This window comes from Miscanthus floridulus, chromosome 2 (assembly GCF_019320115.1).
Source record: "Miscanthus floridulus cultivar M001 chromosome 2, ASM1932011v1, whole genome shotgun sequence".
NCBI classification, from domain to species: Eukaryota; Viridiplantae; Streptophyta; class Magnoliopsida; order Poales; family Poaceae; genus Miscanthus; species Miscanthus floridulus.
Window position 1 is genome coordinate 92,093,064 of NC_089581.1, and position 144,179 is coordinate 92,237,242.

Consider the following 144,179-nt stretch of genomic DNA (forward strand, 5'->3'; position numbering starts at 1 on the left):
TATGTTAATAGATACTCCTTTGTTACCTAATAAATCTTTACTCCATTGTTTCCCTGTGGTAAAATATAAATAATGATACCTAAAATACTCCTGGTAAAATGCTACAATTGTATTCTGTGCGCTTGCAGAATCCTTCATATTCTATTTGCATTTATAAATACCAACACTCCTACCATAGCCGATGTGGTCACAGGGACTACCAAGACGATCCCGTCTTCTGTTGCTTCGTACGAGCCGCCTCTGATAGTCATTCCCGCACTTGAGGCTTCAGCGACAGAGACAGCGATAGTTGTGGCTCCACTCCTATAGAGACACCTTTTGAGCCACAGGGTTAGGCTACTACCACAGCTGAGAGTCTCCATAGATCGACCTAGCTACCGAGTCCACCCAGCAGACCCAGACCGCTTCACCTCCTCTTCCAGTGACAGAGGGTCCGCTTGAGTCCGCTCTAGAGGGTCCAACCGCTCAGAGCTCAGGGTTCGAGGATGATGCAGCTTAGTTTCAGATCTATCACCACACCTTAGCGCCCGACTCGTCTGCTCTTGTCCTGCCATCCAACCCTTAGGTTTTGGTGTTTGACACTAAAGGGGGAGAGGGAGCGAGTATGTTAGACTTAGGGGGAGCGTGTGAGATGGACTCATTCTTTTGTGTGCTACTTCATGCATTGTCGTTTACTTTCATGCATTGTGTTATATGTGATATATGTTGATTGTGAGACTTATGTGACATGTGTGCTCTCTACTTTTATATATATATGTCATGTCACTTGGTTATGCTCATTTGCTTTGCTTTCGCGTTATACTCCGATTCAAATGAGTTTTACTTTATGTACTCATGCTTAATTCATATCTTATGAGTACATTGTGTTGGCTTAGGTCATGTAAGCATGCCTAGCCCCTTGTTCTTATTGTCAAATGCTTATATGAACCAAGCATATTGAAAACCTCACCCATCTCTTATCTACATACTCGAGGTAGGGTTGTCATCAATCACCAAAAAGGGGCAGATTGAAAGCATCTAGGCCCCTAGCAGGGTTTTGGTGCATCAATGATGACATAAGATTACTATGACTAACGTGTTTTTTGCAGAGGCAATTTGAGTTAGGTCATGGTAATGATGATTGTTTGGGCAATTATGGTTTTCATGCCCCTATCGATGGAAATAGTTTCGGTTTTGAAAGGATGGACGACAAGGTTAAGGACGGACTAGTTCTAAGTGTCGTTTGGCATTGGAGAGACACTTAGAGTAGTTTAGGACTTTATTTTTCATTAGACCATACTATTAAGGGGGGTATGAACGAGTAGCTTGACCTAGGTAAGTCTAATGGTTTAGGTGTGGTGCACACTTGTGAAACTTAGCACTAGGTAGCTCAGGTACAGCCCTAAGATCGACTGGAGACAAACTCATTCATGAAGATGTTTAATTGAAAGTGAATGGAGTGCTCATTTATTGACCGGACGCTGGTTTGGTAGTGACCGGATGTAGCAGTGCGAGTTCGGTCAGTTCATTTGCTCGGCAGAAGAAGGCAGACTACGATCGGACATTGAACAGTAATGTTCACCGGACGCACCGATGATCACAACTGTGGTAGCGTGGACTTGCTGTTGACTAGATCGGATGCTGGTAGGAAAGTGACCGGACACAGGGCCTGTAGAGTCCGGTCAACAATAGAGAAGGTCTAGAGAGCAAAATTCTTGACCAGAAACGTCAGGTGGACGTTGATCGGACGCTGAGTAACGTCTGGCCACTCTAACGGTCAAGTCTAACAGATGAGGTGTTTGTGGCCGTTGACCACTGACCGGCGCATCTGGTCACCTTGACCTGCACATCAGGTCACTACGTAAATGTGCTGAGTTGGACAGTAATGGTTATGTTTTGAAGTGGGGTGTATAAATACTTCTCTCACTTGTCCAACTTAGCTCTCTTGCTCATTTGTTCAACTGAGAAATACATTTGGAGTGCAAGGGAGAGTAAGAGCCTAGTGGGGTGATTGAGATTTGATAATCTATGATTAAGGACCTCATTAGTGCATTGGGAGTAGCAAGTGTGCATCCACCTTTCTTATTAGGCTTGTCTTAGTCAAGTGAGAGTTTGTGCTTGTTACTCTTGGTGATCGCCATCACCTAGACTACTCGGTGGTGATTAGAAGCTTGGTGATCATCCGACGGAGCTTATGGATGACCCAAGTCATGGTGTGAGCGGTTGTGGGTGATTCACCGTGACGGAGTGTCGAAGAATCAATCCGTAGAGAGCACTTGATCCTTCCGCGGGGGAGCTACACCCTTGCGCGGGTGCTCCAACGAGGACTAGTGGGGAGTGGCGACTCTCCGATACCTCGAAAAAATATCGCCTAATTCCTCTCCTTCTCTTTACTTTGAGCAATTCAATTCATGTCTTTACATTCTTAGAATTATCATGCTACAGTAGAATTGGAACCTATGGTGTAAAACTCTTATGCAATAGAACAATAGAAACACCTCTAGGCACAAGGGGCTGAAATGGGCTAAGTGTAGGGCTTAATTATTACAAGAAATTTAGAATTAACCCAATTCACTCCCCTCTTAGGCATGTTGATCTTTTCAGAAATAAAATAAGGGTACATGCGTCTTTTATGTTCTCTCTTAATTTTTCTTAAAATTTCTAAAATGCACTATATTACAGTATAGAGGGAGTATGTGCAATGCAAAATTTACACTATAAATTGAGAGAGAGAGACTTATGGCAATAGAAACAATCTACCCTAAGGAAACTAAAAAGGATCTAATTTTGGAAACTAATGGTATGGTTTTTACTAGGCAATTCGGGTATAAGTCTGTTTTGTGTTACATTTTCTAAGATTCCAATTGTACGCGAGGTAATACCTTCTAATCCTACAAATATGAACGCAAAGACTGATTATTGACTATATTCAATCAAACCAAATATCAATATACTACCCTTTTATTTCGTATTTCTCTCTCCAGACTCTAATTTGTTGTTGTTCCTTCATCTCGATGGCTATTAAGGGCATTCTAACAGGCCAGCCGACCCCAAGTGTGGTTGCTCTGACGGGGGTCCGTGACGGACAAATGTTCTTTGTCTATAGGTCAAAAAAAAAATGTAACTAGGCCATCAGATTTGGCGCATAAGCGTTGCAAAATGCGCCCAGTATTGATTTCATCTACATACCATAAGATACATCACATACATCCTCTAAAGTGGTGGCAGTCAACCCCACGCATGACACCACTGCACACTATCATCCTTCCTGTACCTTCCCCACATTGTTGACCGATGCTGCTACCTGTCTTGCACACATATTCAGTACCTGCATCCTTGCTACCACCACCACTTCCACTACAAGTCTACAACTCATCAATCATGTCCCACAGTCGCTAACTTGCTATGACTTTGTTCCACCTAGTGATGCACATCGTCGTTGTACTTCACACACATGCCACTTAAGCCATGCACACGTCCCTCCTTGTTCTATACCACAGAGGCGTCATGCTATGCACCTTGCCACATATGGCCCACCTATCGGTCTTCTTCTTTCCCTTTCCTTCACACATTTTCTTGCCTTCTCCTCCCAGTGATACTCAATCATGCAATCACACTTAGGCCCCCTTTGGTGCAGCTCCGGGCTCTGGCTCCTCCTCTCATTTCCTGTAGCATCACTGATATGAACCCGCTAGGGTGAATCCCGATCTTTCGATGAGAGAAGGTGGATAACTCGATTTGGGGATAGAGATGACGTTCACGGCCCGACTACAGCCTTCCAAGCTCCGCCTTAGCAACCGATACACCACCTCCAACAGCCGTCGCGATCTTGTGGAGCACGATCAACCAAACCACTAGGGTAATTCCTGCAAGCAATCGAGGAACAAGCAAGAACAAGTAGAACAAGCAACTCAATTGCAAATATGGAGATGAAAAACCAATCTGAACTAACAAAGTTGGGGTTCTGAATCAAGTAGAACGGATGATCTAGTCAACACACGCGTCTACAAGGAAGTAGCAATGGCTAAACTTTCAACAAAACAAAACCCAATCTGTTTGTGGCGGCTCTAATCCTTATTAATACCTAGGGGAACGACTAGGGGGTGTTGGAAAACAGACTTGATAAGATTTCCAAAAAGTGCTAGAACGTCCCAATCGGAGTCCGTATGAAGTCGTGGCGACCGTCGCAATTTGGGACTATTTTGCAGTCCGAATTCAACTTCCAAAACGTGTTGGACTTGGACTCTTTCTGTCCTTGGAACCAAAGTGACGTGGTGGCCTAGCGGAGGACATTAGGAATACTTGGATTTGGTCCCCAATCAACTTCATTAACCTTCCATGCTTTCCATATGCAATCAAACCTTCCCTTGATCCATGTAAGTAATTCTGAAAATGAGAATGAACACACATCATGGTGCAGCATCAATTCATCAAATGCATCAATGATAAGCCTCATATAGAATGGTTGCACCTTTGGTATAGAAGTGGTTGGCATGGCCATATTTGAGCCAATGATGTCCTCATCATTCTCCCCTTCTTGACAGCAAACCGTCCTCGGTTTGACCTTTGTTGGAGGATGTGGTGTAGGTAAAAGTGAACCGTGCTCCCCTTCTTGATATTTATCCTGTTGCATATGGGAAAAACTAGGAAAACTTTACAAGACATCATTAGTGTTAGTGCAGCCCTCAATTTGATCATGGTATTGTAGCCCAAAAGGATATTTCAGATTATAGCAAATATAAACTTTATGCACCAAATATTCTCCTTTGCTGTCATATTTGCCAATTGCATGAAGAGAACAATGATTAAAACTCGGCAAACCAGAATCAAATTTAAGTTTCTCTTTTAGACAATTTAGATTACACAGAATATCAAATTCAATATAACCCAAAGTATTTAAAGAGGATAGCAAATTCAGTTCATCTTGTGCACATGTAATAGGATGAAAAAGCTTATCTTCAGCATATTTGTATGGTTCCAAACCAAAAGTATCACACTTATTCGCTACTTGTGGCATAGGAGTAAAAGAATCATCAGCACACAACTCCTCTTTATCACAAGGAACAGCGAGTAATTCATTTTGTGACAAAGGAAAATCAGTAGTGGGTTCCACTATTTGTTGCTCTTCATTAGCATGCAGAGTGGACAAATTTTGGACATTATGGTTCACATCATTCTGGCAAGTATTCACAGATAATAGAATCTCTTTTTCAGCATTGAGAGCCAGACAAAACAATTGACCAATATGGCAATATGATTTGCTAATTAACAAGGTTCAAATTTTAGAATTGAGCCCTCTCATGAATCTACTCATAACATCTTCCATGCATTCATCCAATCCACCAAACATGATACAAATCTTAAAATCATGGTAGTATTGTTTCAAAGTCTTACTACCCTGCTTCAAGTTGTCTAATTTTGTAAGCAAATAATCAACATAATATGTAGGAACGAATGCATCTCTAAAAAGAAATTTGAAGTCTTTCCAAGATTCTGGAACTTTGTTGTGCCTACAAATGTGTTTCCATTCTAGCAAAGCATATTCAATCAAAATATTAGAGGCAATACAAATCTTTTGTTTCTCGGACAGGTCATGCTCATCAAATTCATTGTCTACTTTTAACTCCCAATCAATGTAAGCTTGAGGATCAAACTTACCATCATATAACGGCAAGTGTTGAATGACATCCTAAATATGAGGGTCTAGTTTCAACAACTCAAAAATCTCCATATCACCTGCCATGATTAGTAGAAAACAAGAAACACAAAAATAATGTGTATCCTCCTATCAACTACTAGGATGTGTCGGATGTAATTCTCTCAAACTCAACTTGTTAAAACAAGCCCTTACAAGTTCTTACCAAGCCAAACAGGAGGTGACGGCAACCAACAAGTCTACAACCGTGGAGTGAAGTGTATCGGTGCCGCAACAACAACACATGTCAAGCTGTAGTTGAAATATGTGGAGCTATAGGTGGGCTAAAGCAAGGAAGTACTAGCACCACGTTAGTCACAAAAGCAAGCTGAATAATCGTTCAACGGCGATACTGTGCTGGTTCTAGGCTAAACCATGCTAGAGACATGAGCCTAGGCACAAAGGTAGTCTGAAAAAGAACAACTAGCACAGCATGAAGAAAACAACAGATTCAGCCCCTTCTTTCTTCTCCTTCTCTTGTCTTTTTTTTCTTCTTTTTCTTTCTTTTTTTTGCAGAGGCCTAAATGTTTTATTTGGTACTATGACAACCCAAACAATAAGGCTATTATACACAGCCCCTTCGAATTCAGATTTAACAACTCTTGTTAATACCGCAGATGCTGAAATCTCTAAGATGATTGTGGAGTGCTCAGATCGAATTTTGCTGCAAGGTCAGATCTGTTGGAAAGAAGACAACTTCAAGTTTCCAGATTGTATTTAAACTCCCAAATCGGACATCATATGGATCCATGGTGGCAGAAACGCAGCAACGATGTATATGGTGATGGTGGATCTCGTGGTGACCAAAACGTGATAGAACTCAAAACTCTAAAGGAATAGACACTAAGACCAGCAACTCGACACAACCGATGTAACTGAAAACTCAACAAGCCCTAACTAAGCAGTGCTAGCAAAGGCTCAAAGGGTTTATAGGATTGTGGGTAAACCAATCTATTTTTTTGGCTTTTCTGGACTATAGGAAAAATTAAAAAACAGCGAAGGATTCGAAGTCTCTCACCGATAAACCTTGCTTGATTACCAACTGATATGAACCCGCTAGGGTGAATCCCGATCTTTTGATGAGAGAAGGTGGATAACTCGATTTGGGGATGGAGATGACGTTCACGGCCCGACTACAGCCTTCCAAGCTGCGCCTTAGCAACTGATACACCACCTCCAACAACCATTGCAATCTTGTGGAGCACGATCAACCAAACCACTAGGGTAATTCCTGCAAGCAATCGAGGAACAAGCAAGAACAAGTAGAACAAGCAACTCAATTGCAAATATGGAGATGAAAAACCAATCTGAACTCACAAAGTTGGGGTCATGAATCAAGTAGAACAGATGGTCTAGTCAACACACGCGTCTACAAGGAAGTAGCAATGGCTAAACTTTCAACAAAACAAAACCCAATCTGTTTATGGCGGCTCTAATCCTTATTAATACCTAGGGGAACGACCAGGGGGTGTTGGGGTCGTTCTCCAACCCTAGGACATGTCCCTAATGAACCCAACTTGATACATGGGCCATCGGCCCAAAATAGGGTGACACAGCACCAAAGGCAGAAAAGGTCCTGGCGTTGAAACGACCATTGCGGAAGCATCGGATAAGATATAGTCATGAGTCTAGATCCGTTGGAAAACAGACTTGATAAGCTTTCCAAAAAGTGCTAGAACGTCCCAATCCGAGTCTGTATGAAGTCGTGGCGACCGTCGCAATTTGAGACTATTTTGTAGTCCGAATTCAACTTCCAAAACGTGTTGGACTTGGACTCTTTCTGTCCTTGGAACCAAAGTGACATGGTGGCCTAGCAGAGGACATTAGGAATACTTGGATTTGGTCCCCAATCAACTTCATTAACCTTCCATGCTTTCCATATGCAATCAAACCTTCCCTTGATCCATGTAAGTAATTTTGAAAATGAGAATGAACACACATCATGGTGCAGCATCAATTCATCAAATGCATCAATGATAAGCCTCATATAGAATGGTTGCACCTTTGGTATAGAAGTGGTTGGCATGGTCATATTTGAGCCAATGATGTCCTCATCATTACTGATATGAACCCGCTAGGGTTGATCCTGATCTTTCGATGAGAGAAGGTGGATAACTCGATTTGGGGATGGAGATGACGTTCACGGCCCGACTACAACCATCCAAGGATGCTGCGCCTTAGCAACCGATACACCACCTCCAACGGCCATCGCGATCTTGTGGAGCACGATCAACCAAAGCACTAGGGTAATTCCTGCAAGCAATCGAGGAACAAGCAAGAACAAGTAGAACAAGCAACTCAATTGCAAATATGGAGATGAAAACAACCAATCTGAACTCACAAAGTTGGGGTTCTAAATCAAGTAGAACGGATGGTCTAGTCAACACACGCGTCTAGAAGGAAGTAGCAGTGGCTAAACTTTCAACAAACAAAACCCGACTATTCTTGGTGGCGGCAAAGGAGTATATGAAGGTGGAAGGACGACCAGGGGAGTGTTGGTGTCGTTCTCCAACCCTAGGATGCGTCCCTAATGGACCCAACTTGATACATGGCCCATTGGACCAAACTAAGGTGACGCAGCACCTTTGGACAGACAAGCTCTTAGTAGTAATTCAGTCATTGCGGCCGCCTCAAAATAGATATGGACTTGATTCCAGATCCATATGAAAATAGACTTCATAAGGATTCCATGAAGTACTTGAACGCCCCAATCCGAGTCCGTATGCGACCGTGGTGACCATCACAAGTTGGAGCTGTCCTGGAGTCCGAATTCAGCCTCCACGAATCCTTGTCCCTTTCGGTCCTCTCCCTGGTTCCTAACCAAAACAAGAGTGCACGCGTCTCCATGGTCTAAATATGATGGACAGGAACTCAAGAGTGAACTTACTTGATGATTAATGTGAGGAGCACGGGCGCGAGTAATAGGACCAGAAACTGGTACTCGTGTCGGCGTGGATGTATCGTTGGTGTTGATGTCCTCATCATCCTCTCCTTGTTGCATTTGAGGCGTCCTCGACTCAAACTCGTCTTCTTCTCCCAAATATGGCTTCAAATCTGCAATGTTAAATGTGGGACTAACCCCTAAATTCTACAGGCAGATCGAGTTTATATGCATTATCATTAATTTTCTCTAACGCTTTAAATAGTCCATCAGCCCTAGGCATCAATTTAGACTTTCTGAAATCAGGAAACCTATCCTTTCTCAAGTGCAACCAAACTAAATCTCTAGGTTCAAATATTAGTTCCTTTCTACCTTTATCACCAGTAATCTTATATTTAGCATTCATACGCTCTATGTTTTCTTTAGTTGTTTCATGCAGTTTTAACATCAATTCAGCACGCTTAGTAGCATCAAAATTTAGTTTTTCAGAAGATGGCAAAGGCATCAAATCAATAGGAGCACGAGGCAAGAAACCATAGACAATCTGAAATGGGCACATCTTTGTAGTAGAATGCAGTGAACGATTATAAGCAAATTCAATATGAGGCAAACAATCTTCCCACATCTTAATGTTCTTCTTTAAAACAGTCATTAACATAGTAGACAAAGTTCTATTGACAACTTTAGTTTGACCATCGGTTTGGGGATGACATGTAGTAGAAAACAAAAGCTTAGTCCCTAGTTTTCCCCATAAAGTCTTCCAAAAATGACTAAGAAATTTAGCATCACGATCAGAAACAATTGTGTTGGGCACACCATGCAAACGAACAATTTCTCGAAAGAACAAATCAGCAATATGAGTAGCATCATCTGTTTTATGACAGGGTATGAAATGTGCCATCTTAGAAAATCTATCAACAACCACAAACACACTATCTCGTCCCTTCCTAGTCCTTGGCAAACCCAACACAAAATCCATAAAAATATCTTCCCAAGGGGCACTAGGAACAGGTAGAGGCAAATACAAACCGTGTGGATTTAACCGTGACTTAGTCTTTTGACATGTCGTGCAACGAGCAACAAACCTCTCCACATCTCTTCTCATCTTTGGCCAAAAGAAATGACCAGCAAGTATGTCCTTCATTTTCTTAGCTCCAAAATGCCCCATCAAGCCACCTCCATGCGCTTCCTGCAGCAACAACAAACGAATGGAGCTAGCTGGAATGCATAGCTTGTTAGCTCTAAACACAAATCCATCACTAAAGATGAATTTGTTCCAACCTTTCCCATCTTTACAATGCAGCAATACATCTTTAAAATCAGCATCATTAACGTATTGGCCTTTAATTGTTTCTAATCCAAAGATTTTGTAACTGATATGAACCCAACTTGATACATGGGCCATCGGCCCAAAATAGGGTGATGCAGCACCAAAGGCAGAAAAGGTCCCAGCGTTGAAACGACGATTGCGGAAGCATCGGATAAGATATAGCCATGAGTCTAGATCCGTTGGAAAACAGACTTGATAAGCTTTCCAAAAACTGCTAGAACGTCCCAATCGGAGTCCGTATGAAGTCGTGGCGACCGTCGCAATTTGGGACTATTTTGCAGTCCGAATTCAACTTCCAAAACGTGTTGGACTTGGACTCTTTCTATCCTTGGAACCAAAGTGACGTGGTGGCCTAGCGGAGGACATTAGGAATACTTGGATTTGGTCCCCAATCAACTTCATTAACCTTCCATGCTTTTCATAAGCAATCAAACCTTCCCTGGATCTAGTAATTCTGAAAATGAGAATGAACACACATCATGGTGCAGCATCAATTCATCAAATGCATCAATGATAAGCCTCATATAGAATGGTTGCACCTTTGGTATAGAAGTGGTTGGCATGGTCATATTTGAGCCAATAATATCCTCATTAATCACTGTTTGCACTGTAGCAAGGAGCCATTTGGCTTCCCGAGAAGAAAAATGAACTAGAAAGAGGAGGAGCCGAAGAAGCCATGATTTGCAGCTTCACTGGCTTCGTGCTACCGTATTGTACAGTGGAGGAGCCAGAGCTGAAGGAGCTGTGCCAAAAAGCCCCTTACTAATAGGACTTCCCCTAGCACTCGGAACCACTAACTTCCCGTGTTATTCTTACATCCTATCGACACAAGAGTGACCACTGACCAGCGACCTCCCCGCATGGTACTCACCCTTGGTGGTGCCCCGAAGGCCACTGCCACATACTACTCTTCCTCTATTGACCTCCACTTTTTCCTAACATTGCGTGCGGCCACCGATCAGCTCCATGCACACCCCTCACCCACACGGCCCCATGGGAAGCTATAGCTAGCCCACGCGTTTGCTCTCCATGCTCCATGTGCCATTGCGGTGTAGGGGTGGGCATTTGGTCTAACCGAACCCATCAGTTCGGTCCTCGATAGGTCCCTTTCGATCTGTCCATGCATGCATGAGACAAGTGTACGTTATTTTGAACGATCAGGCCGAGATTATATTGTTCCCATATAATAATTGAATACTTCATAACAAGCTGACAAAAGTGTGTCTAGAATATCAAAGTGCGATACACGACAACGACAATATGCATGGGAGCACGCGTACTCTACCTGCCCTGCTTGGTCGCCGGCCGGTCTTGGTGCGACGAGGGTATGGGTACTCCTGAGATCCCCCCCCAGCACGGGGCGCGCCAAGTCCTTCCTCAGGTCGGGATTCCCAAGATCATTGTACAGAGCGTAGTTGTACACACGGTCCCACTCCTGGAACGGCTGCTCCTCGTCGTCAGCGAACGCGCGGCCTGCCTCTCCTCGGAGGGCGGCGAGCTCGTCTTCCCTGTACTTGAGCAGCGCGCTTGGCGTCTGCTCTTTGACATAGGCCTGCATGATGGTTCACAGGTAGTATTTACGTTGGTTTGAGCAATCAGTAGTCACGACGGGAGCAAGATGGGCATGTTTTGTGTATACGCGAGTCGGTGAAAAAGAGGCGATGCGAGTGCTTCCCGACGGGATACACCCACCCGTTGCAGGTGAAGTGAACGCCGGCCGCCGTGCTCAGCAGCTTGAGGTAGACGGGGAAGTCACCTGTTTGTTTAGCTGTGGCTTGTCGTAAACGATCGTAAATTTTCAGTCGGAACAGTATTTTTCTCTCACACAAACCAGCCAGCAGTACTTCTTCACGAACCAGCAACGATACGAACCAGCCAACCGAACAGGCTGCTGTTCGGTTGGCTGGTTCGTATCGTTGCTGGTTCGTAAAGAAGTACTGCTGTCTGATTCGTGTGAGAGAAAAATACTATTCCGGCTGAAAATTTATGATCGTTTACGACACGCCACATCCAAACGAACAGGCTGCACCAGTGCCCAGTACGTCGTCCCACGCCAGAGTCACGTCCAGCTCTGTCTCTGCGCCGCTGATGGCAGCACCCAGCACTGCCTCTTCTCCTAGCACCCCGCGCCCATCACCTCCTACACTGCACACGGCAACTACGGTGCATTAGCTGTCTAGCTAGCTAGTACTCCTGGCTATCTTAGCTTCCAAAATTTTAAGGAAGAACAATTCATCAAAAAAATTAAAACAACGAAATACGTAGGAGGAGTATGTTTTCTAACAGGGCCCGGGAAAAAATGAGAAGAAGAATGATCGATCGTACCGGCGACAGTGGCGCTGACAAGCTGGAGGGAGAGCGTGAGCCGGCAACCGGGGGAATCCAAGAAGCTCTGCAGCAGCAGCTTGCCTCCGACATGGACCATGCCAGTGGACGTGGCTCCCAGCTCTGAGCCGCTGTCCAAAGCGCAGGCTGGTGCTCGACAGCAGTTTTCCCGGCGGCCACGAATGAGGGCCGGGGAGCGCCACTGCCTAACCAGCAGGCTTTGGCAGTGCCATCGTAGGCCGTGCATTCCTTGCGCCGGCAATCCTTGGAGAGCCACGCCAACACGGGCTTAGGGGCTGACTGCAACGGAGCTGCATCAGGTCAATGTAATCGGGCAGAGGCGGCTGCTGAGTCTGGGACATAGGATGATGCCCAAATGTTTCATATATAGAAGGACGAACATGGCTTATTGGCATGGATTCACAGAAAACGTTTGGAAATTGCATTATTTGATTTGTAACTAGTACAAATGTAAAACTTACACATTATTAGTGAGAAAAAACAAGAATCTGTTTGGGTTCCTTAGGACAGTCCCAGTCATGAAACTACGAGATAGTTTCCGTACTTAACAATTCATGTAGACACTACAAATGAAAATTATATTCTCAATGAATAGTTTCTATAAATAGCATTACTGACACCAAGAGTTGTCCCTCAATACAACCAACCCCTTTAGCATATGTTAGCATTTTTCAAATTATTTCACAAAGGTTTTCAAATGCATCTCAAATCGTCACTCGGTCCTAGCACGCATACAAAGTTAGATCACTCAAGTAGCACTAGATAACCATCATGTAAATAAGTTCTCCCCTTAATAGTATGGCTATCTATCCTAAACCAGGTTGTGCACTTATCTACACACCAATTGCTAGTGAAATGAAATGTCCTACAAATCATACATTTGCCTCGCACATTCTATTTCATCTCCATGTGATGCCCGCGAGCATGCACTCTCCATCATCAACATGTTGAACAATGGTCATCAATCTGTGTGGCCAACCTTGCCACTTGACCATTGTCCATAGCATGGAGCTCCTCCGTCTTCACTCCATATGCCACTTCATATCTTCACAAGTCTTCACTTAGCTTGATGTCCATGAAATGGTATGTTCCGCTTCATAGCTTCCCATGACCTTCATAGTCCATCAACCTTAGCTTTTCTTGCTCTTGTCCATTGCCTTGGTCCATCAGCACCAAGCCCTCTACTTGCACTTCACTGCCTCGATGGTTCATTATGTCTCAAGCCTCTAGCTTGCCCTTCACACATACACACGGTCCTTCGCAGCCAAGCCTTGCCTTGAACATCACCATCTAGCCATATGAGACAATGTCATGTCCAATATTCAATATGTTCCTCCTCACATATTGATCTTCACTTCAACTTTTCACTATGTAATAGGACCGTGACGCCTAAGGGGGCGGGGTGAATTGGGCAACTTAAAACTCTAACTCTAAACTATGGCCTTGTAATAGAACCGACCAATTATACGAAATTAAGTAAGAAAATCATCCGCCAGAGCAAACGATTTAGCAAACTTAAGCCCGTATAACCCGGTAGTCCGTGAAATCACGAAGGATTTCAAACCAACTTCCATTCCAGCCAAGATCGTAATAAGTTTAGCGGTCACCATCACAAATTACATAAAAGTTCGCAATCTCACATACATCAGAGTTTCAACATAGTTATTACAAAACCAGTTCGACTAAAAAGTAGCGGAAGTCATTTATTCAAACCACACACACACTCACGCGGAGTTTAAATATAGTGCCAGCGAATGATCATCTCCAACAAAAGCATCAGACGAGACGTAAGGAATGACCATGCCCATGGTCCTAAGCATCACCCATCGCAGGATAAAGGTAGTTGATACAGTAGCCGTAATACATCTGCCCATCTGCAACAAGTGGGAATAAAACCCTGAGTACAAGAAGGTACTCAGCTAGACTTACCCGACATAACCGAAAATAAATGACACCAAGGATTATGAAGGGCTTTATAGTAGGGTAGCTGACTCATTTGCAAAAAGAAGCATTTTTCGCATTTCAAGAACCTTTCTAAAAGCATTATTGCCAAGTTAATTATTATTAACCTGTCAACTAGATTTGCACCTATACTAGAGTAAACATGTGATTAAGCAGATAATGACAACCAATGATCATTAAACAACTTCCATACTGTCATATTCATTATAACTGTCCAAGTGTTCCATAAACATTTACTACGATGAAGTCACTCAAGTCAAGTGCTCACTGTCCAGGAGCGATGGCGATTCGAATCGATTTCTAACTAGCTGGTGATTTATTCCTTACACAAACCTCACTCACCCGCTAAAGTGAGATATTGATCACCGAGTCAACTTTCCAGGAATCTCGAGTTTGCCAGGAACCACATGTACCCGGGGGCCGACCGACTGCACTTTGGTCTTATCATCTCGCTCCCGTGTCCTACCACACCTGCTCCGGCACAGTGCGCTGCGGGCAATCTACTCGGCCCGAAAAATCTCCCAGCTTCGCGGTCGGAAGGTACTTTATCCGGCCAGCTAAATGTAAGGCATGCGTTCAACATGACTCGAGGCCCAACAACGGTCGGTCCTTAATCGACACAGACGGAAACACTACAGTCCAAAACTCTGCAAGTCTCCGTCCGGTCTCAACTTCATTTAACACTTAGTTATACCATGACTTCATAGTCATCCAAGCAGATCCAGGTAACCACCTATAGCTCGCAGGTGACAGGAAATCACCTGACTTCTACCGGTCTAAGCCAGCTAAGCATTGACTCGACTGCGGATACCAGGGTAACAAGGATATAGTATAACAAAGGTAAACAAGGTATAATGCAGCAACGGTTGCAAACAACTCCTGAACGTAATGCATCAATTAAAGTAAAGCATTTAATTAAATAATTGCAAACCGGGAGAAAAATGCTCCGGGGCTTGCCTCTCTCGAAGGAGCTCGGACGGTGATCGGGGCACTCCGGAAGTTCCTCAACGTCCTCCTCGTCGGCTTCTGGCACTTCCTGCTGCTGCACTTCGAGCTGCTCCTCGGGCTCCTCGGGTATGACGACTGGGTTCTCAGTTTGCGATCCTGTATGATGCAATATGCGTAAGTGATTATGCAAACGGTGCATCGAAGGAGATGAATGTAATGGATATGTTGAAATGCAAGGTAGTCAGCATCATCCAAGAAACTATACTACAAGCACATGTCATCTACTGCATTCTCTTCTACTACTAATATGTTAAGTCAACATATCTTATGAAATGCTTCAAAGATACACCAAAGCTATTATTATTAACTAATCTTGTATTAAAGATGATTATTTTATTTCCTTTTTAAATTAGGGCTACAACAGCAATCTATATTTCTGGTGCTTATAAAAATCTGAGAAAATTACAGTAGCATGGTACTACTCTAATTAGCCTACCATCAGATTTTCATGGTGTTTGAATGAGTGAATTAGCCTACACAAAAATCACAAACTATGGCATGATTTTGTACATGAAAATACTTTGAACTGTGAAAAGTGTCAAACAATAGAATTAATATTTTTCTTAGGTTCTTCATAGCATACAATGACTGTACAAAAATTATCACATGCATGTTTTATACAAAATTTGTTCTCTAGCAAAAATAACAAAAATCAGCCATTAAAGGTACTTGAACTACACCTCAAAATTTTCCCACAGCACATGCATGAAACATATTTTTCCTAGGAAGTACATGACATAAGAAGATTAACAAACTTGGAATCATATTTTTCTGAATCCTATAGATTTTTCTACATATTTTTCAAGTTATCAGCAATATACATGATTTAATAAAATCCTACAGAAAAGTATCCCAAAAATGACATGCAATAATTTTCCCAAGTAGATCTGATGATAAGGAACCTAGCAAAATTTGTTTCAACAAATTTGGAGCAAATTTGAGCACCCAAACATTTTTCAAACCATTTCAGATTTCAAATAATAAAGAATAAATGAAAACAAATCATTTAAGCAATACTGGGCCGGCCCGAAGGGATCCGACGGCCCACGACACAGCGCAGCCCAAGCCTGGCTCCCGCCTTCGGCTCGGTGACTGACGTGCGGGACCCGCGTGTCATTGACACAGAACAGGGGAGACGGCACACGACAGCGCGGCGATGGTCGAGCTCGCCGACGGTGATCTCCCCGACGAAACCGACGGCACCGGCGTGCCCTACATGATGAACCGCGTCTATTGGTACTCTAACCTTGCTCCCTACTAACCCCTAAGCACCCCAGCCATGGAGCTCGACGGCTCGGCCATGGCGCACGGCGGTGCGCGGCCGCGTTTCGGCCAGACTGGGCCGGCGGGGACGGTGGCATCATCACCCGAGTAACAGTGCACGACGGAGAAGACAAGGCGGGAGCTAGGGAAGGAAGAGAGGAGCTATGCTGTGCTAGCCACGGTGAGCTCCAACTCCGGCGAGTTGTGGCGGCGGCGGAAACTCAAATGGGGCCACTACCTTGGGTTCTCTGGCTCGACGGCGAGATGGAATAGCTAGGGGAGGTGAAGGCGGAGCTAAGCGCTAACTGGAGGTGGCTATTTCACGGCGGTGAGCGCGCTGGGCGACGGCGCTTGCTCGGCGTCGATGGAGGAGCCGGCGCGCTGTTGCTGCGAGAGAGCGCTGCGGCGAAGGAAATGAAAATGGGCGGGCGAGTTGGTCTGGCAGGCGCGCGGGGTGCTCAAGACTCGGCCAGCAGCGTCAGGAAGCCCATGGCGCGTGGCCAGCTCGAGCAGAAGGCCGGCGACGAGTGTCCCTCCACGCGGCGGTGAGGTTCTGAAACGGTCGGGTACTGTAGCTACGATTCAGCGAACAATGAACTGACTGACAGCGCCATTTGGTGAGGCTCTAACTCCTAATCCGTTGGTCCTTAGCGAAAATAGTAGAAATGAAAGTTATTGCTCTAAGTACCAGCTACAAATCATGTTACAGGACCAAGACCTAAATCTCACTGGATCACAAGTTATATCGAGCCAAAGTTGAGTACATGAAACTGGAATCTGACTTTTGACTTAGAAATATTCTAAGTGTTGAACTCATCCCAATTTCTGACTTGTGGGACCATTTTGAGCATGTTGTGCACATTTTCATGACTTGGTCACAAAATACTTTTTGTTCCTCCTATAATTTTCTACAACTTTGTTTTAGGTTGCTCAGACATGCAAACATTCCAAGTGGTACTTTTTGAATAGTCAAACCAAAAGGTCCTAGGGTCAAAACAAGTCAAACCATGATTTGGAAATCTTAATTAGGCAAAATGATCAACATGAACATTGTTCCTAATGACTTTCTAAGCATAGCTAAGATGTTTGGAAATATATTTAGCCATACCACACATTGGTCACACAAGAATCAAGCATAGAATGCACTGAAACGATGAAAAACAATTGAAATGTTACATTTCTTTCCTGGTCATGTTTCACATGTTTCATGCAAAATAAGCTCATGAATGGATGAATGATGCTCATGTTCATGGAATGCAAGTGCAATCATGCAAGCCTAACACCAGGGGTGTTACAGGCCTCTTTTTCTATCCTTAGCAAAAACCTATGCAAAATATAAACTATCTAAATGTGCAACTAAGGTTTTGCTAGTGTGTTGCTCTCTATAGCAAAAAAAAGTTATGCAACCTAAGTTCCAAACCTATCAACTAGCCTATCACTAAGCTAGGAAAGTAAAGCACAAACCAAGATTGCAATATAAATGCGGAAGCTAAATAGTAGGGTAGAGATGCAAACTCCCGTCGACGACTCTGATATTTTTACCGAGGTATCGAGAAGCGCGCAAGCTTCCCCTAGTCCTCCTTGGAGCCCCTCACAAGGAATCCCTCGCGAGGGCCAAGCTCTCGGTCGGGTAACTCCGTGGATAGCCCAGGGCCTTCCCCACGCGCAAGTGGGTCTCTGGTGTGCCTTCCGGCAAGCCTCTCCCGCACCTCTCCCCGCCGCCTTCACTATCAAGCTTCTGGCCAAACCACCGCGGGCCTTGTTCCCTTCGGTACACGGTGGCGGCCACACCACAAACGCAGTTGGTGTGATATCGCATGACTACAACCCCCTCCAATGTACAACAATGGTGCGCGCAAGCACCAAGTGACAAGAGGTATACAAACCTCACTAATCACAAGGCCTAAACCTAGAGCAAGCGCATAAACGGTGGTCTAATCAACCTAAGCACTTCGCAAAGCACCTACGCTAATCACCTAATGAATCACTAAGCACTATGCAAGTGGAGACCACTAAAATGGTGTATCAACACCCTTGGTATATTTCCTTAGTTCTCCACTACTCAAATGGCTGGTTGGGGGTCTATTTATAAGCCCCATGGAGAAAGTAGCCATTGGGGATGAAACCCAGCTTTCTGCTACTGACCGGATGCTACTGTCGTCCCAACAGTTAAGCGCGCGCGTAGGGATCAGATGCACTGCCGAGTCCGGTCATCATAGACCGGATGCGTCCGGTCACATTTCCGCCGCTCTGGAACCTCTCTAGACATGATCGGATGCTGCACTTAGTGCGTCCGGTCATCCAGTGCCGCTACGTCCAGTCACGCTGAAAACATTGCCATGACGAAGAACAGTGTCATCGGTGCGTCTAGTCACAGCTGCTGATGCCTGCTGTTGCCGAGCAACTGATCGGACGTGTTAGGTCCTCATAGGGCCGCGTTTGGTCACCTCTGCCGAGCTCGTTTCTTCGTGATCTTACATCTGGCTTGGTTCCCATCTTTGTGCTTGGACTTTGCTTGATATCTTGGGTCATCTCTTATGCTTCTAGGGTCCTGCTTATGGTGTTGATCGTGGGATCATCATGTTGCCTTTGTCCATGTCACGTCTTGCACCCTATTAAACTACAAAACAATTACTTGTAAATTCATTAGTCTAATTTGGTTGTGTTGGTCATCAAACATCAAAATCCAAAGTAAATGGGCCTAGGGTCCATTTTCCTTACAATCTCCCCCTTTTTGGTGATTGATGACAACACAACCAAAACAAGCAAATAATAAAAATTTTGGAATTTAAAAACTATTTACTTGCTAGGATGCAATGCAAAGGGCAAGGTTATATGATGCTAAAAGATACCACATGTAAGCTAAAGATACCACATGTAAGCTAATGCATACCACATGTAAACATCTTTGGAAATTTATCTTGCCCTTGCAAATGTCCCCATGTGGCATTATGGATTTAAGCCTCCCCCTTACTCTATAATCCACTATCCTCCCTTTCTTGGACCATTACCACTTGTAAATTATTATGATCGAGCTTGCTTTTGGTCCTACAAATTCTCCCCCTTTGGAATCAAACACCGAAATAGAAGGCATTAGTAGCACAAGGGAGGGTCAAACTTTGTGATCCTTTGTATATGGAGTGGAATAGGTCACAAAATTTGACTCTCACATTACATAGACTAAGCTCCCCCTAAATATATGCATACATATGATGAAGAATGTAGTTTATGCATAATTGGCAAATTAATGCTCAAGGGAGTTTAATCTATATAATGCATGGAGAAAGCATATAAATACCAAAGTGAAATCAACATGATGATATTGGTTTATAAATACCACATGTGGAAACCAATTTGATTTATACCACTTGCAATAGGTGGTGGATATTTGAAGTATGATGCTTAACTCTGGGGACACCATTTTCCTTACAATGAGACTACTATGCACATGATAAGCTTGAAAAGGTGTTAGTCTCAAAGCATCCGACTTGTAAAGTAACCTCCCCCTAAATTTGTGCACAGAAGTATGGAATGCTTGTAGGAGACATGCACATTGATTTTAGAATAAAAAATACCACTTGAAAGATGACATCACATGAATGTGAGAATCATTTTCAAAAGTGATATTTAGGAGAAATTATCTATAATTTGGACTTTGGCACATATTAGATGAACAATTGTAAAACAAGTTATGTGTCATGCTCCTAAATAATTTAAACCAAGTAGGTTTGCTCCAAGGGTTAAGAGTGAAACCGAGCAAGCCTACCATAAGATATACCTAGTGTATGCAAGACAAAAGATTAAACATGCAAATGCAAACCTAGGCATGAAATGGAACTAGATACTAATTGAAATTGCAAGAAATTAAATCTAGTTGCATAACATGGGAAGGGGAATTTGGGTCCATAGTATTCACTAACCCACTTGTCAATTACCTTGTCCATAATGATGCACCCCATGAAATACACCCATACTTTGCCAAGTCTCCAAATTCTCCAAAGTCCATCGGACTTCTCACTTCCCTTTTGGGATCGAAACCTTCTTGGTGCTCTTCATGTTGGAAATGATCTCCTTTGGCACCCAAAAGAGTTTGGCCCCATTGTTGGCTTGCTTGTTCACCTTGATGGCCACCACCTTGTCATTTTTCTTCTTCTTCAAGAGATAAGGTGTGGAGGCCTTTTTGTCCACCTTGTTGGTGTAGGTGTTGGTGAGCTTGCTTGTTTCCTTTTTATTTTTCTCTTTCTTCTTAGCTCCTCCCCCATTCTTCACCTTGCACTCATAGGACTTGTGGCCTTCCTTGTGGCATACATAGCAAACCACGGTTTGTCCTTCATCAAGCTTCTTCACTCCCTTAACGGTGTTATCTTGATGAAGTTGGGCTTGCTCCGTCTTGCCTTTCACTCGAGTCAAGTCCTTGGTGAGGCGAGCCACTTCTTGCTTGAGTTGCTCATTCTCTATTGCGACCTCTTGTGTGCATGTTTCTACAACTACTTTCTCAACATAAACTTAGTTGCACAAGGGTGAGTCTAAACATAAATCATTACAAGAAGTAGATGCATCCTTTTTAGGCATGTCAAAAATTGAACCTTTCTTTTTAGGTGCCTCGGTGGGGGTTGTACCGACGGCTTCAAGATTTGTAACTTTATTAGTTAGCTCATCACAATGTTTGCACATGGTTTCCATTTTAGCGAGCAAACTTTTATAAGCATTTTGTGAGCTAGCTAACTTTTCTTTTAATTTTTCATTTTCTTCACAAGTTGCTCATCATTGATTGTGCACTTATTTGTGTTTGCACTAGTCTCAAGTTGCTCAATTTTAGTTGATAGCTCCATATTAAGATTGGCAAAAGTTTCATATTGTTCAAGCAAAGTAGCATAAGCTTGTTGTGAGCTATCTAGTTTTTCTTTCAATTTTTCAAGCTTCTTTTGTTGACTAGTGCAAACTTTTGCAAAGTTAAGATTTTCTTGCATAATTTCATCATAAGAAGGTAACTCATCATCACTATCACTAGGGATAGGCTTTTTGTTACCTCGTGCCATAAGGCACCCACATGAGGTGCTTGATGATGAGTGCTTGTGCCCACACCTCTTGTGGTGGTCTTCTTCTTCACTTGAAGAATCGTCCCATGACCTTATTGATGTGAGGGCTTTGTCCTTGCATGCCTTCTTCTTTGTCTTGGGTGTGGTCTTGTTTAGACAAACTTCCACAAAGTGCCCCAACTCACCGCATCCATAGCATCTCTTCTTTCTTTGCTCATTTCTTTGATTGGTGAAGATGAAATCTTGAATTTGGATGGGCACACCCTTGACATTGAGTTTTTGGATCATCTTCTCCACCTTGTTGATAAGTTTGATAGATTATTCATCAAGGTCGGAGGTGGAGGAGGAAGATTGATCATCATCACTTGATTCTTCATCATCATCATCCTCATCATCTTCTTCTTCTTCACTTAAGGAGCTTGAGCTTGAGCTTGTCTCAACTTGCTTGCCCTTCATCTTCTTTTTCTCACTACATGCGAGAGCTTTGCCTATGCTTGATGAAGAGGCTTCTTCTTGACCCATCTTGCGTGACATTTCAAATGCCACTAACTTACCAATGACTATGGCTAGGATCATGGTGCTCAAGTCCTCCATGTTGTGAAGGATGGTGATGATGCTTGCATATTTCTTTTGTGGTAGCATGGAGATGATCTTCCTCATGATGTCCGCATCACCTAGCTTTGTTAATACTATAGAATGGAGCTCATTGATAATTAGATTCAAACAAGAATACATATCATAAACAAGCTTATCATCATTCATTCTAAAGGAATCATAATTTTGTTTAGCTAGACAATGTTTTTGCTCATGGACATTAGTTGTGCTATCATGGAACTCTTGGAGTTTTAACCAAATTTCATGTGCCGTATTTAAAGTGAACACTTGTTAAACACATCCACGCTAAAAGATTCAAACAAGCAATTTTTAGCTCTAGCATTAAAATAATTTCTTTTTCTTCACTCTTAGTGGGTTTATCGGGATTCTTAATGAGTTTCATCCCGTCACAGAGTGACTCTCCAAACACCCAAATCTAACGCCTCCAGGTGACAAGCCATTCTAGCTTTATAGTAGAGGAAGTTAGTGCCATCAAAGTGCGGAGGCCTAGAGGTATCCATCCCAACCACTCTAAATAGCATAGGCTCAACTACAGTGAAGCCAAATGTCTAAATTGAGCCAACCTGGCTCTGATACCACTTGTAATAGGACCGTGACGCCTAGGGGGGGTGAATTAGGCAACTTAAAACTCTAACTCTAAACTATGGCCTCTTTTTCTATCCTTAACAAAAACCTATGCAAATGATAAACTATCTAAATATGCAACTAAGGTTTAGCTAGTGTGTTGCTATCTGTACCACAAAAAGGAGTTATCCAACCTAGGTTCCAAACCTATCAACTAGCCTATCACTAAGCTAGGAAAGTAAAGCACAAACCAAGATTGCAATGTAAATGCTGCTAAAGAGTAGGGTAGAGATATGCAAACTCCCATCGATGACTCTGGTATTTTTACCGAGGTCTCGAGAAGCGCGCAAGTTTCCCCCTAGTCCTCATTGGAGCCCCTCGCAAGCAATCCCTCGTAAGGGCCAAGCTCCCAGTTGGGTAACTCTGTGGAGAGCCCCGGGCCTTCCCCACGCGCAAGTGGGTCTCCGGTATGCCTTCCAGCAAGCCTCTCCCAGACCACTCTCCGCCGTCTTCACTATCAAGCTTCCAGCCAAACCGCCGCGGGCCTTGTTCCCTTCGATACACGGTGGCGGCCACACCACAAATGCGGTTGGTGTGATCTCGTAAGACTATAAGCCCCTCCAATGTACAACAATGGTGCACGCAAGCACCAAGTGGTAAGAGGTATACAAACCTCACTAATCACTAGGCTTAAACCTAGAGCAAGCGCATACGCGGTGGCCTAATCAACCTAAGCACTTCGCAAAGCACCTACGCTAATCACCTAATGAATCACTAAGCACTATGCAAGTGGAGATCACTAAAATGGTGTATCAACACCCTTGGTATGTTTCCTCAGCTCTCCACTACTCAAATGGCCGGTTGGGGGTCTATTTATAAGCTCCATGGAGAAAGTAGCCGTTGGAGACGAAAACCCTAGCTTTCTGCTCTGACCGAACGCTGCTGTCATCCTAACCGGACGCATCCGGTCGCAATTCCACTGCTATGGAATCTCTCTGGACATGATCGAACGCTGCACTTTGTGCGTCCGGTCAACCAGTGCCTGCTGCGTCCGGTCACACTGAAAACATTGCCGTGACGAAGAACAGTGTGATCGGTGTGTCCGATCACTGCTTCGCTCAGCGTCCGGTTACTAGCTACGGATGCCTGTTGTTGCTAAGCAACTGATCGGACGCGTCCAGTCCTCATAGGGACGTGTCCGATCGCCTCTGTTGAGCTCGTTTCTTCGTGATCTTGTGTTCGGCTTGGTTACCATCTTCGTGCTTGGACTTTGCTTGATATCTTCGGTCTTCTCTTATGCTTCTAGGGTCTTGCTTATGGTGTTGATCATGGGATCATCATGTTGCCTTCGTCCAAGTCATGTCTTGCACTCTATTGAACTACAAAACAATTAGTTGTAAATTCATTAGTCCAATTTGGTTGTGTTGGTCATCAAACACCAAAATCCAAAGTAAATGGGCCTAGGGTCCATTTTCCTTACACACTAGTTGAGCATTTGCATTACATGCACATGCCATCTCTCCTCCATGACTTTCATGTCTTGCTCAACCTAGATTGTGGACTAAATAACTGTTTATCTCACATGAAACCTCATTAGTCAACCTAAGGTTGTCACTCAATTACCAAAACCAAGCTAGGACCTTCAATCTTCCTCTTTCTGGTATTTGATGACAACTCTACAAAGATAGATATAGGAATTAATTCAAATTCAGAGCTAGCAGTTGACCCGTAAACAAATTGCTAACTTGGTTTGAATTTTGTTACATTTATCCATAGTGTGAAGAAAATGATATATGTTGGATAAACTTCACAAAATCCGACTTGGTAGTGACAACCCCCTACATATGTGCTCAAATGGGTTGGCTTCGAGTTTGCACATATGCCGAGATATGAAATTTATGGGCGATCTACCACTACTAAAGTACTAAGTGATGATAATGTATGCTAGATAGAAATTAACCTTTGTAGTATGCCACATAAAAACTATCCTTAGCATCAAGTTTAGCTAGGCACAAGTGAAGCTAAATAGCACGTGACATCAATATTAAAAGCAAAGTTCTAGTTACCTCTTGGATGTAGACATAATGTGAGTGCTGAATCACATTTTTTTATGTAATGGAGAATGGCTTACATTAATTAAAAATGGTTATTAGAGGCATCTCTCTTATTTCTAGACGTGGATTTGAAATTATATCCTCTAGAAAAATAGAGCGCCGCTTCGCAAAAAAAGAGAAGGGTCTACTTATAAACCGCCTTACAAAAATCGATTTCATTGGACGCTTCATGAGTTGATCTGCCCATTGAATTGGAGCATTTCTAGAGAGGATAGACTGGCTTACAAACTTTCTAGAATTTGATCTTCAAAAGCAGTTTGTAAAGTGGACGATTGCTAGAAATAGTTGCCACGCAAATAAATTGTTTCTTTTTCAAATGAAGTCATATGAAGAAAATGTTATACAAAAATTGTAGAGATTGACAAGATTTAAAACTTTGTAGTTGACAACATTATTTGGGATTATTTATGGGACCAAATATTCATTATCAACCACTCAGATCTATTTAAAAACTAAACATTTGTTTATTAATTTATAGATCTATTTTATAACTAAGCATATGTCTTTATTTCTAAAAATTGTTCCCACCTCTCCTCTTGCAGTTACTAAAAGGCATATATTAGAACAATAAGAAAGGCTAGTGTAAGGGATGAGATCATGTGTTTGGATCCTTAGAACGCACATGCACCATAGATCTTGTCGGTTCTGATGCTTGACTAGTGAGTTGCAATGTGTGTGTCCGTGTGGTAGCCGCTTCATTGTTATTTCTTTTTTTTTTCCTTTTTAATAGAAAAGATTCCTATGGTAATCCATCCATATAAATCGGGTATTATGGGTGGACCCTCTCTGGTAGTGGAGGTAAAATTATCTGTGTAAAAGCGTTGTTTTCGTCTTTCTCTTTTCATTTCTGAGTAGGGCCAGTTCATTTTCAGTTTTCATTTGCCAACTTGTGAAAAAAATGGTTGGCTGTTCATATAAAATTGGCAGCAACTTGTTTCTAAAATTAACCAAAAGATCTTCCTTCACTAAGCCAGGATTCTGCTGCGGCTTTGAGCCTTATCTGCTCGCTAGGTAGTAAGTAAGCGTCGTTTTCATAACCAACCACATCTCTGGCATTGTAATATCTTTTTATGTGTATCGAGTCCAAGGAATCATCAACAGTTCAACACATGTTATATTATTAAATACTAATGGATCATTGAGCCAGACAGCGGCTTAGCAGCAGCAGCAGCGAAAGCGAAGCCTCCGTTTTGTCCGCATGAACGCATCGAGACTAAAATGAAGTAAGTGGGGCAACATTTTGTTGTCGGTGTACAGACATAACCAACTCTCCACATGTCTAGAAATCCTACAACTTGCTTGAAATAAAACATGTGCAGCGATCAACAGTAGATGTTTAAGAACCGGCAGGTATACTAGCAGCTCAAATATAGAAGCAATCGCACACTACCATATCAAGTGACGTATTGCTTGCCATGTTCTTTAATTTCAATCTGCAGGACTGCGTGCGGTTTCAACTACAGGTCTCTTCGGTACATCGTATAAACCGCTTACATGTTTAAGAACCCACAGTGTTCACACTCAAGATTGTTCCAAATTAGAGTTCTATGAGCAATAGACAATACAATGACGGAGATGGGTGGGCCTCATGATGAGGTGCTGGTGATTTTATTCAACACAGAAAGGGCAAACATGGAGTGAGCCGGATCGTTTGGCTCCTCAGCATATTGATTGGTCACTACCTAAGCCAGTGACGAGGAAGCTAAACACATAGTATATTGATGAGGTTATACGTGGCTTGCTTTAGTATTATGGAAATGGTGGACTAATTAATTAGTACTCTATGAGGGTTTCGCCCTGCCTCAGCACCCTTGGCATGGGAAGCTTGCGAGGGTGGAAGCCGAGGGTGCCCCATAGGAAAGAGGAAAGAAGCACGGAGATAAGCATAATAAATTTAGAAGTAAATGGCCATTAGTTCAATATCTCTACAGTTGTGCCCGCTTGGTGTTTATTGCCTCCGCGGGGGGGGGGGGGGGGGGGGGGGGGGGGGGGGGGCATTTAACTTACATTTGTAGCAGCATTTGAAGGGAATATTCCTCAGAGCAGACAGGGGCAAAGCGGACAATTAACGCTCCGTCTTCAACCACCCGCGTGACAGCGTCGGGGTCTACATCATGGGGGACCACTCCAAGGCATCCACCTACACCATCGTCACCCGGGCATGGTTTTTGAGCAGAGAGGACACCCGAGAAGGTTGACTCTGGCTCGTCACTTTCGTTAGTGGGTCTTTGTCCCTTCAAGACAAAGCTCTACATCACCGTCTTAGTGAAACTTGCAGGCAAAGTCGGCAAGGGTGCTCATGGGGCCGGCTCTGCTGAAACAACTTCGCTAGCAGGAGTGCTCGTTGGGCCTCATTACTGAGGTCAGGGTGTGGGATAGCGAGCGCCCCGTGGACAAAGGTACCTTAGTGGCACAGCCTTCGCTGACAAGACCCTATAACGGTGGTTCGATGGTGTCGAGTCCCTATGAAGGCTCTGGTCCAAAGGTAAGAAGGGGGGAGGGGTCTCTGCGAGGGCATTCCACCAACATACTCCATCTGTTCCAAATTATGTCGTTCTGTCTTTTCAAGATACACAGTGTTTTCTATGTATCTACATAATGTGTATCAAGTTATATATAGTAAAAGTTGTGTGTAGCACCTTTGGTGATTAGGCATAGTTTTTTCACAGTAGAGGCGGTTCTCCCAGCTGCCTCTAATTTTTCACCTCTACAAATCAGCGACTTGTAGAGGCAGGTTCCTAGCTGCCTCTAGTAATGGTATTTATAGAGACGGCTAAGAAAGTCAATTGTCTCTACAAATCTATTTGCAGAAGCGGCTGCGATCTAGAGCTGCCTCTGCAAATAAGTTTTACAGAGGTGGCTATTGCTCCACGACCACCTCAATTGTTCATTTCCGGCATACCACTAATAGGCTCATTCTCATTCTACATATTAGTCTATTCCAAAACATACACACAGCTAAAAGGTCCAATTCCAGAAACATACACATAGATAAACATACACATAACTAGTTAATAGATTAATAGTTAATAATAGATGGTAGGATATACATAGCTGCCATCTGTACAAGTCACAAGTTCCAAGCATGCATCCTTCCTCATGCATGCAGCCACTTTCAAGTACCAAATCATCATCACTACTACATCATGCGCCAATACTACTACATCATGCGAGCAGCCACCACTACATCATGCATAGCCACCACTGTACATGAAAAAGGACCAACACTTGCTAGATCACGTACTTCATTTCTTGCGAGGGGCATTCTTGTCCTTGCACAACTTCTTCTCTACCTCCTAGTCATCAGCAATCTGGTTGTATTGCTTGTTGAACCTTCTCTGTGCTCGACGCTCATTGTAGTTCTTGTCGAAGAGGTCATCGATGTCGTCCTTCACTAGCATGAGCCTCCAGCGAACGTCGCACAAGCCATCATCGACGTCCACTTCTTCAGACTCCTCTTCGAACTCCTCTTCCTCGGTCTCCTCCTCACTCTCAGCAGGTATGTTCATTAAGTTTCAGTTTAGTTGTGAAAACTTGTTCAATTGTCAACAGGTACTCTTCACAAGTCATACAAGTTAGGCAACAAATCCTAGTTAATTTACAGCAAGTTATCATCAAGTTTCAGTTAATTTATAACAAGTTATCATAAAGTTTCAGTTTAGTTTTCACAAGTGATAACAAGTTAAGCAACAAATTCTAAATAATTTACAACAAGTTATCATCAAGTTTCAGTTAATTTATAACAAGTTATCATAAAGTTTCAGTTTAGTTTTCAAAAGTTTTCACAAGTCATAACAAGTTAAGCAACAAATTTTATTTAAGTTACAGTACTTGTATTCAAGTTAACGAACATCGTTAGTGGACTGTGAACCTAGAAAACTGTGAAAATGTACAGTCAAAATGTACATAGACCAGGAAGTTCAAGAAACTCTGAAAATATAGAACCAATGCAACTATATAGGAAACTATAGGTAGCTCCTAAGATACATGAATCAAACAGAAGAAGAATTATGAACCAATTGCCTGTGGCCTCGGATAAATGAAGTAGGACAACTTCAAAGAGGAATCATAGGTGGCAACTGTCACAAAAGCATAATACAAAAAAATGCTAAGGAAGGGTACTTAGCAAGTTATCATCAAATCACAGTTAAGTCATAAGAAGTTTTTGGGAAGAGGCAGCTCAACATTAGAAGCGGAGAACGGGATAACTAATACCACTTAATCCATTTGAATGTATCATCATAGGACAAAAGATTAATGGCAGAAGAACAACACCATAAAATTATCATCAAAGGACAGTTAAGTCATAGGAAGTCATCATTGAAGTTTCAGTTAACTCATAGGAAGTCATCGTCAAAGTTTCAGTTAATTCATATCAAGTTATCATCAAATTACAGATAAGTAATAGGTAGTTATCATCAAATTTTAGTTAAGTCATAGCAAGTTATCATCAAATTACAATTAAGTCATAGCTAGTTATCATCAAATTATAGTTAATTCTTAGTTAGTTATCATCAAATTACAGTTCAGTCATAGCAAGTTATCAGTCAAATAACAGTTAAGTCTTTAGCTAGTTGTCATCAAATTACAGTTAAGTTAAAGCAACTTAGCATCGAATTACAGTTAAGTTATCTTCAAATTTTTTGGTTGTTTAATGTTGCTGATAGTTGTTGGTTCAACGACGTCGAAGCTCTAGAATGGTCAGATCGGCTATAGTAGCCCATAGCCATCACGTGCCTCGACCGGGTCCATCTTGGGTATGTGGGGTTTGGGTTTCAAAAGACAAGCCTATGTCTAGCAACCAACACACAAGCAAATTGGATACCACTTGACAATTTAAACTATACTATGCAAACGCAATCAAACATATGTTTTGCACAACACAAATGCAACAATCAAGTGTTTATGAGCTTGCTCCCTACTACAAGGTTTCCCCCCTAATGCCATGAGACACTATTGCAACACTACTAATAATTTGGATGCGATAGGTAGGTCGTATTGCAACCTTTTCTCTAAAATGGTGGCAATATGTGACTATACTGCCACGAATAAATTGTGTTGCAATATGTGTGGTTTTCAGTTCCAATAGGTAGGTGTTACCGCAACTATTTTGGTAATGTGTTGCAGTAGGTTGAATTGTTGCCATGACACTTTTGTGTCGCATTAGTATTCATTTTGGTTGTAATTGTTTGGTATTCTTGCAACCATACTGAATTTTGTTGCTATTGCTTGAAACTATTGCCACAGTTTTTTGTGGCTATAATAATCTTCAATGCCAGTTACAATAGGTACCTTGTTATTGCAATGAGTATTATGAATCAATGTAATAACGTGTTTGTATTACCACCATTTTTTGTGGTTGTAATATTTTTTAGTGGCATTGCAACTGCTAGCCGTTTATTGCTTCAAAAATTGTAAACCAATGCAATAACAAGTTTTCTATTGCCATGGTTTATTTGTGTTGCTATGGAATAGTGTGTTTTGTTGCAATATGGTATCGTATTGCAACACTTTTGTTTTGTGTGCCTTTGAATGTGTAAGTGTTGGTGTTTTGTCACCTGATGAGTGAATTTATATGAATGTCGCGCTGCTCTAGGAAGACGATGGTAGCATCCAAAGACACAAGGAATTATATTGGTTCAAGCTGGAGCCCTACATCCTGTCTTAGAGAAAGATCGAGTGCATATTCCTCAGGTGAATGCTCTGAAGTTCTTACAATGGGGTATGCAAGAAGAGTGAAAGAGGTAGGAGAGTGGAGAGGGATTGACCAAATGAAGCTCGAGAGTCTATCCCCTTGGAAGGCTGCCCTAGCTTCCCTTATATAGAGTCTAGGGCTAGGTCACGTACAAAGAGTTAGGTTCTACCGACCAGGTGGTCATGAGCCTGAGGGAGGGGAAACTAGCTATCTTGGCTTGCAAGGAAGGTCGTCTTGTCTTGGTGTCAGCACATGCTCGAATGTGGCTGTCATCATGGTCATGTGCTCATGTCGTGGCATGGTGTGGCATGGTGCTACAGTGTTGGCCGTGATGGCATTGTTGGCACTGATGGTGTTTCACCAGCCGTCCTATGCGACGTGGTCTCACTGTGGCCTTCTTCATCATCTCCTGGTCTCCCAGGGGTGTTGTACATTAGTAGGTAGCTACCTCGAGGTCATCGGTTGTCTTGCTAGTCACAGAGCCGGTGGCCATGATCTGAGCTCTAGGGTCGTGGCCTTCATTGGCTTTGCTAGCCTTGAAAGTCAAGGCCATAGTCGCGAGCCCCATCCCATGTTGGGCAGGGCCATATGCCCATCTCATTGGGCCATATTTGGATGGTGGTTCACCATACCTGTCGTCACCATCTGTTAGTGTTCTCTTGTCTATGTGACATGGCGTAGGGATGGCTTTGTCCAGACCGAGGGGATAGCTGTCTCCTCAATCCTAGTGGAGTGAGTGGGGCATGCCTGCCCTGGTCAGAGCAGGCATACTTGGTGGAGTTCAACCCTTCTCCATCCCTTCCAGGGGTCGGGATGGAGGAGAGGTCAATTGGATCCGTGTAGCATATGATGGAGGTAGAGGGAAGAGGTCGTGGCTGACTCGCCACCTTAGCACTTGGCCTAGGCCTTCATAGCTTAGTTAGGCCTCAGTCGCTTGGGCTTGTACTAGCTTATTTGTCGTGGGATACTCAGGGTATCATAACCCTGATAGTATCCCCCAAGCATTTTTTTCAATCACAAAGTGATCATGAAGACACTGATATCTCAGTGTATCAGGTTCGGGTTCGGAGTCATGGCTGGTCTAAGGTCAGAGCTTGACCCCTTGCGGGTTGGTGTGTTCAATGCATTAGGTGGCTGTTACATCCTATCCTATCAAGGCGCCGTGATGGTGTGCTATGTGACTGCTCTACTAAGCCTGGCCACGTTAGTGTGCTGCATGCTGGGGTATGTGATCCTAGGCAGGGCCAAGTGGTCATGTCGACGCTATACCAGCTTTGCCTTTAGGAGGATCTTGATTTCCCTAACCTCATGTGGGGATCTGACATTAGCTGCGGCCTCCTATAGTTCGCCACATGGTGTGGGGGTCTCAGGCTACATAGTCTACCCTTGGGCCTTTAAATAGATGCCTTCCTACCGTTTGAACTACTTGCAACCACGCTTACAAGTTGTTCTTAGTTTTCTTGAGAGGCTAAGTTCAAGAGAACATTTTTAGGTGGATAGTGTAGTTTTGAGCATGCTACCTGCTAGGGTCGATTGCTGTTGGCTAGGGGTCTATGACCCCTCTTTGAATCTCTTTGTTGGGATGTTGTGGTTTTCTGAGTGGTCAGTGGCGAGCCCCCGAGCCATGTGCTTGGGTTTGGGCATGTGACTTTCGCAGCAAGCTATCGATCTTCCATTGTGCTAGACGAAGTCAAATTTTGGTTCTGGCTCGAATGTTACTTCCCTGATGGTGCTCGCTTAATTGCGTCTTTTCGATCGCCTGCCTAGATTATGACCATGTTCTTGGGTGGCAGCATGATCATGTGATGCCCTCCTTGATGAGGGGTCGAGGAGTGGCCTTGACCATGCACTGTCAACAGTCATGGTCATAGATAATTGGGTTTAGCATCGCTTCTTGGGGAAGTCATCACTGCGTAACCCTAGCCATCTACTCCATCGATCTCTATCGGTTTGTGAGATTTTTGGAGCTAGCTTTAGGTCATGGACCTAGGACATGGGGAGGAGTCAGTCGAGGCTTGTCCTCGACCTCTAGCGGGGTCATGGGGACCCATCTCCTTTTTTCCCTAGTGTCCTTTTTGACCCTGAGGGTTCATGTGCCTTGTTACAGGTAGGTTTAGTTTCACCCCACATGGGGAGAGGCTTGTCCATCATAACCACATGGTAGGAGCGGTGTGCCTCATCGAGTACAATGGGTAATTGGAGTGGGACCCGATGTCCTCTATAATCGATGCAAAGTTTGGCTTGTGCCTCATCAAGAGATGTCCCATAAATCATTGGCCGTCAAGCCCATCGATCCCCAACCGCTTCCACAGCGGCCAGAGGGCAAGATGCCTCCCCTAGAGGTCTCAACCTAGGTGACTTTGAAGGGAAACAACTCGAACACAGGGAGAGATGGTTGAGAGCCTCCACACCACTGTTAAGAGCAGTTGGGGCCCATCTCACCCTGCATCTATCTCTTTGTGGCCTCGAGCCCATCTAAGGGCCTGCCTAAAATGAGATTTCCTAAGTGCAACATGTGGTCGTCGATGCGGTGGGTCTCTCTACATGTGGACCCAGGGGCTCGTTGCCTCCCCTAGCCTCTAGCGTGACTTAATGGCTGCCCACTCATGTGTGATCGAGCACCACACCGCACGTTCATGATGATGGAGGGCCGCTCTACACATGAATCCTAGGGGTGGTCGACCTCCTTGGTTTATCAATGGCTTAATGGTGCCCTCACGTGCGGTTGTGCATTGTGGCATGATGTCTCATGTTCCTGAGGGATCCATGGGGCCTACTTAGGGGTGGACTCCATGCAGGTGCGGTTCACACCCCTAGGTGCCACCACATAAATAGCCCCCTTGGCACTGAGCCTGTTCCTTACCCTATTCTCACCTTCCATCGCCGTTCACTGCAATCATGAGAGAAAAAAAAGGAAAGGGGAGATTGGGCTCGAGAGGTTTACCTTGGACGCGCATCACCACCTGCCATCATACAGTGTAGTCACTGTTCATTGCTGGTTTCACTAGTGTCATCCTATTTTTTGCTAGCATTGCAGAATGAGTGAGTGGGTCCCTTCGATGGTGACGGAGGTGAAGCTGCAACAACTCATGGAAAATGGCGTTCTTCCACTTGAAGAAGGTTGCTAGATGGAGGGCTGCCATTGGTGACGTGCTTCCATTCCCGAGGGCTCGACGAGATGGTGTCGTTCACTAACTTCCATGAGCGTGGGTTCATGATCCCTGATGTCAGACTTTTTTTGCAGCTTCCTCTGTGAGTATGGGTTTTCAGCTGTAGCATCTTCCCCCAATGGGGTGTCATAGCTAGGCGGGCTTCATCATTGTATGCAAGGCCTTCCTGGGGATAGACCCCAACAAGGACCTATTTTGGTGGATCTTTGACGTCAAGACCTGTAATGCGCATAGCTCCAATGGTAGTGTGCTCGCCCCGATGGGTGGGATGAACCTCCAGATGCGCCATGGAGTGTCCCGCAGTTACCCTATGTCTGCATTGAGGAGTTCAAACTCTAGTTTGCACATGAATAAGTTTTACATCCATGACAACTGCTGTTGCCCCTCGTCCTCACTTCTCCATCACCGCACCGGTGTGGATGGAGTCGTCGGGTTGGGGATGTGATAGGAACTGGTCGACAAAGGTGTTGGAGATCCTAAAGATCCTCGAGGGCTGAGTGTCGGCTGGCCTAAAAGGTGTCATGGTCCTACTGGACCATGGTCGAGCGTTAGGTTCAACTATTGAAGCAATGGGCGCACCTACTATATGACTATTCTAGCGTCGAGGACCAGACTCGAGAGACCACGGAGATGCTCCTAGGCCAGTGAGGTCACAAAGTGGGTCACCAGGCTGGTTACTCCCCGCAACCATCATTGTGACTGGCGACGCAGTGGAGGCATTCTTGGCAAGTTTTTGGCCCAACTTGGTGAGTCGCCTTGATCTGCTCCTCCTTTTTCGCTAAGAGTTGTTAGTTTTCTGATGTCGTTCTTGTAGCCCATGCCTTTGTTCCATTCCTAATTCCACCTTCCTCGCCCTATGTCAGATTTTTTAGCTCCGTTAATGCCTAGCAATGTGATCACGTAGATGGATCCATATGGTAGTACATGAGACACAAGGATTTATACTGGTTTGGGGGCCAGGTGGCGTGCTATACCCTAATCCAGCGGGTGCTGCTGCACTTCTTGTATTCGTATGCTCGGTTACAGGGGCTATTGCTCCTAGCTATGAGGTAGATTGGAATAAGGTGATGGTGTTGTGGTGGACATGATGATCGTGGAGTCCTTACCCCTCTTTATATAGGTAGAGGGGTAGTATAGAGACCCGCTGTGTCAATATACCTAAATCAAGTGTCATCCACTTGACCTGCTCAATTTAAGCAAACCAACATCGGTGACTCCCCTGGAGATGCAACACATCTCCACTACCAGGATCCCGGTTGAGTATCATACCATGACAGCCTCCACAAATCAAGATCACATCTCATCATCGGCGTACATAAGTAAGCAAAAGACATGTATTACAAGTCTTGATGAAATTAACAAGTTAATTGTACAACATTAGAGAAGACATTGATTCAATGCAATTATATGTAGTGAGAACCAACTGCTATCTTACCAACTACAACTACGATATGACATACACTTCTCATCACTAGTAATGGGTAGTCGCCTTGCCCATGGGCATCACTACCATAGCTTGGATGGCTCCTGCCATTCACCCACTTTGCCACCAACGACAGAGTGAGATGGCCGCCAATGTCATTTACCTACAAAACAACTTAACTGGCAGCACCGTGAGTACATTATGTACTCGCTAGGACTTAATTCCAACATAAATATTTGGTGGATGCAAAGGGCATTAGTAGGCGTTTGTACATTTGCATAAAAGCACAAAAAGTTCAGTAAAGGAACGACATGTAATAATGAGTAACATAATTAAGTGATCAATATCGTAATGCGTCCCATAAACTAGTCTCATCTCTAGCACTACACTGGGTATAGAAGAAAGAACAATAGGTTTCATCCCAAAGGACTTGAGGCTTTTGAAAGACTCTGCGCAGGGGGTACAACTATACCCACATGGAGAACAGGAAAAACCACCATACCCAAGTGACAGGTAAGGGTTGCCTCACATTCTCTAACCTTTCCCTAATCCGACCAGAATGTCCATGGAAGGTTCGACTGGTTCCTAGGGTCAAGCTTCCACCATCTTCCCAGTCTCGGGTCATGCTTCCACCATCTTCCTAGCACCACCCTCTTGCCAGTTGAATGAACAAACCTGTCGCAATTAGTTACTCGGCTTACCATCCCCATTTGTGATATGTGGTCTGTACGAGTGGTTACTCAGACTCACTATCCCAATGAACTGGTCCTTAATCCTCCACGAGCTATGTCACTTGAGATCCTACATTCACAGTGACCTACCCCTGGCATGAGCAAGAATTACCAAATTGATCATCATGTTCATGTACCAAATTAAGTTGGGTCCTTAGTCATATTTAGACAACTATAAATCAAGTTAATACCCTTGCAAGTTTTAAGTAATTAATTATCCCTAGTGAAGCTCCTACTTGTGGGAGTGAGTTACCTCCTCACACCCAACTTCTATCATTGCTAAGCAAATAATCAATTAAGCTTTGCACACATGTTGCTTAAATAAGGGCTCTACTTAGGTAATGAGTAGTTCTAACTTAGTGAAACATAAAATCTACATAAAATGCATAACTCATAATGAAACATGATTAGTACAAAGCCTGTTGGAAGAGCGAGATTCCCCTAGCTTGGAACATCTCTTGGCGCCTCTCCGATATCGCGTACCAATATGTATGCACTTGTATCAGACACTCATGTATGCATGTAATATATGAAGTATGCAAGAGTGATGAGAGATGCTTGTGTGGTTGAACTCCTATGACTGCAAGGTGCAACAAATAAACATGATGCTTGATGAGAACAATGCATAAGTAAGTGTCATGAGATGTCATGCGATGGTATTACTTGATTAGCAATTGATAACATGTATTAAGCGTTGGAGTGTAACACTATTGGGCTGTCGGTTTGAGTCATTGGATGATCCGGTGTGAAAGTCAGACCATTCGCTAACTCAGGGACTTAGTGAAATTAGGGCAACTGGATCCATTGGACTCTCCATGGCTAGGCACGGACCCTTCGGTACAAAGTCAGTGCTCTCAAGAAACCTTATTGTTCTCTATTATAATTCATCAGACACTCCGCCAAACCTATCGGACCCTCCGGTGAATTATAATGTGTTTTGTTTTAGTGTAGACAGACAATATCAGTAGTTGACGGACCCTCCACCAGATGCAGCGGACCCTCCGTCAGCTAACTGATAGTGCACAACTTATTCACTTCGAAATCCAAACATTAACCCTAAGTGCTTGCATGTGTGTGGTATTAAGTTATCATGTCCCTAAAGTTCTTAGGAGCCAAATTAACTAGGGGCTTGTGCTCATTGTGCAAAAAGGTAACATATCTCTAGTGTTGTACATGCGAGACACAAAGGATATTCTTAAGTAAATAAATACAATGAGAGGATGCACCAAAACATATTCCATAAGCAACACATGCTTAAAAGAAGCTAACAAAACAAGTTTCATGATCTTTAGACACCTAGAGAATAAGTTGACTATTTATTACACTAAAAATGCATTATTCTAAATCAAAATTAAAATATACTTTTTGGTGTCAAGATCATGTCTAGATGGTATAGAATAATGTAATGAACACAACAAAACTTGTTTCGTAATTTTTGGAGTTAAAATGCATCTTCTATGAATTCTACAAGTTTGGGCCATGCTGCTGTGATACAACGTATAGTCCTACGAACGACAGACAGTCCGCTAGGGAGGAACACGTGCGTTGGAGCATTCTACTCGGATGAACACTGGCGCCGATAGATAGTCCGTGACAATGACAAACCATCTGGTAAACCGACGAACAACTCGGGTGTAAAACATTAGAGATGATTCCCGAGGCATACGGGCTCCAAATCGAGTGTGGTTTCTTTCTATGGCTTTCTAGTGATGTAGGGAAGCTTATACAAGTGATGGATGTACCATGCATGGTGTGTATTGAGTTCGAGCTCATCCATGGTGGTAGTGGCCATGGATGGGAGGTGAAGCTCATGGGATGGCCATGGGAGGTTGGGGAAGATGGTTGGGGACTTCAAGGATGTGCTCACCATGGTTTGGCTGACCTCCAGTAGCAGCATCTTGGGCTAGAATGGATCGAGGTGGGAGATCGAGCTTTGGGGGTGCCTCCATGCTTGAGGATGAAGATGAAGCTCTCGGGGCTCTCTTGCTCGGCTCCAGCAAGGTCGAGGATGACATGGTGGAGCAGCTCGCTGGCGTCCTCCAGCAGGTGATGGCCTCCTCCTCCTCCTCCTTCCTCTTCCTTCCTCTCCTCTTCTCCTTCTCCCTTCCTTCTCCTTTCTCTTCTCCTCTCCTTTCTCTTGTTGGCAACGTGAATGAGGATGGGGAGGTGGAGAGGGGCTGCTGGTGGGTGTGTTAGTGTGTGGAAGAGTGAATGACAGGTGAGCTAGGCCGACATGTGGGGTCAGTGTGTATGTGGTGTGGATAGCACAACACATGCATGAGACAGGTGTCACCCAATTCTGACTAATAGTCCACCATGAGTGACGCACACTCCGTCAGCGCATGAGCGCATGTGTGTGTGACAGCTGGACACATGCATGAGATACATGTGGACTGATTTTAACAGATAGTCCATGAGCGACGAATGATCCGGTGGTGTGTCTGACAGGTTGACTGACAGTGCATAGGTTTCGACGAACACTCTGCCATGACGGTGGACACTCGGTCAGTGTACCAGTTGGCCAAGATTATTCTACATTTGTGAGATGTCTTGACGGATGGTCTGGTGGTGATGTGAGATGATCCACCAAAACTAGTAGTGCTCGGTTTTGGTAGGTCTAGGCACAATTCAAATTCTAATTTGAATTACAAATGCACCTGATGCTCAACAAGTTCACAAGTAACATGCAAGACTTTTGGTTTTAGGGATTTTTTAGGTGCAATTCATGCTCAAAGTTCTTGTGAGAAATTGTAACAATTTTTGGGTCGTTACAAACCTTCCCCCTTAGAGAAATCTCATCCTCGAGATTCAAAAAAGGCCGAGGTGAGGGAAGACATCAAGGAACTTGGATTAGGAAACTCGGATCAAGAACTCCAAAGTTTACAAGGTGACTTTGAGAGTGAAAAGTGGGTTGGACAAGGATATCTCTCAAAAGAGAGGGCATTGAGCACTGATTGGTATAGGAAATGACAAGCAAGTTCTTGTCATCCTTGTAAGAAGGATAGCATGGACTGGACATCAAAGAATCATTTATCGGAGTCACTTATCGCAGCAAGGAATGTATTTGGAAGGAGCATCACTTTCAATAAGAAGGTCTATCGATGAGGTGTTACAATGGCCACAACAATTCCTTTGATACTCGGGGGTATCCATAAGCTACTCACATGGTCACAATCCATGTGGAGCCTTGGTTCCCTTGCATCCTCAAAGGAGTCATGTTCATACCATTGCAAAACACACCATTTATAAACATCTTATTGGGAAAAGCAATGCAACAAGGATTTAAAAAGATGGCGAGGATGTGACCAAGGCATACAAGGTAACATGTTGGCCACCGATGAATTTTTGAAAGGGTTGCACAAGTTAGGACAATGCAATAGTGTGGGTCTATGATGGATCATAATAACAGATTCCTCGATGCCTGCGCACACCTAGCAGCACCACCATGTGGCTAGCACACATAGGGAACTCTAGGTTCCGTCGCGGCACAAAGGTTAGCAATCACAATACCATGATAGAGCACACCAACAAAGGTAATCCCAAGTAGCACAAGATGAACTTGGGAAGCCCAAGGAATATAGCAAGGATGTGGATATTAGGAAAAGTAGTCGTAAGACAATCATCCACATAGAGGGGTTAGTAAAGCAACTTGAAGGAAATGAGACTCAAGCAATAGCATAAGTGGCCTCATTGGATAGGTTGCTATAGCAAGGTAGGAAGATCAACATGTATGCTGTTTCTTTAGATTTATGCACATGTATCAACCATAACAAGCATAATCAAAACTCTACAATCTAGATGCACAGGAAGTAGTTTTAAAGTATTAGGTCTACATAGATAATTATTTTGATCAACATGAACAACAAGATTGTAAGATATCTTAGGTGTATCAAGTTAATATCAATAAATTCATGAGCCAACATTACCAAGCATTCAAGCAAAATCTAGTTAATAAGGATAAATTCTAAGCATAGGCATTTTCTGGACTGCAGCATAGCTTCTACTTAATTTAACCATAACTGGAATTCTAAGCATGAAAACAAGGTGTTCTCAGACTTTTTGGAAATCATATGAAGTTGTATACAACTTTGTTATTATTTCCCAGAGCTCATTCAACAGGTATCAAGGTCAAACATTACAATGAAGCATTTCTGTCCAGGCTTGGACAGAATCTGGCATTAAACTTTAAACAGCTATATCTAGAGTTCTAGGCATCAAACAAACATGATTTTTAACTTTTTAGAAAGCTTGATAAAAGAACTACATCTCTCTTCTAGGCAGCACACACACTCTCTTTCTCTCACACTCTCTCTCTTCTAAAGCCATACCCTTCATCTATAAAAGGGGTGCGCTCTCTCCAAAAGGCAGGGGACGATCGATTCACATAGACGATCGGAACAACCAACGGGCGATTCAGACAGTTGATTCTGACTCACTCTCTGCTAGCTTTGGACATTCCAAAGCCGCACAAAGTGCACGCTCGAATACTTAGCGCACATAGGAGCTCCCATGACTCTTAGCCCTTCAGTTCAGAGTCCGACCGGACCCTTTACACCCCCATCTTACTCCCTCTCGTTTGTAACCCCACAACAAACTTTGAGCACCTGGGCTCAGGAATAAAGTCACCGACCGACTCAAACTGGATGTAGGGCACATTACGTGAACCATTATAAACCCTGTGTCATTGAGTGCTAGGCCACATCCGATCATAACGTACGGCAAAACTACAAATATTTACGTGTTGGTCACTTTTCGCACCAACATATAGCAATTAAACCAAAACACAAATATGGTGTAGAGTATGTTATTATGATTTCAGAATTTTAAACTTGTCATGATATGTAAAACTAAAAAGGTTAAGAGGTACCATAAGGGTAGCAAGACATGGTTATACAAAAATTAAATCTAAGCAAGAACTCATGCTAAATCATGGCAATAAACAATTAAAGTGCTTGCTGAAATCCCGGATTACTAACACCCATATGCAATCCCAAGTCATACAACATGAATCAGAGATTTCATAAAACATAGGGCTATAAACATTTCCTATTTAGCCATCATTCTCACTCGGTTCTAACTGACTTCAACTCTAAAAACCTAGGCTGACTATACCTAATCTTAGCTCCTATTTGACCCATTCCATTCCCGGTGATAGGCAAGACAAGTTGAAGAATCAATTTAACAAAATTAATTAAGCACAAGGAGAGAGCGAACCTTGTAGCTAAGTTATAATTCCAATGAGGTATTAGGTGAAATATTGCATATTTTAGTTTTCCCTTCTATCTAACTACCTATGACCTCATCTTTTAGTTAAGTTTCTGATGCTCATGTATTCCCATGTTAAGTTGTTCTTTGCACGCGTGGCTAAAGTGTATGACAGACAACCATATGCTCTGATACCCACTGTAGGGACCCGCCGTGTCAATTTACCTAAATCGAGTGTCATCCACTTGACCAGCTCAATTTAAGCAAACCAACATCGGTGACTCCCCTAGAGATGCAACACATCTCCACTACTAGGATGCCAATTGAGTATCATACCACTGATAGCCTCCACAAATCAAGATCACAACTCATCATCGAAGTACATAAGTAAGCGGAAGACATGTATTACAAGTCTTGATGAAATTAATAAGTTAATTATACAACATTAGAGAAGACATTGATTCAATGCAATTATATGTACTGAGAACCAACTGCTATCTTACCAACTACAACTATGATATGATATACACTCTGACTAGTAACGAGTAGTCGCCTTTCCCATGGGTGTCACTACCATAGCTTGGATGGTTCCTGCCATTCACCCACTTTGCCACCAATGATGGAGTGAGATGGTCGCCAATGTCCATTACCTGCAAAACAACTTAACGGTAGCACCGTGAGTACATTGCATACTCGCAAGACTTAATTCCAACATAAATATTTCGGTGGATGCAAAGGGGATTAGTAGGTGTTTGTACATTTGCATAAAAGTGCATAAAGTTCAGTAAGGAATGACATGTACTAATGAGTAACATAATTAAGTGATCAATATCACAATGTGTCCCATAAACTAGTCTCATCTCTAGCACTAGACTAGGTATAGAAGAAAGAACAATAGGTTCCCTCCCAAAGGACTTGAGGCTTTAAAAAGACTCTGCAAAGAGGGTACAACTATAACCACATAGAGAATTGGATGAACCACCATACTCGAGCGACAGGTAAGGGTTGCCTCATGTTCTCTAACCTTTCCCTAATCTGGCCAGAATGTCCATGGAAGGTTCAATTGGTTCCTAGGTCAGGCTTCCACCATCTTCCCAGTCTCAGGTCATGCTTCCACCATCTTCCTAGCGCCACCCTCTTGCCAATTCAATGGACAAACCAGTCGCAATCAATTACTTAGCTTACCACCCCCATTTGTGATATGTGGTCTGTATAGGTGGTTACTAGGACTCACTATCCTAATGAACGGTCCTTAATCCTCTGCGAGCTATGTCACTTGAGATCCCACACTCACAATGACCTACCCCTCGCATGAGCAAGAATTACCAAATTGATCATCATGTTCATGTACCAAATTAAGTTGGGTCCTTAGTCATATTTAGACAACTATAAATCAAGTTAATACCCTTGCAAGTTTTAAGTAATTAATTATCCCATGGAAGCTCCTACTTGTGAGAGTGAGTTCCCTCCTCACACCCAACTTCTATCGTTGCTAAGAAAATAAGAAATTAAGCATTCCAAACCCATTGATTAAATGAGGGCTCTAATTAGTTAATGAGTAGTTCTAACTTAGTGAAACATCATTAAGTTATTAACCAAATCTACATGAAATGCATAACTCATAATGAAACGTGATAAGTATCCAAAATAGAGCTTATAAAAGTGGGTGTTGGTGGTCCTTAACTCACACTTTTAACCACCAATACCCGCATAAAATCCACTGAAATGAATACCAAACTTAGTGGTAGGGTTTATAACTAACGAATTCCATGAGTTTTGGTGTTTATTCATAATATAGGAGGGCATCTATGAAATGCATGGAAAATATATTCAAAGAGCGCAAAGACACAAAGCATACCAGCATATTGCCCCAAGCAAAAGAGCCCAAGGGGGAGAAGGTCCACTACAGGACCAAATCAGGTCCCAGATGAGAGAAGGACAAGCCCATACCCAAAGCAAATCACCCTGACTCCATGCAAAACCCACATGGGCCAAGTCACAATGATCAAGGGAGACAACACAACAAAGATAGGTGCGTTTGGGCCTAGCCAAGGTGTGGCCACAACGGGATTTCCTGCTAAGTGAGTATTCATGATTCTTTTGGTATAAGTCTTTGAGTAGTTAAGCTACACTTTTACTTGTTTGTGGGTTCGTCATCCGTCCCCATGGCGGATGCTCTAGTAGAGGACTCCTGATAAAGATGGATGTTCCGTGGCCGATGCTAGAGTAGTAGTCGATAGCGTAGACATGGTGTCTAGGCTAGAGGCTACCTTCATTTGCCTTGTACTCTCTGGTTGAGGGGTAGACAGTAGGTGGTGACAACCCTATCCAGTCCCTTGTAATCCCCCATATTTGGGTACGATGTAGAGCTAGAGGCTGGCATCGCCTGGCAGACCAGGTGCAACCCAGGTGCCTGAAGTAAGCAAGTATAAGTAGAGTTTATCTATCCGTAGACCCTAAGCCTTTGGAATCCTTCTCTACCCTTATCAGCTATCCTTGTGTTGTCCTTGGATGAATTAGTTAGATGAAATACCTCCATTCCCTGAGGAAATATGATACCCTGAATACTTCTGAGTGAAAGCTACAACGGTAATTCCATACAAATGTGGATTAACTTTTGTAGATGTTAAGAAATACTAACAGTGGGGTGCCTGCCTATTGGAAGAGTGAGGTTCCCCTAGCTTGGAACACCTCTTTGATATCACATACCTATATGTATGCCCTTGTACGAGACACTCATGTATGCATGTCATATATGAAGTATGCAAGAGTGATGAGAGATGCTTGTGTGGTTCAACTCCTATGAGTGCAAGGTGCAATAGATTAACATGATGCTTGATGAGTACAATGCATAAAGTAAGTGTCATGAGATGTCATGCAATGGTATTACTTGATTAGCAATTGATAACATGTATTAAGTGTTGGAGTGTAACACTATTGGGCTGTCGGTTTGAGTCATCGGATGATCCGGTGTGAAAGTTGGACCGTCTGCTAACTCATGGACTTAGTGAAATCAGGGCAACTGGATCCATCGGACTCTTCGTGGCTAAGCACGGACCCTCCTGATACCAAGTCTGTGCTCTCAAGAAACATTACTGCTCTCTATTATAATTCATCGGACACTCCTCCAAACCTGTCCGACCCTCCGGTGAATTATAATGTGTTCTATTTATGTGTAAACAGACAATATCAGTAGTTGATGGACCCTCCACTAGTTGCAGCAGACCCTCCATTAGCTGACTGACTGTGCACAACTTATTCACTTCGAAATCCAAACATTAACCCTAAGTGCTTGCATGTGTGTGGTATCAAGTTACCGTGTCCCTAAAGTCCTTAGGAGCCAAATTAACCAAGGGCTTGTGCAAAAAGGTAACATATCTCTAGTGTTGAGTTAACATGCGAGACACAAAGGATATGCTTAAGTAAATAAATACAATGAGATGATGCACCAAAACATATTCCATAAACTGCACATGCTTAAAAGAAGCTATCAAAACAAGTTTCATGATCTTTAGACACCTAGAGAATAAGTTGTCTATTTATTACACTAAAAATGCATTATTCCAAATCAAAATTAAAATATACTTTTTGGTGTCAATATCATGTCTAGATGGTAGAGAATAATCTAATGAACACAACAAAACTTGTTTCACGATTTTTGGAGTTCAAATGCATCTTCTATGAATTCTACAAGTTTGGGTTGTGCTGATGTGATACAGTGGACAGTCCCCAAATGGCGAACAATCCACCAGGGATGAAGGCGTGCGCTAGAGCATTCCGCTAAAACAATGGCACCGACGGACAGTCCATGAGAACGACAGACCATCCGGTAAAACAATGAACAACTCGGGTGTAAAAACGTTGGAGATGATTCCCAAGGCATTCAGGCTTCAAATTGAGTGTGGTTTGTTTATATGGCTTTCTAGTGATGTAGAGAAGCTTCTACAAGTGATGGATGTACCATGAATGGTGTGTGTTGAGCTTGAGCTCATCCATGGTGGTGGTGGTTATGGATGGGAGGTGAAGCTCATGGGATGGCCATGGGAGGTTGGGGAAGATGGTTGGAGACTTCGGGGATGTGCTCACCATGGTTTGGCCGACCTCTAGAGCAGAAGCTTGGGCTAGAACAGATCGAGTTGGGAGATCGAGCTTTGGGGGAGCCTCCATGCTCGAGGAAAAAGATGAAGCTCTTGGGGCTCTCTTGCTCAGCTCCGGTGAGGTCAAGGATGATGTGGTGGAGCAGCTCACCAGCGTCCTCCAGTAGGTGATGGCCTCCTCCTCCTCCTTCTTCTTCCTCTTCCTTCCTCTCCTCTCTTCTTCTCCTTCTCCCTTCCTTCTCTTTTCTCTTCTCCTCTCCTTTCTCTGGTTGGCAACATGAATGAGGATGGGGAGGGGGAGAGGGGCTGCTGGTGGGTGTGTTAGTGTGTGGAAGAGTGAATGATAGGTGGGCTAGGCTAACATGTGGGGTTAGTTTGTGTGTGGTGTGGATAGCACAACACATGCATGAGACAGGTGTCACCCAATTTTCATGGACAGTCTGTCGTGAGTGACGGACACTCCATCAGCGCACGAGCATGTGTGTGTGTGGCAGCTGGACACATGCATGAGACACATGTTGATTGGTTTTAATGGACAGTTTGCCATGAGCGACGGATGATCTGGTGGTGTGTCTGACAGGCTAACTGACTGTTCATAGGTTTTGAGAGACACTCTGCCATGATGGCGGACACTCCATCAGTGCACAGGTTGGCCAACATTATTCTAAGTCTATGAGATGTCCTAGCGGATGTTCTGATGGTGATGTTGGACGATCTACCAAAACTGGTAGTGCTCAGTTTTGGTTGGTCTAGGCACAATTCAAATTCTAATCGGAATTAAAAATGCACATGATGCTCAACAAGTTCGCAACATGTTTTAGGGATTTTTTAGGTGCAATTCATCCTCAAAGTGCTTGTGAGAAATTGTAATGATTTTTGGGTCGTTACAGGTAGGGTTATAGCGAGGGCGATCAGTGCTATAGATTAGATTCCTAGTTTATTACAACAAATCAATTCTATCCTACCATAGCTACAATGGCTGGCAGATATCCTCAATATGTCATGACCTCCAAGTTGGTGGTTGCACCTAATCCTCGTGGGCTTCATCCTCGGTCGTCCTCCGTTGATGGGCCAGATACATGATCAGGTGAGGGTACCCTAGGCCCATGTATCTAATAGTAGCCCTTGTAGGATTTGATGATGGGCTCATGGAGCTGTACAATCCTTCGGGTGCCGCAAGTCCCTATGGCCCTTGGGTACCGTAGGTCCTAATGATCATTTCTCAGGTGCCAAGATGTTTGAATACAATCAGTGGGGCCCCATGTATTGGGACTGTGAGTGTTGCACTGGCTGGCAGTAATGCCTTCCTGAGTTTCTAGAACCGTTCGGGTGGGAGTCTCCTACCCATTTGAACACATCATTTGTGCATCATTGAATCCTATAAAAGATAAGGATAGTGGTGCCTAGGAACTTGAATGGTTTTGTTTCCCATGCCTTTACTTTTGTGGAGCCCTCTCGATGCCTGAGTCTACCTTTAATGCCAACCACCAACTGCCCCACTACCGTCCTCAGGCTGCTTATTTAACTAGGTGTAGGGAGGCCAGTGAGTCTCACCCCTCCTTTCTTCCCCAAATCTCCTAGCCTTAGACTAAGTGCGAGAGTGGCAATTCTGCTTATACGCCATGGTTCATGGTGTTTTTCGGTGGTCGCGCCATCGCTGGGAGAAGGCTTTCAAGATTGGGTTCCACAGTGGCCTGGCGGTGGCCATTTTTTTGGGTGTTAGATGAAGTTCCATGAAGATGGGGAGGAATAATACCATAGGTGACCTGGGTCACAGAGGGCATGGCGGCTGGGATCACTAGTGGTCGGTGCACGGGGGCTTTCTACGTCAGAAAATCTGTAGGAAATTTTAGAGGGCGAAGGGCGGCTTTCTATTGCCGGAAAACCCTTTGCCCCATAGATCTCGACCTAGGAGCTCTCGTGTATCGATTTGGAGGCTTGGAGCCATCGAGTCATCGCCGCTCGCTCCTCCCCGATGTTGAAGAAGATGGTATGGGCTGGGCTCCTCATGGCACCCCTCCTCCTCTTTGATGTTAGAGGAAGCTCTGTGAGGTGTCACCTTTGAGGCATCTTCAAGGCGTTGTCTATGCTCATGAAGACTCGAAGGCGAGGTGAAGGTTGTCATGCGCCTTCATCTAGCTTGTACGCTTCATGAGATGTCCATCGCTAGAGTGCCGGGGCCGGTCCTGCGCTCACAAGGCTATCATAACTATAGCAGTTTCTAATAGATTTTGGTTATTATAAACCTGCTAATGTAAAATGCAGCAGAGTTTAATAAAAGAGAATGACTTTTATTGATTTTGAACACTATTACTTGTGTCCTAATTAAATCGAGTGATTTGGTGATTTTCATTTAGTCAAACTAGCCCTGCATTTTTGGGCCCCCTTTTCGACTCGATGGTTAGTCAATGTAACTACGAGTAACATTGGTGCTTCAAACTAAAATTTCACTCTGACCAAGTGCAGTCATTCGTGGCTCCGAAAGCCAATGATCCCAAATGCTCAAGGATCACTTAGGTGAATAGCGAACACATAAACCTCTAGGGCTATAGCGTATGCTATTCTTCAAGTTAATATCAGGTAGAATAGGTGAATGTCCGCTATCACTAAAAGGAAGTGGTAGGACAAAGCCTGACCAGTAGGGGCATGTCATAAAACTCTTTTTCTAGTTTCTAGGAGCTCGTACTTTGGTTATAGCCATGGGCCAACTAGTTTTCTGATCTCCCACAAAGGGGCACACATTAGCTGAAATAAGGTACTTCAAGCCCATTTGAACATTCAGGAGATTTACATAGTACTTGATGGATGTGCATCTCATTCAAGTACCAGAGGTTTTATGATTGGCTAGCAACCCTCCTGAACATCTCGCTCACTCTAGAGATGGTAGGGTTTAGCTTTCATGATTCTGGTCTAGAAAAACTGACTAGCGCCTATCGCTTTGGTGGGCTATGCTGAGCTTTGGTGGGGCCCAAATGTTGGTCCACCTGGTTTCACCAACAATTTTGGGCCTTGGGCCCAGGGTCCATAAGGGTTTCGACTAGTGCTGACCACCCTTATAAGTAGCCGAGGGTGGAGACAGTCCGTCCCTTTGCCACCATCAACAAAACTAGTAGCAATCACCCTCTGTTTACCTTGACCTAGCAGACATCATCACATCTAGGTCCCACTCCCGGTGGTCACAGTGATGGCGCTAAGAAAGACCCTAGCCAAGAAAACCAAAACCATTAGTTTAGTAGGTGAAGAAGATATGAGCTCAAAGAGCAAGGGGGATGGAGTCCCATCCCTAGTTCTCTGTGGGAGGTGTCAACGGTGATGGAGGAGGACATCAAGAATTTTTTGGTTGGGGGAGTTCTAGCATTGAAGGAACTTTTGGGTTATCGGTGTGCCCTTGACTAGGACATCCCTGCCCTTAATTCTAGCAAGATCGTAGTCTTTGTCGACTTCTTTCGTCGTGGATTTGGGGTGCCCATCCATTGGTTTGTCTGAGATCTCCTCTAATACCACAACACACAAGTACATCACCTAACCCCAAATGGGATCATGCTTCTAGCGATGTTCATTTCCTATTGCGAGGACTTTGTAGGGATTGAGCCCCACTAGGCATTGTTTTGTTGCTACTTCGACGTTCTTCCTTAGTCAGACTGAAAGGTCACTAGAAGCCTTTGGATCAAGGTGGCTGACAAATCTCCATTCTTTCAAATCGATCTCCCTTCCAATGTCCTGAATTGGGCGAAGAAGTGATTTTATGTTTATGACTACTCCGCTCCAGATTTTTCCCACTGTTGGCATTTCTTAGCGCTATCACCAAGTGTGGAGGTTTTAAGTCCATCACCGACAACAGCGCTGGAAATGCCTATTGGTATTTCTTAGCACCATCACTAAGATTGGGTTAACCATAGTGACGTTGCCAAGAAACATCAACTATGATAGTTCTTAATGATTACAAAAATATCCGCAAGCGCATGAATCAATTGTTGTAGCATTTCACCTAGAAGTATTTAGGGTATCATTATTTATATTTTCCCAAAGGAGGGCATGGTATAAGAGTCTAGAATGAGCATGAACAAGATTACATATTGCATAGTGAACCATAGTTCATGATAGGGGTAAAAATGGTATATAAAGGATAGTGGACACACATCTAGGCTAACCTCAAAGATAAAGGGGAAACAAAGAATAAAAGAATATTCCTAGCATGGAGCTGGCATATTCTCAAATAGTCGTGCAAAGAACAATTAATGATCATACAAGTTATATGATTAGAGTTAGAGCTAAGTTCAATATGGACAGGGAGATCTTCGAGCAACTGGTCTACCAGCAAGCGCGAGAGACTTTAAAACTCCTACACAATACCTAAACATGGGGCATTACAAGGGACGGACAGGGCTATCACCACCTGCCACCTACCCCTCAACCGTGGGACACTATCATATTTGAAGGTTCCCATTCATGCGAGCACCACGCCCGTGTACAAAGAAACTACCCATATCCCCCTGGGTCCTCGACCCTATAGATCGATAGGTAAAGGATATGGGGAAACCTGAAGGAACAACGAACCACCACCTCTACTTAACCCTACTTCTACTCATACAAACCATATGAATGATTAAGCATGAAGTTGAACATGTTAAGGTCATAACACACAAACTATATGCTAGTTCATATATCATGATTATAACAAGGCAACTATACTCTAGTTCATATGCACTACTATATAAATGATATGAGAGCGTGACTATGGAAGAACTCTTCATAGTATTATTCATACCCAAGATGTCACTCTTCTTCCAAGGAGCCAATCCCTCCTTGATAGCTTTGCTAGCTCCAAATACTACTAAGAAAGTAAAAGTACAAGAAGTGGTAGTGAGGTGTAGTTCCAAATGTTGTGTGTGTTGAATGGTGAGCTCCTCCTCTTCTTATATAGTGGAGTGTGGTCGGTCTGGCGCTGATAAATTAGGAAACTGGCCAAAACCGCCTATGCATGGAGGCATGCAACCATTGGAGGAGCATGGGCCGAGAGGCGGTGGTGGGGGTGCAAGCGCACCTAGGGTGCAGCCACACCCTAGCTGGCCCCGCTCACCACCACCTTCCTCCTATGGGCTCTTGGCTTGGCCTGGACCCCTCCCACGGTGGTGCTTAGCCCAAGTTTGGGGTGTAGGTGGGCTTTTCCATTTATTCTCTTCATGCATTTCTGTTTATGCTTTCTGCTTTGCTCCTTTTGCTTGATTTTCCACTCATATTCAAATATGAGTCCTACAAAACATGTTTTCTACAATACAAGTGCAACTAGGTGAATAGTAAAGGCATATGTGTCAGAAGATTGTTTATTTCTTCTATTTTGGACATTATTTGGTGGTCAGATTCGATCATTAGTGACCACCAACAAATCCCCCAAGCTTAAGCTTTGCTCATCCCGAGCAAATAGCTAAGTACTTGGTTGTTGATCAGGAGTTGCTACTATGCCCATATAATTCACAAGTGCCATGCCTATAACACAATATTCTTCTGTAATTTCAATAAGTTGGCATTTTATCCACCCTTTACCTTGATCCCTATGGGGCATATAGCTTTTCCAAGTTCTTGGGTGGTTGCTAGATAGAACAGTTATAACTAAATCACCAATCATTCATTCCTTGATTGACCATCTATCCGGAGGTTTTATGAGTTTTGTAAAACAAATGTAAGTTCCTCAAATGATTCACTTGATGGCTCAATATGTATGAAACCTCACCAAGGCATTTGGTATTTTGCCTTCTTTTTCATAACCAACCACTAAAGGCTTTTGAGTGGAGTTTTGGGTAGGTATGAAAGTGGGGCATACTTGCATCACATATTTTGCTAAGTCAAAAACCGGACCTCAAGGAGATGTAAGTCATATACTTTGATCAAGACGTGCAAGTATGTGGAATTATTTTTATAACTTCCTAATTCTAAATATTTTTGTGCTTCTTTGGATCATGAATCTCTCTCCTTTGGATGAATGCCTTTATTTGAAAGTATGGGCCATCTTTATTTTTTTATTTTCTTTTCTTCATGCTCTTTGGCATGTATTTTTTTCTCTCATGCCTTTTGTCATGGCCATTCTTCTCTCACTTTTTTGAGCATAGCCCATACTATTCTTTTCTGGCATATGAAACTTTAGAGAGAGAGACTCATGATAAAGTGAATGGAGTAATTTATTTGGTGGATGGAAAAAACATATTTTTGCATAATTCTCAGTGTAAGAGTTAGCGATTTATTTGTGGGTGTACGTATGTCTTGATCATCGGTGCATAACGAGAATCTCAACAAGGGTCACAATAATTTGACAAAGCTCAATGTAACAACAAGTAGCATATGACTAAGGTTTGAATTTGAATATCATGTCATATGGCCTTGGTAGGACTCATAATCATTGAGGAACTTTTGATTTTAGCATTTTTGAAAGTTAAATCTCTAGATGTCAAGTCTCTCTTATAGCAAAATCATAGTAAATTCCATTTGTACCATATCATAACTTGCAACAACTTAGAAAAGGAACATGCATTTGCAAACCCACAAGTTTTCAAGTTTTTAGGATGAGATATTTTTAGCCAACAAACTTAAATCTCAGGAAATACTAAGTTATAACCTAGGCACAGATGAATTATAGATAGAGCAACTATTTATCATTTCAACATAGGAGAAAACTAAATATTCTTAGGACACATATGAGAGTGGAATAAAATTTTTTGGTATTTTTATCATTTTTTGGTATTTTCAAATTTTTAGGTTTTTTATATGCTAATAATAAAGAAATGTGGAAAATAAATGTGAAATTAAAAAAATTCAAGGGTACCTCTACGAGGGTCCTCCCCCAAGCTATCTCTAGGCCTATGGTCCGAGATTGTATCCCATGGACCACCAGTAGGCAGTCTATGCTTCCTGTTGTTGTCTCAACAGCACAGTTGATGTCTGCGAACTGTTGCTGCTGCTGTAGGTGCCACTGTCTCATATCCTGCACATGAGTATTAAGTGTATTTTGAATTTCACCTATGCGGATTTCTAATCGTCCGAGGCGAAGTGTTGATGCCGTCCAACTCTCGATGGTCTGAAGTGGACTATTCGTGGATGGATGGGTGGTGGTAGCCCCTCGAAGTCAGACGAGTGATGCGTCCATGCCACGTCATCGACTTTGTGCCATCCCGATCCACTGGCCTCATGTGGTTGCAGGGTATGTCCCTAGCCTGGCTAATACCTGGGGGTGAACCCAGGCATCTACATGGTCGGGAACCACTCTATATGGAATGTCTGAGGCACAAGTGGTGTTAGTGTCGGTGGTTGTTGAGAGCTACCAGCTTCGTCCCAAGCCCTGCTTCTTGTTCCCCTATGAGAAATAGAACTCTTGCGTGCTTCCTCATGTTCAACAAGAGTGAAGGTGAGTGACAGGGGATTTATACAAAGAGAATCCTAGGTTATGGAGCAGGATCTCATTTGTATATCCCAGAAAGAAAAATACAAGGTTCCCTGCATCATCATATTTCAAAACATGCCCTTGGATCAAGTAGTGCTCATCAATATCAATGCGTGGAGTAGAGATGTATATCACAACTTGTCCATCTAATGCACCAATATTAGCAGCAATACAAGTCACAAGGGACATGCAGGAGATAGATGTAGAGGCCTTAAAAGTATCTAACCAATGTTTAAACATTTCTTTCATAGGAGCAATTTTAATCTTTTAAACCATGGCATAGAGAATTTGCAATTTGGAATAATAAACAAATCTTATGTCTTGCCTAGCAAACAAAGTCATAGCAATCCCATGATGCATGAACCTTAAAGTAGGATGATGAATATTCATATTTCAAGGTTGAAACTTGCCAACTACATTTTGACTAGAAATCATTCTCCAAAATTCATGACGATTAAAACCTCTAAGAGCATGATCCAAGTCAATTGAGCATTTTGCACTAAAGCCTAAGTGAGAGCTGAGATTTATCCATGTAAGATAATATTCTTTCTCAAAAAGATGGAAAGTAATCTCACTCTCAACTTCTTGCAAAGAGCATAAGAAGTGAATTGTTAAGAGGCGAGAACCAAGCTCATCAATGGGAGCAACATTCTCCCATCCAACAGCTTTCCAGATGGTGGTGAATTTGGTGTCCATACCTATCTTTTGGAGGAGGTTAGGGTCGTATTATGGTTTGTGGATGAACTCGTGGTTCTTGATGAGGTTGTACACTTGCATCTCCCGATCTCCCTCCAAATCAAGGTGTGCTTCATCGTCGCCCTCCTCCATCGGTCGGGCTCTCTTTAGGTTTGGTGTAGTGCACTGCTTGAGCTTCCACTGGAGCAACTTGAGCTCGCTCCCATAGCCTTCTTGAAAGCACCGGATGAGCTTCTTCCCGAACTTGCCCATGGTGAAAAAGACAACAACAAAACTCACAAACAGGGTTATGTTAGTGAAAACAAATCGAACAACCCACAAGCTTGGCTTGGTGGTGATGAGCTTAGGAAATTTCTATAGAGTTTCCTCGCACTTGAGTTTTGTGGAAATTTTTTTCCCAAATGGTGGAGCAAGTGAGAGTCAGAGGGAGTGAAAATATGAGAGTAGAGAGTGAGTGAAGGCTCACACCTGAGCTCTTGGGTTTTATAGCGCCGGGCACCAGCCAAGTGGGGTGGGAGCAACGACTCCTAGCCGTTGGAGCAGTAGTAGCTACAGTAGTGCTGGGTAGGGTGCGGCCGCACCCCTAGTGCGCGCACACCAGAGGTGGGCCTGCTTGGTCCCCCTTCAGCTGACTGCTTCTAATGGCTCTCTGAGTGAGATTGCCATTGGTGCTTCCCTCGGTTTCCAAATTTTGATCCCGAAATTTGATTTTCCACAAAACTTTTATTATGTTTTGAATTTTTTTAAATATTTTTAAAAATGAGAAATGATAACAGAAAAATCTATACTATCAGAAAATGATTTTTATTTTATTTTTCTAAAAAGTTTATTTTGAAGCAAATTTTAAATTTTGAATTTTTTGAATTTTTAAAAGGTAACTACGATTTACCTTCAGCAAGGACTCAACTTTATAGTTCATTGGCAAGACTTCTCCTCCTTCATTACTTTACAGCTGCATGAACAAATTCGGGGGAATTATCGGGTTGCCCTGGGATTTTCCCCGAATGGTTGACCGGCATAGCGGCAACAATTTGAGCAATTTGCGTTTCTATCATTTTATTAAAACTTAATTGGTTTTTCATAGAGGAGGATAAATTTTCAAGTTTTGAATTAATATGTTCAATGATTTGATCATTATACATTAACTTTTTACTAAGATTTTCATTAATTTTTGCTTGGCCTAGGACCAAGTCTTTCAAGGAAGGTTGATTCGAATTGAAATTGGAATTGAAGTTTGAATTACCTCCTTGCGGGCGAGACTGATTGTTCCACCCGTTATTGTTACCTTATCAGAACCCATTGTTGATGTATGATGCTTCTTCATGGGATTTCAGGGCAGATATTCCGTGAATGTCCGAACTTCTCCATAGACCTCGCAAGTCATTTTTGAGTCCATGGCCTTGAACAATGCCCTTCATTGCCTCCTTAGTCGGCGGCATGCTTGTCAAGCCTCTTTAGTAACAAATCCATTTTTGTGGCAAGCATATCTGCCTCCTTCACAGTATCCATGCCTTTTTGTTGTTTTCGTTCCTCCCCCAACTTTGATTGGCCATCATCTTCTCGATGAGAGCTATGGCATCAGCGATGGTGAGGGAGAGAAACGCTCCTCTAGCAGCAGCATCTACTGTGCTCCCTTTGACATGGACATGAGCCCTTCATAGAAATTTAGGAGCATGAACCTAATTCTCCATTCCATGGTGTGGGCAGGACTAGAGATAATCCTGCAGCCTCTCCCACTCATCGCGGATGGATTCCATGTGATTTTGCTAGAAGTTTTAAATTTTCCCCCTTAGGGCATTGGTTTTGCCCATGGAGAAAAACTTCACGAGGAATGCCATGGGAACATTTGTCCCACATACTAACAGCTTCCTTTTCCTTATAGAACCATTGTTTCACCTTCCCATGAGGGAGAAGAGAAATAGATGGAGCATGATATGAGCTGGTGCGATGTCTTTGATGATGATTGTGTCGCACAACTCATGGAAGTGTTACAAGTGTGCACTTGCATCCTCGCTGGGCAAACCATAGAATTGGTTTGCCTGCACCATCATAATGAGGATAGTGCATAGCTCAAAGTTTCTGGTACCCATGTTGACAGTGGGCCCAACAGGCATGTTGGCAACGGCGGGGGTGAAGTAGTTGTGGAGTGACTTGGCCATTTTGGTAGTAGCAGATGGTACAGGGGTGACTAGTTCAATTGCCGATGGAGTAGCAGAAGAAGAATCAGTATGAGACCGGCTCTTCCTTAATAGGAATTATTTGGCAGATCAAAACCACTCATACACTATCCTATTTTCATCCACAACAGGAAGAAAACAAGCAGAATTAGCCTACATAAACTATGGCTACCATTACATGCATGTGCTCATGATCATGTCCTACTAGATTCTTTAACCTATGCCCTCTCTGACAATGGCGCTAGAAAAGCTTGTTGGCATTTCTTAGCGCAATCACCAAGTGTGAGGTTTTAAGTCCATCACTAGCAACAGTGCTAGAAATGCTTATTGGTATTTCTTAGCACCATCACTAAGATTGAGTTAACCTTAATGACGCTGCCAAGAAACATCAACTATGATAGTTCTTAACAATTATAGAAATATACACAAGTGCATGGATCTATTGTTGTAGCATTTCACCTGAAAGTATTTAGGGTATCATTATTTATATTTTCTAAAAGGATGGCAAGGTATAAGAGTCTAGCATGAGCATGAACAAGATTACATACTCGCATAGTGGACCATAGTTCATGACAGGGGTAAAAATAGTATATCAAGGATAGTGGACACACATCTGGGCTAACCTCAAGGATAAAAGGGAAGCAAAGAATAAAAGAATATTCCTACATGGAGCCGGCATGTTCTAAAATAGTCATGCAAAGAACAGTTAATGATCATACATGTTATATGATTAGAGTTAGAACTAAGTTCAAGATGGATGGGGAGATCTCCGAGCACTAGTCTGCCAGCAAGCACGAGAGACTTTAAAACTCCTACACAATACCCGAACATGGAGGATTACAAGGGACAAACATGGCTGTCACCACCTGCCGCCTACCCCTCAACCATGGGGCACCATCATATTCGAAGGTTCCCATGCACCCAAGCACCACGCCCTGTGTACAAAAAAACTACCCATATCCCCCTGGGTCCCTGACCCTACAGATCAATAGGTAAAAGGATATGGGAAAACCCAAAGGAATGACGAACCACCACCTCAACTTAACCCTACTTCTACTCATACAAACCATATGAATGATTAACCATGAAGTTGAACATGTTAAGATCATAACACACAAACTATATGCTAGTTCATATATCATGATTATAACAAGGCAGCTATACTCTAGTTCATATGCACTACTATATAAATAATATGAGAGCATGACTATGGAAGAACTCTTCATAGTATTATTCATACCAAGATGTCACTCTTCTTCCAAGGAGCCAAGCCCTCCTTGATAGCTTTGCTAGCTCCAAATACTACTAAGAAAGTAAAAGTACAAGATGTGGTAGTGAGGTGTTGCTCCAAATGTTGTGTGTGTGCTAAATGGTGAGCTCCTCCTCTTCTTATATAGTGGAGTGTGGTTGGTTTGGTGCTGACAAATTAGGTAACCAAACAAAACCGCCTATGCATGGAGGCTGCAACCGTCGAAGGAGTGTGGGCCCGAGAGGCAATGGTGGGGGTGCGAGTGCACCTAGGGTGTGGCCACACCCTGGCTGGCCCCGCTCACCACCGCCTTGCTCCTATGGGCTCTTAGCTAGGCCTAGACCCCTCCCACGGTGGATCTCGGCCCAAGTTTGGTGTGTAGGTGGGCTTTTCCATTTATTCTCTTTGTGCATTTCTACTATACGCTTTCTGCTTTGCACCTTTTGCTTGATTTTCCAATTGTATTCGAATAAGGGTCCTACAAAATATGTTTTCTATAATACAAGTGGAACTAGGTAAATAGTAAAGGCATATGTGTCAAAATATTGTTTATTTCTCTTGTTTTGGACATTATTTGGTGGTCATATCCGATCATTAGTGACTGCCAACACCCACAAGCTCCCCCTCCTCTGTCGACAACAGAGAAGGAGGAAGTGCCCGAAATCGAACAGGAAGAAATGGATGAGCTTGAGAGTAACCTACAGGATTATCACCGAAGAAGGGTTACCAGTCAAGCTTGCCTAACATCCTTTTTTGGAGGTGGATCTAGCCCCTGAGGGAACATGCGTACCTGATGTGCAACTCTCCCAATGCTGTCAGCCTATCAAGAGAGCCCATCAAGCCAATGACCACGCTTTAGGTGCTTGTTGTGACCAACAAGATGCCAGGCCTAAAATCCTAGCTCACAGACAAAGACCATATGGTGGAGATCCTAAGTTATTGATGATCAGTTGATGACCTATCTTGATTTCTCATGTAATTTGTTCTGTCTTGCAGGATCATTGGAAGTACCGCTCCAAGGCCCCTTTGGACAAGGTCCAGGAGAGGGGGATCAATTATGCTGAGGCATCCACCAGTAATGGTGAGATGTCTACACTTCGAGAGGAGTTGACTGCCATTGTCCCCTTGCTTCACCCAAGCCATACCGCTCATTGTGTGTCAGGTTTGGGCATGTAGACGAGGAGACAGAGCTACCACGGAGTCTACAGGCACCAATGAGGGGAAGAAGCCCTCGAGAGGAAGAAGAAGAGGCAACACCAAGCGTAGGCATCGGTGGTGTCAGGTACATCGGTTATCCTTAGCTAGTTGTGGCCTTGGTGTGTGTTTGATTTGTCTTACCATGAGTTGTTCATAGTGCCAATGGCTCTGGGGTCGCCTAGGCTTGCCGATGACAAACTGTTAGATGGGACGGTCATGGTCGTTGGCAAGTTTGGCCTAAAGGTGGAGTATGTCCCATTCGAGCAAGACCTTGCACAGGCAATTGAAGAAGCCTGCATTGCTGGATGTTCCCAGTGATGAGAACATGTAAGTTCAATTCCTTCATCTCGTTGCTTTGCCGAGTGATGAGCTCCTGATGTTTGTTTTTTGGTGCAGCTCTCGATCAAAGGTCTTATCAACCGACAGGCTGCCCAAGGCGATCGCACTAGACAGTGCTAGCGAAATCATAGCTCTAAGTGTTTGTCCAATAGAGGCACACCACCTTAATGACTTAGGAGGATTTGGGTATTTTAGAGAGGATTTGGGTCGCTGATACCCTTAATGACTTCGTGGCTATTCTCGATAGAGGTGCACCACCTTTGGAGGTTGCTCAAGAAGATGTTTCTTTGGTGACCCAGGTGGAGCCTATGCAGGGTGAACCTGTTTGGGTTCCCAATGTTGGTACCCAAGGGAAAAAGCCTGCCATTGAGCCAATTTGTGGGCTTGACCGGCCGGGGCTATCCTTGGGAATTCTTGCAGAGGGCGACCTCAAGTGGGTGTTGCTATGGATCGACTCTCCTCCATAGGTGGACGACATCCACCTTGTCCCTCTTGGGTCCCAGACCAATAGAGCAGGGGAGGTCCATCATTGCAAGTATTCAGTGTTGAAGATGAGGGCTTGTTCGATAATGTCAAGGAGCGACGCCATCTTGACTCTAGCTAAAGGGCGTTGGATGGCATGGCGAAGCACATGGAAAGTTTGTCTACCGCACTTCATGCCCTGGTGGACACCATGAAGACCAAGAGCACCTTGGTCGGTGATTCTCTTAGGGCTACCCTAGAGGTATGACTCACATCGGGTGCCTAAGCCCCCGAGCACCTATCTGGTGGTCACACCAGGTGGACATCGCCCTTGGATTGTACTCGAGGCCACACAATGGACCCAATGGGTCTAGCCCCCTAGTCATTGGTTGATTCATTCTGAATGAAGCTAAGACTTATATCGTCTCGCTCTTGTAGTATCTTCAAAAGAATTCTTCGATGAAGTCTGCATTCATCTGGAAGAGGTTCTCTCGGCTAAGCGACGAAGCGAAGGTGCAGATTGTCAAGCTAGAGAGGGAGGTGGTGGCCCTAAAGTGCCACTAGGACGAGACCTAAGGTAGGGCTCATGCTAAGACCCTTTTCCTTTGCATTCAGTGGGGTTTGTGAAAACCCTTTCCCTTTTTAGCTACTACTGAAGCCATCATCAGGTTGTCTTCGGAGAAGGCTACTTTTTGTGCCTCAGGTTCTGCGTACTAGAGGGAGAGGCAAAAGCGAGCACTTACTCTAGAGGATATAGAGAAGCTATAGAAGCAGATCCAAGGTATGTCTTTTTTTTGAGTGATGAATTGTGTTACAATTTCATATGAGTTTTCAACTGACACTTCTTTTAATAGCGGCGTCGGCTAAGGCAAGGCGCCTTAAAAACAAGCTTGCTGAGTGAAAGTCTAAATATATGAACCTAGAGGCGGTGGCTGCTGAGATTGAATGCCTACATGCAAGGACTCTTTCGGCCATGGAGGCAAAGTATGTGTCTCAGGTGTCATCCCTTGAGGACACACTTAGGAGTGTAGCCACGGCTGGCCAGGCAGCCTATGCTCAACCAGGAGGGCCTACCTCTTCAATAGAGGTGGTTTCCCAGCTAAAGGCCTACCTCTTCAATAGAGGTGGTTTCCCAGCTAAGGGGGATCCCAAGGCCCCTAGAGGAGGTTACCCAATATGGTTTGTCCACCAGAGCGCACATGGTGTTGGTGACTGTCGGGACAATCTGCACTAACCTAAACATCAGCTCCATTAGAGGGAAACCTATTGACACCAATCCCTTATTGTATAGTCAGATTTAGCAGTAGGACACAGAACCTTCTGAGGCTATTATTTGCGATGTAGATCTCTCTATGATAGTGTAGGGCAGTCTGCCTGACTCATCAGAGGATTCATGCGGCGCTTGAGGCTGTCTTGTAATGTGCTATAGCAAACTTTGTTACTCTATCTTTCATTGTCTTTAGTGTTTGATGCTGGTTAAGTTTTAGACTAACTACCTAGGGATTATTCAACTAGAACAAAATGTCTTGATCTAGTCCATGCGAGGTCTTGTTGAGTCACTTACACCATTTCAATGCCTATGAGACATTGATTGATTGATAGAAAAGTATGAGTGGGTGGCACATGTAATTATCATAATAGCCCCCAAGCATGTTGATAAGTTAGTATAACATATGAACATGCTAAATAAGAGTGTATATGATAGCTGCAAAGGTTAGCCTCCGAGCAACCTAGGGAGGTTCTTCATAAGGTACTCGAGAGATCACAATTTATTCATGTAGCAAATAAATGTTCTTTGCAAGATGTAAATGAGAACTAAAATTTAGAAAAACAAAAAGGCTAACATAATCATGAGTTGTTGTTGGTGGTCAATGAACAAATTCGACCGCCAGTTAAGATCTAAAACAGGAGAAATAAACAAACTTATGACACATATGCATTTACTATTGACATATTTCCACATGTATTGGAGACTCAGTGTTTGCAAGATATGTACATGAAAAGCATGTGAAATATGATCAAAAGGCACAACTAGGCAAAGCGTAAAGCAGAAACACACAAAGAAATAAGAGAGAGCCCATTCAACTACCAAATCTTGGCCAAGCACCAGCGTTGGAGTGGCCTACGCCCACTCAGGAACCGACCACATGAAGGCGGCAGTGAATGGGCTAGCCCAGGGTGTGGCCGCACCCATGGTGCGGGCGCACCGCCCCTAGCACCACCTAGCCCCACCTTGCTCTAGTGGTTCAACAATGCCATGCAAAGGTAGTTTAGCATGGTTTCCTATTTTATCTCACCAAAACCGACCACAAAGATGTATAAGTAGGAGGGTGGAGCTCTCCCACAAGGCACAACATTTGGAGCCTCTACACCTCACACCACTCTTGTATTCTTTTTACTTTAGTAGTCTTTTGTGAGCAAGGAAAGAGCTACCTTGGAGAGCTTGGCTCCTTGGAAGAAAGGAATCTTAGTATGAATAATATGAAGAATTTGTCCATACTCCTGCTCTCATTTTATCCATATAGTTGTGCTCATGAACTAGAATATAGTTTTCATGTTATGACCTTGACATATGAACTAGCATATACTTTCTATGTTATGAACTTAACATGTAAAACATTATGCTTAATCATTCATATAACTTATATGATTAGAATTAGAACTAAGTTGGGGTGGTGGTTCATCGTTCCTTTGGGTTTCCCCATGTCCTATGCTTGTTTATCCGTAGGGTTAGAGTCCCAGAGGATATGGGTAGTTTCTTTGTACACAGGCGTGGTGCCTGGGAGCATGGGAACCTTCGGATATGATGGTGCTCCACGGTTGAGGGATAGGTGGCAAGTGGTGATATCCCTATCCATCCCTTGAAATCCCCCATGTTTGGGTATTCATGTAGGAGTTCGTAAAGCTTCCCATACGCTGGCTGACTAGTGCCTAGAGGTTTCCCCATCCATCTTACACTTAGGTCTAGCTCTAACCATGTAAATTGTATGATCATCAACTATTCTTTTGTAACACCCTATTGTTAAACATTGCATTTGGCACTTGCATTTCATGAGCACAAGCATCATCCAAGCATTCATGAGCATGAGCATATGGAATTTCATCTTATTCTTTACATATTATCACATGTGATGTTGATTGTATACATGCATATGCTTGTGATCTTGTGTGACCAATGTAAGAGATGGCTATGAGGTCACAAAAACATCTTAGGCATGTCTAGGATGGCAAATGGAACAATGTTTGTATTCATGACATGGGCCAATTTTGCTTCTAAGTCCTAGTTTACTCTAAACTTCCATTTTCATGTTACTACTTTGACCAAAGTTGAACTATAGGATAGATTGTTTGCATGGCAGTTCACCCTTAACAAAAGTTGTAGTTCTTGACGTGGGTAACAAAATTTATTTAAGGGTCATGAGCTAATTAGTTCCTAGCATGGTCAAACAGATCCCACAAGTAGCAATGAAATGTTGTTTTCAAACATACAAAATGTTTTCTGTCTAAACCTGATTTCAGTTTCCATGTGCTCTATTTTGGAGCCCTATAGTTTGAAAACCATGGCAATCTAGACTAAACCCATAGAAGCAAACTTGGAGTTTACATGTGGCTCTACAACTTTTGTTAATGAAGTTTTTGCAAAGGACCAATGTGTTAGGAGATAGAGGTGGAGGAAGTTGCATTGTAAGTCGATTCATCGAAGCTGGATGGCCGTTTTCAAACCTACCGAGTGGCCGACCAGCAGCAGGATAGGCACGCCATCCGGTGGCCATATGCTGGTGCTGGCCCCACCAGTTAGGCTAGGGTGGGCTGCAAAGCCACCATGACATGACCATGCTCTCACTCTCGCTCACTCGCCTCGCTTCGCTCTCTTTCCCCCTCGTCGCGGCGAAGCCGAGCGCCATTGCCGCCATGAACTTCACTAAGCTCGTGCGCAGCCCTCACTGCTCCATTTTCAAATCACTTGTGCTAATAGCTCTGCCTTGCTCTGCTCTACTACCTCGACCCTATAGAGCCATTATTCGAGCCCAAGGTAAAGGTCTACGACCATTTTTGCCACCGCAACATCGTCGGAGCGCCGCTGAGCTCCAAGCTTGCCTTGGCCAGCTCGGACCGAAGCACCTTCACTCTCTTTTTCTCACGTCATGTCTTCCCCTCTAACCCTAGAAGCTCATGCTAATGACCGTTTAACCTCTACCAGCATGTCTACGCTAGAACGCAGCTGTGCACCACCGTGCCATCGCCGCCGCCGAGACCTACACGCGGTCAGAGCTCACCACTGCCTCACCGGAACCCTAACGCACCCTAGATAGCTTCATTAGGATCCCACGAAGCCGTAATGAGCCTCACCTGAGCACCTTGTAGTTGGAGAACATTGGCATACCACCGTGCTGCCTTCGCTATCTGCCATCACCGTCGGTGAGCCCTCTCAGGTGAACCCTAGGTTTTGTTTTCACCACCCATCGACGAGTCTTGATGAGAGGAACACAACGGTGGTGACGCTATCGTCGACAAGCTCGCCGTCACCGAGCTCTGGCCTATCAGCATCGTCCCCTGCTCCTGTCTCGCTGACGCGTTGGCCCGTTGACCCGTGGGGCCCAGCTATTAGTCAGGGTTTTGAATTTTTCTTTATTTATTTTTCTAGATTTTGTTGCAAACTTTAAAAAATTATAACTGGAGCTAGGAATGTCCAAATTGAGTGAACCAAAATTTATTGGGTTCATCATGAAGTTTACTATTTGATAAAAATATAAAACCTACTGTTTGGGATATTTTTCTAGGGGAAATTAAATTGAGCTAGTTAAGTTCTTTTAAAATAGTTTCTATATTATAAAATGCATATCTTGAGCTAGGGAAGTGAAAAAATTGTGATTGCAATTTTGTTGGTCTTATGTTGACATGCTCTAGCTAGGAAAAATACTAAACCAATTGTAGGCATACTTGGAATATGGTATTCCTATTTAATCTTAAAAAATTGTTAGTTTCTAGTGAAAATAAATGGGGTAAAAATACATAACTTATGATCATGCAAATTTTGACACAGTGTTCTTATGCTAGGATGACAGTAAGAAAAATATGAAATTTGTTGTTTGGCACTTTTCACTTGGTTAAACTATTTTTGCTAAAATAAGCCTATACAACTTGTCATTTTTGTAGAGGTTGCTATACTTATCCAAATAGCATGAAATTTGTATAGTATACTATTGGTGTCAGATGTAGGCTACTGTAATTTTATTAGAATTTATTGAGCACTAGAAATATTTATCCTTTAAATCACCTTATTATATAAGAAAATTAATAAATACACATAAGTAAATTATTTGGGCTTAACCATGATGTTTTCTATGGTGCTTGTGATGCATATGATCTGTTTATATTATTATTTGTGCTTGGAATTAATTGTTTATAGGCAGCTACTTAATCAGTTAATCATTGCTTTATAATTCAACTAGATGGCTACAGGAGTAGTTTCTGTTGTGTTGACAAATTCATAATGATAGTGACTTTTCCTATTAAACTTGTTAATCACAAAGTTGTAGGCAACTTACTCATCTTGCTTGTCCTAAACTTTCATAGCTATAGGCTAAATAGTTTAAGATTTATAGCTGTTAGAAGTCTGCTATTAGATTTGCTTGTCCTCTAGGTAGATCTAGAAAATTGAATTGTTTGACCTAGATAGCTACTGAATCACGTTAAGATGATTAAAAGAAAGTTATAGACTATTTCATGAGCTTTCTAGAAAGTCCACAACCATATTGTTTGGGTGTGTATAACTCCAGTTATTTTCAAAACAAGTGACTGCTGTCTTGCAGCCCAAAAAATATTTAAATAGGTGTTTGTTTAATTACTAGAGAGGAGATATGCACCTACTCAGTAAATAATTATCGTGTTATCACTTTAATACATTACTGTTAAGGACACTTATGAGTATGAATTTTATCATATCATATCATCCATATCATTATCCATGCATCCATGATATCTTATTTCATGCTCATACATATAGGATCGCCCGAAGGAGTAACCCTACTGGAATTCGAAGAAGAGGCGGAGGACAATCAAGAGACACCCCAAACCATAGCTCCTAAAGGAGTGAAGTCAGCCACTAATGAACTTCTGAAGTGCCCTGACCACCGACCAACTTTGATCCTAGAAGGTAAGCCCGGGAGCATTCTAAGCCTCCTATGTTTTTACAACTATCACTTGAGTCCTTTATGTTTGATGCGTTAGGTTATAAGACTTGATTGGAAACACTTGAGGCATAGAACTACCTTATCTAGATATATATACCTTTAACCCTGTATAGGTCTAGGATCGAATATATGCTTAGCAATGCTTAGTCCAGTAGAAGTCGGGTGATTTCCTATTACCTACGAGATATAGGTGGATGCCGGAGCATGGTTGACTATATTTGCTATCGTGGAACAGAACTAGGGGGTAATGTAACTGGAAGTCGGGTGGAGTCTATGTGTAGGTTGACTCATGTGATTCTATCTATGAAGATTAAGGACCACATCGTTGGAGCCCTCTTGGCATTTTGAACGCATGCCTCTCACTTAGGTAGCCAGATTACTCATTCTGACCACGAAGCCGAGTAGCTCAACTTAGGTCGGGCCTTGTTCTGTTAGAGTGCGCACTCTGGATGGTAGTAAGGATATGCGGGGAGCTAGACATGAGCCCAAGGGTAGGCTGGGCAGCTGGTTGTCCCTGGTTGTGTGGCGCTGATCGAACCCGCGAATTGGATCTAAGTTTTACCAAAGGTGACCTAAGGTGACCATTGATCTATTCTACCTGGGTTTGTGTTAGAAATACTATCCAGCTGGTTGCAACCAATTTGAATCGCCATCTCTCCCGGATAGTGAGAAAGTTGACGGAGCTTCTTCATCGTAGTAATTGAATTATGGAATATGATGGTTCTAATGAATATGAAAATCTTACACCGGCTATGGTTACTATTGTTATGCTACTAAATGATATACCACATGTTTGGCATAGGTTAGTTACTTATCTAGAGATGAATAGCTATAATTAACTTGATGACCGAATTATAAAATGTATAGCTAAATTAGTGGCTTTTATGCAAAATGTTGTCTAGGTAGCTCCACTTATAAAGTCTTGCATGATCCTTGGAGTCACTTTATTTTTGGTTTATGGTAGGTAAGTCTAGCTGAGTACCTTCTTGTACTTAGGGTTTATTTCCCACTTGTTGCAGGTAACACAGTCTTTCATGGCTATTGTAAGAATTGCTTATGTCCCACTGTGGACAAGGCGTAGGCCCCGGGCAAGGCGCTTCTATTTATATATCTAATCTATGAGGCTTTTGTGGGTTGTGATCATAGACTGGCAAGTATTTGAACAATGGTGTGAGATATGGGTTTAAGAACTACTGTGCTTCTACTACTACTTTATTTGAACTTGGTTTGTAATAACTTTAATTGCACTCTGATGTATGGCAATGTATTTGTGAACTCTATGTAACATGTGGCATGTATGTTGAATCATGTACGATCTTGGTTGTATGTTGGCGATGAATCAAGATCCTTCATGGTACTCGATAGACTACCAGATTTATATGGGCTCAAGTATGATAGTGCAACTATTTGCGTGCTACCATTGTACTTGTGCTCTTATAAATTGGACGGTTCTGTTACAGCTGGCATCAGAGCAAGATTTAACATTAATTGCCACATGTGTATTTAAAACAAAGGTTTTTGTTTTCCAAAAACCAGTTTTTGGCAACTTATAGATATATATATATACAGGTGTTTGAATCTAAAGTGTGCCAGTGATCACTTCCCTTATGCCCAGTTAAGGATCTCATGTGGCTAAATAAGTACTAACATGGGGGTTTTTATTTTCGTCGTCCATATGGCGTGCTATTGTATGTATGCCATTTACTTGAGTGGTAATGTATGGATCAAATGCCTCTACGCCCGAGGAAAGATGATGAGTGGTATGACCGCAAGATGTGAGTGTGTGGTCTAAGGGGAGAGGTAGCTTTGATACTGAAGTATATATATGTCTCATATATATACTAAGGTAATTAATTGTGGGTTAGCTTTAATACGGTTGTATATGCATATTTATATGTGTGTATGGGACGTATTTACTTTTGGGTAGCTTTGATATGGAAGTATATATATGGATATATATATGGAAGTATTTAGTTTTCAACCTAGAGCCTAGATTTTCATTTCTATATTTATATAATTATGGGGTTGGGCTAAAATAAAACTCTTGTGTACATACACTAACAATGAAACTCAGTTAGTTATGTTATATTATGAGAGAATGTATGTATGCCACTATGTATTTCGCTAGAAGTTTCAATTTTGCTAAGTTCATGAGGACGTACGCAACATGCATGCATCATGATGAATCATTCATTACATACTTGCATTGTTCCTCCCCTTATAAGTTTCTTATTTCATTAAGTAACTCTTTCCTATTATAACATTGTTCTTACAAAGAGTTGCTGTGGGGGTATGGCCCCCGGTATCCACAAGACAAGACATGGGTCACACCATCAGAAGTGGCCCAGCCCACAAGATCAAGGCGTGCACGGCGCTGCTTGGCGTGCACCACAAGCTATTGTATAGTACCAAATAGGCTACTTTCCTTGTAACCCTACCCCTCTAGAGTATATAAGGAGAGGCAGGGGTCCCCTAGTGGACACGATCGATACATCTCAATGCAATACATTAGAACATAGGATGTAGGTATTGCGTCATACTGACGGCCAAACATGTCTGAATCTTGTGTCTTGGTGCTTGTATTACCATCTCGCTCCTGATTTCGCTCACCTCTATGACAAATCTACCATCGTGGGATACCCCTCGGTGGATTGCCAAGCATCTTTTGTCAACAGTTGGCATGCCAGGTAGGGGTGTGCGCTTGATCCATGGTGGGCTATATGGGATCTCAAGATCGACGCCGCTCGTGGTGACCTAACTTCCTGTGGCGGCATGCTTCAATTGCCTAACAGATCGGAATCACTGATGATGTGTGGGCACTCAATGGCTGATGTGCCACATCTTTGAGCCGATGCCCCCATCCACAAGCTGTACCAAGATTCAATCCACATGCAAGCTAACAAGGAACGAGGCGCTTGCATACATCTACAAGACTTGACGTCAGCAAGCAAGATGGATGTATGATCTACATGCAAGAGGGCATTAGGCAAGCCAAACCAGTTGCATGTATATGCATCATGTACAGACTTGATGAGCTTGCTACCTGTCGATATCTTCATGCCCTGAAGACTACTGCAACCAAGCAAGAGGACAATCACGTCTACAAGCAGATCGATCGACAGTCCGCTCCGATCAAGTCTAGACCCTCCGACTCCGCCAGTGCTGACTCCAACTCCGTTCGTCGTGTTAAGCTATCAAACGAACTAAGCCATTAAGTGAGTTGCCCGCATCACCAACTTGATAACGTTATACGCCACTGACCAAACGTTCTATCTAAAGCTAAGTCATGCTTTAATATTCTTCTAAATATTCTCCAATCTCCTTATATCACCATAATGTTTCTCTGAGCTATTTTCTCCATATTTGCTCTCCAAACGATTTTTCAAACCCCTAAATAGTCATGTTGATGCTCGAACGCCTCTAGAGATGGCCCTGTCTCTGGCTCCTCCCTACACGTGCATCATCGTCTACCCTCTGCGTTATGGGTGGTTGGTAGCGGCTCCTTGGTGACGCTTGTTCCTCCTACACGTGCACGGGCTCCGTGCTCGATGTTATGGACTATGGGCTAGCTAGGGCTGGAGACTCAGCTACACACTAACTGGTCGGGCGGTTTATATTAAAAATAAACACATCTTCGCTCCAACTGATTGCCAAGCTACATACGCTATTTTTTCTTCGGAGTTCATATATTTTTACATCATGTACTACCCATTCTACATATTTGTATTGTAGGATCATCGTCCAGGTGATCGGACCACCTGGTGCTCGGACTTCTCCACCGATCAACTGGTCAGACCGCTTGGTTCATGGACTCTATCACCGACCAGTTGATCGGACTATTCGCCGGACGCTTCTACTAAATGCTCACTTCACCACCAACTAGTTGACTAGACTGTTCGTTGCTCGTGCTTCATCGCCAGCTATGCCGGTTACTCCTCGGCGCTCAGATTCTTCATGCTCGAGGACTAAGTGGGCACACTTCACCGCACGGATGTCGCCTGCTATGCTGGTGCTCGAACCTCGCTAGCTTCACTGGGAACTCCTCGGTGCTCAGATTCTTCATGCTTGAGGACTAAGTGGGCACACTTCATCGCACGAATGTCGCCAGCTGTGCCAGTGCTTGGACCTCACTAGCTTTGCTAGGAACTCCTCGCTGCTCGGACATCGCCAGCTACGCCAGGAACCACTCGCTGCTCAGACATCGCTAGCTACACCGGGAACTCCTCACTGCTCGGACATCGCCAGCTGCACCAAGGACTCCTCGATACTCGGACATCACCAGCTACGCTAGGGACTCTTTGGTGCTCAGACATCATCAGCTACGCCAAGAACTCCTCGCTGCTCGAACATCGCTAGTGACGCCGGGGACTCCTCACTCCTCGGTTGATGAGGACATGGCACCTTCAGATACGAACAATGATTATAAGGTGCACTCGTTCCTATATTTGCATAGTGGCTTTGGTTATAATTCACTTGGTTCCACATGTACATATCACTATTTGATTGTAGGTTCAAATGTGTTTCATAATGGAAGTTCATCAAAGTTGAACTTTTGGTTCGTTGGCAGCCTGACAGTGGCTCATTGGGAAGGCCATAACTCATCCATCCGGAGTGCGATAGAGGTCAATGAGCACTTGATGGAAAGCTTGTTTGATAAGCTTTCAAATAGGTCTGGTCCCATCTCAATATCACGTCAGCAAGGCCTCCAAATCACCAATATATTCTATCGCTATTTCTGGCGGGAGCTACACTATCGTTATGGGCTTGTTAGACATCCTTGGGACCCAGGCCCAAGTTGGAGCACGCCCCAAGAAGATGGAGAACACCTAAGAGATGGCCTTGGACGTCCTCCTCCTTGGCCACCACCTTAGGAGGCCAGCAAGGACGTCCAAGCCAAGCCAGAGGCCCAGTCCAATCCGAGTTCGAGTCTGCCTCGGCCGTTAGGACCAGTCTGCAATAAAACGGACGCCCAAGACGCATCCGAACTCCGTTTTCGATGATCCACATATGGATGGAAAGCTAATTTGATAAGGAAGCCAATCCAAGTGGTTTCACATCAAAACCTCTTTGGAATCAACGGGAATAGTCAAAACAAATCAGCATCCAGAATCTGCCAGGGTGCTGCGACACCTACTTTTGGTCCGTTGGACCGTGTATCGTGTTTGGGCCCATTAGGGGGCGCGTCCAGGGTAGGCGACAACCCTAAGACCTTTATAATCATACGCTGCCACCATCATTAGGTTTTGGGTTTTGCTTAGATTATTCTATCAAGAAACAGTTTTGCCGTTCTTCGGTTTGTGAGACCCCAACTCGTGAGATTAATCTTTCATCTACAATTTGGTTGCGTTCTTTCTTGTTCTTGCTTATGTTCTTCGTTGCGCAGGCAGTGATTAGCCTTCTTGGCGAGGTCAACCTGGTCCGTGACTTGGTTGATAACCAGAGGAGCTATGGTGCTAAGATTGTAGGGTTTGATCTTTTGATCTGAAGCCGGATCGGTGTGTCATTCTCCGCCACAATGATAGTTACCATCACCTGATGGAAGATCGGGATCCCTGTCTCCATTAAGTGGTAATCAGAGCTAAGGTATACCATCAGGTTCACTTTTATTCCCTAGTTTGAGAGTTTCGCATTCGTCCTATAGTCCAGTGCCATACTTTTATTTCCTATCCTAGAACCTTCCGCGCCATAGCCTTTGCATATTTCAGTTTCAGATTCCGTTGTTGAGTTTGTGTCCTAGGTCAAAGTCTTGTTGCTGGTTTAGATTGTGTTCTTTTCTAGTTTGTGTTGATCCCTCCACCCGCCGCTATTCCATATTACCATCGGTTTGCATCTTGTGTCCACTAAAACCCTTATTCGAGCAGCTTCCTTAAAACAGTCATAACTTTTGCATCCGAACTCGAAACGGGGAAAATTTTATATCTACGGAGAACGCCAGAAAATTTTAGATCTATTTCATCCTAGCTTGCTGGGTTCGCAAAAATTAGATTTGCGAAATTCGATTAGGAAAATTGAGTTTCTGGGCCCACAAGTTTTGGTATGTTTTTTAGAGCACAGTCCTAATTTTCTATAGGCCACATCTTTTATTCAATTGAGCTCAAATTTTTTGTGGTTTATTCTTGTGTGCTCCTTGCTGAGAAAAAAATATCAAAAGAGCAAAAGCAAGAAAAAAAAGATTGGACAAAAAAAAATAAAAGAAAAAAAATAGTAAAAGAGAATAGAAGATATCGAAAAGGAGCACATAAGGAACACTCAATAGCTCTATTGTTTGTGGTACCTTTTGCCTTGTTCATATCCGTTGCTACCTTTAATACTTGTTTCCTTTTATCCTTGTTTCCTCTCTTGTTTATCACAACTGGTGATAGGAACACGTATAGGCCAGCAACTAGGACAAGTGCTCTGGACATTTATTCAATATTGCTGTCTGTCACTGACTTGTGTGCCACATATATATATTTGTTTTTTTATGCCTCCCAAGCTCCATATATATACTTCAGATCAGTACAAAAAAAAGGTCCTTGCAATCTCGGTACCACTACCTCATAGGTATCACGAACCAGCCGCCGGTTGTACCGCCCACTGCTTGCATTGGTAAGAACATTGTAAGAGCTTGGTAAGACGCTTCCACTTGATGTCAAAAGTGACACCACTGCAACCACGTAGTCATTTGATAGGGATAATATTTTTGTATTGTCTTTTGCTATCTTCTAACAATGATAGGTTGTTCGTATCCACCGACTTATGATGGTATAGGTGCTGATGAGTACACGGAGTGGGAAATTGTCATCGACAACATATTTGCTACTCGCTTTATGTGTCCAAGGAGGAAGGTAAAAAATACAGCTAGTGTTTTGTGACATTCTGCTTTATCTTGGTGGGAGTCTTTAGATCCTTCTAATAAACCTCAAACTTGGAATGATATGAAACTTCTTATGCGAGAAACCTTTGTTAATCCACCTCCTATTTTGATTTCATATGATGAGGTGCACCATTTGGAGGAAGAATCTGTTGTTATTCCTCTTGCTATGACTAACCTTCTATAGGATAATATCCATAAGCGAGAGGATGACATGGAAGAAAATGAGGAGCTCACAACCTCATATGCAAATTCAGAACCATCACTTCACAATGCACCTATTACTCATGCTGAGAACATAGGTAATGCCCATGGTGCTACACTCACGGAAGGTGAAAATTGTCTTAATGTACTCAATTTTTCCACAAACCATGCTATCATAGAGCAATTGTTAGTGGAACCCTCTCTTGATTTATCTTTGTCCCGTGATAATTTGCTTGATATTCCTTGTGATAAAGATGAATTAGTTGATGATGCTTCAGTTTTCCATGTTTTGGAACCAATTACATATGCTGAACATAAATGTTTGCTTCCCATTGCTACCGAAAAAAAAGAAAAGAAATTATTGTATTCTTTAAATACTTTGGGTTATATTGAGTTTGATACTTTATATGCTCTTAGTAGTTTAGAAGAGAAACTTAAATGTGTTGAATTGCCATGGTTGTCTACTTGTACATATCATTTTATTGGAAAATATAATTGTAAAGGAGAGTATATGGTGCATCGTGTCTATATTTGTTCAACTCTGAAATCTCCTAACATTGCGCAAAAGTATGATCAACCAAAGGATTCCAATTGCTATAATCTTGTCATGTTGAGTTTCCCTAGTTTTGTTATAAAGAAACATGTTAAATTTCAAGAAGGGGAGCAATGTTGGCTACTACCAACAACGTTTCCTTCAGCTAATCCCAAACCGAGGACGGTTTGTTGCCAAGAAGGGGAGGATGACGAGGACATGGCACCTTCAGATACGAACAATGATTATAAGGTGCGCTCGTTCCTACATTTGCATAGTGGCTTTGGTTATAATTCACTTGGTTCCACATGTACATGTCACTATTTGATTGTAGGTTCAAATATGTTTCATAATGGAAGTTCATCAAAGTTGAACTTTTGGTTCGTCGGCAGCCCAATAGTGCCTCATTGGGAAGGCCATAACTCATCCATCCGGAGTGCGATCGAGGTCAATGAGCACTTGATGGAAAGCTTGTTTGATAAGCTTTCAAATAGATCAGGTCCCATCTCAATATCACATCGGCAAGGCCTCCAAATCACTAATATATTCTGTCGCTATTTCTGGCGGGAGCTACACTGTCGTCATGGGCTTGTTAGACATCCTTGGGACCCAGGCCCAAGTTGGAGCATGCCCCAAGAAGATGGAGAACACCTAAGAGATGGCCTTGGACGTCCTCCTCCTTGGCCACCACTTTAGGAGGCCAACAAAGACGTCCAAGCCAAGCCAGAGGCCCAGTCCAATCCGAGTTTGAGTCTGCCTCGGCCGTCAGGACCAGTCTGCAATAAAACGGACGCCCAGGATGCATTCGAACTCTGTTTTCGATGATCCACATATGGATGGAAAGCTAATTTGATAAGGAAGCCAATCCAAGTGGTTTCACATCAAAAACTCTTTGGAATCAATAGGAATAGTCAAAACAAGTCAGCATCCAGAATGTGCCAGGGTGCTGCGACACCTACTTTTGGTCCGTTGGACCGTGTATCGTGTTTGGGCCCATTAGGGGGTACGTATAGGGTAGGCGACGACCCTAAGACCTTTATAATCATACACCGCCACCGTCATTAGGTTTTGGGTTTTGCTTAGATTATTCTGTCAAGAAACAGTTTCGCCGTTCTTCGGTTTGTGAGACCCCAACTCGTGAGATTAATCTTTCATTTGCAATTTGGTTGCGTTCTTTCTTGTTCTTGCTTGTGTTCTTCATTGTGCAGGCAGGGATTAGCCTTCTTGGCGAGGTCAACCTAGTTTGTGACTTGGTTGATAAACAGAGGAGCTGTGGTGCTAAGATTGCAGGATTCGATCTTTCGATCTGAAGCCGGATCGGTGTGTCCTTCTCCACACAACGATAGTTACCATCACCTGACGGAAGATTGAGATCCCCGTCTCCATTATCGGTGCTCAGACAACCACCAGCTATGCCAGGGACTCCTCGGTGCTCAAACCTCACCAGCTACACTGGGAACTCCTCGCTCCTCGGTGCTCAGACATCACCAGCAACGTTGGGAACTCCTCGCTCCTCGGTGCTCGGACATCGCTAGCGATGTTGGGGACTCCTCGATGCTCAGACATCACCTGCGACATTGGGGACTCCTCGCTCCTTGGTGCTCAGACATCGCCAGCGATGCCAGGGACTCCTTGGTGCTCCCTTGGTGGTCGGATCTTGCTACGTCTCATCGGTGTGCTATCAAGCTGCTCCATGCTATTTGTATCAGGATGCTAATCTTGGGCAGCACGTCTGGGGTCTTGATACGTGCATGTCGGACGACGTCGGCAAAGCTTTTAGACTTCTTTTTCTTTGACCCTGCTACAAGATTTATTCTTCATCTTCCAGCAGGCTCAGGGACTAAGTGGACACACTTCACCTTGCAATGAATGTGCGCTTTTCTCATCTAGAGGCTATGCCCGGGGACTGGCTGCCTGCTCGGCTGATCTTCTACTTTTTGACCTTCACACCACGTGACTACATCACCTACTGTTAGGCTCAGGAACTAGCTATTGGGGTATGGCCCCCGGTATCCACAAGATAAGACATGGGTCACATCATCAGAGGTGGTACAGCCCACAAAATGAAGGCATGTACGGCGCTGCTCGACGTGCACTGCAAGCTATTGTATAGTACCAAATAGGCTACTTTCCTTGTAACCCTACCCCTCTAGAGTATATAAGGAGAGGCAGGGGTCCCCTAGTGGACACGATCGATACATCTTAATGCAATACATCAGAACACGGGATGTAGGTATTACATCATACTGACAGCTGAACTTGTCTAAATCTTGTGTCTTGGTGCTTGTATTACCATCTTGCTCCTGATCTCACTCACCTCTATGACAAATCTACCATCATGGGATACCCCTCGGTGGACTATCGAGCATCTTTTGTCCATAGTTGCACCATATTTTGTTGGTACAAATGGTAGCATCAACTGGGAGTGAGACTTTTCTAGACATCTTCGGTACCCCTGCCCTGCTCTAGAGGGTACTGCACTTTGTGGGGTATACTAAACCACCTCGCTACTTCTAGAATGAGGGATATCTGGAAGGACAGCCATGGTATGAGGTGTAGCTAACCATACCTGCTCATACCCAAGCACCCCTATGGCAACAGTGGAAGGCAGATTCTAAGGGAAAAACTCCTTGGGAAGGTGCCCAAGTGCTGCTTTTGAGGTGCTGAGCCAAATTTGTTAGCAGCATGGGGATGAGTTGACCGGCAGTGCAGCTAATACTTTTCCTCAAGTGGATCCATCTATAGTAGTTTGGGCACAACGTAACCGCAATGTGTTGATCCAAGACTGGGATGAGCGGGCAGAGAGTTCTAGTCCCGCTATGAGTGCAATGTTCATCGTGATGAAGATGTTTTATGCTCATCGGGACACCTGAGACTTTTGGCAGGAGTCCTATACCACTTGTATGGATAGGCTCATGAGAGCCAAAGCTATATAATGGAAGCTGAGGAACCATGTGTGTAAGCACAAGAAGGTAGCTAGGGAGGCTTGTTGGGACATCGATGAAGCTTATACTACATTGGGAGCCCTCTAGATTCAGATGGAATGGGTCGATCAGTAGAGAGTTGCCGCTCAAGCAGCAAGAGCTGATGATTAGGCTATGTTGGCAGGACTGCGGGAGTAGCTAGAGGCCGCTCGTGCCGAGGCCTTCACTGCTACATGCCAGCAGAACTTAGCCAACAATCGCACAACCCTAGCAGAAGCAGCACATGACAGAGTCAAAGCTTAGGCTACACAGCAGGCACACATTGAGTGGGATTTGTGCCATCAGCTTGCTCATACCCAGAACATGGTGGTTGATCTTTAGCATGAGGTGCATTTTCTGAACAACCAACTGCACCTGATCCTTGTTGAGGAAGAAGAAGATCCAGAAATGTTTGTTGAAGATGATGGTTGGGAGGAGGAAGAAGTGGTGCCCATGGATGAGGGCGAGGCATTATCTAACCTCAATAGTGACCATGCTGATGTGTAGAGCAGATTTAGTGACAAGTTTGGTGAACTAGATGTTATCCTCTGCTATCTTTTATGTAAAGGACATGTGATTTAAGTTTTGATCTTCAGATGTATCATTAATGTAACATTGGAACCTTGCATGTTGGTCCACCATGGGTCAAACTCTAATGAAATTCTAGTTTTGTTTTGCTGGTGAAATGTGACATGCATGTTAACGTGTTGCGGGTATGATAAGTGATCAAATTGGTGATGTCATGTTGTGAGAATGAATTATTATGCCTCTATTTTATTGTATGAATTTATATTCTCTCCAGTAAATTTAGTTTGGCATGATTACACAATTCTTCTGCAATTTCTTGACATCAGCCAATAATCACTTATTGTCGCAATTTTGTAGATGACTCGCACTCGCGCTAGGGTAGGTACCAGCCAAGGTTGCAATGATGGTGACCTACCACCACCACCACCCCCTCCGCTAATGAGTTTTTCATGCAATTCTTGGGGAATCAGAGAGCAATGGAAGAAACACTGTGCCTCATTGCATAGAATACTTCCCGTGCCCGCCAGCAAAATCAGGGACCAGAACTCAATCAATATAGTACATTCAATGACTTTTTGGAGACTAAGCCTTCTATCTTTAAAGAGGCAGAAGAACCACTCCAGGCTAATGAGTGGTTGAACACTATTGAATAGAAGTTCCATCTATTGAGGGTCACCAAAATGATGAAGGCTGAGTATGCATCGCATCAACTGTAGGGGCCTATAGGTATCTGGTGGACTCATTATTTGTCTGCCTTACCTGCTAGAGCAAATGTTACCTAGGAGCAATTCAAGACAGCCTTTAGGGGACATCATATACCCCCCGGGGCTAATGCGGATGAAGGCCGCTGAATTTATGAAGCTAACACAGGGGACAAAGACTCTCACCGAGTATATGCATGAATTCAACAACTTGTCTAGATATGCACTAGCATTCATGGATACAGAAGAGAAAAAGATAGAAAGATTCAAGAGAGGCTTGGCACCAAGTTGATGAAAACCATGGCTAACTCTAGATGTGCTACATATAATGAATTTGTCTATGATGCCCTGACACAGGAAACTAGAACAACCTACATGTAGCAGCAAAAAGTCGCAAGAGAGCAGCTGAGTCAGGCTCCTCTCATTCCAGGGCTCCAGTGGCAGCTAGGCCACAATTCAGTCCCCCAGCACCTAAATTCAAGCCTCCCTAGTAGAAAGCCTAGGCCAGTCATCCTCAGTAGGTGTTTCACAGCCTTCACTATTGCCATGCCCAAGGCAAATGCAAGGCAAGGAAGCTCAGCTAGACCAAGAAATAACCAGTCGTGCTTCAACTGCAATCAGATGGGCCACTAGGCCAAGGAGTGCCCCTATCCCAAGAAGAATGGAAATCAAAACTAGGGTAATCAGAAGCAGACCAATCCTAAGGCACATCCTTTGTATGTGCACTATATAGTTGTGGAGGAAATTCCTAAAGGGGAAGTTGTTATCGCTGGTATGTTCCTGGTAAACAAACACCCCATAATTGTTTTATTGGATTCCGATGCTTCTCATTCATTTATGAGTCAAACATTTGCATCTAAGTATGATTAGAAGATAATTGAGGTAGACAAGGGTTGTTATAGTATAAGTTCAGCTGGAGCTACTATCTCTACAAACCAAATAGTTAGAGATGTGCTTATCTCTATACAAGAGAGGGAATATACTGTGGATCTCATAGTATTGCCTGAGTTTGCCATATATGTGATTTTGGGCATGAGTTGGATGAGGGGTCATGCAGTTCTTATTGACACTACCACTAGAACAATTATGTTGAGAGGACCAAAGGGGTAGTGCTTTTCTAGTACCACTTCATAGAAGTTTTGATCTTCAAAACTTGTCTTGTGCCATCCAAACCACTACTCTATGTGATATTCTAGTAGTTTGTGAGTTCCCCAATGCATTCCCAAACAAAATGTCTGGTTTGCTGCTAGATAGGGATGTGAAATTTAGGATTGAGTTAGTGTCAGGTATAGCACCTATCTCAAGTAGACCCTATAGGGTGCCACCCAATGAGTTAGTAGAACTTAAAATTCAGCTACAAGAACTTTTGGACAAAGGTCTCATTTGACCTAGTTCATCTCCCTAGGGTTGTCTAGCTTTATTTGTGAAGAAGAAGGATAAATCCTTGCAGATGTGTGTGGACTATAGGCTGCTAAATGCCATCACCATTAAGGACAAGTACCCTTTGCCTCGTATTGATATTTTGTTTGATCAATTGGCAAGAGCAAAAATATTCTCTAAGATTAACTTGAGATCAAGATCTGGCTAGAAGATATACCTAAGACAACTTTCTCTACTAGGTATGGCTTGTATGAGTATTTGGTCATGTCTTTTGGACTAACAAATGCTCTTGCCTATTTTATGTACTTGATGAATTTGGTGTTCAAGCCTGAGCTTCATAAGTTTGTGGTCATATTTATCGATGATATCCTAATTTACTCTTAAAATGAGGCAGATCATGTAGAGCATTTGAGACTTGTCTTGTCTAGGCTAAGAGAGCATAAATTGTATGCAAAGTTTAGCAAGTGTGAATTCTAGCTGAAGAAAGTACCTTTCTTGGGTCATATATTATCTAAAGATGGAATCTCTGTAGACCCATCTAAAGTGCAAGAGGTCATGGATTGGAAGGCCCTATCTTTGGTTCATGAAGTTTGGAATTTTCTAGGGTTAGGAGGCTATTATCGTCATTTCATTCCTGACTTTTCCAAAATAGCTAAGCCCATGACCAAATTACTTTAGAAGGATGAAAAGTTTAGCAGGACTCCAGAGTGTGAGGCTACTTTTCACACTCTACGAACCTTGCTAACCACTACTCCTGTTCTGGCACAACCCGACATTGAAAAACCTTTTGATGTATTTTGTGATGCATCGGGTATAGGTTTAGAGTGTGTGCTCATGTAAGAAGGTCGAGTTATTGCCTATGCTTCTTGACAATTGAGAAAAACATGAAGTCAACTATCCCACACATGATTTAGAGCTCGCAGCAGTTGCTCATGCGTTGAAGATATGGAGACATTACTTGTTGGGAAATGTATGTCACATATACACTAATCACAAAAGTCTCAAATACATCTTCACTCAACCTAAACTAAACATGAGACAACATAGATGGTTAGAGCTAATCAAGGACTATAATTCGAAAGTGCACTATCATCCAGGAAAAGCCAATGTTGTAGCAGATGCACTTAGTTAGAAATCTCATTGCAATGCCTTAGAAGCCTTGTTGGAAGATGGGTAATTGTAGACCATTTGACTCAATCCACACATGTCATCCCAGTCAAGACCAACTATCGACCTCATGAATATGCAGCATTGTATATCACACATATAGTGCATCTACATGGGATACCAAGAACCATTGTGTTAGATAGAGGATCCCAATTCACTGCTCGATTTTGGGAGTACTTGCATAAGCAGTTAGGTACCAACCTCGTTCAAAGCTCAGCATATCACCCTTAGACCTTTGGACAGACTAAGCAAGTAAATCAAATCCTAGAAGACATGTTGAGAGATGTGTGACCTCTTCCAAGGGTTCATGGGAAAAATGGCTACCTTTAGCTGAGTTTTCTTACAACAACAATTATCAAGCAAGCATCAAGATGGCTCCTTTTGAGGGCTTGTACGGTCGAAAATGTAGAACTCCTCTGAATTGGGTTGAGCCTAAAGAAATGAGATACTATGGCATTGATTTTGTCAAAGAAGCCAAAGAGCAAGTGCATATTATCCAACAACATATGAAAGCTGCTCAGTCCAGGCAAAAGAGCTATGTCGACAAGAGAAGAAGGCCTATCGAATTTGAGGTAGGTGACTATGTACACCTCAAAGTATCACCCATGAAAAAGGTACAATGGTATGGTGTGAAAAGGAAACTAGCACCTAAATATGCAGTCCCATACAAGATCATCGAGTGAAGTGGAAGGGTAGCTTACAAGCTCTAGTTACCTCCAGAGATGCGAGCCATATTCAATGTCTTTCATGTTTCTCAACTTAAAAAGTGTCTTCGCATATCTGATGAAGCCATTGAACCTGCCAATATTAAGCTCCAATAAGATGTGACTTATGAAGAAAAACCCATCCAAGTGTTGGAAGAAATGGAAAGAGTGACCCGGAGCAAGGTCATCAAGTTCTACAATGTGGTGTGGAATAACCACAACAAACAAGATGCCACGTGGGAACGAGAGGATTATATACGTGAGGTCTATCCCACTTTTTATGAAAAATGGTATGTCTTTCAAATCTTGGGGCAAGATTTCTATAAGGGGAGGGGTTATAACACCCTAGTGTTAAAGATTGCATTTGGCACTTGCGTTTCATGAGCACAAGCATCATCTAAGCATTCATGAGCATGAGCATATGGAATTTCATCTTATTCTTTACATATTATCACATGTGATGTTGATTGTATACAAGCATATGCTTGTGATAATGTGTGACCAATGTAAGAGATGGTTGTTAGGTCACAAAAACACCTTAGACATGTCTAGGATGGTAAATGGAATAATATTTGTTTTCATGACATGGGCCAATTTTTCTTCTAAGTCCTAGTTTACTCTAAACTTCCATTTTCATGTTACTACTTTGACCAAAGTTAAACTATAGCATAGATTGTTTGCATGGCAGTTCACCCTTAATAAAAGTTTTAGTTTTTTATGTGGGTAACAAACTTTATTTAAGGGTCATGGGCTAATTCAGTGCCTAGCATGGTCAAATATAGCCCACAAGTAGCAATGAAATGCCATTTTCAAACTAATTTCAGTCTAAACCTGATTTTAGTTTCCATGTGCTCTACTTTGGAGCCCTATAGTTTGAAAACCATGGCAATCTAGACTAAAACCATAGAAGTAAAGTTAGAGTTTACATGTAGCTCTACAACTTTTGTTAATGAAGTTTTTTAAAGGATGAACAAATTAGCAGATAGAGGTGGAGGAAGTCACGCTGTCAGTGGGTTCAACACAGCCTGATGGCCATTTTCAAACCAGTCGAGTGGCCAACCAGCAGTAGGCTAGGCACACCATTTGGTGCCCACACACTGGTGCTAGCCCCAATAGTTAGGCCAGGGTGGGCTGCAAAGCCACCGTGTTGCCCTCCTGCTCTCTCTGTCTCGCTCACACGCCTCGCTTCGCTCTCTCTCCCTCTCGTCGTGGTGAAGCTGAGCGCCATTGCCGCCGTGAACTTCGCCGAACTTGCGCGCAACCCTCACCACTCCATTTCCAAATCACCCATGCTAATAGCTCTGCCTTGCTCCACTCTACCACCTTGACACAATAGAGCCACCATTCGAGCCCAAGGTAAAGGCCTATGGTAGTTTCTGCCACTGCGACATCGCAAGAGCACCGCCGAGCTCCAAGCTCATCGCGGCTAGCTTAGGCGAAAGCACCTCCGCTCTCTTTTTCTCTCATCTCATCTTCCCCTCTAACCCTAGAAGCTCACACCAATGATCGTTTAACCTCTACTGGCATGTGTACACCAGAACATAGCTACGCACCATCGTGCCATCGCCGTCGCCGAGACCTGCACGTGGTCAAAGCTCACCGCCGCCTCACTAGAGCCCTAACCCACCCTAGATAGTTAGGATCCCACAAAGCCATAATGAGCCTCACCTGAGCACCCCACACCCAAAGAATGATGGTGTACCACCGCATTGCCTCCACCATCTGCCATCACCACCGGCGAGCCCTCTCCGATGAACCCTAGGTTCCGTTTTCACGACCCATCGACGTGTCTTGATGAGAGGAACACAACGGTAGTAGCGCTACCGCCGGCGAGCTCATCATCACCGAGCTCTGGCCAGTCAGCACCATCCTCTGCTCCTATCTTGTTGACATGTGGGCCCGTTGACCCACGGGGCCTAGCTGTAAGTCAGGGTTTTGAATTTTTCTTTATTTATTTTTGTAGATTTTGTTGCAAACTTCAAAAATTCATAACTGGAGCTAGGAATGTCCAAATTGAGTGAACCAAAATTTGTTGGGATCACCATGAAAGGTACTATTTGATTAAAATATAAAACCTACTGTTTGGGATATTTTTCTTGGGGAAATTAAATTGAGCTAGTTAAGTGCTTTTAAAATAGTTTCTATCTTGTAAAACACATATCTTGAGCTAGGGAAGTGCAAAAATTGTGATTCCAATTTTTCTGGTCTTGTGTTGACATGATCTAGCTAGGAAAAATACTAAACCTATAGTAGGCATACTTGAAATATGGTCTTCTTATTTAATCTTAAATAATTGCTAGTTTCTAGTGAAAATAAATGGGATAAAAATACAAAACTTATGATCATGCAATTTTTTACACAGAGTTCTTATGCTAAGATGACCATAAGGAAAATATGAAATCTGTTGTTTGGCACTTTTCACTAGGTTAAACTATTTTTGCTAAAATAAGCCTATGCAACTTGTCATTTTTGTAGAGATTGTTATACCTATCTGAAAGGCATGAAATTTGTATGCTAACTATTGGGGTCAGATGCAGGCTACTGTATTTTTATTAGAATTTATTGAGCAATGGAAATATTTATCCTTTAAATCACCTTATTTATAAGGAAATTAATAAATGCACATAAGTAAATTATTTGGGCTTAACCATGATCTTTTCTATGGTGCTTATGATGCATACAATCTGTTGATATTAGTAGTTATGCTTAGAATTGATTGGTTATTGGCAACTACTTAATCATTGCTTTATAATTCAACTAGATGGCTGCAGGAGTAGTTTCTGTTGTGTTGACAAATTCATGATGATAGTGACTTTTCCTATTAAACTTGTTAATAACAAAGTTGTAGGAAACTTACTCATCTTTCTTGTCCTAAACTTTCATAGCTATAGGCTAAATGGTTTATGATTTATAGCTGTTAGAAGTCTGCGGTCAGATTTGCTTATCCTCTGGGCAGATCTGGAAGTTTGAATTGTTTGACCTAGATAGCTATAGAATCCCCTTAAGATAATTAAAAGAAAGTTGTAGACAATTTCATCAGCTTTCCAGAAAGTCTACAACCATATTATTTGGGTGTGTATAACTCTAGTTATTTTCAAAACAAGTGGCTGTTGTCTTGCAGCCTAGAAAATGTTTAAATAGGTGTTTGTTTAATTACTAGAAAGGAGATATGCACCTACTCAGTAAAAAAAATTATCGTGTCATCACTTTAATACATTACTATTAAGGACACTTATGAGTATGCATTTTATCATATCATATCATCCATATCATTATCTATGCATCCATGATATCTTATTTCATGCTCATATATATAGGATTGCCCGAAGGAGTAACCCTACTAGAATTCAAAGAAGAGGCGGAGGACAATCAAGAGACACCCCAAACCATAGCTCCTGAAGGAGAGAAGTTAGCCACTTTGTTCCTGGAAGGCAAGCCCCAAAGCATTCTAAGCCTCCTATGTTTTTACAAATATCACTTGAGTCCTTTTATGTTTGATGCATTAGGTTATAAGAGTTGATTGGAAACAATTGAGGCATAGAACTACCTTGTCCAGATATATATACCTTTAACCCTATATAGGTCCAGGATCGAATATATGCTTAGCAATGCTTAGATCAATAGAAGTCGGGTGATTTTCTATCACCTGCGAGATATAGGTGGATGCCGAAACAGGTTGACTATATTTGCTATCGTGGAACAGAACCAGGGGGTAATGTAACTAGAGGCCGGGCAGAGTCTATATGTAGGTTGACTCATGTGATTCCGACTATGCCAATTAAGAACTGCATCATTGGACGCCCACTTGTCATTTTGAACGCATGCCTCTCACTTAGCTAGCCAGATAACTCATTCTGACCGCGAAGCCGAGTAGCTCAACTCAGGTCGGGCCTCGTTCTACTAAATGATATACCACAAGTTTGGCACAGGTTAGTTACCAATCTAGAGATGAATAGCTATAATTAACTTGATGATCAAATTATAAAATGTATAGCTGAGTTAGTAGCTTTTTATGTAAAATGTTGTCAAGCTAGCTCCACTTATAAAGCCTTGCATGATCCTTGGAGTCACTTTATTTTTGGTTTATGATGGGTAAGTCTAGCTGAGTACCTTCTTGTACTTAGGGTTTATTTCCCACTTATTGTAGGTAACATAGTCTTTCATGGCTATTGTAAGAATTACTTCTGTCCTACTATGGACGAGGAGTTGGCCCCAGGCAAGACGCTTCTATTTATATATCAAATCTATGAGGCTTTTGTGGGTTGTGATCACAGACTGGCAAGTATTTGAACAATGGTGTGAGATGTTGGTTTAAAAAACTACTTTGCTTCTGCTACTACTTTATTTGAATTTGGTTTGTAATAACTTTAATCGCACTCTGATGTATGGCAATGTATTTGTGAACTCTATGTAATGTGTGGCATGTATGTGGAATCATGTACGATCTTGGTTGTATGTTGGCGATGAATCAAGACCCTTCATGGTACTTGATGGACTACTGGGTTTATATGGGCTCAAGTATGATAGTGCGACCGCTTGCGGGCTGCCATTGTACTTGTGCTCTTATAAATTAGACGCTTTTGTTACATATTTGCACGATTATATTAGAACAAGCCTACTCTACTTAGGAATATTCTTTTATTCTTTGTTTCTCTTTTATTGTAATAGAACCGTCCAATTTATAAGAGCACAAGTACAATGGTAGCCCGCAAGCAGTTACACTATCATACTTGAGCCCATATAAACCCGGTAGTCTATCGAGTACCACAAAGGGTCTCGATTCATCGCCAACATACAACCAAGATCATACATGATTCAACATACATGCCACATGTTACATAGAGTTCACAAATACATTGCCATACAATAGAGTGCAATTAAAGTTATTGCAAGGCAAGTTCAAATAAAGTAGTAGCGAAAGTGTAGTTTTCAAACCAACATCTCACACCATTGTTTAATACAAGCCAGTTTCTGATCACCACCCACAAAAGCATCATAGATAAGATATATAAGTAGAAGCGCCTTGCCTGGGGCCTACTCCTTATCCATAGAGAGACAAAAGCAATTCTTACAATAGCCATGAAAGACTGTGTTATCTGCAACAAGTGGGAAATAAACCCTGAGTACAAAAAGGTACTCAGCTAGACTTACCCATCATAAACCAAAAATAAAGTGACTCCAAGGATCATGCAAGGCTTTCTAAGTGGAGCTAGCTTGACAACATTTTGCATAAAAAGCCACTAATTCAGCTATAAATTTTATAATTCAATCATCAAGTTAATTATAGCTATTCATCTCTAGATTAGCAACTAACCTATGCCAAACATGTGGTATATCAGTAGTGATAGAACAATAGTAACCATAGAAATTTATTATATCATTCTTAGAACCATTCCAATTGCCATTATCACTATGATAGAAGGAAGCTCAGTCAAGTTTCTCACTATCCAGGAGAGACGGAGATTCAAATCAATTGCAACCAGCTGGATAGTATTCCTAACACAAACCCAGGTAGACCATATCAATGGTCACCTTAGGTCACCTTTTGTACAACTCGGGTCAAATACACGGGTTCAATCAGCGCCGCACAATCAGGAACACTACCAGATGCTAGATCGATCAGGACTCTAACCTGCCTTGACCTCACATCGGCTCCCCACACATCCTTACTACCTCCACTATGCACACTCTAATAGAATGAGGCCTAGCCTGAGTTGAGCTACTCGGCCTCATTGGTCGGAATGAGTTATTCGGCCAACTAAGTGACAGGCATGCGTTTAAAATGACCGAGGACCAACAACAATGCAGTCTTTAATCGGCACAGACAGAATCACATGAGTCAACCTATAATGTAGAGTCCATCCGGCCTTGATTTACAACATCCCATTGTTCTTTTACACGATAGCAAATATAGCCAACTGTGGTTTAGTGTCCACCTATATCTCCCAGGTGACAGGAAATCACCCGACTTCTACCAAGCTAAGCATTGCTAAGAAGTTATTTGATCCTGGACCTATACAGGGTTAAAGGTATATATATCTAGACAAGGTAGTTCTATGCATAAAGTGTTCTCAATCAACACTTATAACCTAATGCATCAAACATAAAGGACTCAAGTGATATTTTGTAAAACATAGGAGGCTTAAAATGCTTCGAGGCTTGCCTTTTAGGAAAGAAGTGGGTCGGTGGTCAGGGCACTCCATAAGTTCCTCAGTAGCTAGCTCCTCACCTTTAGGAGCTGCGGGTTAGGGTGCCTCTTGATTGTCCTCCACCTCTTCTTTGAATTACAGTAGGGTTACTCCTTCAGGCGATCCTATATGTATGAGCATGAAATAAGATATCATGGATTCATAGATAATGGCATGGATGGTATGATGTGATAAAATGCATACTCATAAGTGTCCTTAAGAGTAATGTATTAAAGTTATAACAAGAAAATTTTTCTTTTACTAAGTAGGTGCATATCTCTTCTTTAGTAATTAAACAAACACCTATTTAAAATATTTTCTGGATTGCAAGATAGTAGCCACTTGTTTTGACCATAACTAGAGTTTTACACATCCAAACAATTTGATCTTAGACTTTATGGAAAGCTTATAAAATTGTCTATAACTTTATTTTAATCATCTTAAGGTGATTTAGTAGCTCTCTAGGTCAAACAATCAAATCTTTCAGATCTGTCCAGAGGACAAGCAAATCTGACAGCAGACTTCTAGCAGCTATAACTCTTAAACCATTATGCCTATGACCATGAAATTTTGGTACAAGAAAGATGAGTAAGTGACCTACAACTTTTTTTAACAAGTTTTAGAGTAGAGGTCACTATCATCATGAATTTGTCAACACAACAGAAACTACTCATGCAACAATTTAGTTGAATTATAAAGCAATAATTAACTAGCTGCCTATAACCAGTTAATTCCAAGCACAACTACTAATATCAATAGATCATATGCATCACAAGAACCTTAGAAAACATCATGGTAAAACCCCAATAATTTATTTACATGCATTTATTAATTGCCTTATATAATAAGGTGATTTAAAGGATAAATATTTCTAGTGCTCAATAAATTTTGAGAAAATTACAGTAGGTTACATATGACCCCAATAGTCTACTTTACAAATGTTGTGCCATTTGGATAAGAATAGCAACCTCTACCAAAATGATAAGTTGCATAGGATTATTTTAGCAAAAATAGTTTAGCCTAGTGAAAAGTTTCAAACAACACATTTTCTATTTTTCTTACTTTCATCCTAGCACAAGAACATTGTGTAAAATTTTTCATGACCATAAGTTATGTGTTTTTACCCCAATTCATTTCACTGGAAACTAGTAATTAATTAAGATTAAATAGAAAGACCATACTCCAAGTATTCCTATTGTAGGATTAGCATTTTTCCTAGCTATAGCATGTCAACACAAGATCAGAAAAATTGGAATCACAATTTTTGCACTTTCCTAGCTCAAGATATGCATTTTACAAGATGGACACAAATTTAAAAGCACTTATATAGATCAATTTAATTCCCCTAGAAACATACCCCAAGTAGTTGGTTTCATATTTTTATCAATTAGTACATTTTATGATGAATCTAGCAAAATTTGGATCACCTCATTTGGACACTCCTAACTCTAGATATGATTTTTGCAAGTTTGCTACAAAATCTGTGAAAACAAATAAAGAAAATCACTCAAAAAATCCAAAATATACTACAGAGAACCGGTCTATACACCCACTGCGGCTAACAGCAGGGGCCCACGGTCAACATGACCCCACACGAAAGACACATAGAGTAGGGGCGTGGCTTGACCAGTGGCAAACTGTTGACACCGAGGTCATCGACATTGTGTTCCCCACACTCTTGCACATCGACTGATACCTCACTGGAGCTACCTCACTGGCGACAATGGCGGCACGGTAGAGGTGCTCTGTGGTGGGCTTGTCATCTCTAGTGACAATACAGTTAGGCAAGCATGGCTATAGCGTTAGGAGGTCCTAGTAGAGCTCTAGGGTTAGGTCTAGGTCACTGTGGAGCGGCAGTGTGCTCCAGCCGCATGCATAGTGGCGTGGCGGCACATAGCATAGGGTGGTGAGGTCACCATTCTGACAAGGCGATAACTAAAGGTAGATCTCTGTCTTTAGGGAAGATGCGGAAGTTCTAGATGACATGGTAACGGGCACTAGGGGGAGCTAAAGGCGGTTAGTGAGGTCGGTGGCGGCGAGCTCATGTGCGTGGCCATGGCGGACACGCACGGCACGGTCATGTGTTCTGGTGTGGTGGCGGTGGTAATAGTTAAACCAACTTTAGCCATAGCTTCTAGACCCTACGACGAGGACCAGAAGAGGGAGAAAGGGGTCAGAGGTGGATGGGTTGTGGCTAGCCATGGGCAAGCTTGAGCTTGGCGGCACACCACAACCATGGTGGCGACGGCGATGATGACACGAAATGTGGCCTTACCCTTGCTCGAACGGCGATGCTAGTGACTCGGTGAGGTGGAGCACATCAAAGTGGAGCTATGGGCGAGATGGATTGGATAGTGGTGCAGTGTGGTTGGCATGCGAGCACGGCGGAGCTTGGCAATGGCGACGGTGGCACTCGGCTTTACTGCTGTGTGCGCGAGAGCGACCGAGGCAGAGCAAGAGCGAGTGAGGGCAGGGACACATGATGGCCTCTTCAGCGTATGCCCCGCTATGATGCGGCCCAGCCCTGGCATGTGCATGCCCTGCGGCGGCCACGACATGTGGCCAGTCGGCCACTGCTGCTGCTTGATCAGCCAGTTTTAGATCGACTGACAGCGCATTTCACACCATCATTACACCTAATCCGTCGTGATTTAGCAAAAACATCTTTAATAGAAGTTGTAGTTCTATGTGAGTACTAAAACTTTACTTTAAGAAGCATTGCCAAATTCTCAATGGTTTTCAAAATGCAAAGCTCCAAAGTGTGCTACTTTGAAACTATAATCAGCTAATGACTTAGAAAAATTTTCTAAGTTTGAAAACAGCATTTCATTGCTACTTGTGGGCTCTATTTGACCATACTAGGCACTGAATTAGCTCATGACCCTCAAATAAAGTTTGTTAGCCATGTCAAGAAATACAACTTTTATTAAGGGTGCACTGCCATGCAAACACTCTATGCTATAGTTCAACTTTGGTCAAAGTAGGATCATGAAAATGACATGAGTAAACTAGGATTTAGAAGCAAAATTGGCCCATGTCATGAATACAAACATTGTTCCATTTACCATTCTAGATGTGTCTCAGGTGTTTTTGTGACCTCACAACCATTCCTCACATTGGTCACACATGATCACAAGCATATGCATGTATATAAGCAACATTACATGTGATAAAGAGAAGGTGAATGAAATGAAACTTCATATGCTCATGCTCACGAATGCTTGGATGATGCTTATGCTCATGAAATGCAAGTGGCAAATGCAATGCTTAACACTAGGGTGTGACATTTATCCTTGAGGTTGGCCTAAGTGTGTCTCCACTATCCTGAATATACCATGTTTACCCATGTTATAAACTTTGATTCACTTTTCAAGCATCTTGTTCATATCTATACTAGAATCTTTACACCATGCCTTCCTTTGGGAAAATATAAATAATGATACCTTGAATACTTTCAGGTGAAATGCTACAACAATAGATCCGTGCACTTGCGAATATTGTTTCTGTAATCGTTAAGAACTATCGTGTTAGTGTTTCTTAGCGGCGTTGCTAAGGTTTACTAAATCTTAGTAATGGTGCTAAGAAATACCAACAGGCATTTCTAGCACCATTGCCATGGATGGATTCTATCTCCATACTTGGTGATTGCCGCTAAGAAATGACAACAAGCATTTCTGGCGCCATTGCTGAGGAAGGCATTGGTTAAAAAGAATCTAGTAGGACATGATCATGATCATATGCATGAATGGTAGACATAGTTTATGCAAGCTAACTCTGCTTGTTTTCTCCTATTGTGGATGAAAACAAGATAGTGTATGATGGGTTACAACATGCTAGATAACTACATAGAGAACCCCACAACACTCCTAAGGAAGAATTGGTCTCCTACCGCTTCTTCTTCTATCACTCCGCCGGCAGTTGAATCAGTCACCCAAGCACCATCCACTCCTACCGCTATGGCCTAGAAGCCACTCCATGAGTTCTCCATCCTTTTCATTGCCAACAAGCACATTGGGCCCACTATCAACATAGGTGACAAGAACTTTGAGCTCCGCACCGGGCTGATCATGATGATGTAGGCAAACTTGTTTTCTGCGTTGCCTAGCGAGAACACAAACGCACACCTTTAGCACTTCCTTGAGTTGTGTGACACCATTGTTATCAAGGATGTTGCACCAGACATCATCAGGCTTTGTTTGTTCCCCTTCTCCCTCATGGGGAAGGCAAAGCAGTGGTTCTACAAGGACAAGGAAGCGATTAGCACATGGAGCAAGTGCTCCATGGCATTCCTCGTGAAATCCTTCCCCATGGGCAAAACCAATACCCTGAGGGGAAGAGTTTTGAATTTCCATCAGAATACCATGGAGTCCATTCTTGAGGCATAGGAGAGGCTACAAGAATACATCCAAGCTTGCCCACACCACGGGATTGAAAATTGGCTTGTCCTCCAAAACTTCTATGATGGGCTAACACCCATGTCGAAGGGGCACATAGATGCCACTACTGGAGGCGCCTTTCTCTTCCTCACCATCGATGGAGCTACGTCTCTCATCAAAAAGATGGTGTCCAATCAAAGCTGGGGGAAGAGACAACGAATAAACAACAAAAAGGCATGCATACCATGAAGGAGGTGGATATGCTTGCTGCAAAAATGGACATTATTGAAAAGACTGGACAAAAGGGCCCACGAGAAGGAAGCCATGAAGGCCACTATCTAGGCCATGGACTCACATATGACATGAGAGGTAATGGAGATGGGGATCCCGATCTTCTGTCAGGTGATGGTAACTATCATTGTGGCGGAGAATGACACACCAATCCGGCTTCAGATCGAAAGATCAAACCCTACAATCTTAGCACCACAGCACCTTTGGTTATCAACCAAGTCATGGACCAGGTTGACCTCACCAAGAAGGCTAATCCTTGCCTGCGCAACAAAGAACACAAGCAAGAACAAGAAAGAACCAACCAAATTGCAGATGAATGATTATCTCATAAAGTTGGGGTCTCACAAACCGATGAACGGCGAAACTGTTCTTGACAGAATAATCTAAGCAAAACCCAAAACCTAATGACGGTGGTGGCGTATGATTATAAAGGTCTTAGGGTCGTTGCCTACCCTAGACGCGCCCCCTAATGGGCCCAAACATGATACACGGTCCAACGGACCAAAAGAAGGTGTCATAGCACCCTAGTAGATTTTGGATGCTGACTTGTTTCAACGATTCCTGTTTATTCCGAAGAGGTTTTTGAAACAACCCCGATCTCCACGAAGGGAAATCCACAGAGTCAAAGTGTAATAAGACCGTTGTAGATCATATTACCTAAATTCTAGTCGAATATCATATCCATACAACGATAATATCAGAGTACAAATAGTGCAGAATACATAAATTATTACATCACCGCATTAGCGGAATCAAAAGTAGCATTCATTCAGAATAGCTTGAAGATAAGATCGCCAAACTCGAGCGTAGGCATGAAACCCCCAACTATCAAACTCCTCGGAGCTATACTCCTCAGCAGAACCTGTGTGCCAAAATTTATCAGTACGATTTGTACTGGCCACTCCCAACCCTATGAGCATTGCTTTGTGGAAATTGGATGTAAATTGGATGTAATCAAGAGGAACCTATAAGGCTAGGGTTTCCTATGCATTAGTAAATCAAGTATATAATAATAGTTGGTCAAGTTTTAACTCCATTCACACACCCATTCCACCCCCTTCCCCTTCCAGAGCCAGGAACAATAACCACCATCCCCACACCATCATCATACCACAGCCATACCATCGCTCAGTCGATAGGCCAACTCCCTCTCGGCACTGTCTCAAGGCCCGTAGCCCCTGGCTACATCCGAACACTCATTCCCAGGGTAGAAAAGAAGGACTCATCTCTCTATCTAGTTTAACCGAAACCCAGGAAAGGTCCATAGCCGACCAGTCGGCATATGTATCGATCGATCAACCATACACTCTACAGAGGTTTTACATAACCACAAGATCCGCCTTCCTCGCTGACCGTCGTCAACTGGGCTGATTACGGCCACTTGCTAGCCTAGGATAATGCCACTCTACCATTTAGCCCTGGTACACCCCAAGTCCGGTTTGGAGTGGCTGAAACTATGAGTCATGAGCCAGGTCCACAAGGTCTCCATGAAGTCTTGGAAGGGTGTGGGGGAAATCCTCCGCACCCCGTACCTTCCTCACACTATCTGCTATCAACCTAGCAGTAGTGGCAATATCCTACCAAGTAGTCCAGCCGTCCCGCACCATATAGGGCGAGTGGTACGTAAGGCTTCCCGGTGAGTCTGAGTACTAGTAAGTCCTTAGGTTTGACCAAGTTAGAATGTCTTCATTAGGGTTTCCATTTACTGTGCCACCACAGCACCTCCATCCTAGGCTCCTCCCATCATAGGATCACACCCAAGGCCACCTCATTTACCATTTACCCACCATAGGTATCCATTCTAGGGGTGCCCAGGTAGCACCCCACGGCAAGACTTGCCCTAGGCTCGTCGTATACTCCAACTTGGTCGACACAACCCTCACCCTCCACGCACCCAAGTCACACTCGTAGCACTCTCCCCATGGTCTAGATAACACCAGTTTCCACCATGCATCATTATAGTGCAAGTGTAGTAGAAGTAGTAAGCAATGAAATATCATAGCAAGCGTGTGACTAGCCTAATAGCAGGGTGAGCAGGGGTAAGGTTGCGTCAAGGTATAGGCCATCAAGAAAACATACTACCATGCAAGTCCTACCACAATGTGATCATGGCAATAAAGTAAGCACTAGCATTTCTATTTTAGCTATGCGTAATAGGTGCTACGAGATTGGGTGGGATGTGGCACCTTCAGTGTAGTCGTCTCCATACTCCTCACGGTACTCATAATCCTCGTCCGTCTGGTTCTCCTCCGAGTCTGCAAATGACCGCATTATAGTCACGTTAGCGACGTCTATAGAATAGCACAAAGAAGCAATGAAAATTCAAAAGAGCCAAATGCACTCAAACATGGGTCCATTGCGTAGAGCTTGATTTTAGATGAATTTTGGTCCTAGTTTCGTATTTTTCCAAGGTCGTATGAATTAGTTATGAATTTCCAAAGATTAAATCTATTTCTGAAAATGGAAAAAGGCTGAATTAATCTTGGGCTGACACGTGTCATGCTGGGGTTGGTCCACGTGGCTTGCTGACGTTAACATCACAATTCCGAGCTAACTGGTGGGGTCCGGATGACGTCAGCATGACATCATCAACGTCATGCTCACCGACAGGTGGGGCCAGAGGCTATTGAGTCACTAACAGGTGGGTCCGGTCAAAGTCAACGATGAGTCAACAGTCAACGTCTTCGGTCAATGGTCAGGGTCACTGACACATGGGGTCAGGGCTGCTGACGTCATCAGCTGATGTCAGCGTGACATCAGCATGACATCACCTTAGCTGTGCTAGCTTCTGACATGTGGGTCCCGCGTGACGTTATCACGATGCCAGCATGACGTCATCATCTGACGTGTGGGTCCAGCAACACTGTGTTGCTAACATGTGGGGCCAGGTCAATGGTCAACATTGACTGGTCAACGGTCAATACGGGTTGGGTCCGAACTGGGCTCTGGTGGGCTCGGGTTGGGGCCGGTCTGGGCCGGGCTGACCCGGACACGTGGCATGCTGTGATGCTGCCACATCACGGTCATGGGCCTTTATTGGGCTTTGTCCACAGCATGGCTCACACCGTGTGGTTCACGGTGGACCAGCGCTCATGGTCCATAGACCTACGGCAGGGCACATGGTGGACCAAGTCCACCGCCTCTTCTCCTTGGCTTGGCTCATGTGCACCGAGCTCACGCTCGGGTGGTTGGTGAGGGGGGGTGTTCCCCTGTTTTCTTCCGCGGCGGTGCTCCCATCAACGGTGAGCGCTCAGTGAGCCCCCGTGGCAGTGCTGATGTCTGATTGGAGAGGGGAAAAGCTTCCTCGAGTCACGGTGACTATGTCTGTGGGGTCAAGGTGGTGGCCATGGCTTCCCATGGCGCTGGCCATGGAGATTAGCGGCTCAAGCTCCACTGGCGTGCAGGAAGGCGTGGGTGCTGCGGCATAGGCCATTTCTGTGGTGCGCGTGGGCGACACGGTGCTCCAGCGAGCATGTTGGGCAGGTTGAGAGGTCTTCCAGGGGCTCCGGTGACTTTGGCCATGGCGGCGGCCTTCCGAGCACAACGGCGGTGAGGTGCATGGGTCTCTACGTGGCTCCAGTGGGGTGGTCACAGCGTGCGTGTGGTTCCAGCGATCAAGACAGGCGAGATGAGGGAACACCAGGCGCTCCCAATGAACCTGTCCCCGGTGGAGTTGTCGCGGCGGCGGTGGTGCTCCGGCCATGGCGCGGTGTGGCCTCCGGGGTCCTCTGGTGGCCTACGCCTACCCATGATCGCGATTGTGGCATCTTCCATGGCGGGAAGAAACCAGCCAAGGTAGTGGCGTGACATCTACTATGGTGATGCGGCCGCAGTGGCTCCGCCATGGCCGTGCGCGTGTTCCTGGCATGCGCTCGTGCGTGCTCGTGTCCATGGGGCTTAGGAGAGGGTCTCAGTGGCATATGGCTCACCGTCGGTGTTGAGGGCGAGAGGATAGCGGCATAGGGAAAGGTTGTGGCCGTGTAGCTTTGGAGGTAGTGCCGTGTCGTCCGCTCTGGCTTGATCCGCGGCGGCGCTCCGAGCTCCGGCGTCTTTCCCCCCCTTCTTCCTCTTCTCCCTCTTCTCTCTTGGCTTGGGTGGATTGTGGATGGCCACCGAGGTGGCGGCGGGGCGATGGAACGAGCGCTAGGGCTCTAGGGCTGGGGCTTTTATAGCAGAGCTCGGCCATGGAGCCCGGCGTTTGACGGCTGGAGATTGAGGGGGATCAGAGGCATGCATCCCATCCGACGGCCATGCATGGTTGCGTGGGCGCGGCGCAAGGGGGGGGGCAAGGCCATGCCCTGGGCGTGACCCCCTGGCCCACCCTGCCATTGCTGTCGGGGCTCTATCGCGCGGTGGTCGTGCATGGCGTGGAGAAGAAGAATAGTAGGGCTGACTTGCGGGGTCCAACGGCAGCGGCTGCAAGCGGAGGCAGGGAGACACGCGGGCATGGGTGTCGTGTGACTGACACGCGGGGTCCAGCGGCAGCGGCAGCGAGCAAAGGCGAGGAGCGCGCGGGCGTTGCTGGGCCACGAGCTGGGCCGCGTGCACACTGGTGCTGGCTGGGCTGAGCTGCCTGGGCTTTCGAGGCCTTCTCCTCTTCTCTTTTCTTTTCTATTTTTCATTTCATCTCCATTGTTTAAATTTAAATTTGGTTTTGGTTTTTGAATTCAAAAATTGGTGCACCAAATTCATTAGGGTTTTAGATATGTGACCCACAACTTCCTTAAATATGTATATTAGGAATTTATTTAGCCATTTTGTATAACAAGAGTAGGTGTAGTTTTGTTATACAAAAATATGGGTAGTTTTCACTTAAACCTTTGATTTGATTTCTTTTGGTTTGTTACTTTAAAAGGGGTCGTTAGGCATTACATGAGACAAATGAAAAGTCCAACTCACAAAATGTATGCAACACTTATTTGTTAGAGATTAAATATTCATAATCAACAAATGACATGCTTATGTGATGACTTGGGTTGGGTTACTTCTAATGCAACTCTTAGGTTAGGTTCCTATACATGACACTCATCATCTCATGGGATTTTCAAAAAAAAATTTGTAGTTGGTATTTTTGGTGTGTGGATTTCTGGGTTGTTACAGTTTTGATGTGAAACCACTTGGATTTGCTTCCTTATCAAATTAGCTTTCCATCCATATGTGGATCATCGAAAACGGAGTCTGGATGCGTCCTGGGTGGCCAGTTTAAGGAAGACTGGTCCTGGAGGCCGAGGCAGACTCAAATTCATGTTGGACTAGGCCTCTGGCTTGTGTTGGACGTCCTTGCTGGTCATCATCACCTCCACCACTTCCTCTAAGTCCTTCATGACCCTCTCCAATGTTCCTAAGCAAGATAACATCATTAGGTAGTAGTCTATTCTCAAAAGTATAAAAAGGATCGCTTAAGAATGAGCTCACCTCTAAATTGAGTTGATGCATTCGAGCTCAGGTCATTGGACCTTGCATAATGGTTGGAGGATCAGTAGGTGCATCTAAAAGAGTGATGTCCTCATCATACTCCCCCTCTTGAATTGGAGTCATCCTCGACTCAAGCTCATCTTCTTCTCCCAAATAAGGTTTCAAATCTATAATGTTAAAGGTGGGACTAACCCCGAACTCAGGTGGCAACTTAAGTTTGTATGCATTATCATTTATTTTCTCAGTAATCTTATAAGGACCTGCTGCTCTTGGCATTAATTTAGACTTACATAGCTCAGGAAATCTATCTTTTCTCAAATGTAACCAAACCAAATCACCAGGTTCAAGTTTAATCTCTTTTCTACCTTTACTACCAACAATTCTATACTTTTCATTCATTCTTTCAATATTTGCTTTAGTTGTTTCATGCAACTTACGAATAAAATCAGCACGCTCTCTAGCATCACTATGTATTCTCTTAGTGGTAGGTAAAGGCAAAAGATCAATAGGAGCACGGGGGTTAAAACCATACACTACCTGAAAAGGACTTACCTTGGTGGTGGAATGTTCCGCCCTGTTATATGCAAACTCCACATGTGGCAAACACTCTTCCCACATCTTCAAATTGCGCTTTAAAATGGCTCTCAATATGGTAGACAATGTTCAATTCACATCCTCAGTTTGTCCATCAGTTTGGGGATGATATGTTGTAGAAAACAGTAGCTTGGTCCCCAATTTATTCCACAACGTGCGCCAAAAATGACTCAAGAATTTTGCGTCACGATCTGAAACAATAGTAGAAGGCATACCATGCAAGCGAATGATTTCTTGAAAGAAAAGGTTAGCAATATGAACAGCATTGTCGCTCTTATGACAAGGAATAAAATGTGCCATCTTAGAAAAACGATCAACCACCATAAAAATACTATCCCTCCCCCTCTTAGTCCTTGGCAAACCCAACACAAAATCCATAGATATATCAGCCCAAGGAGTAGAAGGAACAGGAAGAGGCATATACAAACCATGTGGGTTCAACCGTGACTTAGCTTTTTGACATGTGGCACACTGAGCCACGTACCGCTCTACATCTTGCCTCATCCTTGGCCAAAAGAAGTGTGTGGACAGCACCTCCTCCGTCTTCTTGGCACCAAAATGTCCCATCAATCCACCGCCATATGCCTCCTGCAACAACAAAAGACGAACAGAACCAACTGAAATGCATAGGCGGTTAGATCTAAACAAAAACTCATCATTGATCATAAACTTATTCCATGTACATCCCTCTCTACAATTAAGAAACACATCCTTAAAATCAAGATCAAGCGCATATTGTTCTTTTATTGAGTGAAGACCAAAAATCCGACAATCAAGTTGGGACAGCAATGTATATCTTCTAGACAAAGCATCAGCAATCACATTATCCTTCTCTTTCTTGTGTTTGATAATATAAGGAAAAGATTCAATAAATTCAACCCATTTAGTATGCCTACGATTTAGATTATTTTGAGAGCGAAGATACTTAAGCGATTCATGATCAGAATGAAAAACAAATTCTTTAGGCCACAAATAATGATGCCACGTCTCTAAAGAACGAACAAGTGCATACAATTCTTTATCATATGTGGAATAATTAAGAACAGGACCGTGCAATTTTTCACTAAAATAAGCAACAGGTTTACCATCTTGCATCAAAACACCACCAATGCCAACTCCACTAGCATCACATTCTAGCTCAAAAGTCTTACCAAAATTTGGAAGTTGCAGTAATGGTGCGTGTGTGAGCTTGTCCTTCAAAGTGTCAAAGGACTCCTCTTGTGCCTCTCCCCAATGAAACACCACCCCTTTCTTCGTCAACTCATGCAATGGGGCAGCAATGGTACTAAAATCTTTGACGAAGCGGTAGTAGAATCCTACAAGACCAAGAAAACTCCTCACCTGTGTGACGGTTTGGGGAACCGGCCAGCTCTTTATGGCTTCAATTTTCATCTCATCCACCTCAATTCCCTATGGAGTTACAATATAGCCAAGAAAAGGAACTCAATCCATACAAAAGATGCACTTCTCAAGGTTACCAATAAACGTGCGTCACATAAAGCATTAAAAACAATACATAATTGATCCATATGTTCATTAAAAGACTTGCTGTAAATCAATATATCATCAAAGTAAACTACCACAAAATGACCAATAAAAGCTCTTAAAACCTCATTCATTAAGCGCATGAAAGTGCTAGGTGCATTTGTCAAACCAAAAGGCATTACTAACCACTCATACAACCCGAATTTGGTTTTGAATGCAGTTTTCCATTCATCTCCAAGTTTCATTCTAATTTGGTGGTAGCCACATCGCAAGTCAATCTTAGTGAAAATTATAGAACCACACAACTCATCAAGCATGTCGTCTAGCCTAGGAATAGGATGACAATACCGAATAGTAATATTATTGATGGCTCTACAATCAACACACATATGCTAAGTTCCATCTTTCTTAGAAACCAAAAGTACAGGAACAACACAAGGACTAAGGCTTTCATGTATATACCCATGGTCCAAAAGATCTTGGACTCGCCATTGAATTTCCTTAGTCTCCTCAAGATTGGTTCGATAGGCAGCTCGATTGGGCAAGGTCGCTCCTAGAATCAAATTGATTTGATGCTCTATCCCTCTCATAGGTGGCAGCCCTAGGGGTATCTCAGCTAGAAAAATGTCCTCATACTCTTGCAAAAGGTTAGTGATAGCAGGAGGTACCAAACTAACAATATCATCAAGCGAAAACATAGCTCGTTTGCATACCAAAGCATAGCAAATATCATCATCAAAAATTTCAGCAAAGTCACATTTTGTTGCAAGCATAACACCACCCTTCAATTTAATCTCCTCAGCCTTAGAAATAGATGTAGACTTATCCTTTTTAGGTGGGAAAATAGAATTAGCAACTTGCTGATTTTTAGATTGAACATCATTGAAACTAGCAGCGCGTTCTCTATTAGCTTGTACAATTTGAGCAGGGGTCAAAGGTACCAAAGTAATTTTCATTCCTTTATGCACAAAAGTGTATTTATTACTTCTACCATGGTGTGTAGCATCATTATCATGTTCCCAAGGATGACCTAATAAGAGTGAACAAGCTTGCATAGGTACCACATCACAATCAATAGAATCAGCATAAGAACCAATGGAAAATAAAACTCTACAAGTTTGTGTTACCTTTGCTTTACCAGAATCATTTAGCCATTGAATATGGTATGGACGTGGGTGTGGGCGTGTGGTCAAGCCAAGCTTCTTGACCAAATCAGAACTCACCAAATTGTTGCAGCTACCTCCATCAATAATGACACGTGCTCGATGGTCGCTGATGACAAAGAAAATCTAGAACAAGTTATGGCGTTGTAGCTTCTCAGGTTGCTAGACTTGTGAGCTGAGCACCCACTGTACAATCATGCTCCTATAGGACGCTGTGGCCTCGTCACCAAGGACTTCAACATTGTCCTCATCTGCATCTTGGTCTTCTTCATCCCCAATGTTAGAGGTGCTGATGTAACCATCTTCTGTAGCAATATATGCCCGCTGACTTGGATAGTCCTTCTGCACATGGCCAATGCCATGGCAGTGGTGGCACTAAATACCCGAAGTGCGTTCCATCGATGCAACAGATGAGGAACTCTTGGTAGGCACCTGCAAAGAATTTTTACCTAAATCTAAAGGTCATGCGGGAGGTGCCTTAGGTGTAGCGGAAACTCCAGAGGTTGTTGATCGCTTGCTCGCTGGTGGAGGCATCCAAAAAGTGGTTGGCTTGGTTAGCCCTGACGATGGTGCCGAGCATGGCGTGTATGTGCTGGTGCTGACCTTGCTCTTGCCCTGCTATTCACGCCCCTGCAATTCCTTTTTTGCAAGCATAGCAAACTGAAACAACTAGTTGACAGAGTTAAATTCTTTATAATCAACAATGTCCTGAATCTCACACCTCAAACCCGAATAAAAATGACAAATGGCATCTTCATTTCCCTCCACAACTCTACAGCACACATTCCCTTTTGGAGCTCACCATAGTAATCCTGTACAGATTTATCTCCTTGTTCTAAACACATCAATTTCTTATGCAAGTCTCTATGATAAGAAGGAGGAACAAAATGATCATGCATAGTAATTGAGACAGGGATCCTGATCTTCCATTAGGTGATGGTAACTATCGTTGTGGCGGAGAATGACACAACGATCCGACTTCAGATCGAAAGATCAACCCTACAATCTTAGCACCATAGCTCCTCTGGTTATCAACCGAGTCACGGGCTAGGTTGACCTCACCAAGATGGCTAATCCCTGCCTGCGCAACGAAGAACATAAGTAAGAACAAGAAAGAATGCAACCAAATTGCAGATGAATGATTAAACTCACAAAGTTGGGGTCTCACAAACCGATGAACGGTGAAACTGTTCTTGATAGATTAATCTAAGCAAAACCCAAAACCTAATGACAGCGGTGGCGTTTTATTATAAAGGTCTTAGGGTCGTCGCCTACCCTAGACGCACCCCCTAATGGACCCAAACATGATACATGGTCCAATAGACCAAAAGAAGGTGTCGCAGCACCCTTGCAGATTCTGTATGTAGACTTGTTTCGATGATTCCTGTTGATTCCGAAGAGGTTTTGATGTGAAACCACTTGGATTGGCTTCCTTATCAAATTAGATTTCCATCCATATATGGATCATTGAAAACAGAGTCCAAATGTGTCCTGGGTGACCAGTTTAAGGCAGACTGGTCCTGGAGGCCGAGGCAGACTCGAATTCTTGTTGGACTAGGCCTCCGACTTGTGTTGGACGTCCTTGCTGGTCATCAGACTCAAATTCTTGTTGGACTGGGCCTCCAACTTGTGTTGGACATCCTTGCTGGTCATCATCACCACCACCACTTCCTCTAAGTCCTTCATGACCCTCTCCAATGTTCCTAAGCAAGATAACATCATTAGGTAGTAGTCTATTCTCAAAAGTATGAAAAGTATCGCTTAAGAACGAGCTCACCTCTAAATTGAGTTGTCGCTTTTGAGCCCGGGTCATTGGACCTTGCATGACGGTTGGAGGATCAGTAGGTACCTCTAAAGAAGTGATGTCCTCATCAATAACTACCTTAAGTTCTTCCCACGTACTAGGTAAAGCATTCTGTGCAGCTAGCCCATTCCATCAAATAATGGCAAAATCCTTAAACTCACTAGTAGCTTGTCTAACTCTATGCTGCTCAGGTACAAGGTGGGCACTAAACTTTTGTTCTATCATCATCTCCCAATCAAGATATCCCTCAGCATCATAATGACCCGAAAAAGATGGTATTGTGAACTTAATTTTAGCATAAGGATCATCGGGCACACGGTGATTATTACCTTGACGGTGGTGGTGGACACCACCCACACCTATCGTGTTGCGGCGAAGACATTGTCATAATCTCTCTTGTTGGAAAGCTGCTCGACCTGTGTTCCTGTTGGCATCATACACCGTGTCTTGACCATCGGTGTTGCTGCCAGAGACATCGTTGTTGCCCGCCACAAAGGTTTCCAACTCAGTAACCTTGTCGGTTAGCGTGGAAATTCGCTTGTCCAATCTCTCCATGCTATTGCCAATGTTGAGTTCAATGAGTGCATAAGTGACGGCCTTCCTAACGGCCTCATTCATCCTTTTTTGGGCATCCTCTACAACAGCTTGTAGTTGCTCTTGACTAACACACTCGTTGAAACCCTTAGGATTGTTATCTCTAGTCTGTTCACCTCCTGCCATTGAAAACACAAAAATAGGAACAAATAGGTGAAAGTTATCCCTACCAAATGACTACGTGGTTGTAGTGATCTCACTTTTCACAGCAAGTGGAAGCGTCTTACCAAGCTCTTACAAAGTTCTTACCAACACAAGCAGTGGGTGGTACAATCGGCAGCTGGTTCGTGATACCTATGAGGCAGTGGTACCGAGATTGCAAGGCCCTTTGTCTATACTGATCTGAAGAGTTTGTGGAGCTTGGAGGGCACACAAAGAGTAATATGTATATCTGGCACACAAGTCAGTAACAGAAAGTAATGTTGAATTATAATCCAAAGTACTTGTTCTCGTTGCTGGTCTAAAATGTTCCAAGTACTAGGTGTGTGACAAAAGTATGGTGGATAGCAAGGTGACAGGTGTGTGAAAAACAAGTATGGTGGATGGAAACAGCAACACAAACAAGGTACCAGACAGCACACGCTAACACAGCTCACTTTGGTCTTCTCTATATGCTCCTCTAGATATTGTTCCTCTTTTGCCCCTCTCTTTTTTTCTATTTTTTGGGCTGTCATTGTTTTTTTGGGAAATTTTGACTTTTTTATTTTATTTTATTTTGATATTTTTCCTTTACTTAGGTGCACAAAAAAGTAACCACAGAAAATATGAGCTCAAACAAGTGAAATTTTCTTTTACTGAGGATCTTGTGACCACTTTTTGACCAATCTAAAATTTTCCAACCCCAGCAAAGTAGGGGATGGATGGATCCAAAAAAATTTTCTGATCGATTTTGATATATGGAACGTCAAAATCGGAGTTCGTATGTGAAAACTAGACCAATTTTAAGAATTGACTCCGAATTAGAGGACAAACCGGGAACAATGTGCATAAAATTGGTCACAACAGCAAAGATTTGATGGAAACTGTAACAGAACTGACCAATTTATAAGAGCACAAGTACGAAAGCAATCACCGGAGTGATCAAACCGTCATACTTGAACCCATATAAACTCGGTAGTCAACTGAAACCACGAAGGATTTCAAACCAACTTGTATACGACCAAGATCATAGTAATTCAACATAACAAGCCACATGTTACATCCATTTCATAAGTAATTCATAAGTACCACATACATCAGAGTACACATAGTTATTACAAAACGAGTTCACAAATAGCGGAAGCAAAGTAGTTTGACACCATCACACACACTTAGTTCAAATACAAGCCAGTTCCATAGTCATATCTAGCAAAAGCAGTAAGATAAGATAACATAGATGATCATGCCCATGATCTAGTCTTCATCCCTCGTAGGGTGGAGACAATACTTGCAGTAGCCGTTATAGAGCACGTCATCTACAACAAGGGGGAATAAACCCTGAGTACGAGAAGGTACTCAGCTAGACTTACCCGTCGTAAACCAGAAATAAATGACACCATGGAGTATGCAAGGCTTTATCAGTGGATCTTGCTTGACAACCATTTTGCATAAAAGCTTTAGTGATAAGAGAACATAATTTGATTTATGAGTAAGCAGCAATTTAACAATATTAACCTATCCACTAGATTAGCACCTGTACTAGAGCAAGCAATAGATTAACTCCAAACATTAGTAACCATATCCGGTATAATGTTGTATCATCATCATCATCGATTTAACCATTAAGTTCACTTAAGTGCATCTACGTTACCGCTGCTCAGTCAAGTTCTCACTATCCGGGAGAGATGGCGATTCGAATCGATTCCTATCTAGCTGGAGGGGTATTCCTAACACAAACACAGGCATACCTCGCGAAGGTAGCCTTAGGTCACCTTTGGTACATCTTAGGAATCGCGGCTCCGAGCAGCGCCGCACCCTTAGGGAGTCCACTCTGCCAGGTGGTCAATCTAACTGTGGACTTACGCCAATAGCTCCCCGCACATCCTTGCTACCGCCAGGGTGCACACTTTCACTTCTCAGTCTTCCAGCCTGAGTTGAGCTACTCGGCTTCGCGGTCGGAATGAGTTATCTGGACAACTAAGTGATAGGCATGCATTCAACATAACATGAGGATGTACAGCGAATCGGTCCTTAACCGACACAGACAGGGACAGATCCACACCCAAGACCTCCTTGCCTTGTTGCTTCTCTATCGACCTCCCGCTCGGTCACAATTCATTATTAACACATGGTTATTCTCCACGATAGCAATTATAGCCAACCGTGACCAGACATTTTCCTAATATGCAGGTGACAAGAAATCACCTGACTCTTACTGGTCTAAGCATGGCTAAGCTTTGATTCGCTCCTGGACCTAAATAGGATTCAGGGTATGTATACTGGCCAAGGAATAGATATATGCAAGAAGTGTTCGCATCCAATTCCTATCACTTAATGCATCAATAAATAAAGATACCCAAAGTAACCATTTTTAAAACATAGGAGACTTAGAATGCTCCGGGGCTTGCCTTTCAGAAAAGATGAAGGTTGGTGATCGGGGCACTCAAGAACTTCTTCGTTGCCTCCTTCTTCGAGGGCCTGCACCTCCTGCTACTGAGCTTGCTGCGGCTCCTCCGGAAGTACTGGCTCGAATTCCAGAAGCGTAACTCCCTCCGGAACACCTATTGCATGCATATGCATAGTAAGAATCGTGCATGCACAAGAGATGGAAGATGATGATGAAATGTATAGCCATGTATGAATGGACGCATGAAAGACATAATGATGCAAGATTAACATTGATTTTTACCGAGTAGGTGCATATCTCTTTTAGAAAACAAGAACGGCACACTCACCAAGTTCTAACAACCTAAGATAAAGTTGTTCATCTTCTGTAAGAGGTCTAGCACCTGCAACTATAATTTATCGTAATTAGCCTAGCATCTAAATCATCACATCCACTCATATAAAGCAAACAAGTCAGTCACTGCACTCAACAGTTTTCAGGCTGCAAACAGCAGCTACAAGTTTGATCCATAACTGGAGTTCTACAGATCCAAATACCATGATTTAAGACTTTATGGAAAGCTTATAAAATTACCTACAACTCTTATTTAATCACCAAAAGCCGAATCACAATCTATCATAGCCAAAATAGTAAATCTATGCTTTGCTGTCCAGAATTACATAACGGGAGAAAATAATTATTAACTTATGTTTCATACATATAATTGGACAAGACCAACTTTACTAACTCATCACACATATCAAAATAATACCAGAAAGTAGGGTGTTCACCACCAAATCCTTTCTTTTAATGCTTTTCTTAATTTATTTAATTAATCAGGGGAAATGGTAACCATATATGAAAACTCTAACATTAAATCTACAAAAATTACAGTAGGTACTACATGCTCTAAGTATACTACCATAAAAATTTCACACCATTTGAGTAAGTATAACAGCCTACATAAAAATGATAAGGCATAATGGCTTGAAATGAAATAATTAGGAAACCTTAGTGAAAAGTGTCAAGCAATAGATTTCATATTTTTCCTAGCATACTTAAGGTACTAGGATGCTACCCACCAAATTTCAGGGTCATAGGATTCCTAGATAATTTATGAAAATTCACACAAGTATCAACCAATGGTAAAAGAAAAATCTATAACTCAAAAACCATACATGCAATGACTCTCAAATTTTTACCAGAGCTTCTACTAAGCAAGAATAGCTTACCCACAAAATTTCATAATTTTTGGATCAAAGAAACTCAAGATATAATTTAAACAAGTTTGCATGTATTTAAAAACACATTTTAAGTTCCTATTTAAGTCATCCAAAATTTCTACAACAAGTGCTCATGTCCTATTTTTCTTAAATACTATACTTCATTGTTACTCTACCAAAATTTGCCTCACTCCATTTGGATCTACCACTTAGGAGATACAAAAATCACAAAATAGCATAAAAATCTGCATTTAAACTCAAATCTAAAACTCTATGAGCCATTGACAGGCGGGTCCCGTGGGGTCAATGGACCCACCGGCCAGTCGCAGCCGAAGCAGGGGAGGTCGTTGACTGGCCACCGCTCGATGACGGTGAGGATTCCTGCGAAGGGGGTGGCACCAACATGCTCAGCACACTGCCCCACATCGATGGGAGTAGAAAACGGACCCCTAGCTACAGAGGAGGAGGTCACCGTCGGCAATGGTGGTTGCGGCGGTGCTGCGCAAGGTACGCCGGCCAACTCCGGGCATGGCGGTTCGACCTAAGCTAGGCGTGAGCATCAGGAGTACGTAGAGAAAATGAGGGATGGGAGAGAAAGGAGGGAGAGAGCTCCGGTGGTGGTTGGCCACGATGGGCTCACCACCGACTCCAGCGGCAATGGAGGAGCGCTACGGAGAAGGAGAAGAACAGCATCCACCTTGACTCTCTGGCTCAGTGGCGAGGTGGGCGAGCTCCAGAGGAAGAAGATGGAGTCATGTGCTAGCTGGAGGGAGCACAGACACGATAGTGAGCGAGCTGGGCGACGGCATGCTCTCGGCAATGACGACGAAGGCGTTGCGCTGCTGTGACGAGCGAAGGAGGCGAAGGAAAACGAAAATAAACTTGAGGGCCGGTCGGGCAGACGGACATAGTTCAAGCAGTGGCCAGCAGTGCCAGGACAGCCGCGGCACGTGGCCTACACAGCCAGGCGGCCGATGATGAGTGTCCTCCACGCAGCGTTCTTTCTCTGTTGCCGGTTGGAACTGTAGACACCGATTCAGTTACATAGGTGCCGACTGACAGCAAAACTTGTCGACCATAGATCTCTCAAACCGTGGCGATCCAGGTTAAGTCGTAGTTAACAAAGTTGGAGACCTATGTGAGTACTACAAGTTTTCTAATTGGAGCTTGAGCTGGTTTGGCTTGGTTAGTGAGATACAGTGCTCCAAACTAGGGTACATGAAACTAAAATCCAGTAAAACACTTAGAAAATTTTTCAATTATTGAAACAGCTTTCAATTCTGACTTGTGGGTCCTTTTCGAACATGTTGTGCACATTTTCATGAGTTGCTCCCAAACAAAGTTTGTTCCTTATAAAATTGCTACAACTTTGCTTTAGGTTGCTCAGACATGCAAACATTCTAAGTTGTACTTCTTAAACAGTCAAACTTAGGAGCTCTAGTGTTCTACAATGGTCAAACCATGACTTGGAAGTGTAATTAGGTAAGATGATCAACATGAACATTGTTGCTAAAGACATTCTAAGTGTAGCTAAGTTGCTTAAGGGGACATTTGGCACACATTTGCATAGACCACACATGAGCACACCCAAATGCTAGTATAACACCAAGCAGTTCAAATAGAAACACACATGAAATGATAACATTCATAATGGTATGATGCTTATGAATGGGATGATGATGCTATGCTCATGCTCAAGTGATGCAAGTGTTTTAGTGCAACCATAACACTGGGGTGTTATAGCCCTCCCCCCTTATAAAAATCTCGCCCCGAGATTTGAAAAGCATACCATTTTGAATAAAAGGTAGGGTATACATCCTTCAAATAATCTTCCCACTCCCACATTGCATCGCTCTCACTACCCTGGTTACTCCACGTAACCTTGTAGAACTTAACCACATGGTTCTAGGTTACTCTTTCTCTCATGTCGATAACCCGCACTGGTCTTTCTTCATAGGATAGATCTGATTTCAACTTGACATCTCGAAGTGAAACTCTTTCTTCGGGAACACGGAGACATTTCTTCAATTGAGATACATGAAAAACATTGAAGATAGCTCTCATCTCATAAGGTACCTCTATCTTGTAAGCTACATTCCCACTCTTCTCTATGATCGGATATGGACCTACATACCTAGGTGCAAGCTTTCTCTTTACTCTGAATCGCTGCACACCTTTCATCGGTGATACCTTCAGATAAACGTGATCACCCACTTCAAACTCAATGGGCTTCCTTCTTTTATCCGCATAGCTTTTCTACCTAGCTTGAGCGGCTTTCATATGTTTTTGGATAGTACGGACTTGTTGTTCAGCCTCTTCGACAAAATCAATGCCATAGTACCTCCTTTCTCTAGATTCAACCCAGTTCAAAGGAGTTCTACACTTGCGACCATACAACGCTTCGAACGGGGCCATCTTGATACTTTCTTGATAACTATTATTATAGGAAAATTCAGCCAAGGGTAACCACTTATCCCATGAACCTTTGGAGGATATGACGCAAGCTCTTAACATGTCTTCCAATATTTGATTCACCCGCTCCGTCTGTCCAGAGGTTTGCAGATGATAAGCAGAACTTCTAACTAAGTTGGTCCCTATCATCTTATGCAATTGTTCCCAAAAACGAGCGATGAACTGAGGTCCTCTATCAGATATAATGGTTCTAGGAACACCATGGAGATGTACTATCTGGTTAAAATATAGCTCAGCATAGTCACTTGGTCGATAGTCAACTCTAACTGGTATGAAATGAGCAGACTTTGTTAAACGATCCACTATTACCCATATGGAATTAAAATTCTTTTGAGTAGGGGGAAGTCCAACAATAAAATCCATACTAATCTCTTCCCACTTCCATCCTGGTATAGACAATGGTTGGAGAAGTCCAGCAGGCTTCATGTGAATTGCTTTGACTCTACAACAATTATCGCACCTTGCAACATAAGCTGCGATTTCTTTCTTCATCTTTGTCCACCAAAAGTGAGATTTCAAATCTTGATACATTTTGCTACTTCCCAGGTGGATAGATAACTTGGATGAGTGAGCTTCTTCTAAGATTTAGTTTCTAAGCTCTTTGTCCTTTGGTACTACCAGTCTATCCTTAAACCATAGAACACCCTTCTCATCAATGTGAAAGTGTTTTGTCTCTTGTTCCTTCATCTTTCTTTTGATGTGGAACACATCCACATCGGTTTTTTGAAACTCGATGATTTTACTTTCTAGAGAGCAACTAAGGGTAATACTGTGCAACACAGCAGGATGTAACAGATGTGCCAAATGATAATCTGCTTCCAAGAGAGAATTACAGTGAGATTTCCTACTCAAGGCATCAGCAACAACATTTGCTTTACCCGGATAATAATGAACTTCTAAGTTATAATCCTTAATCAACTCTAGCCATCTTCTCTATCTCATGTTCAATTCTGGTTGAGTGAAGATATACTTGAGACTTTTATGATCGGTATAAATATGGCACACGTTACCGAGCAGGTAATGCCTCCAAATCTTCAAAGCATGAACAACCGCAGCTAACTCAAGATCATGAGTTGGATAATTAGCTTCGTGCTTCCTTAGCTGACGTGAGGCATAGGCGATAACTCGGCCTTCCTGCATAAGGACACATCCTAAACCGGTACCTGATGCATCACAAAACACATCAAAAGGTTTCTCGATGTCAGGTTGTGCCAACACAGGAGCTGATGTCAACAAGGTCCTCAAAGTGCAAAAAGCAGTCTCACACTCTGGAGTCCAAACAAACTTTACATCTTTTTGAAGTAACCTAGTCATGGGCTTGGCTACCTTAGAGAAATCTGGGATGAATCGATGATAATATCCAGCTAAACCAAGGAAACTTCTGATCTCATGTACTGACGTTGGTGCTTTCCAATTCATGACTTCTTGCACCTTAGACGGATCAACTGAAATCCCTTCATCGGACAACACATGACCCAAGAAAGGTACTTTCTTAAGCCAAAACTCACATTTACTGAACTTGGCATAAAGCTTATGCTCTCATAGCCTGGATAAAACAACTCTCAGATGCTCAGCATGTTCTTTAGCATTTACAGAAAAGATCAAGATGTCATCAATGAAGACAACTACAGATTTGTCCAGTTCTTCCATGAACACATAATTCATCAGATATACGAAGTATGCAGGAGCATTGGTCAGGCCAAAAGACATAACCAGATACTCATACAATAAATAGAGGCGTAATAATTCACCCTCCTAACATCGCCATAACTTTACTCCGCACATTCATGCGATGCATACGCTCACATGCCAAATTTTTGGTCAACTTCAAAACTGGACTTCGATTTAAAGCTCACATCCAAATGGAACCAACATGCCAGTTTTAGAGATTTCATCTAAGTATAACAAAGCTTCTCCGTGTATCCTACTGAATGTAACACCATCCACAATAGGGTTGGGGTGCCAAACACATGAAGGAATGTGCTGCTCCAGGGTGGTAGTGCTAGTGCGGCCATCAGTCGTAGCATTGCAACTTGGGTGTGAGAGGATTACCTTGCAGGATGAGAAAAGTATAATGGAATACTTGAAGATAAGGGAGGGAGTGATGCAAAAATGTAATGGCATGAGTAAACATGATGCATGCACGTTCCGTATGTCCTCACGAATCTTAAGAAAATTTAACATTCTAGCGACATAGATGGTGGCATACATACGTTCTCTCATATACGTATCTAGTCGAGCTACACGTTGCGTTGTTAGTGTACCTGCAAAAAATTTCATTGCAGCCCATCCCAACAAAAGAAATAAGTACGCAATGAAAGCAGTAAACTAAGATACTCTCCATATATACATCCCCAGATATATATACTTCGGTATCCAAAGCTACCCGATTGATACACCCACAATTAAGTACCTTCATATGTGCATGTGTGCAACATGTAAACATTCCGGTAACCATAACTAACTCTCCCCTAGACCAACAATTGGACGGTCATGCTCTCACAGCTCACTTTACCTGGGCATAGAGGCAATTGATCCATACATTACCACCCAAGCGGATGGCATCCATACAATAGCACGCTGTATGGACGACGAAATAAAATGCAAGCAATTTCCCCCCAAAAGTCATTACTTAAATAAGCCACCTGAAAGTCCTTATTTGGGCATAGAGGATATGACAACTGGCATACTTAGCAAAAATTTCAGATTTGAACACCTATATATAGATAGCTATAAGATGTCAAAACTAATTTTTGCAAACAAAAGCTTTTGTTTTAAATACACATATGACATGTTTAATGTTGAATCTAGCTCTGATGCCAGCTGTAACAGAAGTGACCAATTTATAAGAGCACAAGTACGAAAGCAATCACCGGAGTGATCAAACCGTCATACTTGAACCCATATAAACTTGGTAGTCAACTGAAACCACGAAGGATTTCAAACCAACTTGTATACAACCAAGATCACAGTAATTCAACATAACAAGCCACATGTTACATCCATTTCATAAGTAGTTCATAAGTACCACATACATCAGAGTACACATAGTTATTACAAAACGAGTTCACAAATAGCGGAAGCAAAGTAGTTTGACACCATCACACACACTTAGTTCAAATACAAGCCAGTTCCATAGTCATATCTAGTAAAAGCAGTAAGATAAGATAACATAGATGATCATGCCCATGATCTAGTCTTCATCCCCCATAGGGTGAAGACAATACTTGCAGTAGCCGTTATAGAGCACGTCATCTGCAACAAGGGGGAATAAACCCTGAGTAAGAGAAGGTACTCAGCTAGACTTACCCATCGTAAACCAGAAATAAATGACACCAAGGAGTATGCAAGGCTTTATCGGTGGATCTTGCTTGACAACCATTTTGCATAAAAGCTTTAGTGATAAGAGAACATAATTTGATTTATGAGTAAGCAGCAATTTAACAATATTAACCTATCCACTAGATTAGCGCCTGTACTAGAGCAAGCAATTGATTAACTCCAAACATTAGTAACCATATCCGGTATAATGTTGTATCATCATCATCGATTTAACCATCAAGTTCACTTAAGTGCATCTACGTTGCCGCTGCTCAGTCAAGTTCTCACTATCTAGGAGAGACAGTGATTCGAATCGATTCTTATCTAGCTGGAGGGGTATTCCTAACACAAACCCAGGCATACCTCGTGAAGGCAGCCTTAGGTCACCTTTGGTACATCTCAAGAATCGCGGCTCCGAGTAGCATCGCACCCTCAGGGACTCCACTCTGCCAAGTGGTCAATCTCACCATGGACTTACGCCAATAGCTCCCCACACATCCTTGCTACCGCTAGGGTGTGCACTTTCACTTCTCGGTCTTCCGGCCTGAGTTGAGCTACTCGGCTTCGCGGTCGGAACGAGTTATCCGGCCAACTAAGTGATAGGCATGCGTTCAACATGACATGAGGACGTACATCGAATCGGTCCTTAACCGACATAGACGGGGATAGATCCACACCAAAGACCTCCTTGCCTTGTTGCTTCTCTATCGACCTCCCGCCCGGTCACAATTCATTATTAACACATGGTTATTCTCCACGATAGCAATTATAGCCAACCGTGACCAGACATTTTCCTAATATGCAGGTGACAGGAAATCACCAGACTCTTACCGGTCTAAGCATGGCTAAGCTTTGATTCGCTCCTGGACCTAAATAGGATTCAGGGTACATATACTGGCCAAGGAATAGATATATATGCAAGAAGTGTTCGCATCCAATTCCTATCACTTAATGCATCAATAAATAAAGATACTCAAAGTAACCATTTTTAAAACATAGGAGACTTAGAATGCTTCGGGGCTTGCCTTTCAGAAAAGATGAAGGTTGGTGATCGGGGCACTCAAGAACTTCTTCGTTGCCTCCTTCTTCGGGGCCTGCACCTCCTGCTACTGAGCTTGCTGCGGCTCCTCTGGAAGTATTGGTTCGAATTCCAGAAGCGTAACTCCCTCCGGAACACCTATTGCATGCATATGCATAGTAAGAATCGTGCATGCACAAGAGATGGAAGATGATGATGAAATGTATAGCCATGTATGAATGGACGCATGAAAGACATAATGATGCAAGATTAACATTGATTTTTACCGAGTAGGTGCATATCTCTTTTAGAAAACAAGAACGGCACACTCACCAAGTTCTAACAACCTAAGATAAAGTTGTTCATCTTCTGTAAGAGGTCTAGCACCTGCAACTACAATTTATCTTAATTAGTCTAGCATCTAAATCATCACATCCACTCATATAAAGCAAACAAGTCAGTCACTGCACTCAACAGTTTTCAGGCTGCAAACAGCAGCTACAAGTTTGATCCATAACTGGAGTTCTACAGATCCAAATACCATGATTTAAGACTTTATGGAAAGCTTATAAAATTACCTACAACTCTTATTTAATCACCAAAAGCCGAATCACAATCTATCATAGCCAAAATAGTAAATCTATGCTTTGCTGTCCAGAATTACATAACGGGAGAAAATAATTATTAACTTATGTTTCATACATATAATTGGACAAGACCAACTTTACTAACTCATCACACATATCAAAATAATACCAGAAAGTAGGGTGTTCACCACCAAATCCTTTCTTTTAATGCTTTTCTTAATTTATTTAATTAATCAGGGGAAATGGTAACCATATATGAAAACTCTAACATTAAATCTACAAAAATTACAGTAGGTACTACATGCTCTAAGTATACTACCATAAAAATTTGACACCATTTGAGTAAGTATAACAGCCTACATAAAAATGATAAGGCATAATGGCTTGAAATGAAATAATTAGGAAACCTTAGTGAAAAGTGTCAAGCAAAAGATTTCATATTTTTCCTAGCATACTTAAGGTACTAGGATGCTACCCACCAAATTTCAGGGTCATAGGATTCCTAGATAATATATGAAAATTCACACAAGTATCAACCAATGGTAAAAGAAAAATCTATAACTCAAAAACCATACATGCAATGACTCTCAAATTTTTACCAGAGCTTCTACTAAGCAAGAATAGCTTACCCACAAAATTTCATAATTTTTGGATCACAGAAACTCAAGATATAATTTAAACAAGTTTGCATGTATTGAAAAACACATTTTAAGTTCCTATTTAATTCATCCAAAATTTCTACAACAAGTGCTCATGTCCTATTTTTCTTAAATACTACACTTCATTGTGACTCTACCAAAATTTGCCTCACTCCATTTGGATCTACCACTTAGGAGATACAAAAATCACAAAATAGCATAAAAATCTACATTTAAACTCAAATCTAAAACTCTATGAGCCATTGACAAGCAGGTCCCGTGGGGTCAATGGACCCACCGGCCAGTCGCAGCCGAAGCAGGGGAGGTCGTTGACCGGCCACTGCTCGACAACGACGAGGATTCCAGTGAAGGGGGTGTCACCAACGTGCTCAGCACACTGCCCCGCGCCGATGGGAGTAGAAAACGGACCCCCTAGCTATAGAGGAGGAGGTCACCGTCGGCAATGGTGGTTGCGGCGGCGCTGTGCAAGGTACGTCGACCAACTCTGGCCATGGCGGTCTGACCTAAGCCAGGCGTGAGCATTAGGAGTACGTAGAGAAAATGAGGGATGGGAGAGAAAGGAGGGAGAGAGCTCTGGTGGTGGTTGGCCACGGCGGGCTCACCTCCTACTCCGGCGGCAAGGAGGAGCACTGCAGAGAAGGAGAAGAACAGCGTCCACCTTGACTCTCCAGCTTAGTGGCAAGGTGGGCGAGCTCCGGAGGAAGAAGACAGAGTCATGTGCTAGTTGGAGGGAGCCCAAACGTGACAGCAAGCAAGCTGGGCGACGGCGTGCTCTCGGCAATGACGGCGGAGACGTTGCGCTGCTGCGGCGAGCGAAGGAGGTGAAGGAAAACGAAAAATGAACTTGAGGGTCGGTCAGGCATACAGACGCAGTTCTAGTAGTGGCCAGTAGTGCCAGGACAGCTGTGGCGCATGGCCTGCGTAGCCAGGCGGCCGGCGACGAGTGTCCTCCATGCGGCGTTCTTTCTCTGTTGCCGGTCGGAACTGTAGACACCGATTTAGTTACATAGGTGCCGACTGACAGCGAAACTTGTCGACCATAGATCTCTCAAACCGTGGCGATCTAGGTTAAGTCATAGTTAACAAATTTGGAGACCTACATGAGTACTACAAGTTTGCTAATTGGAGCTCGAGCTGGTTTGGCTTGGTTAGTGAGATACAGTGCTCCGAACTAGGGTACATGAAACTAAAATCCAGTAAAACACTTAGAAAAAATTTTAATTGTTGAAACAGCTTTCAATTCTGACTTGTGCGTCCTTTTTGAACATGTTGTGAACATTTTCATGAGTTGGCTCCCAAACAAAGTTTGTTCCTTATAAAATTTGCTACAACTTTGCTTTAGGTTGCTCAGACATGCAAACATTCTAAATTGTACTTCTTAAACAGTCAAACTTAGGAGCTCTAGTGTTCTACAATGGTCAAACCATGACTTGGAAGTGTAATTAGGTAAGATGATCAACATGAACATTGTTGCTAAAGACATTCTAAGTGTAGCTAAGTTGCTTAAGGGGACATTTGGCACACATTTGCATAGACCACACATGAGCACACCCAAATGCTAGTATAACACCAAGCAGTTCAAATAGAAACACACATGAAATGATAACATTCATAATGGTATGATGCTTATGAATGGGATGATGATGCTATGCTCATGCTCAAGTGATGCAAGTGTTTTAGTGCAACCATAACACTGGGGTGTTACAGAAATGATGGGGAAAACACAAGAACTAGACTCTAACATGACCTAACCAGCAACAAGACCTCGACTAGGACAAAAACTCAACACGACGGACTCTAAAACTGAAATATGCAAAGGCTATAGCGCGGAAGGTTCTAGGACAGGAAAAACGAGTATGGCACTAGACTATAGGACAAATGCAAAACACTCAAACTAGGGAATAAATATGAACCTGATGGTATACCTTAGCTCTGATTACCACTTAATGGAGACGGGGATCCTGATCTTACGTCAGGTGATGGTAACTATCGTTGTGGCGGAGAATGACACACCGATCCGGCTTCAGATCGAAAGATCAAACCCTGCAATCTTAGCACCACAGGTCCTCTGGTTATCAACCAAGTCATGGACCAGGTTGACCTCACCAAGAAGGCTAATCCTTGCTTGTGCAATGAAGAACACAAGCAAGAACAAGAAAGAACACAACTAAATTGCAGATGAATGATTATCTCACAAAGTTGGGGGCTCATAAACCGATGAATGGTGAAACTGTTCTTGACAGAATAATCTAAGCAAAACCCAAAACCTAATGATGGCGGCGGTGTATGATTATAAAGGTCTTAGGGTCATCGCCTACCCTAGACGCGCCCCCTAATGGGCCCAAACATGATACGCGGTCCAACGGACCAAAAGAAGGTGTCGTAGCACCCTGGTAGATTCTAGATGCTGACTTGTTTCGATAATTCCTGTTGATTCCGAAGAGATTTTGACATGAAACCACTTAGATTGGGTTCCTTATCAAATTAGCTTTCCATCCATATGTGGATCATCAAAAACGGAGTCTAGATGCGTCCTGGGTGACCAGTTCAAGGAAGACTAGTCCTGGAGGCCGAGGCCGACTCGAATTCATGTTGGACTAGGCCTCTGGCTTGTGTTGGACGTCCTTGCTGGTCATCATCACCTCCACCACTTCCTCTAAGTCCTTCATGATCCTCTCCAATGTTCCTAAGCAAGATAACATCATTAGGTAGTAGTCTATTCTCAAAAGTATGAAAAGGATCGCTTAAGAACAAGCTCACCTCTAAATTGAGTTGACGCATTCGAGCTCGGGTCATTGGACCTTGCATAATGGTTAGAGGATCAGAAGGTGCATCTGAAAGAGTGATGTCCTCATCATGAGGTCTGTGGAGAAGTCAGACACTTAGGGAACAACTGCCCTGAGACCCGTAAAAATACCGCATACTTCAACAATAGATTCTAACAAAACAATAATGGGTGGAACAACCTGTCCCGCCCATAAGAAAGTAATTCGAATTTCAACTCCAATTTCAATGCGAATCAACCTTCCGTGAAAGACTTGGTCTTAGGCCAAGCAAAAATAAATGAAAATCTAACTAAAAAGTTGATGTTTAATGATAAAATGCTTGAAAATATAAACTCTAAAATTCAAAGCTTACCCTCCTCTGTTAAGAATCAACTAAGTTTTAATAAAATGATTGAACTCAAATAGCTCAAATAGTTGCAGCTATTCCGGTCAACTATTTGGGTAAAGTCCCAGGGCAACCCGAGAATTCCCTGAATTTACTCATACAGCTGTAGAGCAATAATGGAGGAGAAATCTTTCCGATGGACTATAAATGTCGAGCCCTTGCCGAAGGTAAATTGGTAGTTATCCTTGAAAAATTCAAAAATTTCAAAATTTAAAATTTTACTTCAAAATAAATTTTTAGAAAAATAAAATAAAAATCATTTTATGATAGCTTAGATTTTTCTTTTATCATTTCTCATTTTTATGATATTTATGGAAATTTCAAAATATAATAAAATTTTTGTGGAAAATCAAATCTGAGAAGAGGGGAGTTCAAAAATTGTGAAACCCCAATAGCTAGCTCCCATTTAGCCGTTGGAATCCAACGGCCAAAGGGGGACCTGAGCAGGGCCCCTCTAGTGCCACCTGCCACCACTGGTGCTGTCACTTCTCCTGTAGCTAGGAGCCATTGCTCCCTCCCCCTCTCGGTCGGTGTTCGCTTCTATAAAAGCGAGAGCTTGGGTGTGAGCCCTCACTCACACTCCAGTCTCATTCTTTCACTCCCTCTCACTCTCTTTGCTCTACCACTTGTAAAAATATTTTCCACAATGCTTTGAGAGCAAGGAAACTCTATAGAAAATTCCTAAGATCAAGACCACCAAGCCAAACTCGCGGGTTGCTCGATTTGTTTTCACTAACATAACCCCGTTTTTGAGCTTGTTGTGCTATTTTTTGCCATGGGCAGGTTCAGGAAAAACATCATCGGTGCCATCAAGAAGATCATGGGGTTGAGCTCAAGTTGCTCCCATGGAAGCTCAACGCATGCTACACCGAGCCCAAAGAGAGCCCAATGCATGAAGACGAAGAAACTGAGCCAATGGAAGAGCAAGAACAACCAATGGAGGGCGATGATGACGCGCCCTACCTCGACTTAGAAAGAGACCAGGAGACACAAGCATACAACCTCATCAAGAATCGTGACTTTGTCCACACACCGGTGCATGACCCAAGCCTCCTCAAAAAGATAGGTATGGATGCCAAATTTGCCACCATTTGGAAAGCCATTGGACAGGACAACATTGCTCTCATTGAGGAGGAAGGTTCTCGCCTCCTGACTATCCAATTTCTATGCTCTTTATAAGAAGTTGAGGGTGGGATTACTTTCTGTCTTTTGAAATAGAATATTATCCCACATGGAGAGATCTTAGTTCTCACTTAGGCTTTAGTAACAAATGCTCAATTGACTTAGGTCATGCTCTCAAAGGTTTTAATTGCCATGAATTTTGGAGAGTAATTTCTTATCATAATGTAACTGGCAAGTTTCAACCTTGTAACATGAACATTCACCATCCTACTTTGAGGTTCATGCATCGATGGATTGCCATGACTTTGTTTGCTAATGAAAGGTCCTAAATGGCTAGAGGGGGTGAATAGCCTATAAAAAATCTCTACAAAAGCAATAGAGCAAAAGGTTAGAAACCTAAATAGCGAAATGCAATTTTACTCTAGCTCTACAAGGGTTCCAAGACACCTATTCCAACAATTCTAGTAATGTATGATCTCTAGATTCACACAATAGCTAAGTCACTACTCTCTAAGCTAGTGAGCTGTCAAAGACTAACTAAAGAGCCACATGAACCAAACTAACAAGCTCTCAAGACTAACTACACTAAAGAGCTTGACTAGGCAAGAAAGTAATCAATGTGAATGCAAGAGAGTGAGTGAATTGATTACACCACCGTGGCAAGAGAGAGATGAACCAATCAATGAATACCAAAACAATCACCAACAGAAATCCAAGAGACAAGTGGCACACAATTTTTCTCCCAAGGTTCACATGCTTGTCGGCACGCTAGTCACCATTGTGTCAATCAACACTTGGTGGTTCAGTGGCTAATAGGTATCACACACCTAGCCCAACAATTAAGTGCCGCAAGAACCTACCTACAAGGTAGCTCAATGACACGAGCAATCCACTAGAGTTACCTTTTGGCTCTCCACCGAAGAAGGTACAACACCCCTCACAATCACTGGGAGATGGCCACGAACAATCACCAACTTGTGCCAATGCTCCTCCACTGCTCCAAGCCATCTAGGTGTCAACAAACACTAAGAGTAACAACAAATCCACAGCCACAATGATCTCTAAGTGCCACTAGATACAATCACTCAAGCAAATGCACTAGGAATCACTCCCAATTTCACAAAGATGATGAATCAATGATGGAAATGAGTGGGAGAGGTTTGGCTCAGCTCAAAGGATGCTATCACATGTAAGAATGACCAAGAGAGCCAAACATGCCCAAGCTCTATTTTATAGAGCCCCCGAAAAGTTATAGCCGTTATGCCCTCAGGGAGGTTCAGGACCGAGGCTTTGGACCATGGTTCTAGACCATCTATAGTGAAGTTCCAAACCCCTAGGTCTTGCCACATGTCCCCACATTCAAACATGCTCATTAGATCTCAACGGACACTAAAAACACGTCACTCAAATTTTAGAAAGGTTGGGTGAAACCATGTTATGTGAGGATCATTTGCCAAATTTAGTTCAATCTAGATTACTTTAACTCAGTTTGATCCAATGGCAAGCTTCTTCACACCTCATTTCAAGGCTTATCTTGACAATGTTGAGTTAAACACTTATAGCTCATTTTCTAGATTAAACACTAGGTTCACAAGCGCATAAACATGTCATATGCTACCACTAGATCATTTCAAACATAGAGGCAATAGTGGTCACATATAAGCATCAAATTCATTTGATTTTCATGAATGAGCCTAAGACATGTGAGGAATGACTAGATGCACTAAACAAGTCCTTAGCAATGGATGAATGACATGTCAATCAATTTTACCTTGCTTTGCTCAAAGGAGAGGCATGTCACATATATGGGTGGTGCATCAACACATATATGAAAAGTCAAGTATGTTCAATTCATTCCTTAGCTTTCAAAACCTCTTCTCATCAAGTGGCTTGGTGAATATATCGACAAGTTGATCATCGGTGCCCACACTCTCAATGCAAATGTCCCCTTTTTGTTGATGATCTCTTATGAAATGATGGTGGACATCTATGTGCTTAGTTCTTGAATGTTGAATTGGGTTGTTGGTAAGCTTCATGGCACTCTCATTGTCACATATCAATGGCACATGTTTAAATTTGATTCCAAAGTCACTCAAAGTAGCCTTCATCCAAAGTAATTAAGCACAACAACTACCGACTGAAATGTACTCCGCTTTGGTGGTTGAAAGTGCTACACTATTTTGCTTCTTTGATGACCAAGATACAAGTGATCTTCCCAGTAATTGATATGTGACTGAAGTCCTCTTTCTCTCAACTTTGCATCCCACATAATCAGAGTCTGAATATCCAATCAACTCAAATCTTGGTCCTTTGGGATACCACAATCAAACATTTTGTGTATGCTTCAAGGACCTCAATATTCTCTTTGTTGTCTTCAAATGACTTTCTCTTGGTGAGGCTTGAAATCTAACATAGATGCATACATTAAACATCACATCCGGTCTTGATGCGGTCACATATAGTAGGCTTCCAATCATAGACCGATACATCTTTTGATCCACCATATTGCCACTAGCATCACTATCCAAGTTTCCATTTGTCCCCATAGGTGTACTAATAGCTTTTGCATCATCCATTCCAAACTTCTTGAGCATGTCTTTGATGTACTTGCCTTGACTCACAAATGTGCCATTCTTTATTTACTTGATTTGAATACCAAGGAAATAACTAAGCTCTTCAATCATGGACATCTTAAATTCATTGGCCATCATCTTTCCAAACTCCTCACAAAAGTTTTGATTCATTGATCCAGAGATAATGTCATCAACATAGATTTGCAACACAAACAAGTCATTGCCTATCTTCTTGGTGAAGAGAGTGGTGTCAACCTTGCTCATCTTAAATCCCTTAGAGAGTAGGAAATCCCTCAATCTCTCGTACCATGCTCTTGGTGCTTGCTTTAAGCCATACAAAGCCTTTCTCAACTTGTAGACATGGTTGGGTTTCTTCTCATCTTCAAAACTGAGAGGTTGCTCAACATACACAAGCTCATTGATGTACCCATTGAGAAATGCACTCTTCACATCCATTACGTACAACTTGATGTTGTGGGCACAAGCATAGGCTAACAAGATACTAGTTGCTTCCAATCTTGCGACCGAGGCATATGTTTCTCCAAAGTCAAGACCTTCAACTTGAGTGTAACCTTGAGCTACTAATCTTGCTTTGTTCCTTATAACTATCCCATCTTGATCTTGCTTGTTCTGAAAGACCCACTTTATTCCAATCACATTATGATCCTTAGGCCTCTCAACTAAATCCCATACATGATTTCTTGTGAAGCTGTTTAGCTCTTCATGCATAGCATTCACCCAATCAACATCCTTCAAAGCTTCATCTATCTTCTTTGGTTCAATGGATGACACAAATGAGAAATGCTCACAAAATGATGCCAATCTTGATCTAGTTTGCACACCTCTTGAAATATCACCAATTATAGAATCCAAAGGATGATCTCTTGCAATATTGGTTGCACTTGGTTGATCATTTGGTTGAGGTGATGAACTAGCCACTTGTTGATCTTGCACTTAAGCACCACTTGTACTAGCTTGATTTTGATCATGAGAACTACTAGCTTCCACATTTGAATTAGAGAGCACTTGATTCTTTTCATCTTCAACATCAATCATCTCTCTAGGCCTTATATCAGCAATATCCATGTTCTTCATTGCATTTAACAATTGAGTGCCTCTCACATCATCTAGATTCTCATCTTCCCCTTGGGAACCATTGGTTTCATCAAATTCAACATCATGCACCTCCTCAAGAGTACCACTAGCCAAATTCCAAACTCTATAAGCCTTGCTAGTAGTGGAGTAACCAAGCAAGAAACCTTCATCACACTTCTTCTCAAACTTACTCAATCTAGTGCCTTTCTTTAATATGTAGCATTTGCAACCAAAAACCTAAAATTATGCAATGTTGGGCTTTCTTCCATTCAAGAGCTCATATGGTGTCTTCTCATCATTGGGTGACAATAGAGGCGGGTGCTATAGTAGTAATTCGTGTTGATTGCTTCGGCCCAAAATGAATGACTCATATTGTACTCACTCAACATTGATCTTGCCATTTCAATCAAAGTTCTATTCTTCCTCTCAACAAGGTTATTTGATTGTGGAGTGTACTTGGTCGAGAATTGATGTCTAATTCCAAACTCATCATACAACTCATCAATTCTAGTATCCTTGAATTCACTACCATTGTCACTTCTTACATTCTTGATGGTTGTTTCAAACTCATTGTGTATTCTCTTGATGAATATCTTGAAGGTTGCAAATACATCACTCTTATCAACAAGAAAGAACACCCATGTGTATCTAGTAAGATCATACACTATCACAAATCCATATTTGTTTCCACCAATACTAGTATATGTGGTTGGTCTAAACAAGTCCATGTGCAACAACTCAAATGCCTTAGATGTGCTCATCATGCTCTTCTTAGCATGTGTGTTACCAACTTGTTTTCTGGCTGGACATGCACTACATAGCTTATCCTTCTCAAATGTGACATCTTTCAAGCCCCTTACTAGATCATGCTTAACCAATTTGTTCAATTGTTTCATTCCAACATGACCAAGCCTTCTATGCCATAACCAACCCATGCCAGACTTAGTGAGCAAACATGTTGACAATTGAGCTTACTAGCATTGTAATCAACTAAGTATAGATTCTCATATCTAAATCCTTTGAATATCAAGTTAGAGCCATCTACACTTATGATCTCTACATCATCCACACCAAATATGCACTTGAAACCAAGATCACAAAGTTGAGCTACTGACAATAGGTTGAAATTCAAGCTCTCTACTTGGAAATGCTCAAGTCATTGGATATTGCAATCTTACCAAGCCCTTTGACCTTGCCTTTGCCATTATCACCAAATGTTATACTATCAACTCCATTGCTATCACTTGTTATGATTGAATTGAACATTCTTGAATCACCGGTCATGTGTAGTGTGCACCCACTATCAAGCACCCAATGCCTTCCTCTAGCTTTGTAATTGACCTACAAAAGAAGATCAATTTCTTTTAGGTACCCAAACTTGCTTGGGTCCTTGAAGGTTAGTCACTAAGCTCTTTGGTACCCAAATGGCCTTCTTCTTTGGGCCCAACAAGGATGTACCAACAAACTTAGCCTTCACACCATTTGCACCCTTGGTAAGAAAATAACAAGAATCAAACTTAATTGAGGATACATTAGCATGTGATTTCTTATTTTTGCAATCATGCTCTTTGTGACCAACTTGCTTGCAACTATAGCAATACCAGCCATTGTTCTTCACAAAACTAGTCTTGTGAGGAGCAAAGGTTGCCTTACCTTTCTTGGGGATATAGCCCAATCCCTCTTTGTAGAGAGATGCTCTTTGGCTACCCAAGCACATAAGCAAGCGGTCCTCACCACCAAAGGCTTAGCCTAAGGCAAGAGTGAGCTCATTGACCTCCTTCTTGAGAGTCTCATTCTCAACTATTAATGTGGCATCATAAGTGAGACCATCACTAATAGATTAGTTGGAAGTGGAAGTGCTACAAGAGGGGTTAGTGGAAGCAACAACAATAGGCTTGTACAAAGATTCATAGAGAATATCACAAGTTAAACCTACGTCACATGATACAATGACTTGCTCCTTCTTGGTTTGCTCGAGGAGAGAGGAGTGATCCTTTTCAAGCTTAGAGTGAGCTTTTCCAAGATTCTCATGGGCTTCCATTAGCCTCTCATGAGTGGCATTAAGCTCATCAAAGGATTGCTCGAGGGATTTGACCCTTTTGTGCAACTCTTTGCACTCCTTTCTCTTCATCTCAAGACATGTATGGGCATTCTCCAACATGTCCATGAGAGCTTCCTTGGAGTCCTCATCATCATCATCATCACTCCTACAAGCATCAACACTTTTGTCATATTTTACCTTGGTGGGCTTTGCCATGAGGCAAGTCGATGGAGTGCCAAAGAGAGAAGGCTTATTGTTGATGGCAATGCTTGCAAGTGCCTTCTTCTTAGACTTATCATCATCACTAGAGTCACCATCCACCATTGATGCATCACTATCCCATGTCACCACATAGACATCACCTTTCTTCTTCTTTTGGAAGGTCATCTTCTTCTCCTTCTTTTCCTTCTTTTCCTTCTTTTTCTTCTTCTCCTTCTCATCCTCATCATTATCACTATTGTAGGGACAATCCGCTACAATGTGATCCTTGCTCTTGCACTTGTAGCATCATCTCACATACTCTTTGTTGTGATCTCTTCTCTTTCTTGCACCATAGTCCTTCTTCTTCATGAACTTACCAAGCTTGCGCACAAAGAGAGGCATAGCCTCATCATCAATGTCACTAGCCTCTTCATCACCACTAGATTCTTCTTTCTTTGCTTTGCCCTTGCTCTTGGTGATGTACTAGCCTTGAATACTGCACTCTTCTTTTTCTTGTCCTCATCCTTCTTCACATCTTGGTCAACCCCCTCCCTTTCCACACGATATGTCTCTTGTGTCATGACATCATCTAATACTTGGTTAGGGTTATTGCCTTCAATCCTCCTCTTATGATGATCAATCTCAATGTCTCAAATCTTGGAGGTAAGCACAACAGGAACCGATCAGAGACATCATCATCACTTATCTTCTCACCCAAATCCATCAAGTCATTGATGATCACTTGCAATCTACAGAACATCTCTAGAATGCTCTCATCATCCTTCATCTTGAAGCTTGTCAACATGTCCTTAAGGATGTACAATTTGGCACTCTTGACTGCTGGTGTGCCCTCATTTGTTTCTTCCAATCTCTTCCACACCTACTAGCTCTTTCACAATCTTTGATTTGCTCAAACACCTTGGAATCAATGGCATTGTAGATGGTGTTGAGAGCCATTGTATTGTATTGCTTGTTTGCCTTGTCTTGATTGGTGAGATTGGTGGGATCAAGAATCGCATAGTCACTCTCGGTCACATACCACACTTGATCATTGATCGAACAAAGATATATCTTCATCTTTCTCTTCCAATAGTCATAACATGTGCCATCAAAGAATGGTGGTTTGCCCCCCACATGGTTGAACACAACTTGAGCCATCTTTTGACACCGAAGGTTGTTAAGCCTTGATTAAACAGTGACCATGGCTCTGATACAACTTGAAAGGTCCTAAACGGCTAGAGGGTGGTGGATAGCCTATAAAAAACCTCTTCAAAAGCACTAAATGCAATTTTGCTCTAGCTCAAGTTGCAAAAGGTTAGAAACCTAAATAGCAAAATGCAATTTTGCTCTAGCTCTATAAGGGTTGCAAGCCACCTATTTCAACAATTCTAGTAATCTATGATCTTTAGATTCACACAAAGGCTAAGTCATTACTCTCTAAGCTAGTGAGCTCTCAAAGACCAACTAAAGAGCCTCACTAACCAAACTAGCAAGTTCTCAAGACTAACTACACTAAAGAGCTTGACTAGGCAAGAAAGTAATCAATGTAAATGCAAGAGAGTGAGTGAATTGGTTATACCGCCATGACAAGAGAGAGATGAACCAATCAATGAATACCCAAACAATCACCGGGAGAAATCTAAGAGACAATTGACCCACAATTTTTCTCCCGAGGTTCACGTGCTTGCCAGCACAGCTAGTCCCCGTTGTGTCGACCAACACTTGGTGGTTCAGCAACTAATGGATATCACACACCTAGCCCAACAATTAAGCACTGCAAGAACCTACCTACAAGTGAGGTAATTGTTGGCATTTCTTAGTGCAATCACCAAGTATGGAGGTTTCGAGACCATCTCCTGGTAACAGCGCCAGAAATGTCTATTGGTATTTCTTAGCACCATCACTATGATTGAGTAAACCTTAGCTGACACCACCAAGAAACACCAACTACGATAGTTCTTAACGATTACAGAAAATATCCGCAAGCGCATGGATCTATCGTTGTAGCATTTCACCTGGAAGTATTTAGGGTATCGTTATTTATATTTTCCCAAAGGAGGGCAAGGTATAAGAGTCTAGCATGAGCATGAACAAGATTACATACTTGCATTAGTAAACCAACAGTTCATAACAGGGGTAAAAATGGTAGTTCAAGGATAGTGGACACACATCTGAGCCAACCTCAAGGATAAAAGGAAAACAAAGAATAAAAGAATGTTCCTAAGTGGAGTCAGCATGGTCAAATATAGTTGTGCAAAGAACAGTTAATGATCATATAAGTTACATGATTAGAGCTAGAACTAAGTTTAGGATAGGTCAGGAGGCCACTCAGTATTGGTCTGCTAGCAACCTCATGTGACAATTTAGACTCCTACACCCTACCCAAACATGGGGGATTACAAGGGATGGATAAGGACTGCCACCACTTGCCACCTACCCCTCAACCAAAGAGTAGGAAATGTATTCACCTGCTCCCATGTACCCAAGCACCATGCCCGATTACACAGAAACTACCCACATCCCCCTCGGAGCTCTGACCCTACGAATCAACAAGCATAGGACATGGGCACAAATGAAGGCATGATGAACCTCCACCACAACCTAGCTCTACTTCTACTCATATAAGTCATATGAATGGTTAAGCATAAAGTTGAACATGTTAAGATCATAACATACAAACTATATGCTAGTTCATATGTCAAGATTACAACATGAAAACTATAGTCTAGTTCATATGCACTACTATATTTATGATATGAGAGCATGACTTTGGAAGAAATTCTCTTTGTATTCATACCAAGCTTTTCTCTCTATTCTCCCAAGGAGCCAGCCCTCCTTGCTAGCTCCAAAATACTCCTAAAACAAGAGTACAAGTAGAAAAGTGGAGGCGTAGTGGCTCAAATGTTGTGTGTCATGAAGGAGATCTCCACCCCTCTTCTTATAGTGACATGGAGGTTGGTTTGGCATGTGTAAATTAGGAAACCGATGTGGACCGCCTCTGCATGCCACCATGCAACTGCTAGAACAAACTGGGCCTGAGCGGAGCTAGGGGTAGTGTGGGATGCAACCTAGGTGCGGCCACACCCTGGGCTGCTCTGCTCACCACCGCCGTGCTCTGGTGGCCTTCTAGCTAGGCCTAGGTTGCTTCCACTGACAGTGCCTAGCACAAGTTCAGCGTGTGGGTGGGCTTTGGCTAGGCTCCTTTGCACTTTTCTGCTTTACGTTTTCCTATGTTACCCATGTATTTGGTGTATATGTCCTGCAAAACACTAAGCATCCAATACATGTGGAAATATGTTAATAGTAAATGTGTATGTGTTGAAAGGTTGTTTATTTCTATTGTTTTGGACATTAATTAGCGGTCAGAATTGATCGTTAGTAACTGCCAACAAAGCCCCCAAGCTTAACCTTTGCTCGTCTCGAGCAAATAGCTAAGTACTTGGTTGTTGATCTGGAGTTGCGACTATGTCAAATATAATTCACAAGTGCCACACATATAACAAAGTATTCTTCTGCAATTTAAATAATTTGACATTTTTATCCAACCTTTACCTTGATTCATGTGGGACATATAGCTTTTCCAAGTTCTTGGGTGGTTACAAGATAGAATGGTTATAACAGAATCACCTAATCATTCATTCTTTGATCAACCATCTATCCAGAGGTTTTTATAAGTTTTGCAAAATAAAATGTAAGTTTCTCAAATGATTCTCTCGATCGCTCAATGTGTATGAAACCTCACCAAAGGCATTTGGTATTTTGCATTCTTTTTCATATCCTACCACTAAAGGCTTTTGAGTGAAGTTTTGGGTAGGTATGACTTCGAGGCATACTTGCATCACATATTTTGCTAAGTCAAAAACCAGGACCACAGGGAGATGCAAGTCATACACTTTGATCAAGACGTGCAAGTGTGTGGAATTTTTATAAAGTCCTAATTCTAAATATTTTTGATATTTTTATCATATTTCATTTTTTTGGTATTTTTAATTTTTTGATTTTTTATATGCTAATAAATAAATGTAGAAAATAAATACAAAAATTAAAAATGCGAAAAAAAGATACAAGGTACCTCTGTGGGGTCCTCCCCCAAGCTTGCTCGGGGCCTATGGTCTAGGATTGTATCCCAAGAACCACCTAGTAGGCCACCTGTGCGTCAGTGTTGTTGCTTCAGCAGTGCATTTATTTGTGCCATCTGCTACTGGTGAAGTTGCCATTGTGTCATATCTTGCATGTGAGTGTTAAGCGTATTTTGGATCTCACTTGTGTGGGATCTCTAATCTTCTGAGGTAGGTGTTGATGCCATCTAGCTCATGATGATCCGATGTAGACTATTGTGGCTAGACAGGTGGTGGCAATCCCTCAGAGTCAGAGGAGTGAGCATGTCTCCATGCTGCATCAGTCGGCCTCATGCCATCCCTGATCCACTAGGCCTCAGTGTGGTTGTGGGGTGTACCCCTAGCTAGGCTGATACCCGGGGTGAACCTAGGTGTCTGCATGGCTGGGAACCACTCCACATGGTATGCCTGAGGCATGAGTGGTGTTCAGGGGCGGTGGTGGCTGTTGAGAGCTACCTGCTTCGTCCCTAGCCCTTGCTCCTTATTGCCTTGTGAGAAACAGAACTCCAGTGCGCTTCCTCTTGTTCGACAAGAGTGAAGGTGAGTGATGGAGATTTATACAAAGAGAGTTCTGAGTTAGGGAGCAGAATCTCAATTGTATATCCTAGAAATAAATATACAAGGTTCCCTAGTATCATCATTTTTCAAATGGTGTCGTTGCATCAAGTAGTGCTCATCAATTTTGATGCGTGGAGTAGAGATGTATGTCACATCTTGTCCATCCAACTCACCAATACTAACAGTAATACGAGTCACAACGGATGTGCAAGAAATAGCCATGGAAGCCTTGAATATTTCTAACCAATGTTTAAATATTTCTTTCACAGGGGCAATTTTAGTCTTTTTAAGCATGGCATAGAGAATTTGCAATTTGGCATGATAAACAAATCTTATGTCTTGCCTAACAAACAAAGTCATGGCAATCCAACGATGCATGAACCTCAAAGTAGGATGATGAATATTCATATTTTGAGGTTGAAACTTGCTAACCACGTCTTGACTAGAAATCATTCTCCAAAATTCATGGCGATTAAAACCTTTGAGAGCATGATCTAAGTCAATTGAGCATTTGTACTAAAGCCTAAGTGAGAACTGAGATTCCTCCATGTAAGATAATATTCTTTCTCAAAAAGATGGAAAGTAATCCCACCCTCAACTTCTTACAAAGAGCATAAGAATTGAATTGTTAGGAAGCGAGAACTAAGCTCGTCAACGGGAGCAACATTCTATCATCCAATGGATTTCCAGATGGTGGCGAATTCAGTGTCCATGCCTATCTTTTGGAGAAGGTCGAGGTCATACGTAGGCATATGGATGAACTCACAATTCTTGATGAGGTTGTATGCTTGCATCTCCTGGTCTCCTTCCAAATCAAGGCGTGGATCATCGTTGCCTTCCTCCATCGGTTGCTCTTGCTCTTGTTCTTCTTCCGTTGGCACCGTTTCTTCATCTTCATGCATCGGGCTCTCTTCGGGCTTAGTGTAGCGCGCACTTGAGCTTCCATGGAAGCGACTTGAGCTTGCTCCCATGGCCTTCTTGAAAGCACCGGCAAGCTTCCTACTAAACTTTCCCATGGCAAAAATAACATAACAAACTCGAAAATGGGGTTACATTAGTGAAAATAAATCGAATCAACCCATGAGCTTGGCTTGGTGGTCTTGAGCATAGGATTTTTCTGTAGAGTTTCCTTGCTCTCAAGCTTTGTGGAACAAAATTTTGCAAGTGGTGAAGCAAAGAGAGTGAGAGGGAGTGAAAATGGAGAGTGGAGTGTGAGTGAGGGATCACACCCAAGCTCACGGTTTTATAGCATGCCGAGCACCAGCCTGGGGAGGCAGAGGACAATGGCTAGCAACTGTGGGTGAAAGTGCAGGGGCCAACTGCCACCTACAGGGTATAGGCAGCACCCCTGGTGCGCCTGCACCTACGGTGGGCCTTGCTGCTGCCCCCCTTTGTCAAGTGTGTCCAACTGGCTATTTGGATGATGTAGTCGTTGGTGCTTCCCTCAGTTTCAAAATTTGTCTTCTGAAATTGATTTCCCACAAAACTTTGATAATATTTTGAGTTTTCATAAATATTTTAAAAATGAGAAATTATAACAAAAAAATCTATTCTATCGGAAAATGATTTTTATTTTATTTACTTCAATCATGGACATCTCAAACTCACAAACTCACTTTGATAATATTCTTCATTTGCTTGATATGAAGACCAAGGAAGTAACTAAGCTCTCCAATCATGGACATCTCAAACTCACTTGCCATCATCTTGCCAAACTCCTCACAAAAATCTTGATTTGTTGACCCAAAAATGATATCATCAACATAGATTTGCATTACAAACAAGTCATTTCCAAGCTTCTTGGTGAAGAGAGTGGTGTCAACCTTTCCCATCTTGAATCCCTTAGAGAGTAGGAAATCTCTCAATCTCTCATACCATGCTCTAGGTGCTTATTTTAATCCATACAAAGCCTTTCTCAACTTGTAAACATGGTTGGGTTTCTTTTTATCTTCAAAACTGGGAGGTTGCTCAACATACACAAGCTCATTGATGTACCCATTGAGAAATGCACTCTTCACATCCATTTGGTACAACTTGATGTTGTGGGCACAAGTATAGGCTAACAAGATCCTAATTGCTTCCAATCTTGCAACCGGAGCATATGTTTCTCCAAAGTCAAGACCTTCAACTTGAGTGTAACCTTGAGCCACTAATCTTGCTTTGTTCCTTATTACTATCCCATCTTGATCTTGCTTCATCCGAAAGACCCACTTGGTTCCAATCACATTATGATCCTTAGGCCTCTCAACTAAGTCCCATACTTGGTTTCTTGTGAAGTTGTTTAGCTCTTCATGCATAGCATTGACCCAATCAACATCCCTCAAAGCTTCATCTATCTTTTTAGGTTCTATGGATAACACAAATGAGAAATGCTCACAAAATGAAGCCAATCTTGATCTTGTTTGCACACCTCTTGAAATATCACCAATGATAGTGTCCAATGGATGATCTCTTGCAACATTGGTTGGTTGAAGCACTTGCACTTGATTGCTAGCATTTGATTTATCACTTGGTTGAGATGAATGAACTAGCCATTTGTTGATCTTGCACATTGCCATCACTAGTGCTTGCTTGGATTTGATCATGAGAACCACTAGCTTGCACATTTGAGTTAGAGAGCACTTAATTCTTGTCATCTTCAACATCAATCACTACTCTAGGCCTTAACTCACCAATGTCCATGTTTCTCATTGCCTTGACCAATTGAGTGCCTTTCACATCATCTAGATTCTTATCTTCCTCTTGGGAACCATTTGTTTCATCAAACTCCACATCATGAACCTCCTCAAGAGTACCACTAGCCAAATTCCAAACTCTATAAGCCTTGCTAGTAGTGGAGTAACCAAGCAAGAAACCTTCATCACATTTCTTTTCAAACTTACTCAATCTAGTGCCTTTCTTCAATATATAGCATTTACAACCAAAACCCCAGAAGTATGCTATGTTGGGCTTTCTTCCATTCAATAGCTCATAAGGTGTTTTCTCCATCATGGGGTGACAATAGAGTCGGTTGCTATAGTAGCAAGCCATGTTGATTACTTCAGCCCAAAATGAATGACTCACATTGTACTCACTCAACATTGATCTTGCCATATCATTCAAAGTTCTATTCTTCCTTTCAACTAAGCCATTTGATTGAGTGTACTTGGCTGAGAATTGATGTCTAATTCCAAATTCATCACACAACTCATCAATTCTAGTGTTCTTGAATTCACTACCATTGTCACTTCTAACTTTCTTGATGGTTGTTTCAAACTCATTGTGAATGCCCTTGACAAATGATTTGAATGTTGCAAACACATCACTCTTATCAACAAGAAAGAATACCCATTGTGTATCTACTGAAATCATCCTATAATCACAAATCCATATTTATTTTCCTCCAATGCTAGTGTATGTGGTTGGTCCAAACAAGTCCATATGCATTAACTCAAATGCCTTAGATGTGCTCATCATACTCTTCTTAGGATATGTGTTACCAACTTACTTTCCTGGCTTGACATGCACTACATAGCTTATCTTTCTCAAAAGTGACATCTTTCAAGCCTCTAACTAAGTCATGCTTGATTAACTTGTTTAATATTTCATTCCAACATGACCAAGCCTTCTATGCCATAACCAACCCATGCTAGATTTAGTGATCAAACATGTTGACAATTGAGCTTCTCTAGCATTGAAATCAACCAAGTATAGATTCTCATATCTAAATCCTTTGAATATCAAGTTAGAGCCATCTACACTTATAATCTCTACATCATCCACACCAAATATGCACTTGAAACCAAGATCACATAATTGAGCTACCGACAATAGGTTGAAGTTCAAGCTCTCTACTAGTAGCACATTGGAAATGAAATGCTCAAGTCATTGGATATTGCAATCTTACCAAGCCCTTTGACCTTGCCTTTTCCATTGTCACCAAATGTGATACTATCAATCCCATTGCTCTTGTTTTCATTGATTGAATTGAACATTCTTGGATCACCAGGTCATGTGTTGAGTGCACCCACTATCAAGCACCCAATGCCTTCCTCCGGCTTTATAATTGACCTACAAAAGAAGATCAATTCTTTTTAGGTACCCAAACTTGCTTTGGTCCTTGAAGGTTAGTTACCAAGGTCTTTGGTACCCAAATAGCCTTCTTCTTTGGGCCTACAATTGGTGTACCAATGAACTTAGCCTTCACACCATTGGCACCCTTAAAAAGCATTTAATAAGAATCAAATTTGATTGAGGATACATTAGGTAGCTTGTTCTTGTTAATTTTGCAATATTGCTCTATATGCCCAACTTGCTTGCATCTATTGCAAAACCTGACCATTGCCCTTCACAAAGCTAGCTTTGGGAGTGACAAAGGCCAGCCTTGCCTTTCTTGGGGGTATAGCCTAATCATTCTTTGTTGAGAGAAAACCTTTGGCTACCCAAGCACTTTAGCAAGCAGGCTTCTCCACCATAGGCATTGCCTAAGGCACGAGTGAGCTCGTTCACCTCCTTCTTGAGGGTCTCATTTTCCACTTTTAGTGAGGCATCACAAGTGATTCCATCACTCAAAGGTGAAGTAGAAGTGGTAGTGCTACAAGAGGGGTTAGTGGGAGCAACAAAAATAGATTCATCAATAAGATCACATGTTAGTCCCACATCACATGATTTGATCACTTGCTCCTTCTTGGCTTTCCTCCACTTTGACTTGCTCAATGATAGAGGAGTGAGCCTTTTCAAGCTTAGAGTGAGCTTTGCCAAGCTTCTCATGGGCTTCCTATTAGCCTCTCATGAGTAGCATTGGGCTCATCAAAGGATTGCTCAAGAAATTTTACTTTCTTGCGCAATTCTTTGCACTCCTTTCTCTTCATCTCATTGCAAGCATGCACTTGCTCACACATGTCCAAGAGCTCCTCCTTGGTGTACTCCTCATCCTCCTCCTCATCATCATCATCATTATCATTCCTACAAGAGTCACTTTCACATTCATCATCATCACTCTCATCATATTTTACCTTGGTAGGCTTTGCCATGAGACATGTCGATGGAGTGTCGAAGATGGAGAGCTTCTTGTTGATGGCGATGCTTGCTAGTGCTCTCTTGATAGATTTCTTGTCACCATCACTAGAGCTATCACCATCTGAGGAACCATCACTATCCCAAGTGACTACATAGCCTCCACCCTTCTTCTTCTTTTGGAAGGTCATTCTCTTCTCCTTCTCCTTCTTTTCATTCTTATCTTTCTTGTGCTTTTTCTTCTCATCTTCATAATTATCACTATTGTAGGGACAATTTGCTACAACATGATCAGGGGCTCTTGCAATTGTAGCATCTTCTCACATACTCTTTGCTCTTGGTGTGATCTCTTCTCTTTCTTGCACCATAGCCCTTCTTCTTCATGAATTTTCCCATCTTGCGGACAAAGAGGGCCATAGCTTCATCATTAATATCACTAAGATCATCATCATCGCTTGATTCTTTCTTGGACTTGCCTTTGTTCTTGGATGATGATGAGCTAGCCTTGAATGCTATACTCTTCTTCTTCTTCTTGTCTTCTTATTCCTTCTTGTCATCCTTGTCATCCACCTCCCTTTCCACACGGTATGTCTCTTGGGTCATGACATCACCTAGTACTTGGTTGGGGGTAATCTCCTTCAATCCTCCTCTTATGATGAGTAATCTCAACATCTCAAATCTTGGAGGTAGGCACATCAAGAACCGATGAGAGACATCATCATCCTTGATCTTCTCTCCCAATGCCTTCAAATCATTGACAATCACTTACAATCGATGGAACATCTCTGGAATGCTCTCATCTTCCTTCATCTTGAAGCTTGTCAATTTATCCTTGAGGATATACAACTTGGCACTCTTCACCGTCGGTGTGCCCTCATAAGTTTCTTCCAATCTTTTCCACACTTCATTTGCTCTTTCACAATCCTTGATTTGCTCAAACACCTTGGAATCAATGGCATTGTATATGGTGTTGAGAGCCATTGTATTGCATTGATTGTTGATCTTATCTTGGTTGGTGGGATCATCGGGATCGATGATAGCATAGTCATTCTCGGTCACTTCCCACACTTGATCATTGATTGAACCAAGATACATCCTCATCTTTCTCTTCCAATAATCATAGTATGTGTCATCAAAGAACGGTGGTTTGCCTCCCACATGGTTGAACACAACTTGAGCCATAATTTGACACCGAGGTTGTTAAGCCTTCAATCAAACTGGTGACCACATGCTCCGATACCACTTGAAAGGTCCTAATATGGCTAGGGGGTGAATAGCCTATTTAAAAATCTACAAATCAACTAGAGCAATTTGATTAGTATGACAAATAGCGAAATGCAACCTTGCTCTAGCTCTACAAGGGTTGCAAGCCACCTATCTAACAATTCTAGTTGCAATGATAGCTAGACACACAATTTGCTATGATACTACTCACTAAGAGCTCTCAATCTTTCTACTCTAAAGAGCTCCACTAAGCAAACTTAAATAGCAAAGCAAGCTCTCAATCTAATTACACTAAAGAGCTTGCTACAACTAATTTGCAAGAATATAAACGAGTGAGTAGGATGGTTATACTACCATGTAGAGCAATGAATCAATCACAAGATGAATATGAAACCAATCACTAGGAGAATATCAAATGGCAAGAGACAACCGATTTTTCTCATGAGGTTCACGTGCTTGCCAACACGCTAGTCCCCTGTTGTGTCGACCAACACTTGGTGGTTCGGTGGCTAAGAGGTGTTTCACAAACCTCAGTCCACATGATTTGACACCGCAAGAACCTACCCACAAGTGAGGTAACTCAATGACATGAGCAATTTACTAGAGTTACCTTTCAGCACTTCGCCAGGGAAGGTACAACTCCCCTCACAATCACCGGAGATGGCCACGAACAATCACCAACTCATACCGATCCTCCACCACTGCATTGAGCTGTCTAGGTGGTGGCAACCACCAAGAGTAACAAGCGAAATCCATAGCGCAACACGAATACCAAGTGCCTCTAGATGCAATCACTCAAGCAATGCACTTGGATTCTCTCCCAATCTCACAAAGATGATGGATCAATGATGGAGATGAGTGGGAGGGCTTTGGCTAAGCTCACAAGGTTGCTATGTCAATGAAAATGTGCAAGAGAGTGAGTTTGAGCTGACCATGGGGCTTAAATAGAAGCCCCCACGAAATAGGGCCATTGGGCTCCTCACTGCACTGAACACGGGCTGACCAGACGCTCCAGTCATATTGACCGGACGCTGGACCTCAGCGTCCGGTCGTGTGATGTGCGCCACGTGTCATTGGCTTCAAACGCCGATTGCCCGATTTCAACGGTCAAGTGATGACCGGACACATCAGTCAGAAAGTGATCAGGACACTGGATCTCAGCGTTCTGGTCATTTCTAGTAAGGTTCCAAATGTGACATTTCATGACCGGACTCACCCAGCATCCGGTTACTCAAAGTCTCCTCTGTGTGTCCCATGATAGCATACATCAGCACTGACCGGACGCACCCTACTAGCGTCCGGTCACTTTTAGCGCTAGCATCTAGTCAAAGACCGAGACCACGCACTCACTACTGCTACTGACCGGACATGCCGGTCTAACAGAGACTAGCGTCTGGTCACTTACAGTGACCTTCGTCTTTTCTATCTAGGGTGCCAGTGGCATCATCGGACTGTCCGCACTCTATGGGCGTACACTCCGCCGGTGAAGTTTCCTACCCTTGCTATATGCTAACCACCAAGTGTATCACCTTGTGCACATGTGTTAGCTTATTTTCACAAACATTTTCAAGGGTGTTAGCACTCCACTAGATCCTAAATGCATATGCAATGAGTTAGAGCATCTAGTGGCACTTTGATAACCGCATTTCGATACTGAGTTTCACTCCTCTTAATAGTACGGCTATCGATCCTAAATGTGATCACACTCGCTAAGTGTCTCGATCACTAAAACAAAATGGCTCCTACAATTTTTACCTTTGCCTTGAGCCTTTTGTTTTTCTCTTTCTTCTTTTCCAAGTTGAAGCATTTGATCATCACCATCATCATGATCTTCGCCATTGCTTCATCACTTGGAGTAGTGCTACCTATCTCATAATCTCTTTGATAAACTAGGTTAGCACTTAGGGTTTCATCAATTAACCAAAACCAAACTAGAGCTTCTAGTGACTAGCTCAACTACCGATGGAGTAGTGGAGGAAGAAGCAGTACAGGGACCTATTCTTCCTTAGGAGCGCCTCCAGATTATCGGTGTAGTTTTATGGCAGGTTGTAACTGGTCATACACTATCCTAGTTTTCATCCACAATAGGAAGAAAACAAGCAGAATTAGCCTGCTTAAACTATGGCTACCATTACATGCATGTCATCATGATCATGTCCTACTAGATTCTTTTAACCAATGCCCTCCCCGGCAATGGCTCCAGAAATGTTTGTTGGCATTTCTTAGCGCAATCACCAAGTATGGAGGTTTCAAGTCCATCCCTGGTAACAGAGCCAGAAATGCCTATTGCTATTTCTTAGCACCATCACTAAGATTGAGTAAACCTTAGCGACTGCCACCAAAAAACACCAACTACTGATAGTTCTTAAAAATGATAGAAAATATCCGCAAGCGCATGGATCTATCATAGTAGCATTTCACCCGAAAGTATTCAAGGTATCATTATTTATATTTTTCCAAAGGAGGGCAAGGTATAAGAGTCTACCATGAGCATGAACAAGATTACATACTTGCATTAGTAAACCAATAGTTCATAATAGGGGTAAAAATGGTAGGTCAAAGATAGTGGACACACATCAGAGCCAACCTCAAGGATAAAACAAAAATAAAGAATAAACAAATATTCCTAAGTGGAGCCAGCATGGTCAAATATAGCTATGCAAAGAATAGTTAATGATCATACAAGTTACATGATTAGAGCTAGAACTAAGTTTAAGATAGGTCCGGGAGGCCACTGAGTACTGGTCTGCCAGCAACCTCATGTAACAATTTAGACTCCTACACCCTACCCGAATGTGGGGGATTACAAGGGACCGACAGGGCTATCACCACCTGCCATCTACCCCTCAATTGGGCATGAGAAAATGTATGCACCTGCTCCCATGTACCCGGGCACCATGCCCGATTACATAGAAACTACCCACATCCCCCCAGGGCTCTGACCCTACAGATCGACAAGCATAGGACATGGGCACACCCGAAGGCACGATGAACCACCACCTCGACCTAGCTCTACTTCTACTCATATAAGTCATATGAATGGTTAAGCATAAAGTTGAACATGTTAAGATCATAACATACAAACTATATGCTAGTTCATATGTCAAGATTATAACATGAAAACTATAGTCTAGTTCATATGCACTACTATATTTATGATATGGGAGCATGACTTTGGAAGAAATTCTCTTTGTATTCATACCAAGCTTTTCTCTCTTTTCTCCTAAGGAGCCAAGCCCTCCTTGATAGCTCTTGATAGCTCCAAAATACTACTAAAACAAAAGAGTACAAGTAGAGAAGTGGAGGTGTAGTGCCTCAAGTGTTTTGTGTCTTGAAGGAGAGCTCCACCCCTCTTCTTATAGATGACATGGAGGTTGGTTTAGCGCAAGTAAATTAGGAAACCGACAGTGGACCTGCCTCTGCATGTTGCCATGCAACCGCTAGAACAAACTAGGCCCGAGTAGAGCTGAGGGTGGTGCAGGGCACACCCTAGGTGCAGCCGCATCCTAAGCTACTCCGCTCACTACCTGTCTTGCTCTGTTAGGCTTTTGGCTGGGCCAAGGTTGCTTCCATGTCAGTGCTCAGCCCATGTTTAGCATGTGGGTGGGCTTTTGCTTGGCTCCTTTGCGCTTTTCTGCTTTACATTTTCCCTGTGTTGCACCTTTTGATCACTTTTCCCATGTATTTGGTGAATATGTCCTGCAAAACACTAAGCATCCAATACATGTGGAAATATATTAATAGTAAATGCATATGTGTTGAAAGTTTGTTTATTTCTCCCATTTTGGATATTAATTGGCCGTCGAAATTGATCATTAGTGACCACCAATAGTAACTCAATGACATGAGCAATCCACTAGAGTTACATTTCGGCTCTTCGCCAGGGAAGGTACAAGACCCCTCACAATCACCATAAGATGGCCACTGAACAATCGCCAACTCAGTGCCAATGCTCCTCCGCTATTCCAAGCCATCTAGGTGCCAGCAAACACCAATAGTAACAAGAAATCCAGCAGCCACAATGATCCCCAAGTGCCACTAGAACCAGACCAAGCAACAAGGCCAATGAACCCTCAGTCCTGTTCAATCTAGAGAGGGTTTTTTTCCTCCGAACCCTGGTCTAGACCCAACAACCGGACCAACTCAGGGTCCTATCCCTTCGAACACATGTAAAAACGCTCAACCGGACCAAGAAAACATGCTTCGAACCCTAGAACCAGACCCTAGATGACATGTTCTGGACCTAGGTGACATGGTCCGGACCCTGGACCCAGACCCTGGTCCTGAGCCAGAGTCCTAAGCGCTAAAACGACGATAAGTCTTAGCTCTGAGGTCCGATTTCGATGATCTTAGACATTTTGGAAAGCTTGTGTAGAGATCTACACATCCCAAATGCATATTTGGTCCAAAGCACAAAGGATCAATACAAAATTTCCCATCTAGGAACCATCAATGTTCAACATAGACGAACAAGACCATCTCATAATGGTCCCGTTGCCCTCCACCAGGGTCCTATTGACCTTTTCACCTCCAAAACAACTTCTATCTCTTCACCCTTGCTACCAAGTGCTAAGCACATTGTGTATTATCATTGTGCACATGTGTTAGCATTTTTCAAAGCATTTTACAAGGGTTAATAGTGAGCACACTAGGTCCCTAATGCATATGCAAGAATCATGTCACCTAGTGGCACTCGATAACCGCTTAGCCAAAGGTTTCCCCTCTTTATAATACGACAATTGATCCTAAATGTGATCACACTCTCTATAGTGTCTTGATCACCAAAATAAAAACCTATTTAATATCTTTGCCTTGATCAACACTTGGTTTTTTGATTTTCTCTTTATTCTTTTCCAAGTTGGAGCTCTTGATCTTCAAGTTTGGCCACCACCATCACTATGACCATCATCTAACTCCACCACTTGGTGTGTACAACCCTATCTTAATCACAACACTTAAGGACAAGGGTTAGTACATTAGGTTTCATCAATTATCCAAAACCAAACTATAGGCTTTTAGCAAGATAGGATGTACGATTTGTTTATCATGCTAAAATGCAACTGCTCTATGCCATGCTTAAAAAGATTGAAGTTGCTCCTGTGAAAGAAATATTCAAACACCAATTAGAATTATTCAAGGCTTTTACATCTATATTATGCACCTCCCTTGTAACACGTATTGCTAGTAGTATTAGTGCATTGGACGGACAAGATGTGACATATAGCTCTACCCCACGCATCATTATTAATGAGCACTACTTGATGCAAGGGCATCATCTGAAAAATAATGCTGCAGGTGACCTTGTATATTTCTTCTTGGGGCATACAAACTGAAATTCCACTACCTAACTCAGAGCTTGGTTTGTATAATTCCTCAGGAGCTAACATTCCCTCTTGTCCCACAAGAGGAAGCACACAGGAGTTCTGCTTCTGGCATGATGACACGGAAGTAGGGCTAGGAACGAAGGAGGCAACTCTCAACAGGCACAAGCCGATGCCTCCACCAGTTGTACCATAGGCGTTCCATGCAGAGTGGTTCCCAACTGGGCAAGTACCTAGGGTTCACACCCACATACCACCTAGTTGGGACCATGCTCTGTGACCCCATGAGGTTGGAGGGTCGGGATGGCAAGAGGCCGATAACACGGTATGGACGAGACACTCGTCCGACTTCAAGGGACTACCACTACCCGTCCATCCATGACAGTCTATTTCAGACTGTCATGAGTTGGACGGCATCAATACCTGACTCGGAGGATTGGAGATACGCACAGGTGAGATCCAAAACACGTTTAACACTCACGTGCAGGATTCAGCTCAGTGGCAGCTTTAGCAGCAGCAATAGTTCACGCAAATTAACGCAGTGCTGAAGCAACAGCACGATCAACAGGTGGCCTATTGACGGTCCATGGGATACAATCCTGGATCATAGGCCTTGAGCTAGCTTGGGGGAGGACCCCCGTAGAGGTAACTTATATCTTTTATTTTTTATATTTATTTAATTATTAGCAATTAAAAAATCTAAAAATTAAAAAATACCAAAAAATGAATTACACTCTTCATATGTATTTTAAGAATATTTAGTTTCTCCTAAAGTTGAAATGATGAATAGTTGCTCTATCTATAATTCACTGTGCCTAGATTGTAACTTAGTATTCTCCAAGATGTAAGTTTGCTGGCTAAAAATATCTCATCCTAAAAACTTGAAAACTTATGGGTTGCAAATGCAAGCTCCTTTTCTAAGTTGTTGCTGAGTTATGATATGGTAGAAATAGAATTTGCTATGATTTTGTTATAAGAGAAACTTGACATCCGAAGTTTTTAATTTCAAAAATACTAAAATGAAAAGTTCTTCAATGATTATGATTACCTACCAAAGCCATATGATAAAATTCAAAATACAAAACTTTAGTCATATGCTACTTGTTATTGCATTGAGCTTTGTGAAATTGTTTATGATCCTTGTTGAGATTCTCAGTCATGCACTCATGATCAAGATTCACATACACCCACAAATAAACTACTGACTCTTACACTGAGAGTTATGCAAATACATGTTTTCTCATCCACTAAAATAAATACTCCATCCACTTTTTTATGAGTCTCTCTCTAAAGTTTTCATGTGCCAAAAAGAAAAGTATGGGCTATGCTAAAAAAAGAAACAAAGAAAGAAAAAGAAAAATACCCATGCTAAAAAACATGAGAGAAAAAAATACATGCCAAAGAGCATAAAGAAAGAAAGAAATAAGATAGCCCATACTTTCAAATGAAAGGCATCCTTCTAAAAGAGAGAGTCAGTGATCAAAGGAGTACAAAAAAATATTTTAGAATTAGGAAAATTATAAAAAAAATTCCACACACTCGCACGTTTTGATCAAAGTGTATGACTTGCATCTCCTTGGATCTAGTATTTGACTTAGCAAAATTTGTCATGCAAGTATGTCTCAGTTTCATACCTACCCACTGAGCGAAATATGTCTCAGTTTCATAACTTCATCAAAGAATCTTTAGTGGTAGGATGAAAAGAAGGCAAAATATCAAAATGCCTTGGTGAGGTTTTATACACACTAAGCGATCGAGTGAATCATTTGAGGAACTTACTTTTATTTACAGAACTCATAAAACCTCTGGCTAGAAGGTTGATCAAGGAATGAATGACTGGTAATTCTATTATAACTAGTTCTATCTTGCAGGCGGCCAAGAAATTAGAAAAGCTACAAGCCCCATAGGTATCAAGGTAAAGGGTGGATAAAAATGCCAACTTGTCGGTGTTTTGGGTCTAGCGGATCCTCAACCGACTAGTGAAAGTGTACTGCATGCCCCTAATCCTGGATGGTGATGCGAAAGAGACACAAGGCTTATACTAGTTCAGGCAATAGGTGCCCTACGTCCAGTCTGAGAGAGCGATCTTGTATTCCTTACACCGAGGTGCTTATAGTAGGGGCTTACAAGCTGAGTGAGAGAGGGAGCTAGTCCTAGGTCTCTAGGTGGAATGGCATGGGTTGCTTGAGATGTTGATCTCTTGTAGTGAGGGAGTGTGTGTGTTACAGAGCGTTGTGCGTCGCTTGCACCTGTGTCCCCTGCCTAGAAGCAGGCCCTGGTCACTCCCTTTTATAGTCGAAGGGAGGCATGGGGGCGGTACATGGATTTGCTATGTGGCGTTTTGTGAGCAGAGGCGGTATGTCCGAGCCCTGTAGCTCATCACTATGGCGGTATGGTTAGTGGAGTGGCCTTGTCCTCAGTGCACTAGAGCGACGCGCCGGTCACGCCTGATCCTGTGCGACGTGGGAGCTCCTGTGGTGGCATGCGCGCCTTCTTCTATTGGAGGCGTGCTGGTCACTGTATGTTTGATCAGCGTGGAGAGCCAAGGCTAGGTAGAGATGATGGCGTGGGTGTGTTGACTTCGAGGATATAGGAGCTTGGCCCTGTGCATGACGTGGGAGCTCTTGCAGCTTGACGTAGGGTATGGCGCGTACTACGGATGACATGCCGGTCCCAGAGTGCTGACAACATAGAGAGCCAAGGCCTAGTTGGCACAAAGGCTGAACCATTGTGGGGGGCTCAGCGAGTGTGAGTCCCAAGGCTACAGGGGCCAGAAGCGGATAGCTGAGGCTCAGAGGGAGCAGTTGGTCTTGTACGTCGATTCTGAGGCTACAGGGACCCGGACTTGACTCTCCACACCGCACTATCCTTGGAGCAGGGGTTAGGTAGCATAGTGCAGCATGGGTGTCAGCTATGGGCATAGTGTTGAGCACAGTGGCCGGTAACCCCTACCCCATCCTGTCCCGGACGGCATGGCGTCGATGTGACTCCCATCTCATCGGCCACTCCACTGTATCGAGCCATTGTTCAGCTAACGTTGTAGGAGTGGTTGGACATGTTGGTTGGATGTGATGTCCTATCAGAGAAGTCGGTCAAGGCAGAGGTGATGGGGTTGATGTTGAGCCAGCCTCGAGTGAGTCAGTGAATCGATACCTCATCTAAGGCCTCATGGTATGGGGCCTCGGGCGAGGCAAAGAATCGGTACCTCATCCGAGGCCTTGTGGCACGGGGCCTTGGGTGAGGCTAAGAATCGGTACCTCGTCTAAGGCCTTACAGGCGGGGCCTTGAGTGATTCGGAGAATCAGTACCTCATCTGAGGCCTTACACACGGGGCCTCAGGCGAGTCAAAGAATCGGTACCTCGTCTGAGGCCTTACGCATGGGGCCTCGGGCGAGTCAGAGAATCGACACCTCGTCTGAGACCTTACACGTGGGGCCTTGGGCGAGTCGGAGAATCGGTACCTCATCTGAGGCCTTATGCACGGGCCTCAGGCGAGTCGGAGAATCGGTACCTCATCCAAGGCCTCGTGGTTTCATTCTGGGCCGAGCCTGCTTTGGGTGAGCCCGGATTTTGTTCGAGGTGGGCCGGGCGGTCTAGCTGAGCCTCAGATAAGGTGGGGCTTTTGCCGGTGGTTGTCTCTTGGCTTCGATATTTATGAGGTCTAAGCAATTTTTTCGGTTCTTGCTTAGGGGACCCCTTTTCATGGTACCCAACAGTAGCCCCCAAGCTTTGGGGAGAGTGTTAGCGCTCTCCCTAAGGTTTTGACGAGACTTGGCTCGCGGCAGCTCCTGGCGGGATGGTGTTTTGTACTCAAGGCTTCGGTGGGTGCGCGTGAGCGCACCCGCCGGGTGTAGCCCTCGAGGCACTAGAGGAGTGGATTTATTCCTCTAGGGGCTTTTCTCATGTTGAGTGAGGGGTTTTATCGTGTTTACCGAGCCCCCGAGTGTGAGTTCTAGTCGCTGGGTCTTAGTTTGGTTGTAGGGAGAGCCCCTGAGCCTCTGCTCAGAGCAAGAGGGCGATCAGGAGTTTCCCTGTCTTTTTTATGCGGCCCTCGCACATCCTTTTCGTTCGGATGGAGGGGTGCTTATCGCGTTTGTCAAGCCCCCAAGTGCGAGTTTGGGTCGCTGGGTCTCGGCTTGGTTGCAAGAAGA

At 42.9% G+C, this 144,179-nt stretch overlaps 1 non-coding gene across 1 annotated transcript; it reads right to left on the bottom strand.

Moving 5' to 3' along the window:
* Positions 1-90,405: 90,405 nt before the first annotated feature.
* Positions 90,406-90,512, bottom strand: LOC136540975 (small nucleolar RNA R71). Its single transcript, XR_010780092.1, has one exon. It is a non-coding gene; the product is annotated as a small nucleolar RNA R71 (small nucleolar RNA).
* Positions 90,513-144,179: the final 53,667 nt, after the last annotated feature.